The 144,179-nt window shown below is 42.3% G+C and overlaps 1 non-coding gene across 1 annotated transcript; it reads right to left on the bottom strand.

Moving 5' to 3' along the window:
• Positions 1–75,012: 75,012 nt before the first annotated feature.
• Positions 75,013–75,084, bottom strand: TRNAE-CUC (transfer RNA glutamic acid (anticodon CUC)). Its single transcript has one exon. It is a non-coding gene; the product is annotated as a tRNA-Glu (tRNA).
• Between the last annotated feature and the right edge of the window lie 69,095 nt (positions 75,085–144,179).

Genomic DNA, 144,179 nt, shown 5'->3' with positions numbered 1-144,179 from the left:
TTACCTTTCCTACTTATCATCCAGAACTTCCTTTATTGAACCTTTGTTATTATACATACTTTGCCACTAAGAATGAAGTTTATTTTACTCCTTGTTTCAGTCCAGTCCCCCTCCCCCCTTCTCTCTCTCTCTCTCTCTAAAAAAAGATATTGATGGCCATACTACTGTTTTTCCTGCAAATTCCACTTTCATCACACCTCTGAGTCTCTAAGCACACAGTACATTCCGACGATGCCCTGTAGCAGTTAGTTTCACCCACGTACTTTCTGCCTCTTAATATTAGTGTCATTTGTAAACTTCTAAATCTTATTAAAGCATTTCTGTCCCATCCTTATTGGTTACACTGGAATAAGTACTTGAATAACCTTTGTCTTTTATTTTATTTTTTTGATGGTTAGGACTGGTATACTTTCATTTATACTTAAAAAAAATCTTTAGTAATGTCAAGTATATGTTTAAAGTTGAAAAATTCTGTGTCATGATTCTAATTCTCATCTTTTTCTCTTTTTTTTTTTTAATTTCCCTTTTCTTCCCTTTTTTTTTTGCCCCCGTAGTTTCATCCCTTTGCGGGATTAGGGCGTCGGGCTATAGATAGATAGATAGATAGATAGTTTCATCTGTACTAAAAAATAATCCTTGGTAATATCAGGGAGATGTATAGTGCTGAAAAATTCCACATCAGCGTTCTTCATTTTTATTTTTATTCTCAGCCACAGCCATAAATACGTCACCTGGCCATTTAACGTCATCCCGACCTACGGCACCACATTTCACATTTGTCACTTTGGTTGGCGTCAGTGTAATCTTTTTACCTTAACTTGGCCAACACTTTCGTTCTTCTGCAGGTTATTTCACGTAGCTCAGTGGCAGAAAAAGATAACACTACAATTCTGCACCTTTTCCATAACACTTTTTCGTGACTGGCATTATAAGCTCCAATTACAGCTTGCCTATAAATATGGAGAGAGAGAGAGAGAGAGAGAGAGAGAGAGAGAGAGAGAGAGAGAGAGAGAGAGAGAGAGAGAGAGCCCTTTGCTTCATACAGGATTTTCCGTAAATAGCACTGCACTAGAAACTCACCTGGCGATATTTTGTGTGTTGCGGGGACGGCTCAGACTGCTGGTGTGGGCTTGATTATGACAGCGGGAGTAGGAAATGAAAAAGTGATGCAGATTTGACATAGTTAACATTGAGCCGTCCCCACAATCCACGAAAAATTACCTGGTCAGTGGAAGAGGAACAATACAAAAAGTGCGAAGTGTAGAATGCTTGTATGTATGTAAATTCTGAGGATTCTGGTGGCTGGATTGATGTATGGATGATTGTGAGGCCCATTTCACCACTCATGCTGATAGCTTTCCCACTTCTATACTTTCTGTTTCATTTTCCATGGATCCTACGTCGCCCAGTGATGATGATGATGATGATGATGACGGGGTTAAAAGCCTGGGGAGAGTCTTATTCTTGTTACTTTAATCCATCGCTATTGATTCGGGGTTTGACTCGTGTTATATTTAATCTTTCCGGTATATGCAGGATTTTGTATTTCCATTTTTCAATATTCACGGCAGTTTTTATCCAGTGGCAGTGAGCGATTAAAATGGGAGAGACCAGAGTGATTTTTTTTTTTTTTTTTTTTTTTTTTTTAAGTCGGGGATTATCTTATTGTGCCTCACCCATCTATCCCTGCCTCACCCCTCCATCTCCTGCTTCACTCCCCACCCCCTCCTGCCTCACTCCTCCATCCCTGTCTCACACCTGCATCCCCTGCCTCACCCCTTCATCCCCTGCCTCACCCCTCCACCCCCTCCAGACTCTTCCACCCACTGCCTCACCCTTCTACCCCCTCCTCCCCCGTCCACCCCCTCTTCACCCCTCCTCCCCCAGCCTCACTCTGCTTCACCTTCACTTTCTCCTGCCTCACCTGACGCTGTTTTACCCTTGCATTCCTCACTCCTTCCACCTCTTTTTAATTTTTTTTCTAACCTTACCGACCTCACCCTCCCCTACCTCACACTCCCCTGCCTCACCCCACCCTACCTCACTCTCCTCTGTCTTTCAGGGCAGGCCTAACCTGCCTCGCCCACCCTTGCCTCATCACTCCCCTACCTCACCTTCCCCTGCCTCACCTTCCCCTGCCTCACCTTCCCCTGCCTCACTCACCCTTGCCTCATCACTCCCATGCCTTCACCTTCCCCTACCTCACCTTCCCCTTCCTCACCTTCCCCTGCCTCACTCACCCTTGCCTCATCACTCCCATGCCTTCACCTTCCCCTGCCTCACCCTCCCCTGCCTCACCTTCCCCTGTCCCACCCTTCCCTGCCTCAGCCATCTGACTCATAGGCAAATATTTACATACACGTACAGGTACATTTCCATATACTGAAAGATGTTGATATATACTGCACACACACACACACACACACACACACACACACACACACACACACACGTTCTGTTTGCAGGGATACGAAAATTCTCTAAATATCCATATAAACATTGATAAATAGATAGAGGAGTAGATAAATGAGCAATGCATAGTGTGTTGCCTGATATACCAAGGCTTAGAGATTGATAGCTCCGTTAAAAGATAAACCGTATAATTTTCTCTCAAAAAAAAAAAAAAAAAAAAATGGTAACTACCAGGAGAAAAGTGAAGGACTCCATACCTTTTAAAAATAATCGAAAAAAAAAGAAAAAAATGTCACCCTCCATTTCCCAAACATATAAATCTTAATAGAAATATATATATATATATATATATATATATATATATATATATATATATATATATATATATATATATATATATATATATATATATATATATATACACTGTATATATATATATATATATATATATATTTTTTTTTTTTTTTTTTTTTGAAGATCCAAGTCCAGTCGAAGCTGATTTACCTTCACAATTAACACAGTATCACAAAAAAGCCACATTTCTTTCATTTGAATAGCTTACGGCGTTGTGAAATCGTGATACATTAGGTAGGTTAGTTTCTTAGGTTAGATTGGGTTAGGTTAGGTTAGGTTAAGTTAGATTTATGTAGGTTAGGTCAGGTTAGGTTAAGGACAGGTAAGTTTTGTTTTGTTTGGGTAGGGAAAGGTAGAGGCAGGTAAGGGTGCTTGGATTAGATTAGTTTAGGTTAGATTACGTTAGGTTAGGTTAGGTTGAGTTGGGTTGTTAGATTGTTAGGTCTGGTCTGCTTCGGTTTGGGTAAGGTAGACAGGGTTAGGAAAAGCTATTGAGGTTAGGGTAAGTTTGGTTAGGTGAGGGTAGGTTAGGTTAGGGTAGGTTAATTAACATATGCCCTATCAGACTGGGAATACCTGTGTGTGATGATGAAATAGGATGTTATGTCATGTTAGGATAGGATAGGTTCAGTTAGGGTTAAGTCCCGTAGGCTTAGCGCGACCATCCTGGGAAGCGAAATGGGTTACAGTTGGCTAATATTCTGCTCTGATAGGTGTGTGTGTGTGTGTGTGTGTGTGTGTGCCCGCAGACGGATTTAACGACATCTGTGCAGGTGTTCCGGCAATTCATCTATTGACGCTTTTCACTCTCAGAATTTCGCTTCCCTTTCAGCTCGACCTCGTTTTTCGTCCTTGGAGGGGGACACTTGGAGGGGGAGACTCAGGTAGGCGTATTGGAGGGGTGTGGACGGGTTATTAAATTATGAAATGGGTTATATCACTTGCCATTACTTCTGTGTGAGAGAGAAAAAGAAGGAACCTAAGCCTGAGAAATGCCTTAAATTTAACATGCATATTAAATTTAGACAGTGGGAATGACATGCTAAAAAAAAAAAAAGTTGACCGGTTGTTTTGCTATTAGTTTTCTTTGTGGAGAGAGAGAGAGAGAGAGAGGAACAGGAGTCATATTGGGTTCATGTGGAGATAATAGCAAACTACTAAAAGATTCTCCCAGAGTGGTCCATTAGTGTACATGAAAAATTGATAGACTAGTTAGCTTTGCCGTAAGAGTTGGACTCGCTTCCCCAGAGTTGTTTCCCACAAAACTTAAACCTACAGCTGTTCAAGTCTACCTGTTGCAGATATTTTATGAACAGAGGGCACTAGTAATCTGGTGTATGGATTAGATTTTTTTTTTATTCATTTGTTATTCCTTCCTCTGTTCTGATATTTAAAAAAAAAACATAAAAGAAAAGGAGTAAAACATTTCTGTCCATTGCATTATTTGCACGAAATTGTAGACTAAAACAAGGAGAGGCGTGGGCGAAAATGGACGAAATTATTATTATTTTTAATGTTCCGTACTCCGGGTATAAACAACTCTCCATTCCCTGCGGTTCTGCGGGTGTTCCTCGTACCACTTACCTTCACATTCATCTCTTCGGCGGATTCATAAGCATCTCTTCGGCACCAGTACCCACTATCCTTATGGACTACATGCCGGAGCTCTCATTCGGGACTGTTTTGATGGTGAAGAGCAGAGGTGTTTTAATCCTATGTTCCTGGGTCATGTGGAACATCAATAAAGGTTGTTTATACGAAATTCAAATCACCAAATTGCACCCTACCCTTTCCCAGCTTCGAATCGAACTCGTGCCCTTTTAGACAGCAAGCCACTTCTCTAACCACTTGTATACAGAAATGGAGACTTAGAGAGCAGCATTTATGTCAAGGTATTCTCACTGGCCAGCAGATTGACACGTACTTTCTCTTATTCACACATTAGGAAAATTTGTCTGCCACGGTCCCTGCTGAATCTCTCTCTCTCTCTCTCTCTCTCTCTCTCTCAACGAAAGGAGTAGTAGTAATCCCTCAATATCCCTGAATGACGAGAACCAAACTCAGTCTCTTACCAACCCCCGTCCAACCCTTCTGCAGGATAACACATTGCAACCGCTCACCATCCTTTCACTGGACAAGCAACTCCAGCCCCATCACAATGCCCCTGCCAGCCCTTCTGCAGGAGAGGCGGCGGTAATCCCCTTCCAATAACGTGCCAGCGGATCAAAAGGGAAATCCAGTGCAGTCCGCTCTTGCTGGTGAATTGACAGGACAAAAGCCCTCTCATGGCAATACCGTCCCACCCCCAGTGTCTGTATCAGCGGAGTGGTGGCTGTGGGAACTGTGTAGCTACCTGGAACTAACAGCATAGTAGACAGTACCTCCCATGTGCAGCTGAAAGAGCCAACAGTAATGCAGACAATACTTTCCATGTGCAGCTAAATAGAGCTAACAGTATCGCGGACAAAACCTGCCCTTTGCAGCTAATTAGAGCTAACAGTAATGCGGAGAATACCTTCCACGTGCAGGTAAATAGATCTACTCGTAATACCAACGCAGACAATGCCTTCCATGTGCAGGTAAATTGAGCTAACAGCGATACAGACAATACCTAACCTGTGCAGCTAAATAGAGCTAACAGTAACATAGACAGTACCTTCCACGCGGGAACTCTCTAATTCATTCATCTTAGAGCTTTTTTTTTTTTTTTTCCTTTTGCTGACTGTGTCATGTATAACATTTGCAAAATAAGACGGTACTACAGATCTAAGTTGTTTCTGTTGTAGTTTTTGTGACCACCACTGTAATCTAGTGTTAATCTCTCGTTATAGCCCAACATTCAAGATTGAGAAGTTACTCATATAGACCAGGTTTAAGTGGACATAGCACAGGCAGCAAGACAGTCACCAGCAGCACATAGAGAGTACCGTCACGCTGCCTCTCAAGCCATCATAATTTATTACTCGCACTGAATTAGAGACACCACCAACAGGATCAGATGTTGGACTTTCACCAGAAGGAAAAGCCAATGGCACCCAGAGTTGAGGAGGAGGATATATATATATATATATATATATACAAACAGTTGTCATTCTGCTAGTGTAAATACTGGACACGTTCATATAAATAGATGTGTGTTTCTTTTCATTAATTGCAATTGTAAATTGATATTACTTCGACGCTCTTGATGAGGCAAAAAAACGATGAGATGATGATGATGATGAACATCATTCATTTATTTGTCAGAGCCCGGTTGTTATTTATGATGTTAATGATGCTGTTGCATTCCATGGTGCCAGGGTGGTGTGAGGCGTGGTTAAGGGTTAGTTAATTATTAATGCCAACGTGAATACTGGGGTTGCCAGGATCGTTACCTGCCTTACCACGTTGACTCCCACGTGTGATAAACCTGGGGCAGGGCCAGGTGTGTAGGGGACAGGTATATGTGGGTCAGATGGGTGGGATATGGTATAGCCTGTACCACCACCATCATCACCATCATCATAGTCATTATCATCATCATCACCTACGCCGCTACATCCGACAACTATTACCATCGTGGGCTGAGAGTGGTTGGTGGTAGTATATAGCATTCTTTAGTAACCTCTTTGCAACTGGAGCTATGTTTTAAGTTCAGTAAAATTGCCTGGTAATGGCTAGGTCAATCTGTAAAATAAATACGTCATCGAATTGAAGGGGTAACATAGAAGGACTTCTAAAATAGGTATTAATGAAAGCTGTATGAAGCATCTGTCTATCTATCTATCTATAGCCCGACGCCCTAATCCCGCAAAGGGTGGCCGCAGACAAAACGCCTCCAAGTCACTCTGTCACCCACCATTTGACTCCCCTCCCCCCAACTCACCCCCCCCTCCCTCATATACCTCTCAACTCCATCCCTCCACCTCATCCTCGGTCTACCCCTCCCTCTCCCTCCCTCCACCTCACCTACATACACCCTCTTAGTCAGTCTTTCATTCTCCATCCTCTCCACATGTCCAAACCACCTCAGTGTATTTCTCCTAATCTTTTCAACCACATCCACATCTACCCCACAACGTTCCTTCACTTCTTCATTCGTCAACCTGTCCCTCCACGTCACTCCACATGCTCCTCTCAAGTAACTCATTTCCACTGCTCTCACTCTTGACTTGTTCCCTTCTTGCAAGGTCCACGCCTCGCTTCCATACGTCAGGGTAGGGATCACAATACCATCATGCAGTGACTTCTTAACTTCCATACTCACCTCCCTATTTCTCATCACTGCTTTCAGTGTACCAACAACCTTCCTTCCCTGCTGTACCCTTTCATTTACTTCATCCCCCAAAGTTCCATCCTTACTCATCACACTACCCAAGTACTTGAATGCACTCACATTCTCCATATCCTCACCATCCAACCTCACTGCACACTCAGTGACTTCATTCCTCTCAAACACCATAACTTTACTTTTGTTTACATTAACTTTCAGCTTCCTCCTCCTACACACTGTCCCAAATTCATTCACCAAACCTTGCAACTCCCATTCATCTTCACTCAACAATACTGTATCATCAGCAAACAGCAACACCGGAAGCTTCCAAATCTCACCCTCATTCATTAGGGCCACCCCCACATCCACTGCCCTACCTTGAACCTCCTTTACAACCCCATCCATATATATATTAAACAGCCATGGAGACATTACACACCCCTGTTTCAGTCCCACACTGAGATCAAAGAACTCACTCAGCTCACCATCCACTCGCACCGTAGCCCTAGCTCCCTCATACATACTCTTCACAGCACTCAACAATTTCCCCTCCACTCCATATATTCTTAATACCTTCCACATACCTTGCCTATTTATTCTGTCATAAGCTTTCTCCAAGTCCATGAAGGCAGCATACACTTTCCTTCCCTTCTCTAGATACTTCTCCACTAAACATCTTAGAACAAATATCTGGTCTACACACCCTTTTCCCTTCCTAAATCCCCCTTGTTCTTCTCCAACTAGCTCCTCTATCATATGCCTAACCCTATCAATGAGTATTCTACCATATATTTTACCAGTCACACTAAGAAGGCAAATACCCATATGGTTACCACATACTTCTCTCTCCCCTTTTCCTTTGTACAGAGGAACAATTATACCTGATTTCCAGTCCTCTGGAACCCTTCCCTCTTCCCAAGCCAATCTACACAACTTCCATATCCACTCCACAACAATCTCACCCCCATACCTAAGCATTTCACCACACACTCCATCAATTCCTGGGGCCTTTCCCAGCTTAATCTTCTTCATCGCTTCCACTACTTCCTGACCTACTGATCTCTTCCTCCCTCCTCTCATCTCTTCTTCTCCCAGCCATTCCCCAACCACTTATACTCACACTGCTCTCACTCTCTACATTCAACAAATCCTCAAAGTGCTCCTTCCATCTCCTCACTTTCTCTCTCTTCTCCACCAACAATCTATTATTCCTATCCTTCACTCCCCTACTATTTCCCCTTTCACACTGCCTTACTTTCTTTATCTCCTTCCAAAACAATTTCTTACTCTCCCTCCATTTCACACTCAGATTCCTCCCAAACTCTTCATCCACTTTCTTCTTACTCTCCTTCACCAGTCTCTTAACCTCCCTTCTCCTGCTCACATATACCTCTCTCTTCTCTCTCTCATCTTCTCCCCTACCTCTACTCGCCAACCATTCACCATATGCCTTCTTCTTTTGTTCCACAGCTCGTTTCACCTCATCATTCCACCATGCTGTCCCTTGCACACCCTTGCATCTCCTCCTCACTCCACAAACCGCCTCACACGCTGCGCTTATCTCTTCCGTGAAAATCTTACATACGTCTTCCACCCCTTCCATCTGCTCTAGCTCATACCTTCCCAATCTTTCTTCCACTATGCTCTTATACTCTGTCCTTTTCTCATTATCTTGCAATTTCTCCACTCTTCTCACAGGAGCTGCTTCCTCCTGTCTTCCCCTTCGCCTCCTCAACCACTTTCTTTGCAGCTCTTCCTTGGCCATCACTAAGTGATGGTCCGAGACTCCATTCCCCCACCCTCTCCACACTCTTGCGTCCAACACTTGTCTTCTCATTCGCTCATCCACACACACGTAGTCTATCATTGCCTTTCGTTCAACAAGTTCACCATCCATCCTCCTCATTACTCTCCATGTATACCGGTGGATCATCTTATGACGAAAGTAGGTGTTGGCTATTGCCAACCCCTTACCAGCACAGATGTCCACCAAAGCACTACCATTCCCATCTACTTCAGCTGGCACACCCCACTGACCAACCACTCCATCCACTCGTACATTCCCAACTTTGCCATTCATGTCTCCAATCAACAGCACTCTCTCGCTCCTCTCAAACTTGTCCATACATGCTTCTACTCTCGCCCAAAACTCATCTTTCACTCTTGCCACTCGATCCTCTGTTGGAGCATACACACATACAATCGCCCATGCTTGTATACCTACTTTCATCCTCACCCATACAATCCTTGCACCCACTGTTCCATACTCTCTTATATTCTCCTTCCACTTCTTGCTTATCATCAGACATACTCCCTCTCTTGCCCTCTCATTCTCACTGACTCCCGCACATATACCTACACCGTATTCCCATTCTCTCATCCTTTCACCTTTCCATTTAGTTTCAGTCAATCCACATATATCCACTTTTGCATCCTCAAGCACCTGGACAATCTCTCTCTCTTTCACTTCATCATTCATTCCTCTCACATTCCACGTTCCTAACCTCAGAAAGCTAAATAAAATCGTGTAATGGTAGCAAGAATGTAATAAGCAAGAGATCCTCGTGTTAAAGGCTAAGTATATAGCGGAAGCGGGGCACACCTTCATTCACTGTAGTAGCCTTGTTTTCATCTGAGGGAACTGGACCATTCCCTTAACTTGTTTAATACGTCGTGATTACAAGAAATTAAGTGAACCACAGTTATGAAATAGGAATGAGTCTCCTTGATTTCTAGTCAAATTGATCCTCCATTCTGACCACCCTTGACTGTCAGCTTGAGGGTAGAAATCTCAGTCAGAAGTAATGGCACTATTTCCTTTACATGGCGCGTCTTCATGGCCAGCTTCATATTTTTTTTTTTTTTTTTAATCTGTTGGTACGACCATCAAGGAGGGGAGAGGGCAGATTTAGGTCAAGATATAGTTCAGTGGTATAGTCTTTCAGGTCTTTTAAATTCTCAAGTACAGAAGTAAAATGGTTCTGTTCGAATCTCTGGTCAAGAATTTATAAAGGTATCTAGTGAAGTTATATAAGGGTGTGTGTGTGTGTGTGTGTGTGTGTGTGTGTGTGTGTGTGTGTGTGTGTGTGTGTGTGTGTGTGTGTGTAAGGGATCAGTAGATATATAAACTGATTGTTTGAATGATTGACTCGTGTTGCAGTATACCGCCAGCCTTATCCAGACGTGTACCCGGTGGACTGCAGGATAAAGTTGCCCCTCTGTATTCCAGTATGGTCTTTTCGGGGGGGGGGGGGATGGGAAAGGAGTTCAATAAACGGGCATGGTTATATCAGTGCCACCACGGAGAGGAGTCCATTTCTAGTATCAGTGACTGATTAATTGATGAAGCTATGAAGGTAGGCATTACGACATAACAAGTTTTCGACACACACACACACACACACACACACACACACACACACACACACACACACACACACACACACACACACACACACACACACACACACACACACACACAGATAGATAGACAGATAGAGGAGAGAGAGGGGGAGAGGTATTGTATCGGTAATGGTCAGGTAAGTTATCCAATCTCAGACACAGCAATTCTCCCTGTTTTGTCTGAAGGTGCATTTACAACTGGCGGAACATAATTCGTCTTATTAATGCATGTTTAGGGGAGTTCGTGGCACCTGTCCCATGGCGATTTATTTTTATTTTTATTTTTTTAATCATCTGGTACGTTATGTCGATGATAGAATGTATAAATGACATAGTTAAGACTCCAGGTGCAATATGCGTAAATAAATCGCTGAGAAGAAGGTGTTACGAAGCCGCCTCAGCCACCTGGGACACCACATTTAATTTTACCATAGACTGTACAAACTGATAATGTATTAGACCTGCTTAGCGAAATGTGTCATCTTACCCTCGCCACCTTACACCTGCCCGCCTTATTTACAAACCTGTAGACCTAGGACAGGTGTGTGTGTGTGTGTGTGTGTGTGTGTGTGTGTGTGTGTGTGTGTGTGTAACTGATGATCGGGTACTATTTACTTGTTCATTTCGTTTATTCCTTTCGTTTATGACTCATGATTTTTAGTGTATATTAACATTAGGATCGAGGTGCTCTACAATTTTTCTTTTAGTTAAGCAATTTATTCTGAGAGGCGTATTTCTTCGTGCGATTTTTTTTTTTTTATTCCATAATAACCAGATCGCTTAGACGAGAAGTTTTATTTTTTAGGTTTAGGTAAGAAAAAAGGTCAGAATGATGATGATGATGATGATGATGATGGTGATGATGATGATAATGAGGAGGAGGAGGAGGAGGAGGAACAAGAGGAGGAGAGGAACAGGAGGATGGGGAGGAGGAGGAGGAGCAGCAGCAGCAGGAGAGGAACAGGAGGAGGAGGAGGAAAAAAATCGAAGTATACCTTTGTTTACCTTAAGGCAGCTACCTGTTTTTGATAAGGACGGGGACTATCAACCTTTTTCACCATATTGATAACAACTACAGCATTCTTATCAATTTCTTATCTATCCATTGGCTGCCAGATCATTAAACTTGCAATTTTTCTTCCCCTCTTTCATCCCTTTTACTTTTCTTCGTATTCGTAATAATAATAATAATAATAATAAGGGGGATGATGAGGATGAGGATTTTCTGTCTCCATCACCGACGTTTTTCTCCTTCCTTCCTTTTTCTTTCCTTCTCTTCCTCGTCTTGTCTTTCTTTTAGCTCTCTTCTCTTCCTTTCCTTTCCTCTCTCATTTTTCCATTTCCTTCTCACTTCCCATACCTTATCTTCTCTCTCCTTCCCCCTCCCCCATCTCCCCCTCCCTCCCCTCCTCCTTATCCCTCTTCCTCACCCTATCCTCGTTCATTTCCCCCATCCCCTTTCCCTTCCTTTCCCTTCATCCCTTCTCCCTTCCCCCTTCTCGTTTTTCTTGCTCTTCCTCACTGCACCCTCTCTCACTCTTTATTCCACTTCCACCCCTCTTCCATCCCTTTCCATATCCCTCTTCTCTTCATTCCCACATCATATTTCTCCCTACTTTCCGACGCCCACATTTACTTCTCCCTTCCCCATTCTCTTCCCCTCCCTCTCTTCTCCCCCTCCCCCTGTCATAAAAGACTTTGTAGTTACTTGTAGAGAAGTTATATATATTAGACTTGTGGACGAGCGGTTGTTATACTTGAGTAGCTTTGTAAGTAGATAATCTTCTTTCCCATTTGTCATGTAGTGACAGGAGAGGTAAAGAATAGTATGGGACTATTTTTATTTGTCTTGGAAATATTAACAAGTCTCTCACTCACGAGTGAGTTTTTTTTTTTTTTTTTTTTTTTTTTTTATGCGAGGAAGAAGGAACCAAAGGCCATGAGCCCGCAGTAACAGTTTCCTCCAAGAGAAAAACAAAATACAATAGAGAGCCAAATTCAAGATCCGATCATTTTGAGATGCCTGGACACACTACGTTTGAAAGACTGGAGATCATAGGCAGAGTCCCTGTCTCCCTCTCTCTCTCTCTCTCTCTCTCTCTCTCTCTCAAGTTGCTAAGCCCTTCTCCGTGCGACCTGTCTGTTCTATGGCTAGCTTCCTTCTGAGCTCTCTTTCCTAAATTCTGGTGAAACAGGAGACGTATCACGTGTGTTCCTTGTGATTGGAAAGTTCTAGAAGCCTGTGTGTGAGTATGTGTGTATGTGTGTTCACCTGGTGATCGCTGACCAACTAACTGCATCATCTCCTGACTCCTACTTCCTAGTCTGTCGTTAGCTTTTCCTCAGTGTAACTTGCAAGATCATTTCCCATTCCCAGGCTCGCATAGAGCTGTCTATCTGTCTATTTATCTATCTATCTATTATGATTTGTAATTATAATATGGAGTCCTAATACCCCTTCCCTCAAAGACAAAACACCTACACTTCCTCCTTTTACTCTCCCTGTCTCCCCATCTCCATTCCACCTTTCCTGTATCCTTTTCCCTCTCTTCACTCCCTTCCCTTTAACTTTCCACTTCCCCCACGCTCTGTCTCTCCTCCCCCCCTCTCCCCCTCAACTTTCCCTCTTCCCCTCCACTTCCCCACTGCCTCTCCGTCCCCCAATTTCCCCTATACCTTTTTCCTCTTCACTTCCCCTCCTTTTCTATTTCCATTCCTTCTCGCATCCCTACCTTTTCCCTCCCCTTTCCTCTTCCCCCTATCCTCCTCCTCCCCCTTCCCCCTCCCCCTCCCCCTCCCCCTCCCAGACAAAGCACCTACATTTCCTCGCCTCAGTCTGCCTCTCCTCCCTCTCACCTCAAGGAAATAAAATGTCACACGCGCTGCCCTGATAAACCTAATCTTTGTCCCTCATCACCTTCCCCTGACCTGTTTAATTTACCTCCCTTTAGAACGAGGACGTCTCTTCCTCTCTCTCTCTCTCTCTCTCTCTCTCTCTCTCTCTCTCTCTCTCTCTCTCTCTCTCTCTCTCTCTCTCTCTCGTTTTTACCTGCGTCGTGAGGTGCAAGGTATATGAGAGAAGCTCGTCTTTTTTTAATTATTGTTCCTCTGCAGCACACACGTCAAACTAACCCTATTCAGTACCCCACATCAGTAGTTGTTATTTTCGTAGTCATTGTAGTTGTTGTTGTTGCTGCTGCTGTTATTGTTCAGTACCTCATATTCAGCCTTATTCACCCCGGACTCACCTGACTCACCTCAAACTCCTCTTTACTCAACCTTATCCATCCCATCATTCACCTCAGCCGCACTCAAAGCCATCTTCAAAGGTACAGTTCCGGTCAGTAGTCCCTAAACGCTCCCACACTAACACCAAATGAGATCTTGCCATTGTGGGGTTCGATTTCATGTCTCTGAAACTCCAGATGTCTGAGATGTGCAAAGAAAATATTGGCCGAAAATGTACGGTTGGGGGCAAGAATATCGCTCCACTTTTTAGTCGAATACTTGTGAAACCTTTACACGATATTTTGAAAAGTTTCCTGATTTGAAGATAGTATTACTGGGTTTTAAAAGCTATCCGCGAACCTCGTGACTGTGCATTAGTTACTATATTGTTTCTTGAGACGCTTGATGCACCGAAATTAGTTATGTGGTCCTTTAGCACAGATCTGAGAATGTGTTAGACAGTGAATTAATAGGGGAAGAAGAAAAGAAGATTAAGAGGGAGGAAGAAGAAGAGGAGGAGGAGGAGGAAGAAGAAGCCTTTAGCTGAAAATCTGGCATTGTGTAGGTGTCATCGTGTAACAAGTTGTCTGTCAGACGTTATTGACTCAGGAGACACTGTGTGGAACGGGAGTAAATTACCTCACGTGGTCGGCACCTTGCTCTCTCAGTGTGTCACGTGGGGCGGCAGGTGGGGTGTGGAGGTGTGGGAGTGGGACTGAATGCCGGTGATGTTGCGTGGCGGGGGGGGGGGGTCTTGAGCCCCTATTCTTTTCGGCTTAGGAGGATTTGTAGCAACTCTGACTTAGCGATTTATCCGACACGTGAAACATAATACTTCCTGGTGTGTTTTGTGTGTGATTTATGATTTTGGCACAGTGCCATCTTCAGCATTCAAGAATATATTAGTGTATAAGATAAAATTATAGACTGATATAGGTGGTGGCTGGGAGCCTCCTTATCCCGTGAAGGCTGTGGCTTGCGTTGAGTGTGTGTAAATGCGGATGTAGAGGCGTAGTGGTTAGGTTGGAGCATGCGTGGGTTTAGGCGGGGTCGGCAGTGAGCTGGAAGAGGTGGGAGTGTGGTGGTCAAGTGGTTAATAAGATGGTGTTCTTTCCGCACTACGCAAGTTCGATCCCTGGCCGGGGGATGGAACAGTTTGACAATATGAATTTCGTTAAAGTAGACTTAACTGGTCTTCCAGAAGACCCACCGATATGTCATAAAAAATACCCCCACAAACAGCATTACATTAGCTCTAAACGAGGCATTTCTCGCTTATAATGAATATGAACGATGTTTATTAGCACCAAAGTGCCGGTATGTGAAGATGTGTGGAACGCGTGAGTAGTGCTGTGCATCAGGGAACGGACTGTCCTCAGAGACGGATACGTCTGAAAGTGTAAACAGGCTGGTATATGAATGTTAAATTTGGAGTAGACAGGTTGGAATGAAAGGGATGTGTAGGTCGGGTGTAATACGAACTAGTGGTGTGGAGAGGGAGGTGTGGTAGGCAGGGTGGTGCAGGTTGAGGCAGGCGTGGGTGGTATGTGGTTAGGCAGGTTGAAGCTAGGGCTAGACTAGGCAACACAGGACAGGCTACCTGGCCGCTGGTAGAATCTAGCCGCCATTAGCTCCACCTTACACCTTGTCCTCTCTTCCACTCTCCATGTCTTCCCCTCCCCTCCTCTCCCCATGTCTTCTCCTCCCCTCTCCTCCCTCCCCTCCCCATGTCTTCCCTTCTCCCCCCTATCTCTTTCTCTCTCCACTGATTCCTATGCCTCCTCTCCTTGCTCGTCCCATCCATCCCACCTTTTTGCTTTCTTCCCTTCCCTGTTCAAGTCAACTATTCCCCTCTCCTCCTCTCTTCTACTTACCCCTCCTCTCCCCCCATATCCATACCTCTTCCCTCCCCCATTTCTCCATACCTCTCCCACATCCAGTCTCCCCACTTTTCCCCTACCCTCTCCTCCCTTCCCCATCCCTCGGTCCCTCCTCCCACCTCTACTCAGTGTTTTTTATCGAGGCGAAGATGCACTTGACATGTTGGTGATGACTGGCTGAATGCAACATTACTTCATAATCCCTTTATTATTAATTGACAACGTATATCTGACGGGGAAATTTGGGTTAGTAAATGTTATTCGGACATGTTACATTCAGCCAATCGTTACCAATCTATCAAGTGCATCTTCACCTCAGTAAAAAAAAAAAACTGAGTATAGTATCACTTTCTCCTTACCCCTCACCTCCCCATCCCACTTAACCCAGCCTTTCCCCTCCCCACCCCTCACCTCCCCATCCCACTTAACCCAGCCTTTCCCCTCCCCACCCCTCACCTCCCCATCCCACTTAACCCAGCCTTTCCCCTCCCCACCCCTCACCTCCCCATCCCACTTAACCCAGCCTTTCCCCTCCCCACCCCTCACCTCCCCATCCCACTTAACCCAGCCTTTCCCCTCCCCACCCCTCACCTCCCCATCCCACTTAACCCAGCCTTTCCCCTCCCCACCCCCCACCCAGCTCTCCCCTCCCCTCCCCTCCTTTCTCTTCCCTTCACCTCCCGTCTCCTTCCCTCCCGTCCCTTCCCCAACCCTCGTTCCCTCTTCCCACCTAGTATCACTTGTTCTTCTCCCCTCACCTCCCCATCCCATTTAACCCAGCCTTTCCCCTCCCCACCCCTACCCAGCTCTCCCCTCCCCTCCTTTCTCCTCCTCTCCCGTCCTTTTCCTCCCCTCACCTCCCGTCTCCTCCCGTCCCTCCCGTCCCCTCCCCTCCCCTCCCGATCCCCGTCCAGTTCAGCCTTTCCCCATCCCCACCTCTCACTTTCCCATCCCCTCGTCCTGTCTCACCCTTACCTTTCCTTGCCCAACCCCATCCATTCTTCTCCCCATTTCTCCTCACCTCCCCTTCCCGTCCAGTCCCAACCCTTCCTTACATCACTCTTCTGCCTTGTAACTCCTCTTCCCTCCCCATCTGATCTTACCCTACCATACCTTTCCTTCTCATCTCCGCTCTCACTCCTTCCCTGTCTTCACCTTACCCCACCTCTCCACCCCTCTCTGTCCTACTTTTCCCCACCTTGTACACCTCACCCCACTCCAAGTGTAAAGTACTTAACGTAGGCAAGACCATTGGAGATACTAAATACAGCTTGGATAACAAAGAAATTAGCAAATCGGAATGCGAGAGAGATCTAGGAGTTATGATTAGTAACGACCTTAAACCAAGGCAACAGTGTATTAATGCGAGAAATAAAGCAAATAGGGTCCTAGGATTTATTTCGAGAAGCGTGAGCAATAGATCATCTAAAGTAATACTGAAACTTTATCTAGCATTAGTAAGGCCACATTTAGACTACGCAGTGCAATTTTGGTGTCCGTACTATAGAATGGATATTAATTCGTTAGAAAATGTACAGAGAAGAATGACAAAAATGATACATGACGTCCGGAACTTGTCATATGAAGACAGACTGAAAAGACTAAGTCTGCATTCGCTAGAGAGGCGTAGAGTAAGGGGAGACTTAATTGAGGTGTTTAAGTGGATGAAGGGTATAAATAAGGAAGATATTAGCAAGGTACTTAAAGTGAGCATACAGGATAGAACTAGAAATAATGGTTTCAAACTAGAAAAATTCCGTTTCAGTAAGGAAATAGGTAGAAATTGGTTTGGTAATAGAGTAGTAGACGAATGGAATAAGCTACCTAGTAAAGTAGTTGCTGCCTCTTCCAGTGAGAATTTCAAGCATAGGCTAGATAAGCATATGACTAATAAGGGGTGGATATAGAAAAAAGAAAATCTTATAACCAATACTAATTCATAATTTTTCTTTTTCAGGTTACACTATGATAGTGTCTATTCTCCTTTCACACTTTCCTGTAAAATGTCCACACCAGTTTTTCTATACGGCTTGGTGTTCTTTCTGACTTTTTCCTGCCGGCTTCGGCTGGAGGGTTTGGAGGGCGGGGGAGAGCCTTCTTCTTTGCTATCCTTATCTCATTCTAGTAGTTCAGTTACTCTTCTAGGAGCTGCCTAGCATGGGCCAACCGGCCTACTGCAGTTATCCTCTCCTTATGTTCTTATGTATGTTCCAGTTTCCTCCCCCTCTCTATCCCTTCCTCTCCCCTTCTATCTAATCTTCATCAACCCCTTCCCTTCCCTGCCCTTCCTCTTTCCATCCCTCCTGTCCCCTCCCCTTCTCCTCTCCATCCCCCTCCCCTCTCATCTCCATCCATCTCTCCTTGCCCCCCCCCCCCCTACGCCAGTGCTAGTGAATTGTGCATGTGTTAGTTACATAAGGCGCATGTCTCTGTTACGTAATTCCACACGTAACTCAGACCAACGCACCTACAATTATTAGTTTTACTGTTGTTTCCTCTGATTAACCCTTTCCGTCTAGAAGTCCTTAACCCCTTAGTTGCGATGTCGTGTGATTTATTTATTTTTATTCTTGCCACCACCGGATTGTTTTATTCTGCTTTGGGGAGGTAGAAGAGGGGTTTGTGAAAGGTACTGCCAACCCTCAGTATGAAAAGTCACTCAGATGAATAAAATCGTCTAGGGAGAGTATGAACAACGAGGAGGACTGATTGTAGCATCCGCGCCCTTTAAATGGTCAGAGGCCGAACCTTTAACCTTGTCCTGTGACCTTGACCTTTGACCGCTTGTTCTCTACCTCAGTTTACTTCATGCTTTGCCTGACCCTCAACCCTTCTACCAGGTTAGGTCCGAATTAGATCAGAAGTGTATAGTTGACATTTCCCTTTGACCAAGTGTTCTCCAGAGAGGATAGTTTCGTCATTGGTTGATCATAAACTCATCCGGTAAGCTTGGTTCATATCCAGTAAAAATGGAGTTAAAAGGTCTAGCATTAGAACTAACCCTGTGCTCTAAACCTTTGGCCGATTGTACTCAAAACTGAATCAGTTCATCCTTTCGTAACCCTCAACGCACCCACCAAGTTTGGTCTGAATTGAATCAAAACTGATCATACCTTGTCCTTGACCTATGAGTGAGTTTTTCGTCCACAAATATAAATCACTTGTTCCTGTGATGGCGCCCAATCATTATTCCTAATTTGTTGCAATAATTTTCCCATAACCTTGCAAACAGACAGACAGACAGAAAGGCAGACAGACAGACAAACCGATCGAAACGCATAACACCCGCATTGAACGCGTGCGGGTGTAATAAGGAAAAAAAAAAAAAGACCGCCGTACTGAAGGGGTTAACTCCTCTATAAGCACCTGTCATTTGTATAGACGAGAAATTTGTTAGTGAAAGAATTTATAAAGACTGTTTCCATACCCTCATTTCCAGAGATCCTCAAGTCTTAGCAGAGTTATGTCCTTTTTAGTAATTTTTCCTGCAGTCAGACTTACTGTTATTATTATTTTTATGATTTATTATTATTATTATTATTATTATTATTGTTACTATTAATATCATTATTGTCTACGGAAATTACTCTTGTATTGAAAGGCTTTACTGAGACTGTATGTAACCCCTCCAGTTTAAAAATCTATCTTAAGCTAAATAAATAAGTTAGCAAAAATGAAATAAAAGAAATCATTGTGTCAGTAGGTTAATATAATTGTATCATAGTGGCTACGATACGAGGGAAAACTCATCATCGTAGTGAAAAGGTAACAGTTTCCTACCATTCTGACCGTATGTAACTTAACTCCACATAACTCTTAAGCTCCAGTGAGTCAACATAACCAGAATGTCTCCAGTAAAGTTAAATTTAGCTGTACTTTTTATTAAAAGGTCTTAGCTTGTGTCTCAAAAATGTGCAGCTGTCTTGATTAGAAAGTTAATAAGAAATGTATCCAATCTTGCAAAAAATACGGAATTATTTGTGAAGTTTACGCTTGTGTTTGCCTGTATAAGTGTACGTGATAATCTGCATAAATAAAAGTGAAATATAAATGGATACACTTTTCTGTACATGCAAGGGATTTTTATGCGAACCTAACGCTGCTTCGTATTTTTATCTGCAGAGTTATTTTAGGTTCTGGATAATTGAAATGATTGTGTTCCGGGTGTATTTTTCATCTGTCGAGTTTCAGAGCGTTTAATTTTTAGGTGTTTTGTGCTCAGGATCATTGTAAAAGTGGATGGGCGGCACTTTTCCAGTTTTGTTAGGTTAGATGGTAGTTTAAGTGGCAGGAGGCTTCGTCAAAGATTGGAGGCGATCATGGTTGAGTTTGTGTCGTATTGATTTACACACACACACACACACACACACACACACACACACACACACACACACACACACACACACACACACAAATAAGCGATTAATGTGTGTGTGTGTGTGTGTGTGTGTGTGTGTGTGTGTGTGTGTGTGTGTGTGTGTTTCACCGTATCCACGAATATTAAACAGACCAGCACACAAACAAGTGAATATCATGTGGTCACAATTCTCCGCAACACCCCATTATCTGGCCAAGAGAATTTACCTTCATTATTCTTAGGTCTGAAAAATAGTGAACCTTATCGTGTTATCGTTCTCTTTGCACAAACCTCAAGTATTTTTAACCCTGCATCATTTTACCCAGATAATAGATAAACATTGTGGTCTGTTATGAACCCAGTCTTCGTGTTTTATGGGGACGACTAAAAGTATCATTGTCTGTCCTGCATTATTTTGTGTTACTCGTAGCCTTTTTCTTGCTTTATAATGACTGCTTTTTTTGCGTAGGTTAATTAAATAGTTTATTACTAATTTTACGAGAAGCCAAAATATCTGCGCTCCCAGAAAAACAGATTAGGCTGTCCCTGCAACACACAAGATTAGAGAGAGCAGTCTACGAACAACCCTGTACACTACTTAAAACGAGAAACCAGTTAGGGTGTGCCAACCTATTCATTTACTAACCCCATTTATTTATTTATTTACAGAATCATGTTTATATTTACAGAGCCTGATTCATTTGCTGAGCCGAGGTGTTTATTTGCAGAGCCTGTTTATTTTTTAGTTACGTTTTATTTATAACTCTGCAGCGATATTGGCCAATTACAGGGAGCCTGTCTACTTATATATTTGTTTACTTACAGACCGTACTGGTTATGTATTTATTTATTTATTTATTTATCCATTTATTTAACCTGTTTTATTTACCTGTACTAGACTAATTTTCTTATGCAGTGAATCAGTTAGTTTTTTTTTTTATGTTGATCCCACTTATTTATTACTGAACCTGTTTATTTTGTATATTCTTAGCCTACTTATTCATTCAGATAATGAGCATATATTTTAAGCATATTTTACCGAACCATTTATTTAGTAGTTAATTAATTTATTTATTTGTTATGATGCCGTCTGGGAACAGGGTATGTGTGGGAAAAGTTTCGTTATTATTTTTTATTTTATGTGTCTCGTCGGGTTCATTGCCCCACGAGTAGACACAAAGCGGGTTGATAAGATAGAGGGGACACTGTTTTTTCCTGCGGTATTTTCCTCATGATTAGAAGGCGAAGGAAGGGGTAGAACGAGGTGGAGGGGTTTTATATCAGTAGTTAGGAATTAGGATTTTTTTTTTTTTTTTTTTTTAAGCTCCCTCTAGTTTAGTGGCGTCCCGTTTCGTGTTGTTCATTATTGGCGATTTTGTTAAGTCTAGGAAGGACATATACTCGATTGCTGTGGCATAATGAAAGTCTTACCTCGTTTCGAAAAGTCTCCTGAACTTAATGAAATCCTCATATTGCAAAAATAAAATATAGACTAGGTCATCGGATTGAAGGGTTAGTTTGACGCCAATTTGTAGCGAATGTTGAGTGCTGCTGCTGCTGCTGCAAACAATCCCCCCCTAAGCCTAGCGTGTCTTGTGGTAGGGAAAAGAAAATACACGACAACTCAAGAGAAACGGAAGAGTCACCCAACCCTGGACAATGATCTCTTCCTTATACTGTTTTTGCCTTTTGTATACGAAGGTATTTTGTTGTGAGAGACATTTAGGGCCGGATGAGTAAGATACACGTCCTTATTTTCGCTTGCATGGGAGACTTCGTAACACTTCCTCCTTAGCGATTTATTCTGCATATGTCACAAGTAAATTTCACCTTTTATGTCATTTATATCTTCCATTATACACCCCAAGAGAGTATTAAGGCGTAATAGATAAAATAAATTGCCTATTAAGAAGTATTACAAAAACTCCGAAGCGACTGAGAAAGTGGCCCCTAGTTGTCCTTAACCCCCTTACTAAGCGTCTGTTCTTTAGTGAAGAAAAGCGTCAGGTGGTACCGGGAGTGATAATAAAGTGTACAAAAAATACGTATTCGGATAGACGGGGTAAAATGCAAGAAGTAACTTTCAGAATAAAATATAATGAGCAGTGGCCACCTGAGTTAAGGCCTGAATGATACCAGCGTTCACCCAGCCAGATGACATGTCCAGTTGGCATTTTTACCTCCATCAGCGAAGTTTGAGGAGGTTATACAGTAAATTCACCTGTGTCTGTGTTTTTGGACAAGATAGTGCAGAATATTCCTATCTGATTTCAGTGAAACTCGATGGATTGTTTGACAGTGGATTAAGAAAGAGATGATTAGAGATTGAGGTGCATCCGGATCCGAATGCAGTAATAAATCATAAATTTCACTCGCGTCGGCGGCGAGTCTGCGATTTAGTAACAGGGCAACTAAAAGACTGTAGAACTAATTGCTTATGTGACATCGTAAAAGTATTCGTCTGGTATGAAGGAGAATTATACAGTAGTAAATACGGATCTTACTGGCATTGGCGGAGATATGCTGTCTCTAAATGTTTTCTAGTTACATATGTACCTGTTAAACCAGCAGTAGCGAACTGAGGTCAAGGCGAGCATAGCACACGTGCTCAGTCGGCCAAATTCAGTATCCAGTTTGCCTATTCATACATAATTATATCAGTCAACCGCAATGGCGTTAACTCACTGCCGCCCAGACTGTAATATTGTATGTCGAGGTATGTTTGGATCAGATAAGGAAAGTATCATAACAGAGTGACGCACATACCAGTATACATAGAAAAGAGAAAGATGACATGTAATATTTTAGGATATTTAATAAAGTAACATGGAATCCAAGATGATTACCAATATATTCATTTTCTTCCCGAAGATAATGGATCACATAGAATTAACCTTCATTGTGCAGACGTCTTGTTGCACGGTTTACGGCCTGTTGCAGTGTTAGTTTGCACAACATAGGATGGCGTAACTTGAGAGCGATATGTACCGGTGTGTGTTGGGCGTGTGTAACTGATACTGCGTTGTGAGTGTGTTCTATTGCGTTGTGGCTGGGTCGTGATACGTGATTGGAAACTGGTAGAACGACTTTGCTGAGGGTCGTCATGCCAGATTTACTGCGTGTATTGAAGATTGTGTGTGTGTGTGTGTGTGTGTGTGTGTGTGTGTGTGTGTGTGTGTGTTATATATATATATATATATATATATATATATATATATATATATATATATATATATGTGTTTATATATATATATATATATATATATATATATATATATATATATATATATATATATTGTGTAGAGAGAGAGGGAGAGAGAGAGACACCAGCATCTTAGTAGGTTTGTTGCCTCAACTCACTTCCTTCAACCCAAGGAAGTAGCCTTTATATTGTTCTTATCATCTCCTGATATTTTTTTCCCCAGATTGACCTATATAGTTCTTTTATATTAACTTGGCCTAGATTATCGTCCTTTGTAGTTTATTTCACGTTGCTCATTTGGAGAATATGACAATACTACGGCTCTCCATCCTTCGCATAGCACTTCTTCGTGACTGACATCATATTCTAGTGTAAATCTGTTGTTTACAAGTCAGCATACATGATGGAGAGATGTCAGTTTTAAGCCAGGTTAGATTAAGAGGAGTACAATAGTGAAGGGGTTAATGAAGGCCGTATCTAACCTCTTCGTTAATCTAAGTTGAACAAAATCGTCTGGAGGAAGCAAGAATGAAAGAAAAAATGTGTCATCGGACTGAAGTAGGCAAGGAGCTTCGTAACATCTTTTCCTCAGCTATTTTTGTTTTCCTTGTCACCTCGATATTCTCCTTATTACTATTTACTTAGACTTCTTCACTGCGATGATGTATATATTTTTTTCATCCAGTGACTCATATTTACGTTCTGTCTTGCCCTCGACAGACGATTTTCTTTAGCTGAGGAAAGACGTCTTGTAGTGGAGGGGTGCATGTTTTAAAAGTCTTCCAGGCTGAATAAAATCGTCTGAAGGTAGCAAGAATGAACTAAAAAAAATACAGCTGTACTGAATGGATTAAGCAACGTTGTCTAGGTGTAGCAAAAATACAATACAAAATGCAATAGGTAATACAATACAGAAAAAAATACAGTACAAACTACAATACAAATACATTACAATATACAATACAAAATACGGTACAAAATAAAATACAATAAAAATACAACAAAAAATACAGTACAACAAAAAATACAATACAATACAAAATACAACACAAAGAGGTGCTGATAATGAAAGCGTTAATATGGAGAGTTTGCCTAAGTCACATACAAGTTGATAGTAAGGTGTAAAAGCCAAAGTAAATGGCCATTGAAAGAACAGTAGGAGCCAAATCCCAGGTGGCCTTTTAGCGTTCGTAGCACATTTGTCTTGGCGAATTGTTTTGCCTGTTGCACCTTAATATTCATTTTACGGTACGTACCTGATGTCTAGTACCGTTTGCCTCAGTAAAACAGAAGTGGATGTTGAGATGTAGTGTGTAGAGTAAATCGCTTGAGATGAGATGTTGCGACGCTTTCTGTACCACTTAGACGCAAAGCACGAATTTGTATTTAGGTGTACTGTGTAAATTAAATCGCTGGTGAAAAAATGCTACAAAGCCTCCAAAGTACAAAATCCGGTAAGTCAACGAGAATACTGTGCCTCAGGGTGTGTATAATCTTTGTAACTGTGTTTTACTGTTACTTGGAGCTGCGTAGTGGTTCCTGATAGACGGGGATTTTTTTCCTTTTATTTTTTTGGCTTGCTTTTTTTTCTTATTTTCCTTCTTTGATGCAGGTTTACTCTCTCTCTCTCTCTCTCTCTCTCTCTCTCTCACACACACACACACACACACACACACACACACACACACACACACACACACACACACACACACACACACACACACACACACACACACACACACACACACACACACACACACACACACACACACACACACACACACACACACACACCATCAACCCCAAGCCCCCTTCACCTTCACCAGACCCTGCCATTGACGTCATCACAGTGCGGGTTGGCCACTCTCACCCCCCCCCCTCCTCTTAATTTCTTCCTGGGACTGACTGGACTCCTTCCGTGCAGAGTCCTACGCTCCTCCTAGCCCTGTTCTCAGTGGTCCGGTCTCGTTCACAGAAGGCTTAATCTGTTCCTAGTAGGCCATGTTTCATTATGATACTACTAGTATCTCAGCCCTGTAAATTTCCTCTTCCGTTCCTAGTAACTTTGTTCATGGCAATCTGGTTCATAATATTCTGTTTATAACGTGTGGTCATTGTTGGCGTGTGTTTATATATACAATATATATATGATATTTTTGTAATTAGCATTTGCAGTATAAGAACATAAGAAGAGAGGAATTACTGCAGTTGTCCAGTTGGCCCATGCTAGGCAGCTCCTACAGGAGTAACTAAATTACTACTATAAGACAAGGATATACTGTATATATATATATATATATATATAGAGAGAGAGAGAGAGAGAGAGACAGACAGACAGACAGACAGACAGACAGACCTAGATACATGGATATATATTGCACAACAATTAGCCAGTGCCAAGGAGCCTGCGAAAATTATCACTTGAAACCAGGTTGAGCAAAAAAAATAAAAAATAAAGTCAAGATCTGTAAATAGAGTCGTTAATAGCACACTTGCTCTTTGACGGGGATCAAACACGAGGACTGGTTCAATATATATGGACTTACAGACGTCATTGCATGTAGACTGCTGTCACCATTAGAGTTGCCTGACGCTTCCATACTAGCTGTGACAAAATAGGAAAGTAAAAATTGTATTATGATAGATAGCAGTATAAAGGATTGTACACATAATAGATGTATTGGGAGGGATGATGTCTGTCGATGAGTAGGAATGATAAGGGGACTGTCGGCAATCTTTGGTTCGTGATAGTAATGATGGGTAGATTTGGGATTTGTATTTACGAACTGTGTGCTTCCCTATCCCATTTGTCCCCTTCCTCTCCCCTCACTAATGTCCTCTTCCTTCACATTCCCCTCCCACCTCTCTTATCCGTGTTTAACCATTTTCCCATTCTTTCCCTTCACTATAATGGTCTGTCCTCCTCCTTCCCGTTTCCACTCTCCTCTTCCTTGCCTCCGTATTCTCCCCCTTCGATTTCTCCATTTCCCCTCCCTTCTTTTTTCCTCCTTCCCCATTGTCTGCCCCTCCAACTCCGTCCCATTCTCCTCTTCCTTCCACCATACTCTCCCTCTCCCTGTTCCTCTTCCACACTTCCTTCTCCCCCTGATTATTCCCTCTTCCCATTTTACCTTTTATTGTTCCTCTCCCCCTCTTCTCCTTCCCCTCCCCATCCACCCCTTTCCCGATATCTTCCATACCTACCCCTCCCTCTCCTATTACACCCTTCTTCCCTAACATCCCCTCATATTCCCCGTCCCTCATTCCCTCTCCTGAATAATTCCCTTTTCCCCTTTCCTTCTCTAGTACCATTTTTCCCACAACCCATTCCTCCCTCCCTTCCCCCTTCATCTCATTCCTCTCTCCCCCCCCTCATCCCCTCCTCACTTCCCCTCCCCGACTTCCCCTTCTCTCACTCCTCCCTCCCCCACTCTTTCCCCCACTCCTCGTTCCCCCTCCTGCCCATCTGCCTTCCCCATATGCGCACCACAGACCAGTTCAAGCCTCCCCACTCCCCACTCTCTCCCCGCTACCTCCCCCCCCCTTACCCCACCCAGTTCAACCCGTTTTATAAGCCTTGTGTCTTTTGCGCAGTGGGACGCGGCACGTGGGAGAAGACAAAATAAATGACGAGAGAATGCCGTCTTAATCTTTTCAGGACGATGATGTCTTAGTACATTCTGGCTGTTATTCTACGATTTTATATATATTATGAGGGGTTGGGATTGTGAAGGGGTTAATGAACGCAGTGTCATTCTCCTCCACTTCTGAATGTCTCTCCTGAGCAAGATTGAAATGTTAAAACGCCATCTTAGTGCACGTCTTAACATTTTTATATTTACCGCAAAGACGCCTAAATCAGAGAGTGTCAAGGGTATCTCGAAAGGGACATAAGTCAAAGAAATCATATATACAGTCACACTTACATTGCTACAGACAGTTTTGGGGTGGGGGACGGTGGGAAATGGAGGAGTCAGGGGGAATGATTTTACCTCATTCGATCTACCTCGCGCGATCCGTAGGCGGGAAATGAGATCGTGATGATGAAAAATAATCTTAAGTTATGAAAGAGGAAGGACATTTGGATATTGTTTTTATCTACTGTATATATCTATCTTTTCGATGTTGTATCAGTTCTTTAATGTCTGTGTACCAGCAGTGGGTAGTTACATACATGAACTAGGGAAAAATATATCAGTAAAAATGAAGGCTATTTTTATTATGATTTATATCTGTGTCCCCAGATGCCTTAAGCATCGTGGACGACCTTGACAAAAATGCCTCCAAGCTCCTCTTTCACCTCTTGTCTCCACTCTCCTCCTCCCTTCCTGACCCTCCACCCTCCACCCCCCTTCCCAACCCTCCCTCTTCCCTCCCCTCCCTCCCAATCCTCCACCCACCATCCCTCCATCCCTACCCTCCACCCTCCATCCCAGCCCTCCACCGTCCACCCACCACCCTCACCCTCCCTACCCTCCACCCTCGCTTCCAATCCTCCACCTCATCGTGCCAACCCTCCACCCTCAACCCCTCCCTGCCAGACTCTCCCTCCCACCCTGATGGAGACGTTGGTGTATTTGTCAGCACATTCAGCTCGCAACTTGCAAAACCCGGATTCGATTTCGGGGTCGGTCAGATTCTCGAGAAATTGTTTCCTCTGTATCCCTGTTCATGCACTATAGTAGAGTTGGGGACCTGGATGTAAATGGGACTGTTCGGTGGCTTACTGTAGGGGCAAACCAACACGGCAAAAATTAAATGTCTGCCTTACGGAGCTTCGTACAGTCGATAGGTACTAATTACAAGCGTCCTCCTTCTCTCTCCCGCATACACTCTTCCACATCATTCTTCCATCTCGTTCTCAGTCTCCCTCTCCCCGTTCCACCATCTTCTGTGGCAATAATTCGGATATATATGGAAGCCCCTATCCTAGTATATTGGCACCGTTGTTGGGGTTACAAGATTAATGGAGAAGTTAAACGATGATCTTGTAGGAAGACTGTGTGGTTTATTTCGTAACCCCTTCACTACGAGATGTCTCCCCGAAAGATGAAGATAGAGAGTATGAAAAAAGGGTAATCGTGGTGAAGAGGTGACGAGATGACTTATACCCTCCTCACCACGAAAGGTCTCCTCCATAAAATATTTCCTCCACGCTGAATAAGAAAAATGGAGATAAAAATAATAATATTAATAATAGACGACATTGCAAAGAAGGGATCAGCCGGGTTGCGTAAGATGAGTCCCACGCTTACGAAGATTTTAGACGCTACGATATGAGTGGTATTAATCTGATATTTTTCTTTCTGTTTGCCATTTCCATTTCCCTGTTTCTGAATCCAACCCCGGTACTCTTAATAGCTGGAATAGGAGCATGATGATGATGATGATGATGATGATGGTGGTGGTGGTGGTGGTGATGATGATAATGATTGATGATGATGGTGGTGGTAGTGGTGGTGGTGGTGATGCTGATTGATGATGATGATGATGGTGATGATGATGATGATGGTGGTAGTGATGATGATGGTGATGGTGGTGGTGGTGATAGAACTGATATTTTTTTTTATTCAGGGGAAGTTGGAAAAGCTAATATCTGTAGATGTTAGGCGACTGAAAAAGTTTGAAATAAAAAATGTATTAGAAAGAATAATGGGTATTCCTATTCAGAAATCCGGCCGTGGATGAGGGCGTAATGTAATGTAGTTAACGAAAGGTAGATTTAGGGCGAAAGGTAAAGATAACAGAAAAGTAAAACGTAGTGTGTGTGTGTGTGTGTGTGTGTGTGTGTGTGTGTGTGTGTGTGTGTGTTATGACATTATCGACTTTATAAGGGAATTCACGACTTTTGAGTAGATATGACAGCTTAGAACACTAGTCACGAGAGAGAGAGAGAGAGAGAGAGAGAGAGACAGGGGCAGGGGATGACCTTTCTTGGAAAAGGGGATTAGAAAAAATTTGGGGTACCGTATTATGAACAGCAAAATCAGAATGTACAACAGAGAGAGAGAGAGAGAGAGAGAGAGAGAGAGAGAGAGAGAGAGAGAGAGAGAGAGAATCTTTCTTTTGATAAGAGGTTTACAAAGAATATATATTATTAGGAAGTGAAAAAAATAAAATGTAGAAAAATGTCGTCAGTCACGTAGATGTGTGTGTGTGTGTGAGAGAGAGAGAGAGAGAGAGAGAGAGAGAGAGAGAGAGAGAAAGAGAGAGAGAGAGAGAGAGACTGAGAATATTGAATCATCTCATTGTGAAGTTAACGAGGCGTAGAAGATTTAAAAATAAAAAAAAAGGAACGGAAAATTCCGTGTTACAGCCACGTGTGTGTGTGTGTGTGTGTGTGTGTGTGTGTGTGTGTGTGTGTGTGTGTGTGTGTGCGTGTGTGTGTGTGTGTGTGTGTGTGTGTGAATGATGATATTGTGTAATAAGCGAGACGTAGAAGGGACGAGTTACAAGAGTGAAAACAGAACATAGGAAAATACCACAGTTCAGCCACGTGTGTGTGTGTGTGTGTCATATTACGCGGACGTGTGGATTGGAGTCACCCCACATCGCCACACCCCCATTTCTGGCCCTCTGATTGGCTGCCCACTTAACCCTCCCGCTCTGACGTCACGGGGTTGCGTCACTCGTATGGTAGAGCCCTACGTCTGCGCAGTATTTTTTTATTTTTATTTTTTTTTTTTTCCCGTGAGGTTTGGTATAATTTTGGGGCCCTATTGCGCGTCTATATTATGGTGCTACTGCGCTGCTGATATGATGTTCATAGTAGAAGTAGTTCAGCTCAGTTTACTTTATTGTGTACTTTTACCACATTACCTAGGGAAGTACATTTGTGTATTAATTAGTCAATAATTCCATCCAAATATTCCAATTTTCCATGTTGTAATAGCAGTAGTAGTACAGTACAGATTATATCCAAAATACTTGGGTTCAAAGGCTTTATGGATAAAATAAATATTTTGGAAAGTCGATTCAACCAAAAACTGAGAAATTATAATCGAAATAGCATATAGTACCGTGAATGGAAAATTTAATGAACTAACCAGTATTTATAATTTATCATCTGTTGTTATGTTTCATCACAAATAAGCTTTGTCTTTAAAAATATGTTGATTGTGTGAGGCCATGAATGAACATCCCCATTATTGCATGAAAGATACTGTGTTTTAGAAAGTGGAGGTTTTTGGAAATCGAATTCTTGGAAGTAGTAGTAGTAGTAGTAGTTGTAATAGTAGTAGTAGTAGTGATAGTAGTAGTAGTTGTTGTAGTGAGTTCATCTACACACTCATGTCATGATTATTCGGCTTCATGTAATAATGGATTGTTGTCATTCATTATACTGAGAGTCTAAGGGAGGGAAAAAGGGGGGAGTAAAATAGATTAGGAGAGAGAGAGAGAGAGAGAGAGAGAGAGAGAGAGAGATCCTGCAACAAGAAGCCGTTTTGACGTCAATCAGTGGTCCTTGGGTAGGGTCGAAAATTAGTTACTGGCCGATTTTGTGCACTAATTCACTAGGTCATGGCAGCGTACTGTATTATCTATCTATCTATGTGTCTATTATTATTATTAGTAGTAGTAGTAGTATTGGTGATGGTGGTGGTGGTGATAGCAGTTGTATCACCACCAAAATTATTATTATTATTATTATTATACGTCGTTGTTATCCCAGTGTTAACTCTTGAGCAATGATCCCAATTTTTTATACATATTTTTCCTCGTGTTCTCCATTGTTACTGAATTGTGTGACACCATTTCGAGATATTTATGTTACATTGATTGTTTTTGCAGTCATCATCATCATCATCATCATCATCATCATCATCATCATCATCATCATCACCACCACCACCACCACCACCACCAATATAATCATCACCATCATCATCTGTTTTCCGTCACACACACACACACACACACACACACACACACACACACACACACACACACACACACACACACACACACACACACACAAAACATAAAAGTCGGTGTCAGCAGCGTACGGATTGTAATTTAATATACACCAATTTAATTCACTGTTCTCTCAAGTACACCCGTGGACAGTGATATCGTTCCACTTTGGTAGTCGAATTATTATAAAACTCCTACACAATATTCTGAAAAGCTTGTTAGGCGCGTTATTTATTGTAAGGGGGTGTATATTTATTTATGTCCGCGACTGTACACACATTGCATGATTGTGAAGGCCGTATTTGGTGCTATACGATGTTTTGATGATGATAATATAATAATAATAATAATAATGGTGATGATGATGGTGATGATATTGTTGCCTTTTTTTTTTTTTTGATATATTCTTGCTGCTGCCAGACGATTTTGTTCAGCTTACAATGAAAGGGTTAATGACAGCCATATCTAACCCCTTCAGTTCGAAAAGCCTCTCCTACGCAGAACAAAATCGTCTGAAGTTAGCAGGAATGAAATACAGAAGACGTCATCGTAGTGAAGCGTCAGTAGATGGAAGATTTTACAAGTTGATTTGTCTGGCTTCACAAAAATAATTCAGTAATGTTAGAGGAAAGTTATTTATGTGTTATGGTGTTCATATTTATAAAAGTGATAACTGATGGAAATTATATATGTGTTTTATGGTGTTATTTTTATAAATGTGCGTACGGTACTGATGAAATTAATATATGAGTGTTAACTGATGGAATTTACTGTATATATGAATGTTATGATGTTAATATCTATGAAGTTGGTAACGGATGGAATTTAATACTAGTGTTATGGCGTTAACGTCTCTAATGGTGATAGCTGATGGAATTTGTGTTATGGTGTTCATATCTGTGAAGGTGATAACCGATGGAATTTATTTGGGTGTAATGGTGTTAATATTTATAAAGGTGATAAGTAATGAAATATACGCAAAGGAGACAACCGTTTTGGCCCAACTTGGATCCTCTTAATGTGTGAAGAAGATGGTATTTACCCTTCACTCCGATGACGTATATTTTATTTTAATCGGTCCGCTCCCCCCAGTTTGATAATTGGCCTCCCCTCCCTCCCCAGCTGAATTTTGTTTGGTAGAAGCAGGAGTAAAATAAAAAATGCATCCTCGGATTGAAGGGATCAAACTAAGAACGGGAAAATTGGCTCGTTTCATTACTTGTTCACCCTTAAGCTTCGACGGGCTTCATTAGACGTTTCATTAGATGTTTCAGCTTAGGTTAAGTATATGTTTTGTAAGAAATATTTGCAATGCCTGGAGGTTACGTAAGATAGTGTTATTTACTCGTAAGTTAGTAATACCCTTTTTTCAGTAATTTAAGTTAGTATTGGCACCAGGTTATCAGCGTATTTATTCGTTAGTTTGTCATCTGCGATCATTTTAAGGGAATATTAGAATTTTGCGAACATGTGTCTCAAATTGCTGTCTGGTAAGCACATAGTATTGACAGTACCGAAAGCTGAAGGGATGTTATTGTTGTTAGTTTCATGTATTTATTTATTTATTTTTGTTGTTGTTGGTGGTGGTGGTATTGTTTTTGCTTCTCTCGTTGTGGTTGTGATGGTGATGGTGCTGCTGTTGTAGTTGTTCTTCTTGTGGTAGTGGTGTATTGTTGTAGTTGTTGCATCAGCTGAAAGGTTAACGAGTGTAAATGATTTAATAAGTGGTACGTGGAAGGGTGAGTGTAAAGAAGGGGTTGACGTGAGAGGCTTCAGGTCGGAATGCCGTGACGTCAGTGCCAAGTGCCTCTCTCACCTCGGCCTGTCTTTCTTTCTCGGCCCACCACCACAACTCTGGGTACCGGTTGTGTGTGTGTGTGTGTGTGTGTGTGTGTGTGTGTGTGTGTGTAAGGGGGGAGCGAGAAAGAATAAGAGAATAAGTGAGTGTGTATGTGATTGTTTGAGTGAGTCGATAGGTGTGTGTGTTTGGGAAGGGATAATTAGTTCGTCATTATTTGTCGACTGAATATAATTACCAGTACTGTGGATTGTGCTGATGGGGTTGGTATATTTATCACTGTTGTGGTTACCCCTGCGTAAATGTAGCTAGTTTTTTTTTTTTTTTTTGTAGTCGCTTCTTGCATTCATTATATTTCTAATCGTTGACTTATTTGTACTTAGTGTAGCCTAGTACGTGCTGTAGTTGTGGTTGGTATTGTTATAGGTGTTGTTGCTATTATTGTTGTTGCTGGTGTTGGTGTTGTTGTTGCTGTTACTGCATATGACTGTGTAGATTCCGGAATAACACATTATAACTAACGTGCATCTTTGTAAGGATCCTTTGGTTGTATCTTTGCCTCTACCGTGCTTTACAGAGGCCTCCATATTCCTCTTCTGTATAAGCACAGCAACAATGTCTTCCCCAACCGACAGGTCCTGGGTTCGAGTCTGTGGCCTACTAAAGAACATTTGAACAGCGTCTCCTTTGCCCCAGTCTGTTCATACCTAGAGGTGAAACGAATAATTACGAGTATAGATAACTTTTCTTAGGATGTGTTTTTAATTGCTTGTTTATAAACTTGCCTTCACTTATACATTACCAAACAGTTCAGAATCTAATTAGAGAGAACGGTGAATTGAAAACTGACGAGATGTATTTCTTGGTGTTTGCGATGTTCCCTTGACAGACCAACAGTGCACGGTTTCCTGAAGAGGTTGCCAGATATAAATGCCATATCGGCAGTTTTATACTCCAGGGAGTGTTGAATTAGTGTAATTCACCGGGTCGGTCAGGATCACGTGATGGTTTTGTGATCATCGGCATTTTACCCTCCCGGAAGAGAGCTAAGAGCTCATATAGTCCGATCTAAGGGCAAAGCCTTGACCTTCACACACGCACACACCCATCCTCTTGCTCAAGGAGGACAGTGACCACCCGCTTTGTCAGTGAAACTTTTTCGCATCCCGAGCAAGGCGCGAACCCCCGTCTTAGCAGATGCTAGGCGAGCGCTTTACCACTGCACCAGCGAGCAGTGTGTGTGTGTGTGTGTGTGTGTGTGTGTGTGTGTGTGTGGACCACTACTGTAAGTTGAATGTTAAGTTGTAATTGCAAGAAATTCGATGAAGTACGTTGTGATTCCTGAGTTACTATAGTTTGTTATTTCGTTAGTTACTTTAGTAGGTTTGTTTTTACGAGACTTAACTGGGCACTCCCACAACAATGAACACTAAGTCGTAGTTATAAGAAATTCGATGGGCGTTAGTTGAGGTAGGACCGAGTCTCCTTGGTTACTAGTCAAATTGCTTCTCCAGCCTTACTACAATTGGCCATGGAATGAGTTGAAAGGGGATAGGAATCTTCTTTCCACAAATCTGACGACTAGTATAGGTTCCAGGGAAATTTTCAGACAATTTTCGATAATTAGAAGGGAAGGGAAACTAAGCCTGAACATTTTATATCATTTCTGAAACTCATGATGGAAAGGAGTAGAAGTCTGGCCGCTGTGTCTCGTTGCAAGCTGTGTTATGTGAAGTGGAATGCAATCTAACCTTGTATTATTCTCATGGGTGTTTTGAAATGTGGCCATCTTAAATTAGGGGCTTCCTTACACCTTTGAGCACTCACTTTTAATAATGCAGTCTTAAACTAGCCAGATCAGCTCCTTTTATACCTATCCTTTTCATGCCTTTCTCTTTTATGCTTCTCCCTTTTATGCCTCTCCCTTTTATATCTCTCCCTTTCATGCATCTCCCTTTCATGTCTCCCATTTACACTTCTTTTTATGCCTCTTCCCTTTTTGCATCTCCCCTTTATGCCTCTCCTTCTTACACCTCTCCTCTTTATGCCTCTCTCTCTTATATACCTCTCCCTTTCTTGCCTCTCCCTTTCATGCCTGTCCCTTTCTTCCCTCCTCCTTTTATGTCTCTCCCTCTTATACCTCTCCCTTTCATGCCTCTCCCTTTAATGCCTCCCCCGTCTTCTGTGTTGATATTATTATTACTCCAAAGACAAATAAAAATTCCATCAGATGTATTTAATTTGGAATGGGGGTCCTAAACTATATATTGCCTTACTTCTTAACTTCCTGGTCCGTATTCTCATCAGCAAAGGAGGCTTCCTAACACCTATTCCTTGGCGACTTATTTTTGGATACGAACGGTTCATATTATTTTGTACGTTATTTATGATGGTTATGGTGATATTAGAATGATTGAAATAACACAAAAACGGACAGAAGGTGTAATAAGCAAAATAAATACCTTAGGAAGAAGTGTTAGGGAGCTTGGGGCGCCTACTCACACGGCCTTGGTGCTAACTTCCTTTGTTTATATGTCTGCCTCTAGCCATAAAATTGATAGCCTGTTCCCTGAGGCCCAGCAGTTCTCCTACATGCCACACACGTTCACATGTCACCACTTGGGCGCTGTTACCCACCATCCCTAATAAATACATGTCTTAACTATTCTCCGATCAAAACTGACTTAGCGGTCTTAGCGTGAGTGTTTTTATGACATGTTGGTGGATCATTTGGGAAATCGGTAATAATAATCTTTTTGTAATGGAATTCATATGACCAGACTACTCCCAGGCTTGGATCGAACTCACTTTTTACAGCAGATCACTTCAACCACTTGACCGTTACCTTCATTAACTTGGTGCGGTGGTCAGGGTAGGTTAAACCGGCAAGGATCTTAGGTTTAACCCCTGCTGAATTACGGCAAAACTCTGAGTACTGCGGTTTTTGTCAACTGAAGAAATTCCGTATGGTATTTGCGTGCATAAAATAGCTTGGTGTGTCCATAGAAAAAAAAAAGAAATTAATGTAGACAAGACTACCCGTCATCTGTGAGCCAGGTACTCTATAATAATACTGTTAGATGAAAACTTGACTATTATGTATCCATCCCGGATGACTCCCAGTGCTGGTTGTGAACTCAGGTTGTGACTCTAAACAACTTTTATTAACAACTTTTCCTTCTGCAATCAGTACTTTCTGATATTTGAGTTTTCGACATAGACAGAAACACACACATACATTTCGTACAAAAATAATGGCCATCGACTTCGTCTACCTGGCCCAGTGCTAACTCTTATATTGCAGCAATTTCTCAGGGGAACAAAATCGTCTATTGATACAGTAAGTGAAATATAAAAGTAACTCTGTAACAACGAAGGGGTTTAATGAAATGGGGAGATCAGATGAATAAAACCGTCTGGAATTGGCTTCAGGAGGGAAATGGATACTCTAGATGGGTAGTTTTGAACACCTTTGACTGCCGTGGTATATTTCAGTTTAATAAAATCGTCTGGTTGAGCCTGAATATAAAACTGACGTAAATCCATAGAAGTGAAAGGGTTACTTGAGATGGTCTTTAGCCCCTTCACAACGATGACATTCTTATTTTTATTCTGGTCACGTGTGGACGATTTTATTCAACGTGGTAAAGATGAATAATAACAGACTGTATTAACCCCTTTACCACGACTGCGATTTTCCTCTGTCCGTACTCTCCCCAGACGGTTTTATTAAGAAGGACGAGAGAGAGAGAGAGAGAGAGAGAGAGAGAGAGAGAGAGAGAGAGAGAGAGAAAGAGAGAGAAAGAGTCAGTCTGGTGTCCTAAAAAAAAAAAAAACCGTTATTGATACGAATGAGAGAGAGAGAGAGAGAGAGAGAGAGAGAGAGAGAGAGAGAGAGTCTGATGTATCTTGAAAAACAAAAATAATACTAAGTTTTGTTGATATGTGTGTTTACCGGAACTGATCATGACGTAAATACTCCGTTTCAGAAGGAAAAAATCTGGCTTCTCATCCGGGAAATTATGATAACCTGGATTTAGATATCCGGGATGAGGAAGTCGATGGAGATTGGTAATTTATTGGACTTTTTTGTGTAAATGATAATAATAATAATAATAATAATAATAATAATAATTGCAAGTAACGTGCATGTGAAGGGTGACGTGTGTGTAAAATGGTTGAAGTGAGTGGAAAGGAGCAGGTAAAATGGATGAGATTACACCCTGTGAAGATGGACGTTGTAAATAGTTGAGTATGGGTGTGGTGATAATTTGTTTTAAGATGTCCTTCAAGAAGAAAGAAAGGAAAGAGAAAGTATTCACCCCTTGGGTAACTTGTCTCAGATCAAGTACAGTGTAGACCTCGTATTCAAAAAGTGAACCCTGACGCAAACCATGCCTCTCACTTTCTCCAGTATTAAACCACTTTGCCTGATCATAAAATAGGCATCTACGTCCTTCACCTCGAGTAAAGTCGGCTGTGCGGCAGCAAGTATAAAATATGGAAATCCTTTTGTTCAGTGAGTTAACACTGTCCTGAAACCCACCCTCCTCACTTACTCCAATTTAAAGGCACTCTGTCTGATCACAAAATTGGCGTCTTCGTCCTTCACTCACACACCCGACACTTAACCCCACCACCACCACTTGTCTCTCCCCCACCCATCACCACCACCACATGTCTCCCCCACCCATCACCGCCACCACATGTCTCCCTCACCCCCACAATAATTTTCAGTTTTCCCTGCCTCTTGCATCACGAGAAATTCGGTGGTCCAGCTTTGCAACATCCCTTCATAGCCTTGGCAACGTCCTTTCTCATGGGTTTTGAGGCACCTTATTTCCTCCACATTGCACATTACTGATCTCTTGTATGTTGTTTATGCAGTGTTTTATAGATAGATAGATAGATAGATAGATAATCTTTGTGGTAGGTGGGGGCACTCACCATCGACTCACTCAATGTAGTGCTGCTCTCGGGTATCTGCCCTGTCCTCTCCTCGATCCTTCTTTCCTTCCATCTTCTTCTGTCTTTCTTTCCTTCATTCTTTCCTCGTTCTTCTGCCTACGGGTGACTTTACACTCCCTCTTCTGTCTTTCATTCCTTCTTTCCTTCCTCTTCCTTCTGCCTATGGGTGACTCTACACTGAGTGACAAGACAAATGGTTTCCTATACACCAGGAAACTATTTACTACGCTGGGTGGTAACCATATAACCAGATTTTGGCGCCTGGTGGTTTAGTGGGTAATTATTGTGCTCCAATCGGATTGAGCCGGTGAAGGTTTATATCCAAGGGATGGTTGGGGTTTATTGCTCACGTATTGCCACTCAGGGATGAGTGAGGTTGGTCACTCTCATCTTAATTGGTAGGACCAACTGCCTAGCCCCGGGCTCCTACGCTCCTCATGGGGAAACGTAGGATTGGATGATGGATGGATGGATATACTGTATATAATCAACACAAGCGAATATTAATGTGCAATATGCTGTATAGCTCTGCACCATAAACTTGTCTGATGTTCTCTTGTGTGTTGTGGGGACGGTTTTCTTGTGTGTTGTGGGGACGGCTCAGTCTACTGGTGTGGGCGTGGGTGGGGCCCTGGGAGTAAAAATGAATAAATAATACATGTTAGATATTGATAACGCTATCAAATCCGTCCGCATAACACACGATAATGCACCTGGTAGAGAGAGAGAGGAATGTTACATATGGACCACTCTGTATCGCGCTGTGGTGGTGCTGAAGGGTCGCGCATGCCCGGGAGATCATTCCCCTTTGCTTTGTTGGCGGAATGATACTGGTGCTGGAGAGGACGCCTTCATGCGGCTGCACCAGTGTAACCGGAAGGCTCCACTGCCCGATTTTTTATGTCTTTTATATCCTGTAGTTGATCCATTGTGACGTAGTGGAAATGTTAAGTGAAAGAGAGACATGGGTAGGAGGTTGAATTCTGTGTGTGTGTGTGTGTGTGTGTGTGTGTGTGTGTGTGTGTGTGTGTGTGTGTGTGTGTGTGTGCGCGTGTGTGAGTTTACTGTTCATGTGTTTGTACGTGAGGGAATGTGCGTATAAGACCTATAAATGTGTGAAGGATTGTGTACGGATGTAATGTACATATATATATATATATATATATATATATATATATATATATATATATATATATGTGTGTGTGTGTGTGTGTAAATATATAGAAGTGTGTATATGTGTGCGTGCTCGTGTGAGTGTGCCATAACTCAACCGGACCCCCTGAGAAGATGTGTGTGGGTGTAGGTGTATATGTGTACGTTTATGTGTACATGAACATGCGCGCGTGTTAATATGTAGGTGTATGTCCGTTTGGGTGTGTGTATGCATGTGTTTGCAGGAGTGAATATACGTTGTGTTGGTGTGTTTATGTATGTATTTACACTATAGTCCTGTATGGATGTTAGTATGCACTGTCTATACGTTTTAGTGTTTGTTTGATTGGTTGTTTGTTTGTTTCTTGTGTATTTGAATCTGAGAAATGTAAATAAGATAAGAATGTGTTCATGTGTACGCGTGTGCCTTGTGGAGTGTAGTGGTACCAAGGTTGGTGGTGCCTCTGTGTGTGTGTGTGTGTGTGTGTGTGTGTGTGTGTGTGTGTGTGTGTGTGTGTGTGTGCGTGCGCGCGCGCAGGACTCAAAGGGCCCGGCTTGTCTCTCACCAGGGGGGCCATGATCAAGGCTGCCTATACATGTGGGATAGGTAGGAGGGTGAGGCAGGGATGGATGGAAGGTTGATAATGCCTCTCCAAAAAAGTCAGATGGAAGAAGAATATAATGTCTGTCCAAAACGTACAAATAAAGTACACATCAGTCAAATAACCAGATCTACACCAGATCATCATCTACTATCATTATCATTTGTTTCCACTGTACACTCCTCTTGATTCGGCTATGACGTCTTCATACTACTATATACTACTATTATCTTCTCTTTTATTATTTGTGGCTTGTATCGAACCTACCTTTCCTTAAATCCCCTTTGATTTTACTTTAACGCTGTCTACAATCACTGTCTTTTGCATCACTGTTTCTTCCTTTTATCTCCCCTGCCCCTCTCCATACCTACATACATCACATCACTACCTACTACCACAGTCTTCTGTTTCGCCATCTGTGCTGCGTATCTGTTCTACCATCCTCCTACCCTCTTTTGTTTCACAGCCTCCTTGTATCTGCCCTACCCTCCATCTAACCAGCACACCATACCACTGCCTTATCACCACTATCTTACCTCTCACTGTCTGTGCCTTGTACCTCTTTAGCCTCCCCCCTAACAGCGCTGTGAATTAACCTTGTCAGTTTCTCCTGCCACTGTCTTTTCTTTCACCGACCATGCCTTGTATCTCTCCAGCCCTCCTCCTAACCCCGTATTATTCTGCCCATTAGGAGGAAAGGGTGGAGGACAGGGAGAGGGGTATGACCTAAGAGAGGTTAGCTGTGTTTTAATGAGAAATGAAGGGGAGATTCAGCCTCCTATGACTCACTCAGTTGAATGAAATCGTCTGATGTTCTGTGGAATAAAATACTATAGTGTTACCATGACCACGAATGGGTTAATTGTACCAGTATTAACCTTCTGGCTCCTGTAACTCACTTCCAGCTGAATAAAATCATCTGCCGGTAGCTTGAATAGAATAAATAGAGTTTCTTCGGCCATGAGAAGGTTAAATATAATAATCAGTGCTGAAAAGAGAGTAGTATATTTATTATTATATGTTTAAGCATGCGACTTTGGACATAGAACAACAATCCATTCCCTCAGGTCCAGCAGTTCTCTTATAAGTGTCCCACACCTTCACATGTCACCAATTTGGCGCAAATACCCATCGTCTATAATGGCTACAACCTGCAGAGCATGCTAGAGGTTGTCTCATTGGGGACTGGTTTGATCGTGTTTTTAAGACATGTCGTTACGTTTGATGGAAGACAAATATGTTTAAAATGCAAATCATGTAGACTGTTCCATATCCGAGCCTGTGATTGAACTTACCTCTTTTTGGATAGCATACTCCCTCTCAAACCACTGGGCCAGCAGTATTGCACCACAGCGTGTGCAGATATTGATGAAATGTGGCTCACCCAGTGCTTCCGACAACTCTCGAATTCAGTACCAGGGTCTCTCTTAAGCTGCGCTGAATTGTGTGGCTTGAACATGATAAAGAATGAAGGTGGAAGAAACGGAGGGATGGAGCCCAGATAATATCTCTGTATCCATCTATCTTTCCTTCCATCTATTTGTGTGTGTGTGTGTGTGTGTGTGTGTGTGTGTGTGTGTGTGTGTGTGTGTGTGTGTGTGTGTGTGTGTGTGTGTGTGTGGCCCCGACTAAAACAATTTTCGGCAGTTTTTATCCCTAATCAGTAACGACCCCTCTTGCAGGGCATTTCGAGTGGTCGTCTACCAGGATAGGAGCCAATTGGTGGGTTGTTTCTGGTCCCCTCCCCTAGGAACCGTGGGAGGTAGGAGGCTGAGGGAGGGGTGACCATGAATTTAGATCTAGACAGGAGCAAGTAGGAGAAGGAGAAAGAGAACAACCCCTTCAGTACGATGCAGTCTCCAGGAGTATTTTGTATGAATTATTGTTACCAGAAGCATGACAATATCTGCCCTATCCATTTAGTTAAAGGTATCGATATGCGTAAGTAATATTAGTTTCTCTGATAAGCAAAAAAAAAAATGAAAATTATAAAATGATTTAAAGATATAATCGTCTGGAGTTTGTAGGAAGGGGGAAAGACATGAAGGGATTTCGTGGATGGCTTTCTGCCTTCTTTGTCACTAGGAAAGAGTAAGAAAGATAAAGAAATAAAAGAAATAACGAATACAGTAGCCGGGTACAGGTGAAAAGAGAGAGAGAGAGAGAGAGAGAGCAATAACCATGCCACCCACATTCCTACCACAAGTGTATCCAGGCCATCAGTCAGGCAGTCCGGAATACCAAAGCATTATTGTATTTTCCCGGTCTTTTCCTACCCACCCCAGGCCCAGTACACACACACACACACCATATCCATAGCTTCACATGGTCTTATTCACCATTCACTAGGTCTTGTTAAAAAAAAAAAAAAAAACTGCTAATATCCACTTCCATACTATCAGTGCCGGCGTAGGGCCCCGTGGCAAGGCTATCGTATGCTGTAACACTGAAGGGATTTTGTTCTACGGATTCGAATAGGTGCGCCCACAACACCACGATCCTCACCCCATCTGGCGCTTATAATATACTTTACAGGTGACAGCGAGGTGAGATATTTCCATCCACCCTTCGCAACCTAAATCCTGCAGCTGAATGGCAAAGCACTTCTTCGTGACTAGTACACTTTTCTAGTGTTATTCTCCTGGTATTGCTTAGTTTTCAGGGTAGAGTGAGATGGCAATTTTAGGCCAAGTTAAAGTGGACAGATTATAGATTTCTTAATGTTTACAATTAGCTCTCCTCACGAACACACTAACCCCTTCACTATAATAAGCCATGCTTGTTTTGTTGTTGCATCTACGAGAGGATTTTATTCAACCTGGAAAAATTTCTCTAACATAGTTGGCCAATGAAGACTATCAATCCACCAGACCTGTCAAATGCATAGTGACGTGAGGTGAAAAAAATCGTCGCGAGATAGCAGGAATTAAATAGAAAACGACCTCCCCTCGAGCTAAATGGGTTAAATCTTTTGTCAAATTCTCGTTCATCCTCGCCAGTCACATTAGTCTTTATCAGTCGGCCATCACTTACGCCTATTCCCTGCCGCCCTTCATCCCGGCCCCCTCCTCTGCCTTGCTCCACATTCTTGCCTAACCTCGTATGTCTCTGCAAATCGTCTCTGCCTAAACCTATCCTCTCCTCTCCTTAATCTGTCTGTTCATTGCCACAGTCTTGCCTCTCATCTTATAGTATAGGTTACTCTCTCTCTTTGTAAATTAAATCTGCTTAAAGCTACTCACACTCTGCCTCGTTTTGTGAATCACCTCGTTAACTGAAATCCCACGAAGTGGAGGTGTTAGATACAGTCTGCATAACTCCTTCATTACCGTGGAGCTCTCCCACGTAAAGTAAAATTGTCTACGGAAGGAAGAAAGTCGAGGGAAAAAGGTAGGAAACAGTAGGTAGGTGGGAGGGGAAGAGAGAAACAGGATGGGGACAGACAGGAGGGGGAGCGGGGAAGAAGTGGGGAGTAGGTAGGGTAATTGCAGTAGCGCATTTGATTTTCCCCCAAGATAGTGAAGTACAGTAAAAAAAAAAAAAAAAAAAAAAAAAAAAAAAAAAAATAAAAACTGCGTCATCATACAGATCTGCAACCGTAGATACCTAATACTACTTTTTGTTGTTATGAGGAACGGAGATATTTGCAACTGGTAAAGAAATGTATATATTATGAAAGGCTTTACCTAATTTGTCTATCACCTTCTGGAGACTGCAGGAATGAAACGAGAAGTCATTTTACTGAAAGGAGATTGTTTTATAACTCCTTCACTACGAGAGGCCTTTTCTAAGATGAAGAAAATCGCATAGAAGTAGAATTAATAAACTGAGATAAAAGAAAATCTGTGAATTGTAACAATCTTTCAAAAAATCGTACTGCAAGGCTAACTTTGGGTCCGCGTGAAAAGAAGTAGGCCGGGCAATGTAGTGCTGTATATAGAAGTGAATGTTTGTGTTGGCTTAGTCTCATTTCACAAGTGTTTACAAGTGAACACATTTGCAGCAACAGGTAGCTTCATTAACGCATCTGTGTGTAAAAGGATGTGTGTGTGTGTGTGTGTGTGTGTGTGTGTGTGTGTGTGTGTGTGTGTGTGTGTGTGTGTGTGAGTCTTACATTCCTTACATCACAGCTATAGTAATCTCTTCATAATCAGTCGTTAACCCCTTGAATCTTGGAGCACATTCTAAAGGCTTGTTCTTGCTACCTTCAGACGATTTAATTCAACTTGGTGAAGACTTTTTCTTGTAGTTACGGTGGTAAAGAGAGGCTGTATCTGACCCCCCAGTTCGAAAAGTCTATTTAACTTGAATAAAATCGTCTGGAGAAGGGAAGACGGAAACTAAAATAAATAGTACATCGTTGGGCAGAAGTGGTTACCCCATGCCACAATGTCATTATTTAACTGACTCCTGTGACGTGATTATTGGTTTATTCTTTATCCGGACGATTTTATTCAGCTTAGGGGAGGCCTTTTATAGAGAAGCGTTTGGTGAAGGTTGTATCTAACAACTCCAGGTCTGAAAACTCCTTCTTAGGTAATTAAAATAATCTGGAATTAACTATAAATTGTTTGAAAAGATGTCAGAAGATTACTGGGTTGATTATCAATAATAATAATGATGACAAGACTACCCGCCTTCTGTGAGCCAGGTATACTGTTAGATGAAAGCTCATCTATTATGTATCTATCCTGGATGACTCCCAATGCTGGTTGAGTGACATGTGAACTCCAGTTGTGACTCAGCACAACTTTTATTGATAACTTTTCCTTCCACAATCAATACTTTCTAAGATTTGAGTTTTCGGCACAGACACACACACAAATACAGTTCGTACAAAATGCTGACCATCGACTTCGTCTTCCTGGCTCAGTGGTGATGATGATGACGACGATATTGATAGTAGTAGTAGTAGTAGTAACGTCCTAATTTTACCACATCATTAGTATTGAAACAACCATAGCCTACCTCGTCCAAGAGACCGTTCTAGCCTGAAGAAAATTACCAGCCAGTAGTTCCGGCGCCAGTAGCCAGAACAAAGTAGACCTGACGTCCTTGTGGTGAAGGGGTTACACTTTTGGTAACAATCTCCATTATTGCAAGAGCAGTTTAACCCCTTCAAGGGTTTAACTGCCCTTGCAGGTTTCTCGATTCATTCTGACTTGCCGTAAGTGCTTGGGATAGATTACAAGCATCTACTTGCCAGAGTTCCTGAGAGAGGTGCGTCCCGGGTTCGATTCCCGGCATAGTGGTAATATATTGGATAACCTCAATCCGTTGACTGCCACAATAAAAAGGGAGTGCCAGGCCCTTATCTTGTGGTAAAGCAATAAATATGTTGTTGCTGTTGTTGTTACTGCCCCAGTCTTATCTGAAACGCGAACCCGGTATACTGTTGGCTTCTGTTTACCTCCTGGAGCTCACCATCCTCGATTTCGGGAGACAGGGAAGTGGTTAGGTCTCCGGACCAAAGTGTGGAAAGCTACTTTATTCTCGCGTTTGTCTTCTTTCTTCCAATCGTTTTTTCAGCGTGACGCCATTCCCTTTTTTCGTCATCAGTACGCTAGAATCTTGGCATAGCTCCTTTTGCCAGTAGCCCCAGACACTTTTTTTTTTTTTTTTTTTTGGCACTTGAAGGGGATTTATGGGGTCAAACGTCAAACCATAGAAACATGCAAATTTTGAGATCCTGTGTTTTTGTAATGTCCATTAAATTAATCATCGTAACAATTTGCGCAGAAGCATGTCAGTGTACTGTAGCTCTGTGGAGACCATCTTACATTTCCTTAGAAGTATTACCAAGTTTGCTGAGGGATGTTTGTACTCGTATAACGGGGCAGTGGGGCCGCCCGGTTATATTGATGCCATCACATGTAAGGCATACGTCTCCAGCACCATTAAATATATGGCTCGATAGAATTCCCACGCGTATTATAGTAAACAGGCTGCGCCCCCCAGTCCCGCCCCTAACCTTGCCCCACCACCCAGTAATTGTTCTCGTGCCTGGGTACGATGCCTGGAGGCGTGTGTATTTCGTCACCTCTAAACGTGGCCTCAGGAATGTCCGTGAAGGTTGCGTGGCCCGTCACAATAGTCCTTGCCTGAGTCCATTGTATTTTTCCCCTTTTTGCATTTTTATTTTCTTTTTTGTTTCATGAGTTATTCTTATTTTGCATTCTGGCACAGGTAGATATTTCTCTTCTTACCATACAATTTTTTGGCTGGCTTGAATTTCGTTTTCCATTCTTGCTTCATAATTCTTCCGCCTATGTCTATTGTATTTATATATGTACAGTTTTTTAGTTTATTATTATTATTATTATTATTGTTATTATTATATGTATTATTATTATTATTATTATTATTATTATTATTATTATTATTAATTTTCATTTGTTTACTTTCTCAATTCAACTTTTCTCATCTTGCATTCCATTCTTTCGCGTAACTTACTTTCTTTTTTACACTTTCTGTCATACGTCGATTATTTCTTTTACTTTTGCTTTACCTTTAATAGTTTATTTCAGCTTTTCTATCTGTCTGTCTATAACCAGGCTTCTTAATCTTGGAAGGGTTGGCCACAACTCCCCTCCATGTCGCCTTGTCCCCTGTCATTCGGCTGCCCTCCCTCCGACTCAGACCCAGTTCTCTCATATACATCTCACTCCGTCCCTTAATCTCATCGTCGGTCTTCCCCTCTCCCGCTCCCCCTCCAGCTCACTTACATACGAGTACACGTGGGAAGACCGTCTTTAGTATTTTTCCCACTTTCGCAAACCACCATCTTCCACTGCCCCCACCCAACCCCACCATTACCCCACTGCACCCCACCCAATCCCACCATTGCCTCATTGCACCCACCCAACCCCACCATTACCTCACCACACCCAACCCAACCGAACCCACCATTACCTAACTGCACCCCACCCAACCCCACCATTATCCTACTGCAGCCCACCCAACCCCACCATTACCTCATTGCACACACCCAACCCCACCATTACCCCACTGTACCCCACCCAACCCCACCATTACCCCACTGCACCCCACCCAGCTCCGCCATTACGTCACTGCACCCCACCCAGCCCCACCTTTACCCCATTGCACCCCACAAAACCCCACCATTACCTCACTGCTCCCCACCCAACCTAACCTTTACCCCATTGCACCCCACCCAACCCCACCGTTACCTCACTGCATCTCACCCAACCCCACCATTACCTCACTGCACCCCACCCAACCCCACCATTACCTAACTGCACCCCACCCATCCTCACCATTACCTCACTGCACCCCACCCAACCCCACCATTACCTAAGTGCACCGAACCCATCCTCACCATTACCTAACTGCACCTCACCCAACCACACCAATACCTCACGACACGTCACCCAACCCCACCATTACCTCAATGCACCCCACCCAAACCCACCATTACCTAACTGCACCCCACTCAACCCCACCATTACCCCACTGCACCCCTCCCAACCTCACAAGTACCTTACTACACCCCCCACAACTCCAACCTTACCCCACTGGCGACCCCCCACAACCCCAACCTTACCCCACTGCCAGGTCTTCCCATGGTTTCCGTTCCTCCTACCAAAAAAAAATAATAATAATCAGTTACGATAGGAGAATTCATCGTGTCTTGTATCCATTTATTTATTTTTTTTTATTTTATTTTTTTTTTTAAGGAAAGGCATGGAAAGCAGAGCATAGAATCTTTCTCTGGTGGCCGGATGTTTCTCTAGTGGATATTTCTCGATATTTCTCTCCCCTACGCTTCACCACTCGTTAACTTACTACCAGTCGTTTCGTTACTGTGGCTCCTCGGTAGCAGACAGTTTCGCTACGTCAGACTTTTTATCCAAGGTGAAGATAGGTTCGGTTCGGTTCGGTTCGGTTAGGGTAGGGTAGAGTTGGGTAGGGTAGGGTAGGGTAGGGTAGGGTAGGTTAGGTTAGATTAGATTAGGTTAAGTTTGGGTTGGTTTTGTTTGGGTTTGGTTAGATTAGGTATTTATTGTGAGATTTATGAAAAACACTAGAATATCAGGTAGTGAAGTGACCGATAGCCAGTTGTCCAGGACCAAATGACCAATAACGAACTATCCTGAACTCTTCCCTTTTTCTCTTGTTCATTCGTCAAAAGCAGATTCAAGTTACGGCTTGGAATCGATCGTAAATATGTTTGAGAATCCCACCCCTTCTCTCTGACCTTGTATTTACTCCTCCAGCTTCCCCAAATTTGCAAGGAAAAAGGGAAAAAACCGTCTTAACCCACTGAACCACCCCAAAGGAATCCCAACCGGGTTCTCATCCTGCGTCATTCATCCCACTAGGTAAATCCCCTCACCGCCGCCCAGTGCACCTTGAGACTTTTTTTCTTCTTTTCTTTTTGAGGGGGATAGGGTGAGAGAGGGAGAGGGGTTGGTGTGTGGCGCGTGGCAACACTGGGTGGATCTAGAGAGTGTATGTAGGAGGGGGGGATGTGGTGTGTGGGGGAGGGATGTGGTGTGTTTAGAGGGGGATGTTGTGTGTGTGTGTGTGTGTGTGTGTGTGTGTGTAGGGGGGGATGTGGTGTATGTGTGTGTGGGGGGGGGAGGATGTAAGATGTGTGTGTGTGTGTGTGTGTGTGTGTGTGTGTAAAGGTTGCGCAAGTCTACTGACCTCACTGCACACTTTTTTACGCTACACACAATTGGGGACGGCCATTGAATAATCAGACTTTTTAACTCATTGCTTTTGATTACACACCGTTTCTCCTTATGACCGGGTATATTTCTCTGTGTAAATCATCATCATCATCATCATCGTTGCACCACCACCACGCAAGAGTTCACGTGGTATATGGTAATCTCTCTCTCTCTCTCTCTCTCTCTCTCTCTCTCTCTCTCATAGGACGCTTGCTGTTCCTCATCATCTCGCGGGACCCGTATTTTTTTTTCGGGCAACTTAATACCTTTGCGTAATATACCTGTTGACGTCAGACGATTTTCCTCAGCTGAAGAGAAACCCATCAGAGCTTTTTTTTTTATTTTTTTTTTATTCCAGCTCACAACAGACGATCAGATGTAGTTAAGATGAAACTCCTTTATAGTGGAGGGTTTTTCAAAAAGTTCCTTCTGTACCGAGGAAAATCATTTGGTGTGAGCAAGACTGGGAAATAAGACGTCCTCGCAGCGAAGTGGTTTATCCCTCTGAGGACGCGTAACCACTCCAGAGCTTAATAAAATTGTCTGTTAAATATAATCGTCTGCTGAATAAAATCGTCTTTGAATCAAATCGTCTGCTGAATAAAATTGTCTGCTGAATAAAATCGTCTGGTAGTAATAAGAATAAAGCAGGTTTAGATTAATTGCATGCTTGAAGGGTTATTGAGGTGATTTAGACCCTTGGCAGATGAGAAGTTAATCGTGAACTATAAAAGAGAATAAATAACTAACCTTTTGATAGAGGGAGCAATGTAATTAACCCCTTCAGTTCTCTATCATATTTATTTTATGCTAGCTGCCTCTAGACGATTTCTTTCAGCTTAGGGAAGGCATGTAGAACAGGAGGGGTTAGATATAGCCTTCGTTAATGCCCTCTACGATTTTTTTTTTTTCAGGTAGATAAAATTATCTGAAGGTAGCAAGCATTAAGTGACATATACTGTATTGGTTTCAAGAGTATTTCCATTCATCTCTCTATAGCCAGACCCCTTAATCCCGTACTAAGAGGTGGCCACAAACAAATCGCCTCCATGTCGCTATTACGCTACACTCTCTCCGCCCTCCAACTCATCCCCCCACCCTCTGTCAAGACTATTTGCGTCATAAAAGGGTTGGGAGTGAATTGAATTTTGTTTTTGTTGTTGGTGTTGTTGTTCAATTTGACTGCGCCTACGGTGTTTGATGTGTGTAGCTAATTTTTGCGTTTTACAGGGTGACTTCCCCCCCTGCCCCCCTCCCCCCCCAAAAAAAAAATGCAGTGTGTTCTCGAGCCTCACAATTGGTATCGCTTATTTTGGGTCACCCTGTAGTTTACCCACAAAATGGTTGTGTAGTATTAACATACTTATTTTCACTCTGGTAACTTTTTTGTTTGTATTATTGGTGACTTTTTTTTTTTTTTTTTTTGTATTCTTTTTGTATCTTAGTTTTGGGCTGGTACAGAAAAAAATGGTGTGTTTTTTTACCTCGCTAGTTAAATGATACACGAAACGACAAAAAAAAAAAAGCGTAGTTTGGTTTGCTTCGTTAGTTACATGATAGGCTGCACGAAACTGAAAAAAATGTAGTTTTGTTTACTTCGTTAGTTAAATGATACACGAAACAAAAAAATGTAGTTTAGTTTACCTCGTTAGTTAAATGATACACGAAACGACAGAAAAATGTAGTTTTGTTTACCTCGTTAGTTAAATGATACACGAAACAACAACAAAAATGTAGTTTAGTTTACCTCGTTAGTTAATTTACAGAGGATACGACTCTCTCAACCCAGATTTTGAGCATATGATTAACACCAACCAGTTCCAATCAACGTGTCGATGGCGAAATTCCCCAGTTTCTTGTGTACTCGTTCTTGCCCCGAATCTTTGGCCTCGTCCTTCCAGTTACAGTCAGCCAGTTAGTGTAGTTTATCCTTGCCTACTTCAGACGATTTTATTCAGTTTGGGGAAGACCGCTCGTTATGAAGAGGTTAAGGAGAGCTGAATCAGACCCTCCTTCAGTAGAAAAATCTCTCCAGGCTGAGTAAAATCGTCTGGGTCAATAAAAAAAAGACAAAAATAAAAATGGCATTGAAAGGGTTAAGGCTTGGCAGTTGTAAAGGCATCGGTAATAAAAACTTAAGAATTTCTTGTCAGCTTCTTGTCCACACTCCTTGGCCTCGTCCTTCCAGTTCTTCTCAGGGATTTAGCTGGTATTGTGGACAGTCAGTTCCTTTCTTTTTTCTTTCCTTTTCCCTCCTTTTTCGTCGTGTTTCCTTCCTTTCAGTGTTCCGTTCCTTTTGTACATTTTAACCAGTATTACCCCTTCTACCAAAAGTATGTGCCAAGTTAAAAAAAAAAAAAAATCATTAGAAATTAGCAAGAATATAAGTAAAAATACATCCTTAATAATGAAGGGACTGACTAACCCCTTTGCTACCGAAATACTAAGATGAAAAAGAAATCGTTGAACTGCCGAAATACTAGGCTAATGAAAATCGTCCGGCGGTGACAAGAAAAAAAGATGACATCTTACTGAAGGGGTTAAGCGAAGTGAAGCAGCTGTGTTACCTCAGAGTCCGGAGAAATCTTAACTGTTTCCCTCTTGTCACCTCCAGACGCTTGTATTCAGCTTGACGTTGCTCTGTTGATTGCCACTCAAGATGAAGAGATGGCAATTCTAGGCCAAGTTAGAGCAAAGAGAGTATAGTGTTGAACTCAATGTGGAGAGATGGCAGCTCTAGGCCAGTTTAGAGCAAAAAGAATTGAAATATTGAATCTGGGTATAGAAACTGCCCAAAGAAAGGTCGCTATAACAACATACGGACAGCGCGCCAGGTTCAGGGGACGGGGTGCAACTTCCAGCCACAGCCCAGTTATAAACAGGAAAAAGCGAAAGTGGTTAAGCGGTACTGCGGGTGCTACACTTAGGGGTTCGGGGGGAGCAATCACAGCCCCCGTTCTGCAGTTCTAACCCGGCATCAGTTTATATACAGTTTTAACGATGTATGTTTGGAATTTTATATGGGTATACTTGGGTTTACTGACAGTTCTTGGGTGTATTGACAGACATCTGGGGGTTTGCGGAGAGGGTGCAGCCCCCCCCCTCTTCGACCAGATACTGCCCACGGTTTTCACGATGAAGGAATACGTTTTCTTATGTAGTCTTGGTCTCTGTGGGTACTATCCTTATCTTCACCGTAGGGAATTAGATATTAGTCAGAACAGCCTCGAGAGAACCATTAGTTTGGTTGCTGTTTATCTTCCTTTGAACTCCATTGTACTCCAAATATCCTAAGTATTTCAAGACAGATGGGTGTATTTATGGGTGTCGTGTAGTGTAGGCAGTGAGTGTTGATGGGGTAGAAAGAACCGAGGGGTAGATTATGAGTGGCCCATCGTCTACCCAAAAAAGAAATCACCCAGCTTTAAGGGTAGATTCTAAGGCTTTTTAAGATGCGAACCCCAGTCTTCCATAACCAGACTAAAAACGTGACCAATGCCGAATAGCAGCACAGGTTAATGACGTCAATAGGGGTGAAGGTGTTAATGCCAGCCGGTTCTAAGACATCAGTGAAGGAACTCCCCGTTTTCTTGTCGGCTTGTTCTTGCCCCGACACTCTGGCCTTGTCCGTCGGTTTCTCTCGGGGATTTTGCCGCGGCACCCTGATGTTTTTACCGAGTGGACGTTTGATTTTTAGCCCCTTTAATGTTGTTCCGTCCTTCCTTCCTTCCTTCCCTACTTCTTCCGCACTTTCTTCCTCCCGCACTTCCTTCCTTCCTTCCTCCCGCACTTCCTTCCTTCCTTCCTTCCTCACTTCCTTTCTTCCTTCCTTCCGAACTTCTTCCTTCCCTTCTTCCGCACTTCCTTCCTTCCTTCCATCTTCCCTCCTTCGATGATGAAGAGTTGTTACGAAATCTCCTTAGCCAGCGGGGATACAGGCATTTAACTGAGACTTTTTTTTTTTTTCTTATTCCCTCCTGTCTTGTCTTTTATTTTTTCCTTTTCCTTATTTTTTCTTCTGTGTTTATTTCTTATTCTTTTTCTTGATGGCAGTGTTTTAGTCTTCCCTGTCAACTTGTTTCTTTCCGTTTTCCACCATACCTTCAGTGTAGAAAAAAGACCAGATTATTATTATTATTATTATTATTATTATTATTATTGTTATTATTATTATTGTTGTTGTTATTATCATTATTGTTATCATTATTATTATTATTATTATTTATTATTATTATTATTATTATTACCGGTCTTGTTATTATTATTATTATTATCATGATCATCATCATCATCGTCATCATCATCGTCGTCGTCGTCATCACCAGTCACCAATCATCATCATCATCATCATTAATCGATATGGGTCGATGGGGTTTATTCCAGACTCGATCCTTTTTTATTAGCTTCTTTCTTTGCATTATTATTTGATCACACTACTGTACTGTATATGCCTTGATCGGCCTTGATCGTTGATAACTCTCTCTCTCTCTCTCTCTCTCTCTCTCTCTCTCTCTCTCTCTCTCTCTCTCTCTCTCTCCCTGACATACAGTAAAATATATATATATATTATAATGTATGTTTGTATCGTTCTTTTCGTTTCGTTTCGTTTCGTTTCGCTTTAAAGGCTCCAACATGCTTGCATGCGTCGACCTTGGTCACCTAATGGCGGCTTTCCATGCTGCTTATCTCTGGCAGGTTCCCTATTCAGTCCCTTATCCCTGAGGTCACACTCAGTGACCTCGTCCCAGGTCTTTTTCGGTCTGCCTATCGCAACCCTACCCCTGACGTAAACACTTCTCATCATTCTTTCTCTACCTTCCTTACCTGCCACTCTTTCTTTCTCCACAACTCTAATTAATCTCTCTCTCCTCAAAATTCTTTACTCCTCGAACCTCTCTTTCTCAACCAAAAAAAGCAAAAATGTAAAAAGAAAGAAAGAAAAGGAGAGAAAGGGAAATGCTGGGTACTGGTATGTGTTGGCTGGGAGCGTGTCGGGTGCTTAGGCTAGGTGCGGTGGGTGTGTTCCTGTTGGGTGCGTTGATGGCCCAGACCCGCCTCGACACCCGGGCCATCAAGGACGCCCTGGCCATGGCTGAGGCCACCTGGACACCTCCTGGCGGCCTTGCACGCTTCTTGGCCACCCTGCCCTTCCCCCTCACCCTCTTGGCCCCTGGGAGAGCTGTCGAGGATGGGGGTTAGGGCCCCCGGGGTGCATGTGGGGCCCCTGACTCCAACTGGAACCACGTGCCCTTCGCCTCCACCCTGCGACACCTCCACTACCAGGCATGTGTGCGGAGGTGGCGGGGTGGGAGGCAGGGTGGGGAAGGGTGGTGGTGGTGGCAGGGTGTAGGGGTGAGGTATTGGCTGGTCACCCTATCCTACCTCACCACCACCGTCTTAGCCACCATCACCCTGTGCCTCACCCTGGGGGAAATCCGACACGACTATCTTTTTTGCCCTTAGTGAGCTGGTTCTTCTTACATATTTTTTTCTTTCATTTCACGCTAATTTTGTCTTATTAACATTATTTTAACATCCACATAGTTTGCATAAATATAATGGAGAACAATATTAACCCGATGAGGCCGAAGACGTCTTTACTATTTCACCCTTGCTGCTTCCAGACGGTTTTGTTCATCTTAAGACAAATTCCCAGCAGTGAAGGGGTTAACGAAGAATCTGTATCTAATTCTGAATAAAATCGTCAGGTGGAAGCAAAAATATAAAGTAGGTAATTGGGCTGAAAGGGCTAACATGGCATCTGAGGAAATAAATCGGTAATGAAGAGGTGTTAATGAGCCTCTTTTTCTCTCTCTCTCTCTCTGTGTATTCATCTCCTCCGCTTTCCTTACTTCCTTTCTTAATCGTTCACTCTTTCTTAGCATTCCTGTCTTCTCCTTTTTCTGTGCTTTTCCTGTTTATTTACTCCTTTTTTCATTTTCTCTGCATTTCATATTTAATTAGTCTCCCTTTCTTAATCACTCCCTCAACATTCCATACCTCATTGCTCTCACTTTTCTACTTTCCGTATTTCTTCACTTCCTTCCTTCACTCCCCAATTGTTTACATTCCTTCCCGCCATAGCTTCCACTGTCTCCTACATTCCTTCTCTCCATCTCTTCCATCATTCATCACTTCCTTCATTTCCCCTTTAATTTCAGTTCATGTTTTATTATTTTTTATCTCCATTCCTTACTTATTTCCCTGTTCCTTAATTCATACGCATCTCTTCCTCCTTATTCCCTCCTTCCTCATTTCCTTTTCTTCATTTCCTTGCGTCTGTCCCTTTCTTTCTCCCTCTTCATTCCTTACTCCCTTCATTTCCAATTTCTCATTCCGTCTTTTCATGTGCCTACCTTTTCTTTCTTCCTCATTTCCTTTATTTCCTCTCTCTTTACGTTCCTCCGTTTTTTACTTTGTTTTCCTCAACCTTCCTTTTGATTTCCTTCATCTTCATAACATCTTTCACATGCATTCCTTCCATCTTTCACGTCCTCTCTCCGTATCGTCTTGTACTTCTTCATCATTCTGCCATACTTCCGTCATTTGCGGTTTCCTTTCATTCATTTCTTCTTTCCTTTACTGCATCACTCTTTAATTGCTCCATTTCCTCTTCATTTCTTAATTATTTTCATTACCCTCCTATACTCCTTACTTCCTTCAATCCCTCTCTTCGTACCCTCCCTCATTCCTCCATTCCCTCTTCCTCCATCCTTACATTTCCTCTTCCTTTCATTCCGTACGTCAGTCACTTTCTCTCTCCCATACCTTCCCCACTTCCTTCACTTTCTCTCTTCGTACCCGCTTTTACTTCCGTCCTCATCTTTCCGTCACTTCCTTATCCACCTTTCATTTCCTGTCCTCCCTCCGTCTCTTCCTCCTTCCCTCCGTCCTGTCCCTCCCATCTCCCGCTCTTTCTCTACGAGTTACTCTGTTACTCTTCCTGTCTCATCTTCCCTTCCTCTTCTCTTCCTCATTCCCTCCTACCTCTTTCTCTATTCCTTTATTCTTCCATCCCCCAGCTTTCTTCCTCTGTCTCTCCTTTCTTCTTCCTTCCTTCCTTCCCTCGTCTCTTCCTCTTCTCTTTAACCCCTTACTTTCCCACTCTGCTCCGCCCTTTCTCTTATTTCCTCCTCCTATCATCTCTTCCTCATCTCTTTATCCCGGTACTTCCTCCCTTCCTCTTCCTGTCCTCCTTCCCCATCGTTGCTTCCTGCTTCCTCCTCCCCTTCCCCTCCCTCCCCCCTCCCCTCTCCCCCTCCCCCTCTCCCCCTCCCCTCCCCTTCCCGTACCTGCTCCGTTTTTTTCTGCCTCCCACGTCTTCCTCCGCAGAAATTTTACCTTTTGATTTAATTTATAACTCTCTTCCTCCTTGGCTTTATTCCTTTCAGTACATCCTATTCTTCTTCCTCCTTTTCTTCAATCATTTTTCATGCTTCTTTTCCGCATTGCTCACTTCTTTCCTCACGATTTTTTTTCTTTACGTATTCTCTTTTCCACTCTAACTTTCCTTTTCCCAACATCTTTCCCTCTTTGCTTACTTCTTTCGTCTCTTGATTTTCTCTCATTGTACACTTCCTTCATCCTTCATCCCATCACTTTGCCTGCATCTTCCTCCTTGCTGTCTTCCTTCCTTCTCCCTCTTCTCTCCTTTCCTCCTTCCCAGTTTTTATCATCACATTTCCTCCTCATTCTTCTTACGCCTTCTTCTTCCTCATTCATAGTCTTTATTTTCTCTTTGATTTATTTCATTTTTCTGACTCCTTCAACCCCTTCGTTACGGTGACAGTTTTTTTTCACTTTGCTGTTACCAGACGAATTTATTCAGCTTTTTAGAGGCTTTTGAGAATGGAGGGGTTAAGTATAGCCTTCATTAACCCCTTCACTACTGGGGTCTCTCCTAAGCTGAATAAAATCGTCTGGGGAGAGCAAGAAACAGCGAAAAAGACGTCCTTGGGTTGAAGGGTTGACTTTCACTGTTGTTGTTTTTGTTACTGTTATTATTTATTATTTTTATTATTTATTTATTCATTTCTTCCTCCTTCTTCCCATCTTCTTCCTTATTTCCTACTTTTCCTTCCTTCCCAGCTTTCACTCCTCCTCCCCCTCCACCTCCTTCTCCACTCCTCCTCCTCCTCCTCCCCCAGTTGTCAGTCCTCTTTCTTACTCTCTTTCTTGAACTTTGTGTCCCTTCCTTCCTGCCTAATACCTTTCCCAGTTTCCACTCTCCTCTTCAGTTTTTTACCTTTCTCTCTCCACCTCTCTCTCTCTCTCTCTCTCTCTCTCTCTCTCTCTCTCTCTCTCTCTCTCTCTCTCTCTCTCTCTCTCCCCTCCTCCTCCCAGTTTATTCTATTCTTCCCCACCTCCCCATTTATGTTCATCCCCACCTCTCCATTTATTCTCATCCCCACTTCCCCATTTATTCTTTTCTTCCCTCCTCCCCATTCACTCCCCCCTCCCCCCGCGGAAGTGTACCTGTTTGACATTTCCTGCCTCTTCTGTCATTGACGCAACTTCCCTCTTTTTCTTCAAACGAAATTAATGGAGGTGGATGCACAGGGACGAAAAAAAAAGAAAAAAAAAGGACATAGTTGGCTCTTGACGTTATTCCGCAAAAACTGGCTGGAGGAGTTGCGCAAAGTGTGTGTGTGTGTGTGTGTGCTTGGAATTTGTGGGGGTAATTATTAGGATTGTGTGTGTGTGTGTGTGTGTGTGTGTGTGTGCTTGGAATTTGTGGGGGTAATTATTAGGATTGTGTGTGTGTGTGTGCGTGTGCGTGTGCGTGCTTGGAGTTTGAGGGAGCAAGCATTAGGATGTTTGTGTGTGTGTGTATGTGTGCTTGGAATTTGTGGGAGTATTAGGATTTGTGTGTGTGTGTGTGTGTGTGTGTGTGTGTGTGTGTGCATGCGCGCGCGCGCTTGGAGTTTGTGGGAGTAAGTATTAGGATTTGTGTGTGTGTGTGTGTGTGTGTGTGTGTGTGTGTGTGTGTGTGTGTGTGTGCTGGAAGAGAGTGAACATTTTACTTTATTTATATTGACTAGCAGAGCACTGGAGCCAGAAGTATATGGTGAATAGCAGCTTTATTTATTGATTTATTTTATATTTTAAGTCAGCATCATTTTTGATACCTACAGTCGAGGACAAAAGTTCTCCAGATATTTCACCTTATTCTTCTCACTTTTCTCCGCCGGCAAATGTGAGGTGAGAGAGGCTTAATATACCTCGTTGCCAAAAATAATTGTCTTTGATATGCTGCAGCAGGGAGGAAAGCAGCGAACGTGCCATAAGCGTGCAGTGAAGGCAGTTGGTATAGTAGACGAACTTTTGCACCTGCCTGTATACACACACACACACAGACACACACACACACACACACACACACACACACACACACACACACACACACACACACACACACACACACACACACACACACACACACACACACACACAATGAGTAGGCTACATTGAATTTCTGAATGAACACAAATATTTTTCTCTCTGGATGGTTGGCATTTGTAGTTCCGTTGATCATCTCGTAATAATTCCCTAACAGTACAGTATTTATAGCTCGATCTAAAAATACTCCTAACTCAGCACCAAAAATGTCAGTATTTGTTGAATTAAAGGGTAGTTGATATGCTTCGCTCGTTGTATCATATTTTAAAATGCTAAAGTGATCGGATACTTTTTCGTTTTTTCTTTTCCTTTCTTTCTTTATTTCTTTTTTTTTTTTTTCTTGCCATGCGTACTTATGATGATGTGTACCGTATATGTTACTCCTGCGCAGCCGTCAGCCAGTCAGATGCGTATTTATATTTCATTTTGGTGATTGTTGGTTTGAGAGAGAGAGAGAGAGAGAGAGAGAGAGAGAGCGCACACACGCACGCACGCACACACACACACACACACACACACACACACACACACACACACACACACACACACACACACACACACACACACACACACACACACGTTTGGTGTGACGTCAATAACCACATACCATAACCCGGCCCCTCCGGTTCTCTTGTGACCCCTCCCCCCCCCCACAACCGAGCTGGATTTGCCCCACGGTTTGCAACGGTCGGAAACGGCAATAGCGATGACGTCAGAGTCCGAGGGGGGGGGGTCGTCCGGTCTTTCCCGCTTCGGAGTACTGTAAGGCGGAGACATTTGGCTGGGTTTTTTCCTTTCACCTACATAATTGTTATCCCGGAGTCGTGTTATGATGGGTAGGGCTGGTGGTGTGATGTTCTCTCTCTCTCTCTCTCTCTGATAATATATATATATATATATATATATATATATATATATATATATATATATATATATATATATATATATATATATATTGCCAGACGCCTCAATCCCGTTTGGGGTGGCCACAAACAAATCGCCTCCAAGTCGCCCTGTCCCCCGCCATTTCACTGCCCTGCTCCCAACTCACACCCCCCTCTCTCATATACCTCTCCACCCCATCCCTCCATCTCATCCTCGGCCTCCCCCTCCCTCTTCCCCCCTCCACCTCACTCACATACACTCTCTTCGTCAGTCTTTCACCCTCCATCCTCTCCACATGGCCAAACCACCTCAGTGTGTTCCTCATAACGCTTTCTATCACATCCACATCCACACCACAACGCTCCTTTATATCCTCATTCGTCAGCCTGTCTCTCCATGTGACTCCACAGGCTCCTCTTAAATAACTCATTTCCACTGCTCTCACTCTTGACTTTTGTCCTTCCAACAACGTCCAAGCTTCACTTCCGTACGTTAGAGTTGGTATCACAATACTGTCATGTAGTAACTTTTTCACTTCCATGCTCACTTCCCTGTTTCTTATCACTGCTTTCAAAGAACCAGCAACCTTTCTTCCCTGCTGTACCCTTTCAAGCACTTCACCCTCCAAACCTCCATCCTTACTCATCACACTACCGAAGTACTTAAACGTACTCACATTTTCCAATTCCTCACCATCCAACCTCGCTGTACATTCACTTACTTCACCTCTCTCAAAGACCATCACTTTACTCTTCCCTACATTCACCTTTAGATTCCGTTTCTTACACACCTTCTCAAACTCATCCACCAAGCCTTGCAGCTCCCCTCCATCTTCACTCAACAACACAGTATCATCTGCAAACAACAGTACAGGGAGTTTCCAAACACTATCCTCTCTCACCAGGGCCACTCCAACATCCACTACCCTACCTTGTACCTCTTTTATTACCCCATCCATGTACAGATTGAACAACCATGGAGACATGACACATCCCTGTTTCAAACCAACTTTCAAAGAGAAAAATTCACTTAGTTCACCATCCACACGTACTGCAGCCTTCGCACCATCGTACATACTCTTCACAGCATTCAACAACATCCCATCTACTCCATATATTCTTTAACACTTTCCACAATCCTTGTCTATCCACCCTGTCATATGCTTTCTCCAAATCCATGAAAGCCGCATACAACTTCTTTCCCTTCTCTAGAAACTTTTCCACTAAAGATCTAAGAATGAATATCTGATCTACACAACCTCTTCCCTTCCTAAAGCCTCCCTGTTCTTCTCCAACTAATTTCTCTGTTCTTTCTCTAACTCTGTCAATAAGTATCCTACCATACACTTTTCCTATTATACTAAGAAGACAAATGCCCCTATGATTACCACACACTTCTTTTTCCCCTTTTCCTTTGTGCAAGGGAATAATTATACCTGACTTCCAATCCTCCGGGACTCTACCTTCCTCCCAGGCCAATCTCCACATCTTCCACATCCATTCTGCTACTATCTCTCCCCCGTGCTTCAGCATTTCACCACACACTCCATCAATTCCTGGGGCTTTCCCCGATTTAACTTTCTTCATTGCTTCCACAACTTCTATCCTACTGATTTCTTCCTGTCTTCTCACCTCCCTCCTTCTCCCAGCCATTCCCAGCCACTTATACTCGCATTACTTCCATCCTCTACGTTCAACAATTCCTTAAAGTGTTCTCTCCATCTGCTCACTTTTTCTCCCTTCTCCACTAGTAATCTACCATTTTTATCTTTCACTCCCATGCTAACTTCACTTCCACCCTGTCTTACTCTTTTCACCTCTCTCCAGAACATTTTCTTACAGTCCCTCCACTTTACACTCAAATTCCTTCCAAATTCCTCATCCACTCTCTTCTTACTCTCTCTTACTAATCTTTTCACCTCTCTCTTTCTTTCTACATATAACTCTCTCTTCCGCCTCTCAACTTCTTCCACGCCCCTATTTCTCATCCATTCATTGTATGCTTTCTTCTTTTGTGCCACAGCCTGTTTCACCTCTTCAGTCCACCACGCTGTTCCTTGCATCCCCCCTCCGTCTTCTCTTCCTTCCACACACCACATCACATGCTGCACATATTTCTTCTGTAAATATCCTACACACACCTTCCACGTCTCCCATCTGCTCCAATTCATATCTGCCCAATCGTTCCTCCACTTCTCTCTCATACTCTGCCTTTTTCTCATCCTCTTGTAACCTTTCCTCTCTCCTTGCAACTACTCCTTCCTCTCGTCTTTCCCTTCTTCTATTCCTCCATCTTACTTGAATTCTAATTCTGGCCACCACCAAGCAGTGGTCAGAAAGTCCACTCCCCCAACCTCTATAAGCTCTTGCATCCATTACACATCTTCGCATCCCTTCATCCACAGACTCATAATCAATCATTTCCTTCCTTTCATTCAGTTCACCACCCACCCTTCTCATCACTCGCCATGTATACCTGTGGATCATTTTATGCCTGAAGAGGGTGTTGGCTATCACCAACCCCCTCCCAGCACAAATTCCACTAACGCACTCCCATTCTCATCTATCTCAGCAGGCACACCCCACTCACCAACTATTCCATCCACCTTCACATTCCCAACTTTACCATTCATATCACCAATCAAAAACACTCTCATTCCTTCCAAACTTTTCCATGCACACTTCTACATTTGTCCAGAACTCTTCTCTCACTCTTGTAGCACGATCTTGCGTTGGCGCATACACACACACAATCGCCCACGTTTGTATTCCAACTTTCAACTTTACCCACACAATCCTTGACCCAACTGATCCATACTGTCTTATGCTCCTCTTCCATCTTTTACTCACAACTATACATACTAATTCCTTTGCCCTCTCATTCTCACCTACTCCTGCACATATACCCCATCCATACTCCCATTCTCTCACACTTTCTCCTCTCCATTTTGTTTCAGTTATTCCACATACATCCACTTTCGCACCCTCAAGCACCTGGACAATCTCTCTCTTTTTCACCTCATCATTCGCTCCCCTTACATTCCAAGTTCCAATTACCATGTCCTTTGTCCGGTCCTTGGTCGTCATCGTTTGGTCAGTCCTTGTCCGAGGCTTATTGTTTGTTTTTTTAGTTAGTTGTTTTGCGGGGAGGGGCACTAACCCTCCGCCAACCCTTTTAGTCGCCTTTTACGACAAGCAGGGATACTAGGGGAGTATTCTTGAAAAACCAGTATATATATATATATATATATATATATATATATATATATATATATATATATATATATATATATATATATATATATATATATATATATATATATATATATATATATATATATACTGGCAAATGAAATCATTACAACACTTCAAATAACATGCAAAAAACACATTTTCCGATTCGTACTTGGCTAGCCTGTCGAAGAGTCATTTCTGGTCTTCACTCTCCCTCCATTGAGAAGGTCTTTGCCCTGCAGTGGGCCTCATAATTATGGACAGTTCAGAGCAGATACATAGCGACATTCAACGTGAATTATAAATTACCATAAACTTTGATACGCTACTCATATCGAATGGTTTACCAAGCAATCATTTTTGTTTGTGAAAAACACCCGTTAACTCGTAGACTTCGCCCAGTAATTTCGGCTGGCATCATTACGTGGCACTTTTCTCGTTAGATATTTGAATTTCCAACCAGAGTTTGATTATCGGTATATACTTTTTCTGTGTCGATTTTCTTTCACTTAAGTTATTTCCATATTTGGTTAAATCTCAAAATCTTGGATGTAGTCAGGGCAGACACATGACCTTTTCTCAACACACAGCGTCAGTGCAAAGGTTTCTTGTAAACTGGATTTTCTGAAAGCAATCACAGACACCACCTTCGAGAAGCAAAAAGTGTTTATGAGAACATTCTTCGGACATTTCATCACCAACATTTAGGCGAGATCATGTTGGGCAACTCACCATAGTGGCCACGTTTATGGAAAATTCAGCTAAAAACAAACAAACAAGCAAACAAAGACAGCCGAGCCAAGGCTGTAAAATAATAACAGGACGTGCAAAGACAACAAATGCTGGTCACCTAAAAAAAAAAAAAAAAAAAAAAAAAAAATCAAGAAATAACGTCAAACTCAGAACAGACACACACACACACACACACACACACACACACACACACACACACACACACACACACACACACACACACACAAAAGTACTAAACAGTCATTTGCAAACATCCTTCCTCCACCACCCAACACGACGTTACAGAAACACCTACACAAACGGATAAAATTATGTCTTAAAACACAAAAGGCCAAGGTGTACTGAGCCCCAGATTTCGGACCATCATTTTGTGAATCCCATGAGGAGATCAGTGTGTGGTTCGCGTCTCTACCTCGCTGTCGAATGTAATGTGGTGTGAATGCTAACCACATCTAATGCTGACAACTGATTCACAAATGACTGAGATGAATTAGGAACCCGCATACACCATCACAGTCCCAAGTTTAATAAGGATCGTAGCCAGCACAGCCCTACGAAACCTTCAGTCAAAGAGCTTCCTTCATGAACTTTCTCCAGGTAATCATTCCACATAACTGCCCTTCCTAGAGACACAGTGGTTCACCTTGCCAGGCTGCGCTGTGGCCATCACCTTCTATGCCTTGGTACCCGAACAAAATACGGTTCACACACACACACACACACACACACACACACACACACACACACACACACACACACACACACACACACACACACACACACACACACACACACACACACACACACACACACACACACACACACACACACACACACACACACACACACACACACACACACACACACACACACACACACACACACACACACACACACACACACACACACACACACACACACACACACACACACACACACCATTCTACCCTTACTGACCTAACCACTTCCTCACACTACAACACATTTGGGTCTATTTACCTCTTAGACCTCACATTCACGTCACAAATTATCCTCATTGTAATACCGCCATATTTACTCACCTTATATACTACGCTGTCAAAACACACTTAAGCCCCACTGAAGCGCTGCCAATCACAGTATAACACATCCAGCATACACTATTATACAATCGCCATACCACAACACACTAAGCTCTCACTGCTCTCTTCCCTCCTTCCCTTTCCGCTTTACGCCTATAGCGAATTCAGTTATCATCATCATCTCTCCCCTCCCCTTCCTGTATAATCACATAAGACCAGTGACCCAGAATAAACTCATGAGGGAGGAGGAGACTTCTATTCCATATTCCTATTTTCTTTCTCTTCATTCTTATTTTTGTACATGTTTTTTGCATTCTCTTTAATTTTCATTTTTCATTATTACGTCATCATCATCATCATCATCGTCTGTCTCTATATGTGAGAGTTCATATGAGGGCTACTAAGAACCCGACCTGATACTCGGAGGGAGAGTGATAGCCAGAATTAATCCTTGCTTATGCTAGCGAAGCACGGATGATGTCCAAGAAGATGCATGTGAAAGTGGAAGTGTTGTATAGGCTACATGTGTCAGTCTGTATGTTATGGGTAGTACAGATAAGGTGCAAACATACTCAAGCATATGAAAGGACATATTTCTTCTTTATCTTGCATCTTTTCCCACCTTTATTTGGAGTCGATGTGTTTGACCAATCTTCGTCATACAGCTCGGTCATGCGCCGCCTCCCTCGTCAGCCCCTTCTTTCTCAAATCTTCACACAATCCATCCACCTCCTCTTCGGCCTTCCCCTCTTTCTTGTACCTCCATTTTTTCCACCTCAAACCTTAAATGTCCGCCACGGTCTAGGTTTGAACCCTGAACACGTATAAGAACACGTAATCACCGCGGCCCCCACAGTCACACTATTTTCCCAGTAATTCAGGTTTTAATCCCTTCAGTATGATGACGTCTTTTATTGAGTTTTCTTCCTACCTTAACACGATTTTGTTAACTTTAAAATGGCCTCTAGGAGTTTAGTTAAAAAATATTATTGTCTTCAGTAACGCGCTCAGTTTGAAAAATCTGCCCTGAGCAAAGTAGAATTGTCTGAACGTAGCAAAGACTAAAGTAAATAATACGTTGTCAGAGTTAAGTGTTTAGCCCTTTCAGGCCGAGGAGGTCGTTTATTTTATTCATGATCTGACGATTTTATTCAGTGTAGGTGTATCAGTGATTTATTTATTTATTTAGTTTTAAGCTGGCGGAGTTAGATACAGCCTTTATTAATCCCTTTAATTAAGAGGTGTCCCCTAAACTGAATAAAATGAGGTGTAAGGGAAAAGAATTAATTATAGAGCACGTCATTGAAGTATAAGGGTGAATGGGTATGCGTGTAGAGATAATTGCTGGATTGACAGGTAACCATTATGAAGGAATTTATCAGCAAAAATGATAATGGAAGTCTATTATTATTACCGGTGTTCGTTTTTGTGGTGAAGTCGTTTGGTATGTGGTTTTAATGGTCTTTGTAGCTCCTGAAATTCCCCCTTTACACACACACACACACACACACACACACACACACACACACACACACACACACACACACACACACACACACACACACACACACACACACACACACACACACACACACACACACACCATTTACGTATTCGTGTATCTACTTACCAACCAATTACCTACTTATCTGTCAGTCTACCCACTCAGTCACGTTCTTACTGTCAGTCGGCCTGTCTGTCTGTCTGGCTGTCTGTCTAATTCCCAGCTATTCGTGTTGACCTTCCCTTAAACGACTAAACCATGCCCAGCCCGCCATTGCAACACCAAACAGCGGTACCCCAGTGTTGCATCATTGCCAGGACAAGCCCAGACACTGTTGCAAGGTCAGAACCCACACCATGCACTTAAGACCCACCGCTACCCACTGCGCCACACGTCAAGGGTCGTTTTATAAGTGGCTTGAGGGGCTTCGTGGCGCTTTTTCCGTAGTGATTTATTGTGCACTTACCCCTTATTATCCTTTTGTATGTTATTGGTGTATACTTTGTTGATATTAAGCTATGTCAACATCTTACAAGAGAATGTTAAGTTGTTGTTAGAATAAGTCACTAAGGAAAGGGTGTTAGGAAACCTCTTATCCCACTTATAAAACTGGCCTTAGTCTCTTATTGGACAGAATTTTCTCCCAAACTTAGAAAAAAAAAAAAAAAGAACTAAAGTACATATATAAGTAAAACCTGACGAGAGAAGCATACCTTGTAAAATTTGTACTAAGGTCACGTAAGGCAATGGAGTTATCTTCGTTGCACGGTATTGCACTCTCAACACACCACCCTTGCATTAACTCAAGATTAACCCGCCTTACCTATGGCCTACACGTCACACTATTTTCCCCTTCAGCCCCAGGACGCCTTATTATACCCATGCCCGTGGATTGAGAGTGGGTGTTTTGTTTTACTCGACCGTGTGTGTGTGTGTGTGTGTGTGTGTGTGTGTGTGTGTGTGTGTGTGTGTGTGTGTGTGTGAACAAAGTAACTCAAACAATTTGTATCCGATTTTAGCCAAACCTGGTGGAGGGGTTGACGGTCTGCTAAGGGCTGAACTGTTGTTATTAGAATAGTGGGTCAGATGTCAGGGTCACAAGGTCAGATCAAAGCATGATCAACTTAAGTAGTTTTTATCCAATTTAGACCAAACTTCGAAGAGCTGTGCCACCACACGAAGGCGTCTTCTCCAGCACTTACTGGGACAAGCGGTAAATTGGCTGTAAAGGTATCACTAGGATTTTAACAATATTTTTTTTTAATTGCTGTTGACTAAATGGCAAAGAAGAACTTCGAGAGTTTACATACAAATACAGCATTTTGTATTCTTGCTACTACCAGACGTCTTTAGTCACTCACTACGATGACGTCTTTGGTATTTTTATTCTTGCTGCCTACAGACGGATTTATTCATCGCGTGGAAGAACTGTTTTAGTGAGGGGGATAATGAAGGCTGTCTCTTAACTCGCCATTGGAATAGTCTTCCTTCAGCCCGTATGCCGTAAAAACACCCCGCCAATACCAGTACACCAGTCCTGTATGAGGCAGCCCTTGCTTGTATTTAGTATGGACGGTGGGTGTTAGCGCTGCACGTGGGAGGACTGTCCGGCCTCGGCGAACGGTTTGTTAAGCCTATGGCCAGAGAGAGAAAGAGAGAGAGAGAGAGGGGGGAGGGGGAGGAGGAAAATCGTCTTGTCAGAGAAAAATAATATCGCCATCGTCATAACAGTAGTGATTAATGCTGTAATTAACCCTTCTCAGGACATGGCAAGAATATAATGGATAAAAAAGACGTGCAGGGATTGACTTAGCAGTGTTGTTGTTGTCTTGGTTCGCTCCTATAATACCAGCTCATACCGGTTCTTGCCAGTCCACACCACCTAACCCTTTGAGCAAGAGCATGTTGTATTTTCTTTCATTCTTGCTATCTCTTGACGATATGATAGAGACCACGGTTGAGTTTTTTAGCTGGAGGGGCTAGAAGAGATGGAGGGTAAAGAGGGGCAGGAGGAGGAGAGCTGGTGGTGGTGGTGGTGGTGATGGTGGTGGAGGAGGAGGAGGTGGTGGTTAGATATAGTATTAATCTTAGATACAATATTAATCAACTTCTTTCCAAATAGGGGACTGTCCTACACTGAATATAATGATAACATGATGAACAGCAAGAAAACAATTCAGAAACGTTACTGGAATAAGGGGTTAAGATTTCATACCAGGCCACACCATCTACTGTTGACATTTCGTATCAGCCTACACCAGATAATTTTAACACTTCATACCAGTCCAGGCCACACCGACTTAGCAACAGTCACCTTTGCATACCACATTATACCAGACAACACCAAACTATCTCACCAGTTCATGCCAGTCTTCACCACATTCTTTTGCTCATATGTCTTCATTATGCCTCCTACACACGTATGCCATCAATACTGCGTGGTGCTTTTCTCATTTTTTCCTGCCAGTTTCGGTTGGAGGGTTTGGTGGGCGGGGGAGAGCCTTCTTCGCGTTCATCTTTACTAGCCTTATCTTATTCTAGTAATTTAATAACTTGTAGGAGCTGACTTGTTTTGGGCAGCTGACCTGTTGTAGTTATCCTCTCTTCTGATGTTTTTATGTACACCACACTGCCACACACATGAATAAACTATCCACACTACACAACGCCACACACATACCATCCACACCGCATTCACACACACACACACACACACACACACACACACACACACACACACACACACACACACACACACACACACACACACACACACACACACACACACACACACACACACACACACACACACACACACACACACACCACTTGTAATACCACGGACATCACCATACAAATGCAGTTCCGACCACTACCACAGCAACTATTTACCACCAATACACATCCAATATATCCAAATCCATACCATATGACTGTTCATCTGGTATGCATCTGGTATCCACACATCACCAGTCACCACTCCACACTACTCTCTCCTTCCTCACCTCATTGTGCTCTATCCATCCGACATCACACGTACGCCATATCATTCCATTTTTTTGTCGCGTTCATACCACCCACACACCACACTTATAACACACGCGTACACCTACCAGTATCACACTACTTTCAAGCCACACTACGACCTACGCCAAACTCAGACTTCTTTGCCTTTCTCAGTTCCTTCTGTTCGGCTGCTCATAGGCTTCGTCTCCACACTCACCAAACCCACACGACTTTGCCCCAATCCAAGCCACTGGAATCCCACACCACGTCACACTCACACTACACTGATTCACACCACAGAGAGGGCCTTGCACAGCTCCACCACCACACTACGCCACAGATACTACACTCCGGCCGCACGCATACCACATTGACCCACACCAGGCCATGCCACACAGAGCCACGTCAACTCTACCTCCTCGTACTCAAGCCACACCCCCGTCTCCACCAATGGCAGGGTAGCTCAAACGTTGCTCGCGGTTCCTTCCCCTCTCCTCTCCCCTCCCCATTTTCCACCCTTTCCCAACCATACCTCTCCTTCCCCCTCCCCCTCCTCTTCTCAATTCTACCCCTCCATTCTTGCCTCATACCCCTTCACTCTTTTTGCCACCTTTCACTCCATCGAAGTTTATATTTTCCATGTCTATGTTCACTCAGCAGTGCAGTTGGGGACCTGAGTGTAATTTCAGTGGCATGTTCTAGGGGAGGATTGACCCTTAGCAGAAATAAATTGCTTTAATGACTCGTGTAGTTAATAGGCATCAATCCAAAACCTTCGTGTTAGATGTTGACAAGCGTCTGTAAATGTTCTGTCTCTAATTGACAGTGTGACTGTATGCAAATATGTGACTAAGGGACCGACTTGTAGCGTACTGGTGCTTTCAAACAGTTTTAATCCAGTTCCAACTAAACATGGAGGAAGGGTTGAGGGTCAGCCAAGGGGATGATTTATTTTTAACAACAGTAGGACAGCGGTCAGGGTCACATGGCAAAGTCACTTTAAGTAGTTTAAATCCGAGTTAGACGAAATGTAGCAGAAAGATTCGGGGTAAGCCAAGGATGAAGGGGTTCGGTTTTGAGAACTAGTCATAGGTCAAGGTCACAGGGTAAGGTCAAAGTTTGAACTTTGTGTGCTGTACTCTACTAGTATTTATTTAACGTTTATATCAGCCTTTATTGTGCTTGCCTTTACTGGTTGTTCTTACCTCTTCCTCTTCCATCCTGACTTCTCCCCCACCTCCCCAGGCTTCCTCTCTTGGCTTCTACCCTTCCTTTCTGTCTCCTACCCCCCCCCCCCCAATCCTCCTCGTCATCCCTCCCCTCAGGCCTCTTGCCTTTCCTCCCTGGGCAAAGGATAAAGCTATAGGGTGGTTAGGAGGAAGGCAGGACAGATACATGGCACAGGCAGTGAAACTGAGGGTGTGGTGTTGTTCAGGGTTATGGGCCTTGGTGTCGTGGAGCCATGATACTCGTACTGGATGTGGAGTATGATAAGCACTGTACACTGAGTTTACACAACGAAAGTAATTTTGAAAAAGGTGAAAATATGGCAGTAATAACATCTAACTTCACTGAAAAAAAAAAATTACAACATTCACAATAAAACGAGATTTCTTTTGGAAACTAATACACTCCATTTACCATTCATTGTTGATAAATACAACTACGTTACTCCAATGGTTTATAAAACAGCTGATACTGGAGAGGAGTGGAACAAATATTCACAGAATAGGACAGAGGAGGCTCGCAAACGACAACAGTAATAAGGAATACCACATGTTAACAGTAGGAGGTGTTTAAGAGGACTAAAGCAAATACCCTGAGGCTGCAAGTAGTTTCACTCGGTTTCCTCGTACGTGACGCCCCAGACAAACAGGGATTTGGAACCATCGCCTTGTTATCCATCTCGCATGGGCACATATCGCATGCGTTCATAGAGAGTAACAGGGAAAAAAATAACAATTATGCTTGGGGAAAAAAAGTGTCAGAAAAGTATTACGATGCAGTATATAATTCATGAAAAAAAAAATCATTTATTTTCATAAAAAATAGGTATGAATGAAAAGGTTATATTGCAAATAAACATTTATTATGGTAATCCTATGGAAAGCCACTTGAAGGCTGATACACTGTAAAACTCGCATGTCTTTCTTACAATCCACATGCCGAAATACCCCACAACAAAAATTGCTTGGGCACCCACATTAGTAGACAGTGATATGATGTACGTTTGGTTTTGTGTGTTGCTGACAGGCACTGGGTTGTGAGTGGCCATTCCACATACACTGTGAGGCAGCCAGTGAGGCTCAAACGCACGTCAGAACGTCCCCTGTATTTGAGTCATTGTTAACACGACTGAGCCATCAAATTCCTCGTAGGATTATACACCCTCCCCTCCCACTGCCCCATGCCTTATCCTTCTTTTCTTCCCCTCCTCCCTCCCACCACTTCCCATCTTTCTGTCCACTTCAACTTCCCCTCCCCCTTCCCTCTTCTCTCCCAGCGCAACACTACCTCCTCCCCCTTGTCTTTGGCCAGTATTTGTGATTAAACGCATACGCAACGCAGACTCGAACATACCACCGATATTACATCATGTCTCATCCACTTCAACTGACCTTTTCCTTTCCTGAATTGTATCCTTTGCATGCTTGAAGAAACGTATAGGACAAACTTTATCCTGTTTCTCAGCTTATTTTTAAGAGCTGCTAGCATGCAAGAGAACACCCTTAGTACTTATTAAAATAGCTTCGTTTCTCTTGACACTTCGTATAAATTGTGGTCAGATTCTGTGCCTGTTTGATCACTACATATGCAGAAAATTCATCCTGTTCATGTGGCTGTATTCGTTAGCTGAACAATGTACACATTTATTTATTTATTTATTTATTTAAGGCACACCATATGAACAAATGTCACATCATATGCATACTTGACCATTGAGTATCAGGAACTTTATGTCACTCAAACCACACAAGTCGACACTAGCACAGTCATGCCACACTCTCCAAACCCACACCACACTACACACACACACACACACACACACACACACACACACAAACAAACGCAACCCACGCCACACTCAGGGTACCCACGCCACGCAACACAGACACGTCATTCTCACACAACGCTGACCCACACCACGCCACGCCACAGAGAGCCACGTCACTCAGACTCCCCGGTCACGCCAGCCACACCCCCGTCTCCACCAATGACAAGGTAGCTTAAACGTTGCACGCTGCCCCCTTCCCCTCCTGCCCTGACTCTGTCCCTCTCCCATCTTGCATCATCTCCGTCAAATGCTTCTTCCCACTACTCCACATACTTCATTCCACTACTTCCTTCCCTTCCAGCAACTATTTTTTTTTTTTATCTTTGAGAATATGTGAAATTTTAAGAGTTTGGACAGGGAAGGACTGTTGGAGGGAAAGAAAGATGGTGCTAGAGTGTATGTTAAATGTGTTTTTACATTTAGTATTATACGTATTTTCCTGAAACCACCATTCTTCTGCTGTCTTCTTCCCCTCCCAGTCTTGCGTCATTCCTCCCTTGCATTCTAGATCTTTCTTCCCCTTTTGTCTGCGACTCCCCCACTCCCCATTGCGCATCCCCATTTCCCCTCCTGCCTTTCCATATCACTGAAATTGTGATGTGGACGCTCCCAAGCCAGCGCCTGTTCGAAGTAGTCAAATCAGACTTGCCCCGGGCCATTGTCTGCTGTTACTGTCGTCTGTTTCATTGTCTTTCTTGTATCTGTCCTGCTCTCCCCATAACCCTTGGATCGTACTCCCTCTTTTCCCCTCCTTCCTTTCCCATATCCCCTTTATCTTTCCACATCCTCCCGTCCATCCATCGCACTTTTCTATCCTTGTCTTAAACTGATAAAATACTTTTGTTAGATATAAACTTCCTATACCCTACGCCAAACAGCCGCGAAAGGACCAACAGGTCTGTTGTTATTTGCTTTCCTTTGTACTCCTCTGTACCACATCTCCCGTCCGCTTCCATCTCACTTCACTCCACTCCCCTCTCCCACTGGCACTCCACCCTACTTTCTGCCTTACACAGCATATCTGAATAAAGGTATACACATGACAGACTTCGGTAACATACCAGTGATATTACATCATGTCTCGACCACTGCAGTTGGTATTTCTTTTTTCAGAGTCATATCATGTGCATGCCTGACGATACGTATAAAGCAGCGTAGATTATATGGCATACAGTTTTTTGAGGATTAACACGTTCATCCCGAGGACATTCTCTAAATTTTATGTATGCTACCTTCTGGATTTAACTCTGATTAGGAGAAATATTTTGAAATAAATATAGCTGAGAAAATTAAAGTCATTGGACTGAAGGAGTTAAAACCACTTCAGTTTCTAAGGTTCTTCATGTGAACAGCTGTCATATCCTGCAGTTCACTTCTGACCACAGCGTATCATGCCAAATTCAACCCATTCCTTTAACTATATCTGGTGACTAGATAACATGACAGGGTTTTTAGATTTTCAGTACCGTGATTATTCCTTTGTATGACGTATACTTACATAGGCTGCTGGTAGTGTGTTCATTTTGAGTATATGGGTATAATTCGTGTGTAAAATGCAACCGTTAATTGCATCTATAATTTCTTCATTTCCCTGTACACTGCGTATAAGTGGCATATCACTCCACATTCATAGGACCTATAGCACACCACGCAGAGCTTCCTAACATCGGATAATCCTACACTAAACGCACAGCACATTCGCCAAACCCATGCTGCCACACACAGAGAACCCGAACCCCATTTACCAAACCCACACCAAATTCCCAGACCGTCATCACCACTAAGACCAACACCCAAACCACACTCATTAAGCCAAACCGCCCTCACCAAAACCCACACCAACTCAACAAGTCAAACAGCCCTCACCAAAATCCACCTCAACTCACCAAGCCAAACCACACTCATCAGAATCCACACCAGATTCACCACACTCACGAAGCCAAACCATACGCACCAGAACCACTCCACACTCAAACCACGCTTACCAGACTCATCACTCACGCCATTCACGCTTAAACCACACTCCCCATATCCACACCACACTGACCCACGCCACGCCACGCCACAGAGCCACGTCACCCCACCGCGACCACAACGCACGCGAGCCACACCCCCGTCTCCACCAATGGCAGTGTAGCTCAAACGTTGCTCGCTGTACCCTCCCCCCCCCCTCCTCTCTGTTTCCCCACACTGTTCTCCCTTGGCCCTACCCTTCTTCTATCTTGCTTCTACCTCCCCCCCCCCCGAACTTCCCTTCCTACTGCTTCCCCTCTCCCCTTCCCACTACCCTCCCATCTGGTCCCTCTCCCCCATTCCTGGATCCAGCCCCCTCATACCCCTTTCATCTAGAAGCTTCTCCCCCCCCCCCTTCGTGTCCTGCGTCTACCCCGTCCCCTCCCTCTTGCCTCACCCTCTCTACCCTCCCATCTCCTTTTCCTCCCCCTCCCCCTCCTCCTCCCGCTCCCCCGGCTTATCCTCCCCACCCCCCTCCTGCCTTCTCCACCATTCCCTCTTTCCCTTTACCCCATCTCTCCATTTTCTTATTTTCTCACCCCCCTATCATTGCCATCTCCCTTGCCTTATCCTCTTTACCTTGCTGTCTCATCCTCGTCCCACCTACTTAATTCTCCCGTCCTTACCTCTCGCTCCTCCCACTACTTTCTCATCTCCTTTACCTCCCCATCTTCTTCCCCTGCTTCATCATCCAAGCTCATCCTTCACCTACCCCCGAACATGCCTTTCCCCTCTCCCACTTCCCTCACCTCCCACTCGTTCTCCCCTTATCCCACCCCTCGCCTTTCCTTTCTTCTTCCCCTCCACGCTGTCCCGCTGCATTCCCTCACCGTCCCCTCTACCCTTCTCCTCCTCCTCTCTCTATCCCTCTGTCCTCTCTCTCCCTTCTATTTGCTTCCCCCTCCTTCCCCACACCTCTCACCCTCTCCAGCGCTCCCCCCCCCCTCCATCACCACCTCCCCTTTCCTCAGTACACTCAGCATTCCTGTCCCAAATGTATACTAACCACAGACAGCAACAGCCCTCCGGAATTTCGTCATCCTTCAGCAGCTCCATTAGTATCTTACCCTGAATCATCATATCCTGTGCAGGCCTGAACAGAAACACGTCAAACAGCCTGGCGTGTGTGTGTGTGTGTGTGTGTGTGTGTGTGTGTGTGTGTGTGTGTGTGTGTGTGTGTGTGTGCTTCATTTCTTCATGTTTAGATTATTCATGCCGGGGCACCTTTAGTTCTTCTCATAACGCCATACAATATTTTATTCAGATGAGAGAGTGCCCCTGGGTGTTAAATCTTTCGTGTTCTGGCCGGAGTATATGAATTAGATGGATAAAACGCGCGCACACACACACACACACACACACACACACACTTGATTGAGTTAGCTTCAGTGCCGTGGCTACCCAAATGATTTAACATCCCCACATACCAGATTAATACTTATGAGAATGTGGGTTAGTTTCAATAAGATTACGTTTCTATTTTTACTTTATTCTTGCAGCCTCCTGACGATTTTATTTACCCTGGGATAAACTTGAAATGGCATGGTAGTGTGATCCTCATTAACTTTTCCTCTGACTGGGGACTCTCCAAAATTGAATGGAGTCATTGGTGGCAGGAAGAGCAAAAATATATGACGTACGCTTGCAGAAAAGGTTTATTCATACGTATAAGATATATCCAATATTCATATTTTTACAGCTTGATTTCCGTATGCTTTACTTAAATGTTACATCATCGTTTAGGCTGTCAAACCAAAATAACTTTTATGTCAAACCAAAATAACTCTAACAACTTTATGTCCAGATTGCATACGATAAAATTCAGAGTTTCACTGTAGCACTTCTCTCCTAAGTAGCTACATGTGAACAGATGGTTACCAAAAACATTCCCGTGCCGGGAATCGAACCCGGGCCTCGCGGGTGAGAGCCGCGTATCCTAGCCACTAGACCACACGGGAGGGTGAGGAGTAACGTGTAAGTATTGATTAAAAAGCACTGGTGTTTCTTTGCTTGCCGGATGTTTATGTATGATATTAATATTAGCTTGTCTCTTTGTAGACCATATATACTTGACTGTGTATACGGTGTAATCTTTAGACACACACACACACACACACGACGTCATCAGTGTGAAGGAATTAAAAGATATGACTAAGAAGAGAGAATAAATTATAAAGGTGTATTAATTTTCTAAAATCGCTAAGGATGAGGTGCCAGAGCCTCCTAAACCCACCACCACCATCCTCCTCCTCCTCCTCCTCCTCATCATCATCATCATCATCATCATCATCATCCTCTCCCACTTACGGATGGAGAGAGGACGTGAGCGATTACTGTTATCTCTTTTTTCACGAATACGTATCGTCTCTTCCCGTGAGGTCTCGTTGTGTTCTTATCCTCTCGAGACGATTTTAAGATGCATACGTACAGAGCCATCCTGTCTGGCTCTATTTATAAGTGTGAGGGAGGCAAACGTATGTGACTGCCCCCAGCTGTGTGTCTGTGTTTTCCGAGAGAAAGAGAGAGAGAGAGAGAGAGAGAGAGAGAGAGAGAGAGATGCTTGTAGTGATATATTTCGAGTAATAGTGCGGAAGTGTTTGCAATTGCACGGTTTGAGATTATAATATTATTCGTTTTATTTTATTATTATTATTCTTGGAAGCAGGATTTTGATGATGTTAATGATAATGATGATTATGATGATGATGATGATGATGAACTAATGTTGCAGTAAGATAAAACCTTATCTGGTCGTAGGAGTATACTTCATGTCCATTATTATTATTATTATTATTATTATTTACGGTTGCTAAGAGGTAAATGCCTAGCGACTGTAACGACATAGGTAACTGCCCTGACCTGACCTATATGAAGCCTTTGCAACGGGTCACGTGGCATGTCAGACGGTGTAGCTGACAGGCGTGTTGCTGTAATGATTACTGACAAAGCTGACGACGCGACTTATATCCTTTTATTGGCTGAATATAATAACCAGGAGGAGTGTGGTAGTGTGGTAGTGCATTGTGTTTGTGGTAGATGAAGTAGGATGTATTGTTGTCGAATGCTGTGTGTATATTGAAATTGTATGCGTAGATATTACACACACACACACACACACACACACACACACACAAATGCATTCCTTAAGCTGAAAAAAAAAAATCGCCAGACAGTAGCAGCAAAAAAAAAAAAAAAATACATACGATCTTCTTTATAATGAAAAATCAAATAAAACAGGTGCGCTTTGGAATAATTCTCACTAATAAAATACGTATTATCTTTATTAAGGCATCGTGCATATACTTACGCCTCTTAGGTAACTTTATTTTTTATCTTATCTTCATTGTCTTGCACGTATACTTCATTTCGCTTATGCATCAGGAACCCAAATGTGTGTTTTTCGGCAGTGCTTTGGTTTACTAGTGTGTGCGTGCGTGTGTGTGTGTGTGTGTGTGTGTGTGTGTGTGTGTGTGTGTGTGTGTGAGAGAGAGAGAGAGAGAGAGTTCCAGAAATACCAAGTTTCCTGTGTGTGTGTGTGTGTGTGTGAGAGAGAGAGAGAGAGAGAGAGAGTTCCAGAAATTCCAAGTTTCCTATGTGTGTGTGTGAGAGAGAGAGAGAGAGAGAGAGAGAGAGAGAGAGAGTTCCAGAAATACCAAGTTTCCTGTGTGTGTGTGTGAGAGAGAAAGAGAGAGAGAGTTCCAGAAATGCCAAGTTCCGTGTGAGTGTGTGTGTGTGTCTGTGTGTGTGTGTGTGTGTGTGTGTATGTGAGAAAGAGAGAGAGTTCCAGAAATGCCAAGTTCCGTGTGTGTGTGTGTGTGTGTGTGTGTGTGTGTGTGTGTGTGGTGGGGGAGGGTGTTAGTTCATGCACCATCATGTTACTGATTGTGGAAGCTTGTTTGACGGAGGAGGGGGGACTAGAGGTGGGGAGGAAGGTAAGGGGGATGAGGAGAAAGGGAAAGGGGACTGGGGTGTTGGTTGGGGAGGGAGGGGAGGGGAGAGGAGAGGGCTGAGGGGGGAGGAGTGGGAGAGGAGGGATAGGAATGACTCTTCTGACGTTCAGGGGACTGAGTTTGTGATATGGATGTTCAGAAGGTAACTCATATGCTGGACAACATGACAGCCAACACCTTCACCATAGCCCTGTCTACCACCGCTGTCGTCTGCGTTTCTCTGCTTATACCTTCTATCTGTCCTGCCCGTATGCAATTCTACATCTTACAACCGTTTACTATCACCATCTCTGTCTCACTGCCTATGCCTTAATACCTACCCCGCCCTGCCCCTAAATCAACAATATTCCACTGTCTACTTAAACTGCTTTACATTTTTCCCTGCCCGTGGCTCAATCAGTAGAGATGTGGCCTGCAGTCCTAGCGGATCCAGGTTCAAATCCCATCTGGGAGAGGGAACAGTTTAAGGATTTTAATTTCATAATATCAGACTTGACTGATCTACCAGAAGTCCCGCCGACATGTCGTAAAAACACCCCCGGTAATACCAATACACCAGTCCTGTATGAGACAGCCCTAGCTTGTATTCAATATGGACGGTGGGTGTTAGCGCTGAAGTGGTGACTTGCAGAGAGGTGTATGGTATATAGGAGAACTGCTGGGCCTTGATAACAGGCTGTGAAGCCTATGCCCAGAGTCGGACACACACACACACAAAAAAATACAACCTGCCACTGTCAACTTCTATTATCTTCCTTTTATCGTTGTCTGTGCCCTGTATCTGTCTTACCCTCCTCTTAACCTCTTTGAGCTTACTTTGTGGGATAGAGAGGAGTCACTTTACCTCTTCATTTTGAGAGGCTTCGCGTGACTAAATTCGTGTGATTAATTAAGGGGAAAATACAGTAGTTGGGGGAACAGAAAACAAGGCAAAGCAAGGAACGGAAACGGAATGTGTGTGTGTGTGTGTATGTGTGTGTGTGTGTGTGTGTGTGTGAGAGAGAGAGAGAGAGAGAGAGAGAGGGATTGAGTAGGCTTACGCTACCTGTGGTAATGGGTGGCGTCCGCGGTAAGTAAATGGTACCGAGAGAGAGAGAGAGAGAGACGCTACTGGGGAAGCGTCTGTGGGTAAAGTGTGGTGGCGTGGCTTGGGGGGGAGGTAGGATGCTTGGGGGGAGGGGGTGCGGGTAGCAGGTGGGAGGCGGCGTAGTAGTGGTATGGAGGAATGTAATAGAGAGGAAGTGGTGAGAGAGAGAGAGAGAGAGAGAGAGAGAGAGAGAGAGAGAGGAGGCGTGGGTAAGAAGTTAAAATGAAAAGGAAGGGTGAAGTTTAGAGGGGAGGAGAAGGGTGGGGGGGGTGGAAGGAAAGGGAGGAACGGGGGGGGGTGAAGAGTAGAGCTTGGGGCGGGGGATAAGGGTTAGAGGAAGTCGGGGGGGTGGGGTGATAGGAGGTTAAAGTAGCGTGCGTAGGGTTAAGTCTGGCGTGGAAGGAAGAGAGGAGAGGGGGGTGGTCAGAGAAGGAGGGAGAGGAGGTAACGAGGTAACGTAAGAAGAAAGGGAAAGGGCAAGATAGAGAGAGAGAGAGGGAGAGGGAGAGAGAGAGAGGAGGAAAAAGGGAGAAGCATTGTGGGATACGAGGTGGGGGAGTTAGTTGTTAATGAGGAAGGTATGGGGTTTGTGGGTGGGGAATGGTGTTGCGTGGACCTTTATGATTTTACACTTTTAGCGTGGGAGGAAGAAAGGAAACGATGGGGAGGAGGTGATGAAGGGGGGAGGGATGGAGAGTGGAAAGAATGGGGAAGGAAGGAGGGAGGGAGAGAAGGGACTGGGACGGGAGGAAGAAAGAAGGTTAGAGAGTAAACAGGAAAATGTAGGCTTTACTGAAAACAGGACACCTATTGGCCTATAACGAGTTTATTGGAGGAAAAAAATCTAAAAATATAACCAACGTAATTGAGAAAAGAACATAAAGGAGGAATGCTCTCCCCACCCACCCGCTGGCGAAATATGTGGTAGGAAAAAAAAAATATGTACCTTAGTAGTTAGTATGAACAAACAGAAATTTTTATAGGAAAGAGAGAAGAGGAAAATACTGTTCACTGTACTCTTAGTGATGGAGGAAGGGATGGAATTGAAGAAAAAGGTGAAGGTGTGGCGTAGGAGGGAGAGAAGTGAAAAAGTCTAGGTAATAAGGGAGGGAATGACAGGGGGAAAGCCGTGGTAGAGAAAGAAGGAAGTAAGTGGTCATAGGGAAGAAGGAGGGAGGGAGAGGGAGAAGAAAGGGGAGTTCTGAGGGAGCAAAGAGAGAGGAGAGAGAGGCGTAAGAGAGGAGAGGGAATAGGAAAGTAGGTTAGTGATAGACAAATAACAGAGAGTCAGGTAATGTTAAAAGGGGAAAATCACAGTACTTGGAAATAATGGGAAATAGATTGGAGGGGAAGTTTACAGGTGTCATTGGGCTCCTACGACTCACCTGAATATAATACCAGAGTTGTCCAGATCACGAGAGGGGTATTGGGGACTGTATTAACTTTATCTGGGTTGCATGACTCATCCAGCTGAATAAAATCGTCTGAGGTTAGCAGGAATAAAAGAGAGCTGTACCAGTCATGCGAGGGTTGAAAATAGGGGGCAAAAACTAAGGACTATTCATATACATACATCCCAGTTTAAGGTTGACCGGGAGATATTTACTGTGACCTTTTGATTTTGTTTGTAGAATGTGCAAATTATTAGTTAAAATAGTCTAAAGGTAAATCATAGAGACTGGGGAGATTTAGCAAGGAAACAGGAACTTGCTTTCAGTGAGTAGGTAGCAGCGCCTCAGACAGGTTCTGAATTATACGTCTGAGAGAGAGAGAGAGAGAGAGAGAGAGAGAGAGAGAGAGAGAGAGATGCAGGTGTGTATGTATACCCGTGTGTGCGTGTGTGTGCATGTAAGTAGGCGCGTGTGTATGCGAGTGTTACATGTAAAGGTAGGAGGGGGGAGACGAGGGAGGGGAGGGTTAGAGGTGACGTGTACTTAGGAAGGGAGACGGGAAGAGGGATGGTGGGGAGGGGAGGTGGGCGGTGAAGGGGAGACGGGGGAGAGGAGGGAGTGAGGGCGGAGGATGGGAAGGAAGAGGCGGGGGGAACTGCCGAGGAGAGTGAGGTTTTAGGTGGCAGTGGTAGAACGTTCGAGACGAAACGAGAAGAGGCGGTGGAGGGAGGGAGGGAGGGAGGGGGGCGTGTGGTGGTGAATGAGTCAACACAGCGTGGTGGGGATTACATGAGGGAGAGATACGATTAGGAAGATGTTGCACTACACATTTATGATAAGATGATAACAAAGTAGATAAATGTAACGCTAGTGTTTATATATTTTTAAATTTTATATCCACTCCTTTCGAAGCCGATTTATTCCTCACATCTCAGTTAAATAGGATTGATGTTCAGTTTGAATATTAAGTAGAGGGTGAACACAGTATATTAAGTAGGGGGTGAACACAGTATATTAAGTAGGGGCAGAACACAGTACATTTTTTTTTTACACTAGAGATTGTCATTAGGTCCAGCAGTTCAGGTTAAGGTGTTTAATAAAAGGTTAATCTTATCATTTACAGATGCCGACGGCTTATCAGTAATGCTTAATTAGAACCCCAGGCAAATGGGGAAAATCGTAACTGAATAATTTTTACAGGAATAATGCAAAAAATATGTATGTATGTATGTATGAGGAATATGTCGATGAGTATATTAGATTCTTAAAACTTCGGAAAACATGGATGTTAACTCTCTCTCTCTCTCTCTCTCTCTCTCTCTCTCTCTCTCTCTCTCTCTCTCTCTCTCTCTCTCTCTCTCTCTCTCTCTCTCTCTCTCTCTCCACACATTAGAATATAATGTAGCTTTCTTGTTTCAAAGTTATGCTGTATTTTCTCTCACTGCATGCTTTCAGTCACGATTTTGTAATAATATTATTTATTATTAATGTTTTACCCAATATAATACATTTTTATTTATTGTGTTTCATCAGTGATATAATGAATCCTTGGCATGTTTCACTATGCGCTAATATGACAACTTGGTATTGACCTGATGAAGCTCAGGCAAGCGAGAGAGAGAGAGAGAGAGAGAGAGAGATTGTTTCTTAAATGTATGCATGTATGTATGCAGGGTTTATATATATATATATATATATATATATATATATATATATATATATATATATATATATATATATATATATATATATATATATATATATTCGGACAGTGTACCTATGTTGCACCTGAATAAAACTGTCTGGCTGTAACCATAACATAAATAATTGCAATTAAGTCAAAGGCATTCCTTGGAGTAAAACTGACGTGTACTAGAGGAGGGAGGAGAGGGGAGTTGGGTAGGGGGGCGGCAGGAGAAGTGGGGAGACTGTAGGGGAGAGGGATGGGAGGACGGGGCGGGTTGGCTAGAAGAGGGGGTGCATGTGGCTGTGCTAGAACGTCAGAAACAAGATCAGAGGAGGAAGAGGGGGGTATTGCAATGGCGGGGGCGTTGGGCGCTAAATTAGGGCAGCGATGTGGGGGTTAATTGTAGTAGTAATAGAACAACCACGATCTGTCTGGCCGAGCAGACGCATCAACCACTGGCAAATAGTTGCCCTTGCAGGACCATCCCATGCAGTGAGCCGATGTTTCCATGCGTCGGACAGCGCCTTACTACAGCGAGGGGAAGGAAAGTGTGGAGTTTAGATTCTTGGGTGGAAGTCGCATTTTCGTCACTCCTCTCACTAAACACTGTTAACAGGGACACCATAGTAGGCTCCACATCACCCCATTATTGGTTATATGATTACCATCTAGCGCTGGAAATGGTTTCTTGGGTTATAGGAAACCATTTGGCTTGTTACTCAATGTAGATACTTCAGTTGAAATATATTGACAAGAGAATACACATGTTTGGCCGTGTTTCCGTTGATAGAAAAAACACTATAGCTGTTCTTCCTAGGAGGTATATATATATATATATATATATATATATATATATATATATATATATATATATATATATATACACACACACTATATGTAACTGACTTATTTTCTTGTTTGCTATTTTTCTGTTTTTAGGAGTTACTAATATCTTTATCTTTTTAGTGCTGTCACCGGTTTACATATTGGACATATTTGTTTCCTATATAATTTCGATCATCTTGATATCGACATGGCTTTTGTCACTAACACACAAACTATTATGAAGGATTACGAAACCAAATGAGTATCAAAGGAATAAATATCGTGAAGTATTATAGGCCAACTATAATACAGTTCAATACCCAGTCAGCATTTTTATCTGTCTAGAGCCAGACAACTAAATCCAGGGGTGGAATGGCCACAACAGGTTTCTTCGATGTCTGTCTGTCGGTGTTTCTCTGTTGTAATATTTTTTTGTTTGATATACCTCTTGCTTGCAGAAAAAAAAATGTAGAATATCTTAAACAATGATGGTATGGCTTAGAAAGAAGTATTGAAATTAGGTGGAAGGTAACTGTAACATAAGGAGTAACTTAGAGCGAGCGAGCGAGCTAGCGAGAGAGAGAGAGAGAGAGAGAGAGACTGTTGAGGTGAGAAGCTGCAAGTGGTAAGAGCAAAAAGGGACAGTAGGGAAGAAGTAAAAGAAGAGGGGGCTGTAGGGGAGGTGGGAAGACGAGAGGGGAGGGGGTAGAGGGGGTTGGCGAGAGAGGGGTTGCATATGACTGTGCAAGAACGTTTAGGACGAGACAAAGGGGAGGGGAGGGAGGGAGAGGCAGTGGGAGGGGAATGGAGGGAGGGAGAGGCAGTGGGAGGGGAATGGAGGGAGGGGTAGTGTGGAAGAGGAGGGAAGGAAGGGGTAGTGTGGAGGGGGAGGGAAAGAGGGGATCATGTGGTGGGGAATAAAGGGAGGAAAGAGTAGTGTGGAGGGGGATGAAGGGAGGGGTAGTGTGGAGGGGGATGGAGGGAGGGGGCCGTGGAGTGTTGAGTCATCGCAGCGTGGTGGGGATTACTAGGACGATAGAGAGATAGAAATAGGAAAATAATGTATCAGAGAAATATTGATAGGATGCTGCGATTTATGTATAGAAATTATTACGACAGTTTTTATTTTGTTTATGTATTTTTATTTATCTACGGTATTTATTTATTTAGATTTATTATGCTCTTTTAAAGCTGGTTACTTTGCTCACGTCAGCCAATGTAAACACAGAGCCGTATTCTAAGGGGTTTGGAGATTTCGTAACACCTCTTCCTTAGCGATTTGCTCCGGATATTGCACCTCAGTATTATAATATCGGTGAAAATTATGTCGATATTAACCCCTTCAGTCCGATTTTGTATTATACCACTTCATTCTTGCTCCTCCAGACGATTTTTATTAAACGTAAGAAAGCGCTCTGGTGCTGATTTTTTTTTTTTTTTTTTTTTATGTGTCCGACTCTGGGCATAGGCTTCACAGCCTGCTCTCAAGGCCCAGTAGTCCTCCTACATACCATACACCTCTCTACATGTCACCACTTCGTTTCTAACACCCACCGCCCATATTGAATACATGCTAGGGCTGTCTCATACAGGACTGGTGTATTGGTATTAGCGGGGATACTTTTATGACATGTCGGCGGGTCTTCTGGTAGATCAGGAAAGTCTGCTTTTATGAAATTCAAATCCTTAAACTGTTCCCTGCCCCAGCCGGGATTCGAACCTGGGTGGATCAGGACTGCAGGCCGCCTCTCTACCGATTCAGCCACCGCCTCCCCACTTAGTGAGGGCTGTATCAAACCCCCTCCAGCTCGGAAAGTCCAGGCTGAATGAAATCGTCTGGAGGTGCTAGAAATAAAGTAGAAAATGCGTCATCGAACTAAGAGGGTTTAAGAACATACAGTATAATGCTATAGTAGGCAAAATGTATATCAAAGGTAGAGGTGGTCTGAAACTTTCTTTACCACGTCTTTAAGTGGGTAGAGAATTCCTTTACCACGTCTTTAAGTGGGTAGGGAATTCCTTTACCACGTCTTTAAGTGGGTAGAGAATTCCTTTACCACGTCTTTAAGTGGGTAGGGAATTCCTTTACCACGTCTTTAAGTGGGTAGAGAATTCCTTTACCACGTCTTTAAGTGGGTAGAGAATTCCTTTACCACGTCGTTAAGTGGGTAGAGAATTCCTTTACCACGTCGTTAAGTGGGTAGGGAATTCCTTTACCACGTCTTTAAGTGGGTAGAGAATTCCTTTACCACGTCTTTAAGTGGGTAGAGAATTCCTTTACCACGTCTTTAAGTGGGTAGAGAATTCCTTTACCACGTCTTTAAGTGGGTAGAGAATTCCTTTACCACGTCTTTAAGTGGGTAGAGAATTCCTTTACCACGTCTTTAAGTGGGTAGAGAATTCCTTTACCACGTCTTTAAGTGGGTAGAGAATTCCTTTACCACGTCTTTAAGTGGGTAGAGAATTCCTTTACCACGTCTTTAAGTGGGTAGGGAATTCCTTTACCACGTCTTTAAGTGGGTAGGGAATACTACATATTTTTTTCTTGCTGTGATAAAAACATGTGAACGTTATTATTCTGTCACCGTGTTTATATCAGTTAGTGTTAATTAGAATCTTAAGTGAGTAGTTTTTAGCCTGTTAATGTTTAGAAAGTCAGGTCACCCTACCACTAATGACACTTAAGATGTACGTGGTTAATAGCCCCATTGCCGGTAAAACACAGGTAAACGATAAACACACAGTGACAGTGATAGTGCACGTAGTAGCTAGTGTGTTTGGCAGGAAGTATTATATGTGCTATGGTTTATAAAGGAACGAAGAAAATATTAGTGTGTGTGTGTGTGTGTGTGTGTGTGTGTGTTAGAGAGAGACTCAGTAAGGACCTCCACTTCAAAAGATGTTTTTGTTAACGTTTTGTCAGCATTGATTTCCATATAATATTTCCATTATTATAATTATTTATTGTTATTTTATTATTATTATTATTATTATTATTATTATTATTAATTATCATTGTTGTTGTTGTTGCTTTTACTGTTATTGTTATTGTTATTATTATTAAAATTTATTATTATTATTATTATTATTATTATTATATTATTGCGTTATTTATTTATATAATTATTTACTTAAGCTAGGGAGAGCCTCAAGTTGTGAATAGGTTAAGTAGAGATACACATAGCCTAATCCCTACGGTTTCAAAAATCTCCCCTCAGCTAAATTAATCGTCTTAGAGTTGCAAGAATTAAGAATGACAGAAAATCGTCATGGTGCTGAAGGGGTTAAGTCCTCATGTCTTATTCTGAAACTGGAACTAAAATAAAAACTTGTCAGGCAAAGCAAAATCACTAAAAATAAAATACAAGAAAAATATACACTTGAGAGGCAATAATAAATTAATAAATAAAGAAATAAATAAGCGAGCGAGAGAGAGAGAGAGTCGTAATAAGAAAAATGAAAAAAATAGACGTAAAAAACCATAACACAGGAATCCAGATATAGATGTACGATGGGAAATGAAAAACGAAACATCCGAAATATAAATGTAGACAGCAAAACACTAAAAAAAAAAACTAATAAAAAAAAAGTTACATTCAAAACAGGAAGGCCAAAAGCAAAATGGAGGGATGAACAGAAAACTTTGGCCGAAAAAATAAAAAACACGACGAAAATAAGCGATGCAGAAGTGGAGGAAAAAATTGCTTTTGTGTTGGAGAGTTGAAAAGTTATACGGAAATGAGAGAGAGGGGGGGGGAAATAGAACGTAAAATTGATTCGTATTGCAGCTTACTGAAATAGTGAAAGTTGCAGTTTTAACCCATCATTTGAAAGGTCACAGTAAAAAAAGTTACACACACACACACACACACACACACACACACACACACACACACACACACACACACACACTGCCTTTTTTTTCAGGTCTGAGACACGCACTGAAGCTCCTCCACGTGTTCACACACACACACACACACACACACACACACACACACACACAAGCAGCCATTCTTTTTTAGGTCAGACACACACCCATTGAAGTTCCTCCACGTGTTCACACACACACACACACACACACACACACACACACACACACACACACACAAGCTGCCATTCTTCTTTAAGTCAGACACACACTCATTGAAGCTCCTCCACGTGTTCACACACACACACACACACACACACACACACACACACACACACACACACACACACACACACACACACACTTCCTCACATCCACATACCCCTACACACACACACACTCATCCCTCACCCCCATCCCACACACCAACACAAGCCCAGATCCAGGTCAGAATACCTACACTACTGATTATACGAGGAGCTGCTGGGCATTGATTCGAATCCCCCAATCCCTTCACTATCCCACGCTGACCTCGCTGGATCCCATTACCCCAGGTGGCTTCCCTCATGCTGGCCAGGTTACAAACAGGCTTACGATTGAGTCACTGTTGTTGATATTATGAATTTTTTGTTTGTATTTATTTATGTGTTCATTATTATTATTATTATTATTATTATTTTCAGTATTATGTATTATTCTTCCTCACCCTGCCCTTGGGTGGGGAAAGAGGTCCGGATGTTGATGATGATGATGATGATGATGATTTAGAATATTATTATTATTATTATTATTATTAATACTTGTGGTGGTAGTAGTAGTAGTAGTAGCAGCAGCAGCAGCAGCAGTAGTAGTAGTAGTAGTAGTAGTAGTAGTAGGTCTTCGTCATCATCATCATCATCATCATCATCATGATTATTCTTTTTCTTTTTTAAACAAGAAAACGAGGACCACGAGGAAGGCTATTTTTTTTCTTGTTATTCCCTCAAGAACAAATAATACCTCGTGATAATTTCCCCTCACATAGCTTTAGTTCTTTTACCTTAACTTGGCCCAGAATTTTCTTCATTTGGCAGTTTATTTCACGCAGAGCAGTGCTGAAACAAGACATTATTACGGCTGTGCGTCCTTTCCATGGCACATCTTCATGACTAGCATAATCTAGTGATGTTTCAGTATTACAAGTTAGTTTTATGCCATATGAAACGGAAAACATATAGGATTTTTGTTTTTCCTGGAAACAGATACATGAGATAATTTGCATTTTCCTTTACCCAGTCCTTCCCATGCAAAGAAATCCCACTTACGACAGAGAATTTGATCGTAAGTTTGTGTTTTCAGACCAAGGTTACTATGGGGAATTAAGCTGTGCACTCCTGTAATCCTATAATTTTTGAAACATGAATGATATACTTTGACATGACTAGATGAACACGTGTGATGGAAATGAAGTAGAGTGGGAGTGATTCAGTGGTTAGCGTTCACCTTCCACTATTTATCGTTCAGTTGAGTTAAATGACATTGTTATCTTGACTGTCACTCTACCTGACTGCCTTATTAATTGACGACTTTATTGATTTACAGTAACGTTGTACCTTATTTTATTAGCATTGGAATCTTTATCGTTCAGTTGGCCTACCTGATTTTGCTTTATTGCTGTTTTGACGACGCTGCTCTCTCTCTCTCTCTCTCTCTCTCTCTCTCTCTCTCTCTCTCTCTCTCTCTCTCTCTCTCTCTCTCTCTCTCTCTCTGTATGTATGTATGTATGTATATTTAAACCCATGCATACGTAATACAACCCCTACATGCATTAATTCACAGATATACACATCCCTCTCCAAATTCCGTATATCTGCATCAAACACACAGCAAGGAGTTAGTAAAATGTCAGTTCATTCAGAGAAAATCCCCAGTGTTCGTGCCTTGGGACCAGGTCAGGGGGTCCTCACTCCATTATTCTTACCAGAGAGAGAGAGAGAGAGGCCTTTATTCACAGTCACATAAGCAGCTCTGTAGCATTATGAGGCCAAGGAGAAGTTTCGCATCTGGCACTCATCGTTCCCTCCTTCCCTGGCCTGTGTCTTGAGTGCATAATGACCTGGTAATGTAACGTCGTCATCGTAGTCGTTCCTGTCGTCATCTTAGTCGTTCTCGTCGTCACCGTTGTCGTAGTCGTCGTTGTCTTCTCTGTAACATCATCATAATCATCAGGAGCAATGTCCCATTCTCCCTCCTATAAGTGGGATGGTTTTATATATTGTACGTGGTTATTGATAAAGCAAGTGTTTTCAAATTATTAGGAAACAAACAACCAGAGTAAGTCATCAACGGAGTAGTTTATAATATAGAACCTTGTAATTGATGACTAAGGTTACAGAAAATACGAAGAGGTGAAATTAGGGACGATCACTAAACATACGGGTAATAATTTAGGTCAAGGATATTCCCGAGTTGTTTTCACTGCTGCTGGTTGGGAGTGTATTACATAGAGTGGCCCTTGGTATTGTGGATACTGAATAATTACCAGCCTGGTTGACATTTCTTGGTGTATTCTGAACATAGGTATTTCTCATTTTGCTTCTTAGTATCACAGCTCCATGACTTGTTCAAATGAAGAATTATACCTAGAGTTATTAGAGTTGTTTTATGGGGAACATGGCTTATTCCTTTTTATGTCTGGTTGAAAGTATTGTATCTCCCCAGTACACAAATCTCCTGGGTGTATTAGTGTGCCAGTTTCATAATACCGTCATGTTGCTCCTACACTACACATAGTATCTTTAAATTAAGTCTTTTAAGTGCAGAGATAAGAGAAAACCTTACTTAATAACTGATAGATTAGAGGAAAAGACGTAAAGATATGGTAGATTATTAAAGGTAAGAGATAAAGATATGGTAGATTAAAGGAAAGAGGTAAAGATATCGTCTGTTATAAATTTATCAAAGTTACGTAGGAGCTGAGTAGAGTTTTAATCCCATTACTCAACACTCCGTACCATAACCCGACCCGGAACTAAGAGCCTCGTGTCCTGGGAACTTATAGACGCAGGTAGGGTGAGGATTATGGTAAGAGGGTGCCAGGTCGGTGTCTGTATTGGGGTCAGTGTGAGGTTTTTTGTGGGGCTTCAGGGTGAGAGAGGGTGGGATAGGGTGAGGCAGGGTATTGGAGGGTGATGGGAGAAGGTGAAAAAGGAATGTAGATGGGATAAGGTAGATTAGGACAGAGGTGAGCGTTGTACAGGGTGAAGTAAGGTGAATTAGAGTTCGTGGGTAGAGTGAGGCAGGGTTGTTATAGGGTGATGGACAGTGATGTAGATGAAAAAGAAAGGCAGATGAGGTAAGACAGACTGTTGTAACGTCACGGTAAGGCAGGGTAGCGTAGGGTAAGGTAGGATGGTGTAGAGTGAGGCAGGGTGGTGTGTGGTGGGACAGGGTGGTATAAGATGGGGCATATGCAGGGTGACATAGGATGGGACAGGGTGGTGTAAATTCAAGCAGGGTGAGGCAGGGTGGTGTAGGGTCAGGTAGGGAGGTGAGTTATTATGCCGGAGATAAAGTAAGGTGCGGCAGGGTAGTTAATGGTAATGTAGGCTGAGCTGGGGTGACTGTAAAATAAGGGAGGGTGAAGCACGGGATGAGCCAGAGTAAAGCAGAATAGTAAAGGGTGAAAGAGAATGAGGCAAGGTGCTTTAAACGGAGGAAGGGTGAGATAGGAAGAGGCGGGCAGGAAGTAAGGCAGGGTGGTTTAAATTGAGGCAGAGAGAAGGGGAGGTAGGATGGTTTACTTGAGGCAGGCAGAGAGGGAGGCAGGAAAGAGGGGAGGTAGGGTGGTTTAAACTGGGGCAGAGAGAGAGGCAGGATGGCTTAAATGGAGGGAAGGTGAGACAGGCTGGGAGGGGAGCAGGGTAGTTTAAACTGAGGCAGGGATAAAGGCAGGCAACGTGATGTAAAATACGGCAGGGAGAGGCATCGGGAAGGCAGGCTTGAAGTGAGGCAGGGTGGTTAAATCTGCGGCAAGGTATTGTAGGCAGGGGAGGCAGGGTGGTTAAATCTGCGGCAAGGTATAGTAGGCAGGGGAGGCAGGGCGCTTTAAGTTTAGGCAGGGTAGGCAGGCAGGGTGACTTAAAATAAGAGAGGTTCGCAGGCAGGAAGGGAGTAAACAGGGGCGAGATAATGAGGGTGTGTTTATATGTGATGATCCCCCTGACCCCACACCAGCTGTGTATGTGTGTGTGTGTGTGTGTGTGTGTGTGTGTGTGTGTGTGTGTGTGTGTGTGTGTGTGTGTGTGTGTGAGAGAGAGAGAGAGAGAGTTTGACAGCAGGCTTTTGGCAGTAAAAGTTCAGAAACATAATTACTCATTTCAAAGCACACTCATTAAAAACTGCATATGATATAGTTATTAAATAGTCTCAAAATTAGCATATTCATATAGCCCAGCATTTCAGAATTGTTTTTCTTTTGTATTAGCCTAAATTTGTCAGTTGGTTTGAATAAATGATTGAATATATGAATGTAATTATATATATGAAATATATACATATACAGTATACATAATACAAATGTAATACATATATAAAATGTGTGTGTGTTGAAATTAGTACCGGAAATTTAGTCGCGTATATGTCAGAGAGAGAGAGAGAGAGAGAGAGAGAGAGAGAGAGAGAGAGCGTTTCCAACAGGCTTTTGAGAGTAAAACCCTGGATAGCACATTATTACTCACTTCGAAGCATGCTCATTAAAAACTGCATATGTAATAGTTTTTATATACTTTGAAAATTAGCATGTAAAATGATCCTGCTTTTCAGAATTTGCTATTTGTCATGCAACCTCTGTGTATGCAAATATGTCTGTCTGTGTGTATGCATGTATATGGATTGAACAAGTAGTTGCATCCGTGTGTGTGTGTGTGTGTGTGTGTGTGTGTGTGTGTGTGTGTTTTGTATAATGGTTGATCCTTTGGCCCTACCTCGCGAAGAGAAAAGCAGTCCTAAAATTGTTAACGTTAATTTATGAAGCACGTGAAGATGAACGAATCGTCTCTCTCTCTCTCTCTCTCTCTCTCTCTCTCTCTCTCTCTCTCTCTCCATTATAACATCATCTTCACATACGTACAATCGAGAACCGTAATTTCGTCTGTCCCTCTGCCCTGCCCCCCACCACTGGCCGGATGGAGGTCTTAGCAATGGCCTTTCTTGAGATACCTTTGAAGTTTAATGAAATCCTTTGATAGTAGCAAGAATAGTACGAGAAATATATCCTTTTTTTTTTTTATTTTTTTTTTTTTCCCGGGAAGTCGGTGTTCGGTCTAAGAAGTATTGCTTTTCGTTGTCTTTTTTCGTGTTCATTTTTTATATATTCGTGTGCTCCCCTAAACCACGTCAGTACGGTGATCTGTACTTTATTCACGTGATTCCAAGGCGCCTTTATTCAGCTTGGGTATTTCAGACTGAAGGAGTCGGGTATATCCTTTATTGAACCACATTAACACCTCATATTAATAAAGGACTCTCTTAATAAGCAAAATAAAGTAGTTTGATATTAATATGAGGTATGGCAGTGACTTAAATAAACTACAAGAAGACCCCATAGTACTGTGCGTCGTTTATTTCATGCGTAAGATATATTCGTAATTTTTTCAACATTTTTTTCTTCATAACGTGGCCTCGCGGTTTAGATTAATGGCGGTGTTAATTGCGTGTGCGTGCGTGTGTGTGTGTGTGTGTGTGTGTGTGTGTGTGTGTGTGTGTGTGTGTGTGTGTTCGATTAATGGTTCCCTGCGGTGATTCTTTTACGACTTAATGTTTTTGCTGGCAGTGTCGCGTCTAGTGGTAGGTGTGTGAGTTTCTTGTTATGGCTGTGCTGGCGAGTAGAGGAAGAAGTTTAAAAAGATTTATGGCCGTATAATTTAACCAGAGACACGAGATTCTAGGAAAGGAAACCCACAATTTTGGGCTTGATTATTAACACACATGAAGGAAAATTGAAGAAGTTTGACATTCCTACCTCATTGCTGTTTGCGTGATGTACAGGGCAATGCAGTCCTTTCTGGTGTTTTAAAACTGACTGTCAAAATCAGAGGCCTGCTTGCATTTTATTGTAGTCGTTATCAAAATGTGTGTGTGTGTGTGTGTGTGTGTGTGTGTGTGTGTGTGTGTGTGTGTGTGTGTGTGTGTGTGTGTGTGTGTGTGTGTGTGTAACAGCCAGTTTCAAGATCTGTTCATTTCAAGATGCCTGGGCACATTGCGTTTAAAAGACTGGAGGTCATAAGCAGATAAAAATACAGATAGAGGAAGACAGTTCCAGGGTTGACCTGTTGCATAAATGAAGGACTGGGAGTATCGGTTTACTCTTGCATTGAAGAGTTGGAAAGAAATGAGTTTTTTTTTTTTTTTTATGCGAGGAAGAAGGAACCAAAGGCCATGAGCCCGCAGTAACAGTTCCCTCCAAGAGAAAAACAAAATACAATAGAGAGCCAAATTCAAGATCCGATCATTTTGAGATGCCTGGACACACTACGTTTGAAAGACTGGAGATCATAGGCAGAAGGAAATACAGACAGAGGGAGACAGTTCCAGAGCTGACCTGTTGCATAAATGAGACTGGGGAGTAACGGTTAACTCTTGCATTAGAGAGTTGGACAGAAAAGGATGAGAGTTTGCTGCCAGACGGGTGCTACGCGCCCGTCGTAGAGGTGGAGAATGCAAGCAGACAGTTCAGAGGAGCAGTGACCATTAAAGTAGCGATAGAAAAGAGATAAAGATGCAACAGTGCGGCGAAGAGACAGAGGTTGATGGGAGTCAGTAAGAGGAGGAGAGTTAATGAGACTTAAGGAAAAGCCTTTGACTCCACCCTATTGAGAAGAGCTGTATGTGGGGAGCCTCCCCACACATGAGAGTTGTACTCCACACAGGGGCGGATAAAACCCCTGTATAGAGTCAACAATTGTGCAGGAGTAAAGAAAGAGCGGAGTCGAAGCTTACCACACCCAATCTCTTGAAGCAGATTTTACAAGAGATGTAATATGATCTTTCCAAGATAAGTCCTGAGTAAATGAAACCCAAGCATGTTCAAGGATGATGCAGGATTAATCTGAATATTATTAAACATTAGTGGGTATACCTGTGGAAGATTTTGTCGGGTTGATAGGTGTAAGAACTGAGTCTTAGATGCATTAAAGACAACCATATTATTTTTACCCCAGTCAGAGATATGAGCCAAGTCAGACATTAGGTGTGCCATAGCCTCATCCCTTGTTTCTTGAAGTAACTGTTGAGATGGGCGTTGCGGGAACCGAATGGAAAGGTGAAGGATGGAGTCATCAGCGTATGAGTGGATAGGGTTAGATGTACAGCTTAGAAGATCATTGATGAATAAAAGGAAGAGAGTTGGTGATAGGACAGAGCCCTGAGGAACACCACTGTTGATAGATCTAGGAGAAGAAGGATGGCCGTCTACGACAGCAGCTATAGAACGACCAGAAAGGAAGCTAGCGATGAAGGCACAGATAGAAGGATAGAAACCGTAGGAGGGCAGTTTGGAAATTAAAGATTTATGCCAGACTCGATCGAAAGCCTTTGAGATGTCAAGTGCAGTGGCAAAGCTTTCGCCAAAGTCCCGAAAGGAGGATGACCAGGAGTCTGAAAGGTAGGTGAGAAGATCGCCAGTGGAGCGTCCCTGACGGAACCCATACTGACGATCGGAAAGAAGGTTGTGATAGGAAAGATGCCTTAAAATTTTTCTATTAAGAATTGACTCGAAAACTTTTGAAATACAGGACGTTAAAGCAATTGGACGATAGTTGGAGGGTTGGGAGTGGTCACCCTTCTTTGGGACTGGCTGAATGAGAGCAAACTTCCAGCAAGAAGGAAAGGTACAAGTTGACAGACAAAGGCGAAATAGTTTGCCTAGGCAGGGTGTAAGCACAGAAGCACAGTTTTGAGAACAACAGGAGGGACCCCATCAGGCCCATATGCCTTGTTAGTACTGAGGCCAGTAATGGCAGAAAATACATCAACTGAAGAAATTTTAATGTCAGCCATGAGGAAGTCAGAGGGGGGAAGTGATGGAGGAACAGCACCGGAATCGTCTAAGGTGGAATTGGAGGAGAAAGTCTGTGCGAAGAGATCTGCTTTATCAGTAGAAGAAATAGCTACAGAACCATCAGAGTAGAAAAGGAGGGAAGGATGATGAGGTAAAGTTGTTAGAAAGATTTTTGGCAAGGTGCCAGAAGGAGCAGGAAGAATTCGAGTTGGAGAGTTGAGAGCATTTAGTATGGATGAAATTATTTTTAGTAGAGTGAAGAACAGACTTAGCACGATTCCGGGCAGAAACGTAAAGATTATGTGATTCAGGGGTGGGTTGGCTCCGGTACCTTTTGTAGGCCTTCTCCTTGTTGCGGACAGCATTAGAACAAGCGTGATTAAACCAAGGCTTTCTTGCGTTAGTCAAAGGATATGAGAAAGGAATGTATGCTTCCATGCCCGAGAGAATAACCTCTGTAATGTCAAGGCACACTCAGATGGCTCACGGCCATGGAAGCAATAATCATTCCAGGAAAATCAGAAGTACTGCCTGAGGGCCCTCCCAGTCCGCGGCTCCAAAATGCCAGAGACGACGTTTCCCTGGAGGGTCCGCAGGCCGTACTGGAGCGATAGGACAGGTTAAGGTAATAAGGTTGTGATCGGAAGAGCCCAACGGAGAGAAAAGATTAACAGAGTAAGCAGAAGGATTAGTTGTGAGGAAGAGGTCAAGTATGTTGGAGCTCTCTCCAAGGCGGTCAGGGATACGGGTAGGGTGCTGTACAAGCTGCTCTAGGTCATTAAGGATAGAAAAGATGTAGGCTTGTTCACCAGGTGGATCCGTGAAAGGAGAGGAGAGCCAAAGGTGGTGGTGAACATTGAAATCTCCAAGAATGGAGATTTCAGAGAAAGGAGAAATGGACAGAATGTGTTCCATCGTAGAAGTAAGATAGTCGAAGAATTTTTGATAGTCAGTAGAATTAGGGGATAAGTAAACAGCACAGATATATTTAGTCAGAGAATGACAGGAAAGCCAGAAGCCAGAGAGTGGAGAATTCAGAAGAATCAAGTTCAGGAACACGAGAGCAAGATAAGTCGTTGCGTATGTATACACAACAGCCACCTTTTGGCTTTGAAATGAGTATAGAGAAAGTAGGAGGATACAGAAAAGGGTTTGCTGTCAGTTGCCTCAGACAGCTGAGTCTCCGTTAGAAAAAGAAGGTGAGGTTTAGAGGAGGAGAGGTGGTGCTCAACAGAGCGAAAGTTAGATGAAAGGACGCGAATGTTGCAGAAATGAAGAAGAAGAGAGTCAGACAGTGGTTCCAGGCACCTCGAGTCGTCACCGGGAGAGGGGCAGATGGCGGGGGCATTTATGGTCCCCCCCCCTGGGGACTCCGAGGCTGGGTGAATTGCCGCCATTTTGGTGAATTTTGAATAGGAAGTGTAGTGTGTACTGTGCATGTAGTTTGGTGAAGATAGATAGAGAAATTTGTACTGGAGAGCATGCTGGCCTACTCTCTGTGTAACTGAGACACTGAAAAAGTTCAGCAAAGGGGGATGGTCAGGAACTAGTCCTGAGGGCTGATGAAACGGGAGCTCCAGCACTCCCTGTCATCAGCTTTCCATCCACCTCGGGAGTACTGCCCTGCTCGACTGGTGCTACAGTCTACAGTCTACTCCTGCCATACGGGTGTTATGTGCCTGCTGTAATGGAGGAAAGATGCAAGTAGCCAGCGCAAAAGAGCATTGAGCATTGATATAGCGATAGAAGAGATAAAGACGCAGAAGTTCGTCGAAGAGAGGTTCAAAGGAGCCAGTAAGAGGAGGAGAATCAATGAGACGAAGAGCCTTTGACTCAACACTGTTGAGAAGAGCTGTATGTGAGGAGCCCGCCCAAACATGAGTTGTACTCTACACAGGGGCGAATAAAACTTCCTAAAGGCAATTGAAGTGTAGGGGTAAGGAAGGCACGAAGTCGGTTTAGCACACCCAATCTCTTGGAAGAAGATTTTGCAAGAGAGATAATATGATATTTCCATAATAAATCCCGAAAGATATTCCAAGTACGTTCAGAGATGATGCAGGATTGAGCTGGATAATGTTGAATGTATATGAAAAGATACTCCTGGAAGATGGTATGGGGTCAAAAAAAAAACTGAGCTTTTGATGCATTACAAACAAGGTTAATTTTACCCCAGTCAGAGATATGATCCAAGTCAGACATTAGGTGTGCCATATAGCCTCATCCCGTGTTTGTTGAAATAACCGCTGAGATAGATGCTGCGAGAAGTGAATGGAAAGGTGAAGGGTGGAGTCAACAGTGTATGAGTGGATAGGGGTAGAGGTACAACTTAGATCATTGATGAATAGATCATTGATGAGTGTTAGTGATAGGACAGAGCCATAAGGAACACTATTATTGGTTGCTCTAGAACGGTGACTGTCTACAACGCAGCTATAGAGCGACTAGAAAGGAAGCTGGAGATGAAGGCACAGATAGAAGGATAGTTTGAAAAGTAAAGGTTTATGCCAGGCTCAGTCGAAAGCTCTCGAGATGTCAAGTGGAATGGCAAAGCTCTAGCCAAAGTTACGAAAGGGGAATGATGAGGAGTCAGAAAGGGTGAAAAGATCGCCAGTGGAGCGTCCCTGGCGGAACACATGCTAGCAGTCGAAATGGTTATTATAGGAAAGGTGCCAGGACTGACTGAACTAGACTAAACTTCCAGCATGAAGGAAAGGTACAAGTCGAGAGACAAAAGAGAGTGAGAGAGTTTACCTGGGCCGGGTGTATGTAGACAAGCACAGTTCTTGAGAACATGCATGAATTTATTTACATATATAATTATCTTTGATGAGAACTGATAGTGAAAAGAAAGAGAATATTGTCAGACTGTGGAATATTAGTAGTTTACAGTATCTATCTATCTATCTACCTATCTATCTATCTGTCTATATACTGTATATACAGAGAGAGAGAGAGAGAGAGAGAGAGAGAGAGAGAGAGAGAGAGAGAGATAAATACAGTAATGTATACATAAAGATAAAGAAGTATATACGACAAACAGTGAAAAGAGGAAAATGTCCCCTGTGGCAGACAACTCACGTGTTTGTTGCGTGTTTCACATCCCGGTGACATTTAATGGTTGTGATAATAGGCCCTTACATGTGTCTTGCAAATGTTCACACCCAGCTAACGTTTCCCAAATGACCAGATTCACACTCAGTGCCATGTTAACTGTACATGGTTTCACACAGGTCCTTATTCCCGTCTGCTCAGGAGATTCCCCAGCACACCACTTTTATTAAATTCATGCGATGGATTTCGAAGTAAGGGAGATATAAAAAGCAAACATGAGATGGTGACGGTGTAACACATAAAAATAATCAGTGAGGAAGAATTGTTAGAAAAACCTCCCAGTTTCGTGTGGACAAGGCCCTTTGACTCTTTACCTTACAGTACATTGCTGCACTAAGCATGGGTGGGGTCGGGTCACTCCATCTTGATCTTACACCTGAACGGTACCTGACCCTACCCTAACCTGTGAGCCCAACCTGACCTTTAATCCCACTCTAACCTGTGAGCCCAACCTGACCTTTAATCCCACTCTAACCTATGAGCCCAAGCCGACCTTTGACCTCACCCTGACCCCTGACTCCACCCAGACCCCCGACTTCGCCCAGACCCCCGACTTCGCCCAGACCCCTGACTCCGTCCTATCACTTGACTCCACCCTGACCCCTGACTTGACCCCTGACTTCACCCTGTCCCTTAACTCTACCCTGTCCCTTAACTCCACCCTGACCCCTGACTCCACCCTGACCCTTGACTCCACCCTGAGTCCTCCCGACCCCTGAGTGCACCCTGACCCATGACTCCACCCTGACCCCGCCCTTACCTATGGCTTCACCCTGACTCCTGCCCCTGCCCTGACTCCTGACCCTTGACTCCTGACCCTGCCCTGACCCCTGACCCTGCCCTTACCCTTGACCCCTGACCACCCAACCCCTGACCCCCCCCCCCCGACTTTTTACTCCGCCCTGACACCTAACCCCACCCTGACTTTCCTAACTCCATCCTGCCCCTGCCCCGACCTCTTGAGCCCACCCTGACCCCTGACTCCCTCCTGAATTCTGACTCCAACCTGATCCCACCCTCACCCCACCCTGACCTCTGACCCACCCTTAATCTGTGACCCCATCATGTTGTCTAACTCCATTCTGACCAATGACCCCACCTTGACCCCTGAACATACCCTGACCCCACCCTGACCCCTGAACATACCCTGACCCCTGAACATATCCTGACCCCACTCTGACGACCAGCCTGACCCACCGTGACCTCTGACTCCACCCTGACCCTTGACCCCATCTTGATAACCATCCTGACCCATGACACCATCCTAACACCCTTTCTGACCTATAACTTCCCCCCATCCTGGCCCATGACTCACACTCTTCCTACCCTGACTCCCACCTCAGTCTTACCCTAAACCTCTGACCTCACCCTGACCCCACCCTGACCCCCCACGCTGATCCCACCCTGACTTACAACCCTACCCTATGACCCCACCGTGACCTATGACCCCACCGTGACCTATGACCCCATCCTGATCCATGACCCAACCCTGACTACCCCCACCACAGCCACCACCCTGACTCCCCCGATCCCTGCTCACCGTGTTTACCCATTGATTGTATTTCCCGGTAAGCTAACCCGTTTTCCCGACACCACCACAACACGCACGGCAACAACAGCGCGACAAGGCCAACACATTCCACGTACGTAGGATTCACAGACTTACGATAGATTTTTTCTCGTAACTCATTATTTTTTTTTATGAAAGACAAACAAGAGATGAGGAAAGTTTTTGCACGCTCCTTCCCCCATCTTCCTGGAAAAAAATAAATCAGGGCCACCCACATACATAAATTAACCTATTCTATCCCATGACTTATAATATTTTCCCTATTTTTGCCACTATCAATCGACTTTTTTTTTTTGTCACCCCCCCCCTCCCAGTCAAGAAGTCCTTCCTTAGCTAAAAAAAATCGTCAATAATTAGCGAGTCAAATAGGATGGTGGAGCTGCCTGGTTATATAAACGTCCGTCAGCCACCTACCTATCCCCCGAAAGGAGTATGGTGGTTTGCGAAAGAAGGGTTGTTTCGGTGTGCAGTTCACAGGGTTCACGTTCAGATTAGTCTGGGGCTGCAACTACTAATACTACTACGAGTGTAATGGAAAATACGTCATTGGACTGATAGGGTTAACACGGCGGCGGCGTAGCACAGTGCACAGTCGCAGTCAGTACTCCTTTTACACGTTTTTGACTCAACTAATGAAACGAGATTACAGTCCGTCCAACCCGCCTGAATATTACTCATTAGTTTAATTACATCTTAATAGGTTTTGACGCAGTTTGGAGGGTGTTTAAGAGAGCTGTTGACTTCTGTTCTACGTAGCATAGGAGGTGAACGTTGTGTAATGAGGTTGATGTTTGACATAACACGGAAGTATAAAGCTTGGCAGAACAGGGCATAACTAAGTAGCAAAGCATAACACACGGTGTACAATATTGCTACGCAGCATACCGTAACATATCGAGCATCATTTGGCTAAGGGCAGAAGAATAGGAAAGTGTAGTGTAACCTGAGAACTTAAACCTGTGCAACAGAGCCTCGTGTTTTATAGGACATGAAGGCTGCCTAACATAGCTACACCTAGTTTTTGTAACATGGCATAATGTAACACGACAATATTGTATAGTAAAACTGTAATTATGTCAGCATCAAAGCAAAAACGATAGGATAATACAAGCAAAATATGACAGTGTAAGAAAGCCTATGATGGTAATTGTTAGGCACATAGTTAAAAAAAAAATCTTACTGAAGACTCGTTATTAAAGGATCTCAAAATTCCTGTATCTTCATATTTTAAGGGAGAGAGTTGCATGTACGCGTTTGATCAGATTGTGTGTGTGTGTGTGATCTTGCTAGTAGTGTGGTGGGGCTGTGGTGGGGGTAATTTTTGATGATGAATGTGGTGGGGACTGTGGTGGTGATGTTATTGTTGGTGTCTGTGGTGGTGATGATGGTGGTGAATGTGATGGAGGCCGTGGTGGTGATGGTATTGTTTGGTGAATGTGGTGGACTATGTTTGTGATCATGTTACTTTTGTTTAATGTGGTAGGGGTGTGATTGTGATGTGCTGTTGTTGAATTTGATTTTTAATTTTGTCTCATTCCGAAGCGGGTATATTTTGTCACTTCAGCTCAGTTATATACACAAGCTCAGTGATCAGCATGAAATATCAATGGACATTAAGTACACAGTTTTGAGAGAGAGAGAGAGAGACGGGGGGGGGGGGAGATTCTATTATTAGTTCTCATGGTGGTAAATCAACTTTCCACTTAAACTTAGCTTAACCTAGATTTAATGTATTTAAATCTGTTGTAGGTTAGTCTTGTAATATACCTTAATAAAATCATAGAATACTTTTTCATACTTATGTTTAGATGATGATAATAATAGATGGTGAAGGAGGTAGGGTTGGGAATGTGATGTTATTGTTAGTAGATGTGGTGGGGTTGTGTTGGTGATGTAACTGTGGTGAATGTGCTGGAGCTGAGGTGGTGATGTTTTTGTGGTGATGTGATGCAGTGAAGAGGATTAATAACATTGCTAAGAATCGTCAGAGTTTAGTAATGACTATAAATTAAGATAACGACTGACAAACTGCAGTGATAAGGTGACAGAGACAGCGGTTCAGAGGTAGTGGTACACAGTTAAAGAAATACAGAAGAAAGGTTAAAATAAGAAAAAGAGGCACAGACTTATGAAAAATAGATGCATAGATTAATCATGATAAAAGAAATAAATAAGGTGCAACAGAGATTGGAAATATGAAAAGGAAAAATGCATGAGTAAGGTGAAAGAAAGGTAGGAAAACAGAAGGAAGGTGGTAGAGAACGTGTGTGTATGTGTGTGTGTGTGTGTGTGTGTGTGTGTGTGTGTGTGTGTGTGTGTGTGTGAGGACGTAAGAAGGTGACTCATTGTGGTGGTGGTGTGGTGGAGGCCGTCTGGGAAGTGTGCTGTGTGTATCTGGTGTTCTTAGAAAATGTTGTGTTGTTGGAATATTGGCACACACACACACACACACACACACACACACACACACACACACACACACATTTATATACCCACATACATTATTATCAGATGTACTTTATAGCCCATATATTGAGACATTATTTACTACACAGCGCGCAGCGGCTATAGTCTGCACACACACACACACACACACACACACACACACACACACACACACACACACACACACACACACACACACACACACACACACACACACACACACACACACACACACACACGTACGCATGCGCATGCTTACAAATACTAGCACCCATAACTCTCTCTCTCTCTCTCTCTCTCTCTCTCTGTCGTATTATTTCCCGTTTTCATCCTTTTCTCTGGTTATCTTTTTCGGTTTTACGATATTGTTTTCTTTCGTATACTGTAATTCTTTTTTGCATTCTCTCTCTCTCTCTCTCTCTCTCTCTCTCTCTCTCTCTCTCTCTCTCTCTCCCCACCCATACTATACCATGTATGTTTTATAAATTTATACCGATGACTCATTTCTCACTTTATGTAATCTCTTCTCGTCTCTCCTGTCTTTTATGTTCTCATCTCCATCAATTCTTCCATCTCTAGTCTGTCTTTTTACCTTTTTTTATCATTTGTATTTTGATAGTTTCTCTCTTTAATAATCTTGTATTGTAGCTTTTCCACATCTCCTATATAAACAGACAGCAGAAGCCTTGTATTTTATTTTTATTTTTATTTTTTTTTCCCGCGAGCCAGAGAGGGGTTCAGACCCTCTTGTTATTCATGGCCACGGTTTTCAAGACGGAGATAAAAGTGTGCAGAGTGGAGACAGGTTTTGCCTACCATACTCCTTTGTTTTTCCTTTTTTTTTTTTTTTTTTTTTTTTTTTTTTTTTTTTTTGCACGGTTTAAATCAAATCATGGCAACATCAGTCTGTTTGTGTGTTATGCACCTACTAATGATGCACTCGATGAAAGGAAAGACACATTTTATGAAAAGTTGCAAGAAGGAGTAGGAAGGGTACCTAGACATGATGTTTTGATCTGCGTTGGAGACTTTAATGCAGTAATGGGCTGTTCAAATGAGGGATTTGAGGCATGTATGGGTAAGATGGGAGTTGGTAGTAGGATGAGTGAAAACGGAGTGAGGTTTGGAAGCTTCTGTCTAGCAAATGACTTAGTCATCGGGGGCACACTCTTTCTGCATTGCAATATACACAAGACAACTTGGGTGTCGCCGTGTGGAAAATATAAAAATCAGATTGATCACATCGCTATCAGTAGGAGGCATAGAAGTTCTCTGCTAGATGTTCATGTTAAACGGGAGCGGATATTGGTAGTGACCATCAACTCAGCATTGCAAAAATAAGGTTTAAACTTAAAAAATCAGAAGAAGGAAAAATCTGGTGTTGGTAGATACGATATTGTTAAGCTTAGAAGGGAAGGAGAAGAAAAGGAGGAATTCAGATTAGAATGCAGAAATAGGTTTTTGGTGTTGGAAACGTTGGAAGAGGGGGAGAGAAGTGTAGATGAGATGTGGGAGGATGTGAACAAAGTTTTGCATGAGACTGCTGAATGTACGATTGGAAGGAGACATAGATTCAGGAGAAAGAAATGGATATCGGAGGAAACGTGGGATATGATAAAAAAGAGAGGTGAGGCTAAATTGAGGAGTGAGATGCAATGCGTTGATGAACGAGAGATTGAATTAGCAAGAGCTGCGTACTGGAGTTTGAATTCAGAAGTAAGAAGGTTAGCTAGGAGAGATAAAAGAAGATGTGTGGATGAAAAGGTTGCAGAGACTGAAATCTTAATAAACAAAAATGATGGACAGAGTCAAAGAATAGCATATGAATCGGTTAGAGAACTGAGTGGTAATGCAGGTAAACGCAAGGAAATACCAGTTAGAGACAGGGAAGGAAATTTATTGACCAAAGATGGAGATATTAAAAACAGATGGAAAGAGCATTTTGAGACAGTTCTTAATAGACCAATACCACCAGAAGAGGATATACCGTCTGCTCAGGAAGATTTAAATATAGAAACAGGAGAGTTGAGGCTTGCAGAAGTGGAGAACAGTAAAACAGTTAAAGAATAATAAGGCACCAGGGGAGGATGGTTTATTTCCGGAAATGTTTAAAGTGGAGGGGGATAGATTAATAATGATCTTGACCAAGCTATTCAATAAGATATGGGTGACGGGGTTACTACCGTCAGTTTGGAAGAATGGTGTAATTGTTAAAGTTTCGAAGAAGGGAGACCTGAGTGAATGTGGTAATTGGAGGGGAATCTCTTTGTCACCGATAGCTTTGAAAGTTTTCAGTAGAGTGTTGTTAAATAGGTTGGAGCCGGTGGTTGAGGGTATTCTGAGGGATGAACAGGCTGGTTTTAGAAAGGGACGTGGTTGCAATGATCAGATCTTTATAGTTAGGCATTTGATGCAGCAAGTTAATGAAATGAGAGTACCGTTAAGTCTTTGTTTTGTTGATTTTGAAAGGCTTTTGATAGTGTTTCGAGAGAGACTATGGGGAAGATCATGAGACATTATGGAATACCAGAGGAGTTTGTGAGGGTCATTATGAACATGCATGAGGACACATTTTGTAAAGTGATGGTTGATGGTTGTCTGAGTGATTCGTTTGAAGTCAAGTCCGGAGTGTTCTATCGCCTTTACTATTTATATTGGTCATTGATTACATTATGAAACGCGTTGGAACAGAAACCGGTGCAGGTATACTTTGGGGAGAGAACAGGAAACTTTTGGATTTAGATTATGCAGATGATATAGTTTTGATTTGTGATGGGCCAGAAGAGATGCAGAGAGTGTTGGACTGTTTGGTGAGTGAAGGTCGCAAGGTGGGTTTGGTTATTAATTGTGGAAAAACTGAAATAATCAATATGAATATGGAAAATGCGCAGGAATGTGTAATTGGAGGTATGGTTGTAAAGCAAGTTGATAGGTTTAAATATTTAGGTACTTATTTAGCCAAGGATGGTTCTTTGAACTTTGAATTCGAGGAAAGGTTAAAGAAGGCTAATCAGGCAATGGGAATGCTTAAAAATATTTGGAATAATAACAATTTCTCTGTGCATACAAAAATCAAACTTTATAAGGTAATGGTTAGGAGTATCTTAATTTATGGACACGAGTCTTGGTACAGCACAGTGACTATGGAAAATAAATTCTTGGTGTTTGAAAATAAAGCACTTAGAAGAATATTAGGAGTTAAGTGGTGGGAAAGGATACCAAATAGTAGAATTAGAGACATAACGGGAGTGCAGCCGGTCGATGAATATGTTAGATTCTCACGATGGAAGTGGCTAGGACATGTGTATAGGAGACAGGGAATAGTACGAGGTACACCAGGGTGGGTGGCACTTGGTAGGAGAGGTAGAGGAAGGCCAAAAGAGACGTGGGTGAGGACAATGAGACGGGAAGCTGGAGATGAGTGTTGGGGAGATCTTGAGGAGTTAGCACAAGATAGGATGTGGTGGTGTGAGTTCATCGAGGCCCTATGCATCCCCGAGGGTGCCACAGGAAATGATTGATTGATTGATTGCTAGGAACCCTCCACCCTAAGCCCCCCTTCCTTTTTTTTTTTTTTTTTTTTTTTATAGTGTGTCGTTCAGTTTTTTCAGGTGGGGTTTATTTGGCTATGGGTAATAAATTCTGGTTGCCTTATTTCTTTTACCTTGCTGACCAGATTGATGTCGAGTTGCCTTGCTTTTCCTCATCACAGTTTTTGTCATACGTGTTATTATGCCAGCCATCTCTTCTTGCTTTTATTCCCTCCCTCCTTCTTTCCTGTCCTTACCTCATCTCTCTCTCTCTCACACACACACACACACACACACACACACACACACACACACACACACACACACACACACACACACACACACACACACTTAGGTATATGTGTAACTGAAGCATTTCATTCAAGTTAAAACCAGATTATTCTGTTCAGTTGAAGAAATCCATGGACTTGTGGGTAAACAACAACAAAAATCTTAGGTAACCCCTCTAATTCGGTGACGTCTTCATTTTGTGTGTGTGTGTGTGTGTGTGTGTGTGTGTGTGTGTGTGTGTGTGTGTGTGTGTGTGTGTGTGTGTGTGTGTGTGTGTGTCCTCTACCACCAGACGATTTTGCGCATCTGAAGAAAGACCTCTCGTAGCCAGAAAAATGAGCACCTTCGTTATTGCTGTTGGTTTACGTAGATTTTATGATTAGTTCCAGGTGATAATTGTGGTGATTCCATATCTTAGAAACTTACATTTAGGTTAATGAGATGACACTCAGTTGTTGTGACTTTATATACTATTGTGTTGATCTTTGGCTGATCTGTGTGTGTGTGTGTGTGTGTGTGTGTGTGTGTGTGTGTGTGTGTGTGTGTGTGTATGTCATATAGAGGTATATAATAATTATACACACCTATTTTGCGAATTTATGTTTCAGCTGCTTTACCTATTAATGTTAATGACATTTTTCAATTTTGATGTTGATGGTGGTGATTTTGATTGTTTTATTTTCTGTGTTCAGATTAGAGAGTTAATGCCATGAGAGGAGAGAGATAAAAAATGCTTGAGAGAGAGAGAGGGGGGGGGGCGGTACTGCGTGTCCGCCGTAATAGCGAAGGGCAGGCAGTGCACAAGAGCGGTAGTGGTCAATCACACTTCATGTTGACAAGAAGAGTCCACGGTCTTGTCATGCTCATCGGTTTCTTTTGGAGGTATGGTGGCTGCCCGGGGGAAGGGAGTGGTGGTGATGCATTGGTAAGCACGTCTAGGATGGAAGCAGAGGAACCTAAGTTCGAGTATCGTGCCGGTCAGACGGTTGGACACATTTTGTTTCCCCCTTGTCCCTGTTCAACCAGCAGTGCAGTTGGGGACCTGGATATGACATTGACGGTTGCGGGTCGTCTTCTAGGGGAAAATTGTGACTTAGCAAATATAGATTATCAGCCAGACCTTAGTTTAGTACTGGCATTAATTCCTTCACCACAATGACAGTTTTGATTATGTATTTGCATCCACCTGACGATTTCCTTCTCTTAAAATAGACGCCTTTACTACTATTATAGGTCCATCCTGCCTTGAGGAAAATCGTGAAAATAGGTCATCGAATTGAAGGGGTTAATTATGCATTTTTCTGTTTTTCCTTTTCTTTGCTCTTTCTTTTCTTTTTTCTTTCCCCATTCCTTTTCTTCCTTGTTCTGTTCTTTCTTTTTTTCTGTTTTGTTTTCCGTTTCCTTTTTCTTTCGTTTTTCTTTTTTCTCTCCCTTTTTGTCTTTTTTTTCATGCTGGAGATGGAATGATGGTGGAGTGTTCAACCGTGTCGTAGCAGCAAACTCTTTAAGTCATTGGCTTTAAAACCTGCAATTTGCCTCTGATTGATGGCGATCATAAGTGTCAGTAGTTGCCAGAACGATGTCTATTATCCAGCTCATAGTGCTGCTGTCATCATCATCATTATCATTATCATCATCATCATTCTCACCATCATCATCATCGTCATCGTCTTCATCATCATCATCATCATCATCATCGTCTTCATCATCTTCGTTTTCATCATCTTCGTCTTCATCATCATCATCATCATCAAAGGGTAGGCATACTAGGGCTCATAGTCCCTTATTCTCGTCGGTTAAAGTCTGTTCACACACACACACACACACACACACACACACACACACACACACACACACACACACACACACACACACACACACACACACACACACACACACACACACACACACACACACACACACACACATATTTATAGACCATGTGTTTTGGGAGTTCGGAGAGAGGATAAAGATAAGTTGGTATAATCGTATTTGTTTATGTGCGTTGGTATGTTTGTGCATGTGTGTGTAGAGAATGAAACAGGTGTATATTGTATGTGTGTGTGTGTGTGTGTGTGTGTGTGTGTGTGTGTGTGTGTGTATGTTTGTGTGTGTGTGTGTGTGTGTGTGTGTGTGTGTGTGTGTGTGTGTGTGTGTGTGTGTGGTGAATCAGGTGTATGTATCGTGTGCGTAGTGTGACACCTGTGCTGGATGACTCAGGTAAGTAAGGTGAGGTGGTGGCCTAGTCATTACTGTCCTCGTGTCTCACCACTTGTGCCCTCCATCCATATCGGTATATTTAGAGACAAACCCTCCACGTGGACATTCACACTAAATCGTACACACTAGAACAACATAATGCACCCTAAGTTATAAATTGCCATACAAACTAGAACAATAATGCTTCCTAAGTGAAATTTACATATCCTGTTTTACTAGTGCAAAATGATACATTCTTTTGTTATACTTACCTAGTAGAGAATTGAAGATACTAGAAATTATAATAAATAGAATTCTTCAATAATTTTTTTCTAAGAGTGGAGTAAAATTTATATCATCTTTTAAATCATATGCAGATGACTCAACACTACATAGTTCATTCACACTCAGACATCCAATTACAAAGTCTAATATCTCTACCTCTCAACTCAGTACAGCCATCTCCATTAATCAAGATCTATCTACAATCAGTGAATGGGGACAAAACAACCTTGTCTCTTTTAATGCTAGTAAAACTAAATATATACAGTTTACTAATAGACAGATATTGCCAGATTCGTACATTACCTTCAGTGCTACTAATATTCCCATCTCCAAAAGTATTGAAATTCTTGGTGTCTCACTTAACAGTGCCCTCAGCTGGACCTCTCATGTCAGATCACTTGCTAAAACCGCCTCAAAGAAACTTGGATTATTGTACAGAGTCCGTAACTTCTTCGCCGATGAGCAGTTGGCTATAATTTATAAGAGTCATGTGCGCTCTCAGCTTGAATATTGCTCACCCTTGTGGGATGGTTGTGGAGAGGTTGCATTAAGACAACTAGACAAAATTCAGAATAAAGCTGTTAGAATCATTAACAACCCTGCCATTACATATAAACTACCTCCCCTGCAAGTAAGAAGGAATGTTGCCTCCCTTGCATTATTTTACAGATATTTTTTTGGCAAATGCTCAGACGAAGTTGCGTCCATGGTGCCACCTCTCCATGCCTTCCCTCGTGCTACACGGGCATCTGGTAGCGCTCATGACTGGAATGTCACTCAACCATATTGCAGAACTTCTGCCTATCAGAATTCTTTCATTCCCCGAACTGCATCTCTCTGGAACTCGCTTCCCCAGAGTTGTTTTCCTCCAAACTTCAACCTACAACTGTTCAAGTCTAACTGTTACAGATATTTTATGAACAGAGGACACCAGTAATCTGGTGTATGGATTATTTTTTTTTTCCATTTGTTTTTCCTTCCTCCGTTCTGTTATTAAAAAATAATAATAATAATAATAATAACATATAAAACTAACATTAAAAACTTATTTAAAAAAAAGAAACACCTTAAAAGTGGCCCTGAATTACAAACACTAGAGAATATTATATTAAATCAAGCCTTTCTTATAAATCTATTGTTACCATGATAAAAAACAAACAAAATAAAAGTAACACGCAGAATATAGCACCGAATGACTGATAAACAGGTGGTACAGGCTTGGTTATATTTAGCTACAGTAACTCCACGTGTCCCTTCCTAGAAACAGGTAGATACTAGAACAGAATAACACATCATCATCAGCATGACCCAGTTTTCTCTTCTTCATGGAAAATCGTACCTACTAAAACAATAATACTCGTCCCTTCGACACTACACAACTTATGTTTGTTTAGAAAGTTTGTTCGTGGCCCTGGCTAAAAGTTCTTCCTGGAAACCTGTAAATTATTTAAAAGCCTGAAATAAAGTAGGTTATATTTAGCTACCGAGGCTGCACGTCTGTCTTCGCAGAAACCGGTAAATATTGGAACAGAATAACAGATATAGTCCTTCCAGAGAAATAACTTGTTCATCATCATCATCATCATCATCATATCTAATTCTACAAGAAGAGGTTCATCAGTAGATGGATAGATTACTAGATAGATAGATAAACATAGATAGATACAGATAGTTACATGGATGGGTAGATGGGTGATTGGATAGATGGATAGATAGTTATATAGTTAGATAGACAGACAGAAACAGACTCAGACAGACAGACAGAGATAACATATTGCTAGATCACGTGCTTCTGTGGTGAATGATTTTCTCCATGATAACAGGACAGCGTGAGTAATTGCTATGTTAAGATCACGCCACGCTGAGAGATAAGGAAGGTGTCTGTGTACGGCCTTCAGTATATCGATAAGCACGCGATTTATTGATAAAGTGCATACAGGTGAGCCAGTGTGTGTGTGTGTGTGTGTGTGTGTGTGTGTGTGTGTGTGTGTGTGTGTGATTTTTTCTAACCTTGCTTGTTAATCTGCCCCATTTTAACTCAACATAGCCTAAAAAACATAGCGGATCTGATCTAACCTAAGAACCCTAATCTAGCATAGTCAGTTCAGTTCATTTTATCCAGAGCTGATGTGCCATACTAGAACTTACCTTTTCTAACCTCTAACCCTCTCAAACTCCTATGACTCATTTTCAGCTAATTACAATCGTTTGACGTGGCTAGAGCAGAGCACTAGAGTTGCTTCCACCGTGAGGGGGTTAAGAGTACTATAGATAACACGCAGGCTTCTTTAACTTACTCAGCTGAATAAAATAGTCTGTGTTTGGTGTGTAGAAAACTAGAGTTGTCCCTAACCTGAGAGAGTTATTGTGTACTCCAATCTTCTGTATTCTAACACCCTGACAAAGAACATTTTAAATAATTTTCACTAATAATCCGCTAGTGTAATCCTACCTGACCTACTAATTCCAATCTTCCCTAATCTAACCTACCAGACGTTACCTACCCTAAAGTATTGAAATCTGTCCTACCCTACCCTAACGTACAGCAATGTGACTACCCTAAAATGTGCTAACCTGCCCGAGTCTACCGTAACCCAGAGTGCTTAATTTATCCTAAACTACCTTTAAATAACTGCAACCAGATCCCATACTAGCCTACCCTCAGACTAGCCAAACCGTCCCACAAATTTTCCTGACCTTCCCTTAAATTATCCTAACCTGCCCTAAAATTATCATAACCTGCCCTAAAATTATCATAACCTGCCCTTGAATTATCCTAGCCCACCCTTAAATTATCCTAACTGACCCTTAAATTATCCTAACCCACCCTTAAATTATCATAACCTACCCTTAAATCATCCTAACCTACCCTTAAAATTTTTCTAACCTACCCTTATCCTAACCTACTCATAAACTGTCCTAACCTACCCTTAATTTATCCTAATCAACCCCATAAATTATCCTAACCTACCCCATAAATTAATCCTAACCTGTCCACGTACTATCCATACTTGTCCTAAAAATACTCACCCCTGTCCTCAAACTGTCCTAAGCTAGCCTTGTGTGTGTGTGTGTGTGTGTGTGTGTGTGTGTGTGTGTTTAGGTTGGTATATGTGTACGTTGCATCTGGATCACGTAGAGCAGAAAGAGAGGTCAATGTTTTTACCCTTGTTGGAGTAAAGGGTGACCTTTTTTTTTTTTTTTTTTTTATGTGAGGAAGAAGGAACCAAAGGCCGCGAGCCCGCAAAATTGTTTCTTCCAAGAGAAAAACAAAATACAAGAGAGAGCCAAATTCAAGATCCGATCATTTCGAGATGCCTGGACACACTGCGTTTGAAAGACTGGAGATCATAGGAAGCAGGGAATACAGACAGAGGGACACAGTTCTAGAGTTGACCTGATGCATAAATGAAGGACTGGGAGTAACGGTTAACTCTTGCATTAGACAGTTGGACAGAAAAGGGATGAGAGTTTTTCTACGCACCCGTCGTAGAGGTGGAGGAATACATGAACACAGTTCAGAGGAGCAGTGACGTGGTAGTGTGTGTGTGTGTGTGTGGGGGGGGAGGGGAGTTATTGTGCGTTACTTTGTTATGTATTTGTTTTATGTGTTTGTCGGTTTGTGTATCGGAACGTGTGTGTGTGTGTGTGTAGTTTCTTGGTTTGTGTGTTGCATTATGTGCGTTTGTCACCGCTTATGTGTGTGTTTAAGTGTTAATGTGTCGCAATTATTACAGACAAACACCCACTGTTGAGCTTAAGCAAACACTAAACATAACTGATCTTAACATGTCTCAGTCAAGCACTCACAATTTCGGTCTTGCAAATAAACCTACACCTGACTCTAAAGTAAGAAGTCGTTTTCTCTCTTTGTGCAATTCATGAGTTGAATGCGGATTTACTCATAATCTTTCAACCTGAGCACATCATTCTTGTTTCATTCTCTCTACATCATTATCATCATCGTCGTCGTCGTCGTCGTCGTCATCATCGTCATCGTCATGCAGACCTCTTTTCCCACGTAAGAATGGGGTAAGGTAGGGTCAAGAGAGCGAGAAAAGCCTGACAGAAATGAAAAATAGCTTGTACACTTAACTGGGCTGCACTCATTCCCTCACCTTTCGCCACCCAGGACACATTGCACCTTAGTTACATACACATACACGTTACGCACTTCATATTATATACCATACAGTTTTATTGAGCTTAGAACTGGCTTTCGAACTGGTGGGGTTAGATATAGTCCTTATTAACTCCTTTACTGCAAGCCATCATTCTGAACCCGAACCCCGTCATACTCTACCTTGCCTCACCTGTCAGTCCTGCTTCATACCACCCCAGTCAACCCCGCCATTATCCCACTCCACCCTATCCATTTTTGACACTCAGGAATCCTTACTTTGGCTTTCATTTTTAATTCACATCTCCTCACCCATCCCCGCCATTATCCACCTTCACTTCATCCAACTTCGCCGTTCTCCTGCTTAATCTCAGTGGTCAATTTCCCCCATTCCACGCCGACCTACCCCTCCATTATCCCTCTTCACGCCAACCTACCCCTCCATTATCCCACTTCACGCCATTCAACATTGTCATATACTCCACCTTCCCTGTCAGTTTTACCCCATATCACCCCACTCCACCCCATACAATACGCCATACTCTGCCAAACTTCACCTGTCAGTTTGTGCCAGTACCAGTCCAATCAGCCTCACCATTACCTCCCATCCAACTAATCAGGAACCGTTCTTCGCCTGCCAAACCCCATGCCACCCCAACCAACCCCACCATTACCCCACTTCCCTTAATCCAACCCTTTCTTACTCTACCCTGCTTCACCTGTTGATTAAATTTGTCAACCTGAATCTAGATTAAAGTTCGCATCATCGTAGTGATTGAGTTAGTACCAAGACTAGCCAATGTTTTACTTATCCCAGGCGCTCACAACCTAGGCCAAGTAAAAATAAATAGACGAGTGTAAAATAAGTAGTCGTATTTCTATCCTGATGCCGTGTATTGCGTGGAATGCGGATTTAGTCATTATTGTTGAACTGGCGGTGTAAATAGGTAGAAATTGAAGGATGGGGCCAGTCTCCTCCCCCCCTCTCTCTCTCTCTCTCTCTCTCTCTGCACCACCACCCTCCTTCATCACAGGGCCAGTCTCCTCCCCCCCCTCTCTCTCTCTCTCTCTCTCTCTCTGCACCACCACCCTCCTTCATCACAGTTTTACAACCTTCTCAAATCCTCCCTCCACCCGATGGCCCCCCTCCTCCCCCCTCCCCCCCTCCCCCACCCGCACCTTCTCCCCCACCTCTCCCCCATCACCTCCCTCCCTCACCATCACAGAGCATCATACCACCTCGTACTCCCTGACCTCCATTTTTTTTATTATCTATTCTCCTCTTCCAACTTCCTCTCCTTTTCTCCATTCCTTCGATTTTGTTTGGGTTCTCTCTCTCTCTCTCTCTCTCTCTCTCTCTCTCTCTCTCTCTCTCTCTCTCTCTCTCTCTCTCTCTCTCTCTCATCGCTTTTCCTTCTTTTCACACCAGGGAATGGTAATGTGGAGATGTATGTGTTTTCTGTGTGTGTGTGTGTGTGTGTGTGTGTGTGTGTGTGTGTGTGTGTGTGTTGGTCCTATGTGTGAGTGTTGTGTAAGTAGGTCAGTGTCAAACATTCTTTTTAGCCTTGATCCTATATAGACCAAACTTAGCAACACGGGTCAGGGACAGGCGTGGATGAAGACGAACGCGGTCAAGGAACAACGTGAATTTCGAAAGAGTTTTTGTGTAATTTAAATCAAACTTGGAAGAAGGGTTTAGGGTCGGGGAAGGATGAACTGATTTCGTTTTGGGGAACAGCTTGTCAAAAATCGAGGTCATAAGGCAAGGTCAAATGCTGTGACCTTTGACCTGTTATTATTAGCTGTGTATCATGTAGTAGTCTTGTCATAATATTTTGGGTGTTTCAGTGTTTGAGTATCCAACATAAAGGAAATAGATGTTGAGCTCTCTGAATGTTCCTTCATGTTTATAATTCCATCCTGTATCAGAATAAAAAAAGTATATATAAGTTAAATAAAATAAAAGTATTTCAGTAGAGAAGCAGCAAACTCCTTTTCGTCAGTGGGTCTGTGATAAGCCTAATAAAATTCTTTGCCATTAGCCAAAATTAAAGTCAGTGTGCTTCCTCGTGCTGATGGGGTCAAAGGCATATTCACCTTTTCTATACACTCAGCATACTATCTTTCCAGTATACCCTCCTCCTGCAACATAATCTCATACTCCGACATATCCTTTCACTCCAGGTTATATACTTTTACACCAATATATACTTTCTCCAAAATACATTCTTCAACAACATGTACTTCGTACTTTAAGTCCAGCATACTCTTACCCAAAATTTACTCTTACTCCAAAATATGCGCTTCCTCGAACATTACTTTTTTCTCCAACATATCTTACTCCAACATATATATTTACTCCAACATAATTATGCTCTTACTCCAGCAAATACACTTACTCCAGCATATACCCTAATATATACACTCCAAAAATATACTCTGAAGCCAACATATCCCTTCCACCCCATCCCCTTAAGCCTCTCAAAATAATACTTTATGATCCTACTTAATGCCATCCTCTCCCCTCGCAGCCCACCAGACACTCTTAAAGCTAGCTCTCGAGTACCACCTCTCTCTCTCTCTCTCTCTCTCTCTCTCTCTCTCTCTCTCTCTCTCTCTCTCTCTCTCTCTCTCTCTCTCTCTCTCTCTCTCTCTCTCTCTCTCTCATTGTAGAATACAGTTTTAATTACCTTTCCTCCTCCTTTGCTTCCCATTTCTCTTCCTTCCACAGAACTTGCTTGTTTTCATTTATTTCTGTTCCATTCAGACTCCAATATATTTTTTATTCATCCTCTCATCTAGCCCTAAGCCAAATGTACACATAATCATCATCATCATCCTTCTCCCTCCCTGGCTCCATCTTCTTCCTTCCTTCCCTGCCTCCCTCTCCTTCCTTCCCTCCCTCCCTCCCTCTCCATCTTCCCTTGCCCCCCCCCCTCCTTCTCTGTCGCTGCCCCTCATCCCTCCCCTCCTCCCTCTCTCCCTTTTAGCGTAACTTTAGCTCAGTGATAGGCCTTACCTCTACCCTCGTATCCCTCCATTCGCCTCCTCTTACTAATACATTCTCTCTCTCTCTCTCTCTCTCTCTCTCTCTCTCTCTCTCTCTCTCTCTCTCTCTCTCTCTCTCAGATATCTTCCATTTTCATCCATTCCTCATGTCCCTCCTTTAACTTCCACTTGTTTTTTCCTCACTTTTTTCCATTGATCGCTCTTCTTTTTATCACTCGCAACTCACTCCTCCTTTTTTCGTTTTCTCATCTTCTTTCCTTTCTTTTAACGATGTGTGGCACGTAGGAGAGCTGTTGGTCCTTAGAGAACAAACTGTCTAGCCTGTGTCAAGAACCAAACACTAGGAAAAAAAAAATTGTTTCTCCTCTCTCCTTTCGTCTTTCCCTTGTCTTTCACATTTCAATCCGTCTCGTTCCTTAATTTCTCCTCCTTATGAATCTTATTTTCTCCATTTCAGCTCATTTAGTGATTAGTTTAAAAAGTTAACCTAATATCAAAATCTTTAACTAAACTTTTATCAGTAAAGAACATTAAGGTTACACATGAACAGAAACTTACAAACGTAACCCTGATATTAACAAAAAGGCAACGAAGCGCAACCAGAAAAACTAGTCTTATTTGCTTCTTCATTATTTGCTTTCTATTCCTGTTATTTCCTCTTACTTCTCCTCTTTGTCTCCTTCGTCCTGCTTTCCTCGCTTCCGTCTCCTTATTCCTCTTCCCTTCCTTTTCCTTTCCTTTCCTTCCTTTCTTATTTCCTTTTGATTTCTTCCACCCTCATCTTATCTCCTTACTTCACTTCTTCCATTTTTGCCGTTCCTTCCTTTTGTATCCAAGTTGTCATTCCCCATTTCTCGTGTGTGTGTGTGTGTGTGTGTGTGTGTGTGTGTGTGTGTGTGTGTGTGTGTGTGTTTTATTCTCTCCATTCAGGTTTACGCTGTCTTTCCCTATTCTCGTCTCCCTTTTTTGCATTCCTTTATGCCTCCTCCTCCTCCTCCTCCTCCTCCTCCTCCTCCTCGTAGTTTCTCCGTTTTCGTCTTTCCACTTCTTCATTTCACTCGCCTTTCTCTCCATCTCTGTCTTCATTTCCTTTTCCTCTTTGCTTCTCTCAGTTTGCACCCCTCCGTCTCCTCTTGATCGCACACTTTTTCTCTCTTCCTCCTTCATCTCCTCCTCCTACTAGCCTTCCCTCTCCTTTATCTCCACTTATCTAGCGTCCTATCTTCCTCGTTACCTTTCCCCTCCCATTAGCTTCTTCAGTTTACGTCCCCATCTCCATTTCCCCCATTCGCCATCTCACTTCTTCACACATCTCCCTTCTTTTTTCCTCTTGCCTTTCCCCTTCATTATTCTCCATTTCCATACCTTTTCAATTCTTTATTTTCAATTTTCTTCTTCCCATCTTCTTGTGTGTACTTTTTTTTTTTTTTTTTTGTTCATTCCCTACCTTTCCCCTCTTCTCTCCCTTCTCACGTGGTTTACTTTTCCCTACCTTTTCTGCCAGTCTTCCTTACCTCTTCTCTTCATTTGCCTGCTCACCTTTCCTCACCTCTTAATCAGTTTTCGCCTCCATCTCCCTTACCTCTTCTCTTCATTTTCCTGCTCACCTTTCCTCACCTCTTAATCAGTTTTCGCCTCCATCTCCTTTTCCTCTTCTTCCTCCTCTCCTCTCCCCCTCACCCACTTTCCTTTTGCCCTTCCTTCGCCCTTCTATCCTTGCCTGTTAGCTCTTCTCTTACCTTCCTTGTTTATCTTTCGTCTTCATTCACCTTCTTCAGATTGCGCCTTGTCATTCCTTCCTCTTCCTCCCTCTCTCCTTTTTCCTCTCCTCTCTCCCTCCTTTCCTCGTTTTAATATTCCCTCCTCTCTCTCTCTCTCTCTCTCTCTCTCTCTCTCTCTCTCTCTCTCTCTCTCTCTCTCTCTCTCTCTCTCTCTCTCCATCACTTGCCTCTTCTCTTCCTGTTTATTTTCCCCTTCTCTCTCTCTCTCTCTCTCTCTCTCCATCACTTGCCTCTTCTCTTCCTGTTTATTTTCCTCTTCTCTCAGTCTCCTCATATTACGCCTTCTCTTTCTTCCTTATCCTTCCCCCCTGGCCTCCCCCGTTATCTCCTCTCTCCCTCGTCCCTTTAACCTCTCTCTCTCTCTCTCTCTCTCTCTCTCTCTCTCTCTCTCTCTCTCTCTCTCTCTCAATCTGTCTATCTATCTATGTGTGTCTCTACCATTTCTATCTATCAGTCAGTCTATCGATCTTTCAATCAGTCAGTCTTATCTATCTATCTGTCTGTCTGTCTATCTATCTATCTATCCCCTAAACCTGCCTGGCCCCACTCATATAGGATGAATAATGCCTTCTGAAGCCTGCTAGTTTACCCAGGATAATTTTAGACGCAAAGCTGACTCACGGTGAGGTTCCACAGGGGAGCCTCTTGTCCTGGGTCCCTCTCTGTTTGGGGGAGGCGAAAAATAGGAGGAATTGGAGAGAGAGAGAGAGAGAGAGAGAGAGAGGAGAATGAAAGAATGGATAAGGATGGCTGTGAAGAACATGGATGCCTCTGTGTTTTGGGGAGGTTGAAATAGAAGGAACTGGAGATAAATGGAAGGAATAGAAGAGTAAAAGAGAGGAGAAGAGAATGAAGGAACAGAGAAGGATGGGGATGACTTATAAATTACTGAAGAACCTAATTTCATCTCTGTCTGCGGGAAGTTAAAATACGAGGAACTAGAGAGAGAGAGAGAGAGAGAGAGAGAGAGAGGAGGAATAGGGGGATGGAAGAGAGAAGACGCCTGTGTTGTTGTCACTGATAGAAAGAAGGATGGATAGAGAGATAAATAGACGCCGATTAGACAAATAGACTCTGATCTTGTTGGTGTTGACAGGGAAGAAAGAAAAAGAAAGAAGGAATAGACGTCGATAGTGAAGACAGTGGAGAAGGAAAATGAAGTGGGTGAGAGAGAGAGAGAGAGAGAGAGAGAGAGAGAGAGAGAGAAAATGAATCAGCAACTGGGAATTGGCTTCTGGACTGTATTCATAAACATTCTTGAGCTTATCTGTAAGATGCTCTGCCAAGACTTGTATTTCATTCATATAGATGCCATGCACGTCACTATCTTAAAAAAAAATGATTAACCTGTATAATCGAATTGTCTTTTTTTTTTTTTTTCTCCTTGTGACTACAGAAAAGCCGATTGAATTCAGTTTAACCCTCTAGCCTTGGTCGCTGCATTTGTGTGTGTGTGTGAGGGGGGGGGGACGAAGACAGCACCAGAAGATTTTATTCAACTGAGGGAAATCGTAGCAGTTAAGAGTTAATTTTGTTTTGAGTAATATTTTCTCTGCTACTGATAGTTACATTTGGAATTTCATTTGGGTAACATCGATCGATTTTGTTCATTTGGGGGAAGTTCTAACAGCCAGAGGATTAAGGGAAACCTCTGGTAGTGTAGGGCTTAATAACGGCTGCATTAAACCCCTCCAGTTCGAAAAGCATCCCCCAAAATAGTAAATCGTCTGTAGTGAACAAGAATATATTATAAAAAACGTTAGGTTAATATAAGGGTTAAGACCTTTTATGATACTTTCCCTCAGGTGACGAAAGGTTTAAGAATGAGGAACTGAGGGGCAGGTGCAAGGAAAGAATGAAGTGATTGAAGAATGGAAGAAAAAATAGATAACAAAGATGGATTAAAGAAAAATGAAAGAAATATCAGAAAAAAAGATCTACCGTGTCAGTAAGTTCGTGTCATATTTCTCTTGCTACAGTACTTCTAGACGATTTGGTTCAGCTGAGGAAAGATATCTCATAGTGAAGGGGTTAGTGATGATTTTTAACCAGCCTCTTTAGTTCGGTATGTCTCTCCTAGGCTGAGAATAATCGTCTGGAGATACCAAGAATTATATGAGAAATATGTCATGGCAAATAAGGGGCCAAGTAACTCTGTGAATACGATGTGGTGGAAATAAACTGCGATAAAAACAAACGAAAGGAGAAAGAAGAAACTATTGGGTACGAACTAACAGCTTGTATGTACACTTTAGATTAAATCCACTTGTTATTTTCTTAGGCAGATTAAGCACACACACACACACACACACACACACACACACACACACACACACACACACACACACACACACACACACACACACACACACACACACACACACACAAATATGGAGTAAAAATAAAATCAGTAATAAGAAACCGAGCACGGACTAACATCGTGTATGTACCGTCTAGATTAAATCCATTTTTTACGTAAATTATATAGACAATAGAAATGTAAAGTTCCGGGTGAGGCTGTCTCGATATAAAGTCTTTCCCTTTTGTCAATGTGAAGGATGTGTTCTATATTACATTATTTTACTGTCTTCGTATTTCGTAACCTTATCATATTACTCCCTGGATAATTCTTGACCTTGTTTTTAGGAGAATGGGTCTTGTCTTGCCTTGGTGGACTAGCCTTACTACATGGGAATCAAACCTTGCACTCACTACCTCCAGTCCTTAGCTCCTGTGTTGAAGCTACTTATACTTTTGGCGTCTGGGATGTCTCTGCTTAGCTAAATCGTCTGCTGGTGTTTGAGTGAAGTATATCATTGTCTTTAGCGACAAAATATGTAATGGTGTTACTTTTTAACCCCGAAACCACCACGATTTCCCCCAGCTGGACAAAATCGTCTGGTGATAGTGGTATTCTCGTAAGGTTAGGAAGCTTACTAATACCTCTTCTATACCTGTTTATTTCAGTATCTACTTCATTACTGTTTTCTTAAATTTTATTCATGCAGTCTCTGTCGATATTAAAAAGATGTGAGAAGCTTGAAAGAAACTATTAATGAGTAGGTTAGAAAATAAATCGCTATGGAAGAGGTGATAGGGAGCATCCTTCATCTACGAGAATATACGGACCTTAGTTCCACCAGTAGCAGTGAAAAGGATAGAGGACCCTATTCTCATGGAGTAAGGAGACTCCTTAACACCGCTTCCTTAACGATTTATTTTCAGACCTACCCATTAAAGTGTCTTGATTTGCTTCCTTTGTCTTTTCAGTATCAACCTAAATTGTATGAATAACAAATATATAGTAATGGAGCAGAATCAGAAATAAATCGGTAAGGAAAAGATGTTAGTAAACTTCTAACCATACGAAAATACCCCCAATGTATAGGCAGCAGAGTATGGGCACTGGAAAAAAAATGAAAACACAATTAGGTAAAATAGTACGTAGACCTAGCTTTAGTGTGTAGTTCTGATTTGATAATGATTTTTTTTCTTACGTAAGATGTGTTAGGGCTTCAAACACACACACACAAACATACACACACACACACACACACACACACACACACACACACACACACACACACACACAAGAGAATACTGAGCAGGAATGGATGACAATTGTGCATATCACTTCTTTATTTCTAGGTCAGTAAAATTCTCTCTCTCTCTCTCTCTCTCTCTCTCTCTCTCTCTCTCTCTCTCTCTCTCTCTCTCTCTCTCTCTCTCTCTCTCTCTCACAAACGCACCGCCATCCTTTTCACGAGTGTAGGATAACCATCTCTTGTGTCTAGTCTGATTAACAAGGAAAAACTCAAGCGCTATTTGTGTCTTGAGTGTTGGGTCAGATAAGGGGGAGAAAAAATGAAGGAAAAAGAGACAAAAAAGATAAGAAGTTCTGTTTTAGTGATTCTCCTCGTTTCATTTTTTTATATTTATATTGATGTGATTCCTTTATCTGCGTCTCTCTCTCTCTCTCTCTCTCTCTCTCTCTCTCTCTCTCTCTCTCTCTCTCTCTCTCTCTCTCTCTCTCTCTCTCTCTCTCTCCACACACACACACACTGTGTGTGTGTAAATCAGGGCATCGGCTAGATCAAGCCCCATTCATTGCTGTACTTTGTTATGTAGCCTATAGGTAATGAAACGAAAAATAGGAGTCGACAGCAGTAATTCTATCTGTTGGCACATATTGAAACCTAGACTCTTTTAGCCTTTGGTTCCTTCTTCCTTGCATAAAAAAAAGAAAAAAAAATAACAGGCGACCCCAAAACTCCGGAACCTATCAATTTTTTTTAATAGCCCCCAGAAGCCTAAAAATCACGCCCACATCCACCCACATGTACACACGCACACACCAAATATGTGAGCTGGAATGTTGCCACACGCATGTCGGCCGGACGTGGTGAGTAAGTTGAGAGGGCATGTGAGAAGGCAGGGTGTGGCGGAGATGCGCCGGATACACGTGGAGGGAAGGAATAATAGATGTAATATTTTTTTTAGTATTGCACCTTTCTGATCTTGCCAATTTTCTGGAATTGCTCTTTTGGTATTGCCCTTTTTTTTTTTTGGTATTGCTCTTGTTTGATGTTGCCCTTGTTTGATGTTGCCCTTGTTTGATGTTGCCCTTTACTGATATTGTCTTTTTTCTGATATTTCCCCTTTCCGGTATTGCCCTTTTCTGATATAGCCCTTTTAGCGTATTATTCGATGCTGGAGAGGGCTGCCTTCGCGCGGTGCACCAATGTAACCAGACGACTCTACTGCCCGGTTATACACATGTCCCTCAGCTCCCTCTCTATCCCTGGAAAGGAGGATGGTGGATTGCAGGAAGAGGGCAACTTCAGCTTACAGGCAAAAGGGCTCACATTTCAGATGAACCTGGGGCTACAATTATTATTATTATTATTATTATTATTATTATTATTGTTATTATTATTATTATTAATTTATTTTTATTATTATTATTATTGTTACTACTACTACTACTTGTCATATTATTCCATCAGTTCATTTGTTTGTAATGGTTACTTTTGATGTATATGTAAGCGAAGCTTTACAGTGTAACTGATAATTGTATATATATATATATATATATATATATATATATATATATATATATATATATATATATATATATATATATATATATATATATATATATATATACACACCTGCATATATAAGTGGTATTCCCACTCGTATTTTTATTCATTTTCTTTTGTTCATACATTTTTTATTCATTCCATAGATTATTTATTTATCTCTACCATTTTCTTAGATATGACTGAGCTGAGGAAAAGTTGGGCTGTTGGATCAGTTAATATATATACTGTACTGTACTGTTATTTTTTTCCTTATCGATGTTTGTATTACATTTTTAGGTCATTTCATCTGTTTGTACGTTATTTACTTTGTCTGTGGTGCGCCTAGGTTTATGAATGTGTGTGTGTGTGTGTGTGTGTGTGTGTGTGTGTGTGTGTGTGTGTGTGTGTGTGTGATTGGCCGGATGCACGAGGAATGGAATGATATTATAAGTTATTTTTAGCTCTTGTGTCTCCCTTATTTATATATCACTTTATTTCCGTACAGTGGTGAGTTGCCTTTACTCTCTCTATAACTCTTTGTGTTTGGATCCTATCACGCCTCATGTTTTAGGAGGGGATAAGGGTTGGCGTGATGATGATGCATTGTTAGCTTACTTTTGTTTCTATTGATTCATACATATATACACATACATACAAAGGAATAATCTAGCAATTTATTTATGTATTCAGTGCCAAGGGGTATGGACCAATTCTTTTTGTCAATCGTGCTTTAGTGCCAACATCGAGAACATTACCTCTTAAATAGGCATAATGTATTGTCATGTATTTCCCTGTTTTCCGGCAATAACAAAATTAATATTACCATGGCAGCGTGGATATCTGGCAAGTAACGATATAGTCTGTTATTTAATGTAGTTTTTTTTTTTTTTTTTTTTTTTTTTTGAGCATGCACCATTAATTAACATTATAATTTGGTGAAGGAAATTTTGGTAAAGTATAGATTAAGTCTTTCTCTTGTTAGTTTTAAGCTGTTCCCGCAGATGTGAAGAAATTACCTTTGTTTACGTCATAGATCATTTGAATATCATGAGGCATTCAGGTATTAAACTCCCTCTTCATCAACATTTGGAAGGGCTTGTGTGTGTGTGTGTGTGTGTGTGTGTGTGTGTGTGTGTGTGTGTTAGTTCCATCATTATCATCACCACCATCAAGGTAATGATGGCTGTCGTAAGTGAATCCTGTTTTTTTTTTTTTTTTTTTTAAACCAAGATCGAATGGTTAGTTACAGAGTTTACCAGTATACGCTGTACGGTTATTCAGTAGAACATAACCTTGGATTTCCAGATTCCAAAGTTTTGTATTGAAAACTGTAAACCCGATTTGGTAATAATGGGCAAGGGATAGTAATATAACGGGCATGATATTAGGAGTAGTACGAGTAGTATTTGTGTGGGCCGGTTTGTAGTTTTTGTATGTGGGTTTTGTTTGTGCAGGTGGCGAGGGAGGTCGGGTTAGTGGGGTAGTAGGTGGCATTTCTACTCCCAGCACTGGCGCGCGCCCGCACACGCACGCACGCACGCACGCACGCACGCACGCACGCACGCACGCACGCACGCACGCACGCACACACACACACACACACACACACACACACACACACACACACACACACACACACACACACACACACACACACACACACACACACACACACACACACACACACACACACACACACACACTCTCTCTCTCTCTCTCTCTCTCTCTCTTTCTATACATAAAGTAGCCACAAAAGAAAAAATAGGTTTAGGCAGCTGTCTGGGACGCCAGTGATGTGATGAACTCTGGTTCCGATCAGCCAGCTGCTTCGTGACACGCCAATACTGTTCCATTGTGCTGCCCCATGTGTGAGGAAACACAGGCTCCCCCCAGAAGTTTACTGACGGGTGTGTATATGGCAAAAGTTGCTCCTCTTTTCATAGCGGTAAACAGGATGGCTGCATCCCACGGGCAGAATAAAGTACAAATATGTTTGACTTGTTTTTAGCTTGAATGATTAGTGAATGGAAGTGTGGCCCATTTTTCATTGGGCAATATTTTTTTATGGTTTTCCGGCTTTTCTGTTTTATTGCATGAGAGAGAGAGGGCTATGATGATGGTGGTGGTAGTGGTTGGTGGTGGTGGCAGCACTGACAGTCATATTTTTCCCGTTGCAGACGTGTACCCACCGCTGAAGCAGTATTCTTCCATCTGATTAAGGTATGTAAAGATTATTAAGTATTTGAGAACTCTGTTATTGCGTAGGCTTATACACTAATGAGTTTGTTCACTTCCCTGTTTATGATCCGTTAAGAGAGAACAGGAAGGGCACACTGATTACCTTCTTTTCCCTCAAGACATAAGGCGTATGAGTAGCCACAACGTTTTTCTCTTTATCAGGAGCCTCCATATAATTTCCTCTCTTTATCCGATTTTATTGTCCTAAGTAGATTTTCCAGAGCAGATTTTCACACTTTGGTTTCAGCGTAAAGGGGTTGAGAATGATTATCGAACATACCATATAGTACTTTTTTTTTCATTGCTTACTGATTTCCTCTCTTAAACTCACCAGCCATTTTTTTGTGGCTCGTAACCTAATTCACTGAAATGAACTGCCGTTATGTCATGTGGAAATTAAAGTTCAGTGGCATATAATGTAGTTTCTAAAAATTTCTTATGGTCATCTTGTGATAGCTAGTCGTAAGGAGTTTTATATTGTCATTGCCGTTTATATAGGTGTTTTTTTTTTTTTCGCATCTTTTTCCTAAGTTTCTTCTAGATATGCCTTCCAACTGTTCGTATCACTGCCTCAGCTTCAGCCAAATCAATTGCTCCTCATAGGCAGTACATGCACGAAGAAATTGTTTAAACTGTCTTAGCAAAATTGTGGTTGATGACTAATGTCTGTCGTTGAATAAACAGATCAGAGAGAGAGAGAGAGAGAGAGAGAGAGAGAGAGAGAGAGAGTTCTGGCTTTTCACATTTTGTATCTAGCAGAAGAAAAATTCAGTTTGTACTTTTTTTAATGTAAACAGCAGAGAAGACCTATCACTCACTATTTTCTCAAATCCATTATGCCACCTTGTTTGTGAAATAGTGAATGCATTCGAATGGCCATTACTTGAGTATAACCGTGACATTCAAGCAGTGTTACTATTTCACCATATACAGAGTTACCCGCATCATTTATAACATCTTGAATTTGACTCTCTTTTGTATTGTTTTTGTTTTTTTCTTGGAAGGAACGGTTTGCAGGCTCCTGGCCTTCGGTTCCTTCTTTCTTGCATAAAAAAAATCACTAATGAAACTAATTTACATCTTACCTTGGCTTATGTCATTATTTTTTATTGAGGTAGGATAGGGGAGCAAGAGCGAGGTTAGGTAAGGCACGGACTGTGATGGTAAAGGGGAGGGAAAGTCGGTTTACCTATTAATTTGTTTATTTATTTTTTATTTACTTTTATTAATGTAATATTGGTGATCTCTTTTTCCACCATTCCTCCATTTTTTAGAAGACTCTTTGCATGAAGTTTTGGTGCTCTGATTAAGTTATCCCCCGCCTCTCTCTCTCTCTCTCTCTCTCTCTCTCTCTCCCCACACACACACACACACACACACACACACACACACACACACACACACACACACACACACACACACACACCTCTACTCTCTTATACTGAAAATTCCCACGATTTCTCACCACGTCATTAAATTTACGTATATTAAATTTTCACGTCAGCAACCATCGTCTCATGAATACCCTTTCACCTGAAAATACCTGATGCTTTCTCTACCTGTGACACACCTGCATCTTAATGGTAATCTGCCCAAGTGATCTTTCTTGTAAATTGTAGGCTTTCGTAAGGAGGTCAGAAAACCATATTATTCTGATGTTCGGTACAAGTTAGCAGTGTGTTCCACTTATGTAGAAAGCAAGGTAGATACTGACGGATAATAAATAAGATACTGACAGATTATAAGAAAGATACTAACTGATAAAAAAAAAATAGTGGCAATAAAAAACATGCTGACATATAATAAAATAAACTCATTATAAAAAAAGATGCAGGGAGATAATGAAAAAGATACTGAGAGATAATGTTAAAGATACTGACAATAGATAAGATACTGACAGATAAAAAAGATACAGGCAGATAATAAGAAGGATATTGACAGATAAATAGAAAAGATGTTTAATTTATCACGTCACCGCACGACCCTTGAAGAACCAGCTTCAGAACCAAGAGTCATGCACTCCCTCACCTCAGGCCAGACGTAAATATGCACGTTCCAGGCCGCCAGGTTCACTCGGAAGGAAAGAAAAAAAAAACTCATCACGTTCACCTTCCCGCCTCTCCCTCCTCTCTCAAAGAAAAAAGAAAGAAAAAAAAAAAAGAGAAAGCATTGTTCTGTTTACATTGATTTTTTTTTTTTTTTTTTTCAGAAACAGGATGAAGAGTTTTGAAACAGTGAACGGTCTGTAATCATCATCATCATTGTCACTGTCACTTTTTTTTTCTCCCGCGTAAAGATAGGGTGAGGTTTGTGTATTTGAATCATTATATATTACTGATATTATTGCAAGAATTTGATTCAGCTCCTTATGTACCAAGACGTCTTTGTATAGGTTATGATTGCTGCCACCAGACGATTTTTTTTATGTAGCTCAGGAAAACCCCTTTATTATGAAAGAGTTCATAGAGGCCGCAACGTACCATTCCATCCTAAAAAGCCTGTCGAGAACTGACTAAAATCATCTAAAGGTAACCAAATAAATGAATAAATAAAAATAAAAACTGTATTGGAGGGGTTGAAATCAGCACTTAATCTACATCGTAAACACAAGATTTTGAGGCAGACATTGACACCACTAATTCCGATTGACTGACAATGCCTAAACTGTCGACAAAGAATTGTTTTATCGGCACAGATACGACATCATTGTTTTAGGCCATCCCTTGCTTTCACACTAGCTATAAACCAGGAAAAGAAGCTGTAAAGTATTTTGCAGATTAGAAACAGATAAGTACTGCAAATAATTTCACTTTAACGTTTCTAAAAAAAAAAAAAAAAAAAATGGCAATGCTACGCTGTTGCAACCCTCCATCTGACCAAGGACATACCACCACCTCCCTGCACACCTAACCAAACGCATAACGGCCCTCATCCTCCCCCCCCCCTTGTATATCACAGAAACATTAAAACTTAAAAATTTCAGTAGTTTATCCATGTTAATAATGAGGTTATGTGCAGATTTGATGAAACTATGACGTGCTTTTTTCATTTAGGCAGCCATTTTTTATGGTTACATAATAGGTACAGTCATGAAAGTTCATACATTATTAGATATTTATATAATCATTTTTCATATACAATTTCTGCCTCCTAGGTATAATAGTTGCAAAGTTTTAATAGAAAAATGTATTGGACCCTTCAGATTCCTTGCACAGGTCACGTTGAAATCTGATATTTTTTTTTCTTAATTTCTCATTAAAAAAAAAAAAAAAATACTGAAGACAGCATACTACCTATGAAAAGGCACCAGTTCACCAGACATAACTGTGAAATTTCATGACTCTCTAGTGAATACTTTCTGAGTTTGGCCCGGAAACGAAATCTCTAAGCCACCTATTGTTGATCCCAGTGATAACAATACCCTCCTTTGACTTCGTCAGGTGGAGGGTAAAAAATTGTAGTTAAATTACTCATGTATACCAGTGGATGTCAAAAAAGAAGAAGAAAAAAATTAGTAATAAAATTAAAAGGAGGGGCTTTCCAGTGACGCGGTCAGATTTTTAGATGACTGATAAAAGTCTGTGTTTTATGGGGGGGGGGGAAATAAAAAAAAAAGTTGAAAAATTGCAGTGTTTGTAATACTTTTTTCCTTTTTTTCTATTTTTTTTGGAATGTTATGATATTTATTTACCTTTTTTTCAGTATGCAGTGTAAAAGAGAATGGCGTAATGCATTTTACCTATAGTGTTTTGCGTAGTTTTCAGCATTGCGAGATATACTGTAGGTCTGTCAGAATACAGAGTGACCTGTAAATTTCGTTCTCGTGTGTCTGGGACGGCTCAGTCTGCTGATGTGGGGAGTGCAGTCATTTAGTCAACATTATGGTATTATTAATCAGCCATGCAGTCAGAGGACGTAAAGAAGCAGAAAAAAAAAAAAAAATAGAAGGGGTAATGGGAAGTAAAGTATGCAGGGTTAATATTGATAATCCTGTCAGATCGCTCCCCGCAACACACAAATATCGAGTTGTGCAGTATTTGGACTATCCTGAGTATTTTGCAGAATTATCACTCAGCTTTCATAGAACCTCTAGGTAACTTTTTTTTTTCCCCCTTTTTAATTGCTTGATAAACGAGTTAATGGAGGTGGGGCCCATTTTCGTCGGGCGCTCTGGTGATAGTTCTCTTACTACGTGTTTGTTAATTTTCTTATTTCTGAATCTCACTGACCCATTTATATCAGCTGAGATAGGGTAATGATGATGATAGTTTCACTGCTGCTGCTGTTGATGGTAACGGTGATGATGATGATGATGATGATGATGATGATGATGATGATGACGACATGAAAGAGAACAGGACAAGGAAAAAACTAATGATACCCTTTAGTGCTTAATTAGCATAAATGGGACTCGAGTAAAAATAAACGAATCCAGGCCTATGAGTGTTCCATGACTCATCTTTTTCGGTAAATTATACGACTCGGCAAAAAAATAAGTAAATAAAGAATGATGTTACGGGCTCATCACTCTCATGGCTCCATCTTCTACTTCTTTATTTCAACTGGTGCTGGAGAGGGACGCCTTGAAGTGGTGGCACAGATATGACCGGGCGGCTCCATTGACGGGTGATACAAGCGTCCCTCAACTCATTCCCCATCCCCCGAGAAAAGGGAAGATGGTGGGCTATAGGAAGAGGACGGCAACTTCTGCCTTGACTCCGGGTTCACATTCAGATGAGCCTGGGGTTGTAACTACTACTATCGCTTATTTCAACTACGAGAGAGAGAGAGAGAGAGAGAGAGAGAGAGAGAGAGAGAGAGAGAGAGAGAGAGAGAGAGAGAGGCTCATAGCATCCCGAAAGTGTTCTGCTAGTACCGACAACATTTTTGTGATCTGAACAACTTTATTATTCTATAAGCCAACGCCAGATGATTTTATTCATCAGTGAAGAGAGAATGGAAGCCTGAGAATGTTAAATATCGTAAATCAGATTAGAGATAAGGTGAATGAATCCAGGTGAAGGATAATTATACTGTTCTGTTTTTCGATAATTTACAAGTTTGCAGAAAGAAGAAAAAGGTACGTTTTTCGATAATTTACGAGTAAGCAGAAAGAAGAACAAGGTAAAAAAAAAAAATGATGCTGTTCGGTGTTTAATTACCTTCAACTGGATGCAGGTACAGGTAAATGAATCTTTTTTTTTTTTTTTTTTTTTTTTTTTTTTCCAGCTCCGTGGTTCTGTTTTCCGGCAAATTACGAAAGTGTTGCCCTGGAAAATGGGGTGCACTCCAAGCACTTAACGCTGAGGGAGTTGTTTGTGTGCGTGAGGGGGTGATGCTGTGTGTGTGTGTGTGTGTGTGTGTGTGTGTGTGTGTGTGTGTGTGTGTGTGTGTGTGTTTCATCCTGATGCATGAATAGAAATGATACTTGCGTCAATGATAATACCACATTAGTGTCACTATCCATGCTCGTACATGATTTATTTAGATTTTTTTTTGTGTGGTGCTGTTTTGATCGAATTTCGTCTTAATATATTGGACATTTTCGTAGTTTTTTTTTTTTTCGTTTTATCTTCGTTCGTCTGTTCTCCCTTTTCAGTTTTACCCTTTCCCTCATTTTCTTTTCTTTCATTTATCTTTATGTCTTACTTGTGTCCTCATCTTTACACTCCTTGTCTTCTTCTTCTTTCTCCAGTTACGGATGTCATCAGTTCTTTTTTAATACAGCCAAAGCTCGCAAAGCCTCTGAAGTGTTTGTAAATCCTTGCCAGTTTCTGTGCAAAACCTCAGCTCTTATCACATTTTTAAAGTTTTCTGTATAATCGTTATCATTATTGCTATTTTTTTAAAGATTTGTAAGTTAGCACTAAATATTTCGACGTATTCATTTTCATTATTTTTTTTGTAAGGTGTGTAAGATAGCTATAAATCTGTCTGTTCATTTTGAGACGCGTAATACCATTGTTCAGTCAAGGTGGCCACGACAAGTATTGCCTCAAATCTCTGTTAATACTCACCTCCACTCGTATCAGTATGCGGTCTTGTAGTATACTGACAATATAAGCCGGTCTGATGCTTTGTTCTTCTAAATCCCACTCCCTCTTCACCCACCCGCGCACCCACCCACCCTCCAACCACTAACCCACCCACACACCATCTAACTACCAATCCATCCACCCTCCGTCCAACCACCAAGTCCACCCAACCACTCATCCACCCACCCACACCACCAAGCGCGCCAGCGTGTTGACAGGCACAGCATCTTTTATAATAGTTTTTTTTTTTTTTTTTTTCTTTTCATGAAGCCTGTCAGGTATTCGTGGATATGTGTAAAAAAATCAGCTTTGTCTGTTTTAGGCTGTATTAACAAACTGACATATTACTGAGCAGTCATGTATTCTTCTTGGACACAAATGGCCTGAATCCACCATTATTAACACTCTGATTCCTGTCGTGAACACTTAGCCGAAAATAATCCTCTGACGTCAGCTGAAAAAGAATACTGCAATTGTCCCGGCCATGATGGGGATAATGGTGGCAGTTTAAACACACTCAGGCTGCTATGACTCACTCGGGACTGGAAAAAGCATACCCTCTCAGGTTTCTATGACTCACTCTGAAGGGGGAAAAAAAAAAGAGCTTGTTTGACATTAGCTGAAATGAACACTAGAGACACGAGCGTCAGATAGTTTGGGGAATATATATATATTTTTTATCTCATTAATATCAGGATGCTCTATACCTCCCAGGGTTTGATCTCAGGCCCATCAGATGTCAGGCCAAGCCAATATTTTTACACCACGCTGATGGAACAGAATTCTCAATAATTTGCAACAACTATTCCACTATTTTAATAATTAATGTAAATGTTTAACACTAACTTCTTAACGAGTGTCTGTGAAAGAAGGTATTATATGGTACTATACCCCTTTTACTCTAACTTGGCTTAAAAAATTGCCATCTCTACATCTTGAATAACTAGTTGTATCAAGAGGTTATAGAGTGTAATGCTAGTCACGAAGAGGTGCTATGGAAAGGTTGTGGAGCCAAAGCATTGTCTTACATCGCCACTGAACCACATTAAATAAGCTGCAAAAGGACAAAAATCTAGGCCAAGTTAAATTAATAGGAGTATAGTTGATGTCTGTGATGGTGTGAGCACAGTTAAGGAATACGTTGACTGTGTGTGTGTGTGTGTGTGTGTGTGTGTGTGTGTGTGTATGTGTGTGTGTGTGTGTGTGTGTGTGTGTGTGTGTGTGTGTGTGTGTGTGTGTGTGTGTGTGTGTGTGTGTGAGAGAGAGAGAGAGAGAGAGAGAGAGAGACCATACAGTGGGTGGGAATGGGGTGCCTTACAGTTGTGTGGGATCCTTGGCTTCTCTTCACCTCTTTGTGAGTCACCTCTGATTCACACTACAAGGTCTGGGGAACCCTCTCTCTTTCTCTCTCCCTCTCTCTCTTTTTTCCCTTCCCCCCCACCTCCATCTCTCTCTCTCCCCCAGCGTTGTGATGACGTGTATTACTCAATGACATGGCTTTGTTCTCGCGCCCCCTCTCTGTTTACCTCTCCCTCTTCTCTCTCTCTCTCTCTCTCTCTCAACTGTTGACTCATTCTCCCCTACTACCTATTTCCTCATCCTCATTCTTCACATTCCCCTTTTTCTCTTTTCCCTCCCTCCCTACCTGCCTACCATTCTCCCTCCTCCTCACCCTCTGTTTCCTCCCTCTCCCTTTCTTCCAACCTGCCTCACTACTACTTGACTCTCTCCTTTACTCTCTTTCTCCCTTATTTCCTTCACTTGTTCCTATCATGGCGGATACATTTTTTTCCCTTCCTTCCGTCGTATAAGTCATTCATTCATTCATTCATTGTTTTATATATTCTTTAATGCATTCATCCAGTCATTCGTTCTTTCTTCACCATTTATTCCTTCCTTCTTTTCTGCTTTCCTTCCATCATTCATTCCATTTTTCCTGCTTGTCTATATTCATGCTTTTCTTCCTTCCTTCCTTCCTGTAAGTCGTTAATTCATCATTCTCTCACTCAGTATTTTTTCGTTCTTGATATCTTCCTTCATTCCTTTACTCATTCATGCATTCTTCACTCTTTCCATCCTTTCTTCATTCATACTTTCATTCATTCATTTCATCATATCTTCCTTCCTTCCCATAAGTTCATTCATTTAAAGATTACTTTCTTTTCGTCCTTCCATCTTTTTTCTTCATTCGTTATTCTTTTCCATCCTTCTATTTTATTCATTCGTTATTTATTTCTTTCCTTCCTTCCTTTCTTCGTTCATTCATTCATTCATATATTCTTTTTCTTCCTTCCTGCCTTTTCCTTCGTTCATTCGTCCCTTCCTTCATTCATTCATTTATATATTCCTTTGCCTTTTCCTTCTTTCCTTTTTTCATGCATTCATTCATGTATTCACCTTCACCGCTTGTTGTTATCCCTCGTATAATGTTTTTCCTTCATTCCCTCATTCATTTATTTGTCCATTCACATCTTCATTATCATCTAACTTCTTCCTTCCTTCCCTTCTTCCTTCCTTCCCTTCTTCCTTCCTTCCCTTCTTCCTTCCTTCCCTTCTTCCTTCCTTCCCTTCTTCCTTCCTTCCTCCTTCCAGCCTTCCGTCATTTCTTCCTTCAAGCATTCATTCATTCATTCATTCCATTTTTTTCTAGCTTTTATTTTTTCCATCCCCATTTTTTTCATTCCTTCCTGCCTTCGTTCATTCATTTATTCCTTCTGACTTTCATCTTCCTGCCTTACTTCCTCTTCTTTATTGTCTTTCATTCTTTATTTCTTTGTTTGTTCCTTCATTTCCTTTCAGTTTTTTCCTTCCTTCCTTCCTTCATTTATTCATTTATTCCTGTCTTCAGTCCTTCTTTCCTTCCTTCCTTCCTTTCTTTCTTTCATTCATTCATTCATTTATTCATTCATTCATTAAATCCTCGCTTCCTTCCTTTCGTTCATTCATTCCTTTTTTCCTCCCTTTCATTCATTCATTCCTTTCTTCCTTTTTTTCATTCATTCATTCATTTCTTCCTTCCTTCCCTCCTTCCTTCATTCATTCATTTCTTCCTTCCTTCCTGCCTTCCTTCCTTTCTTCCTTTTCTTTCTTTTTCTTCCTCCATGCCTTCCCACATTCCTTCAATTCATTCATTTCTTCCTTCTTTCATTCATTCATTTACCCATTCATTCATTTATTCCCTTCTTCTTTCTTTCATTCATTTATTCATTCATTCATTTATTACATTCATTCATTCATTATTTTATTACTTTCATTCATTCATTCATTCATTCATTTATTACTTTCATTCATTCATTCCCTTCATCCTTTCAATCATTCATTCATTCAATTCCTCCTTTCTTCATTCATTCATTCATTCATTTCTTTCAATTATTCATTCAGTCATTTCTTCATTCATTCATTTAGTCCTTCCTTCTTTTATTTATTCATTCATTTCTCATCTTTCTTTCATTCATTCAGTTACTTCGTCCTTTCTTCTTTCATTCATTCTTTTCTTCATTCATTCATTCATATATTCATTCATTCATTCCCTCCTTCCTTTCATGCATTCATTTCTTCCTTTCTGCTTTCATTCGTTCATCCTGTCATTCTTTCATTTCTTCCATCCTTCATTCATTCATTCATTCCCTTCTTCCTTCATTCATTTATTAATTCTTTACATTCATTCATTCCTTTCTTCCTTCTTTCATAGATTTATTCATTCTTTTCTTCCTTCTTTCATTCATCCATCCATCCATCCATCCATCCATCCATCCATCCACCCACCCACCCACCCACCCACCCATCCACCCACCCACCCACCCATCATTCATTCATTCATTCATTCATTCATTCTAGCCTTCATAAATTAATCTTTTCATTCTGCCCCTGTATCAGTCATTCTCTCCAGCCATTCATTTCTTCATTCTCCGTTCATTCATTCAAACCATTTCCTTCATTCTCTTTTCCTTCAGTCTTCCATCTCTTCATGCTTTCCACTGATCCTTCTTTCCTTCATCTTTTCTTTCAGTGGCTTTTCATTCTTCTGTTCGTCTTAATTCATTCCATTTTCCTTCTTTATTCTCTCTCTCTCTCTCTCTCTCTCTCTCTCTCTCTCTCTCTCTCTCTCTCTCTCTCTCTCTCTCTCTCTCTTTCCCCTCACTCCCCCTTCTTTCCTCCTTAAATCTGTACACCTACCCTTCCCCTTGCTCCCCCTTGCCTCCCTCTCCCCCCTCCCCCTCCAGCACGCAACCTAGCAACAATGAGGGGGGAGGAGAAATCAAGGGAGGGGGAGGGGAAGGGAGGGAAGGGTTGTAGGGAGGGGAGGGAAGAGGAGAGAGGAGGAGAGGGAGAGGGAGGTAAATTGCTCTGTGTGACCATATCAATGAATCACCTCCCCCTCTTTCCCCCCTCTTTTTCCCCGTCTCCTCCCCACTCCCCCTTTCCTCTACTCCAAGGTCTCACTCCCCCCTCACGCCACACACACACACACACACACACACACACACACACACACACACACACACACACACACACACACACACACACACACACACACACACACACACACACACACACACACACACACACACACACACACACTCTCTCTCTCTCTCTCTCTCTCTCTCTCTCTCTCTCTCTCTCAGCGCCACGCCCTTCGATTCATCTGTGAGTGAGTCAAGATGTGTATGAGTCACGTAAGAAGCGATGCGTAGCGGAGTTGCGTAGCAGAGTTGCGTAAGAGGAGGAGAAAGAGGAGGAAAGAGGAGAGAGGCGGGAAGAAGGAAAGATGATTGCGAAGAGGAGGAGAGAGAAGGAGGAAGAGGGAAAAATGAAAAAAATGGATGGGGAAGAGGAGGAGAGAGGAAGAGGAAGAGAGGCGAAAGAAAAGAGGATGGGGAAGAGGAGGAGAGAGGAAGAGGAAGAGAGGCGAAAGAAAAGAGGATGGGGAAGAGGAGGAGAGAGGAAGAGGAAGAGAGGCGAAAGAAAAGAGGATGGGGAAGAGGAGGAGAGAAAAGGGGGAAGTGGAAGAGAGAGAATGATATGAAGAAGAGGCAGAGGAGACGGAATGTGATGAATTGGAGAGGAAGAAACAGAAGGAAAACAGGAAGAGTGCAAGACTAGGAGGAAGGGGTGATGGAGGAAAGTAGAAGAGGAGGGACAGGGAAGTGGGAGAGAAGAGAAGGTAGAAGAAGGTAGGGAGGAACAGTAACCCAGGGACGGAAGCTACGCAAGAAGATGGGAGGAAGATAGGAGGAGGAGGAGAGAAAGAGGAGAATAAGGAAAATTTATGAAGTGCAAGAATGGGAGGAGGTAAAGAAGAGAAGGAAGAGGGAGAGAGTAAGGGGAGAGCAGAGGAGAGGGAGAGGAATGGTGTGAGGAGGGGAGGAGATGAAGAAGAGGGAGAGAGTAAGGGGAGAGCAGAGGAGAGGGAGAGGAATGCTGTAAGGAGGGGAGGAGATGAAGAAGAGGGAGAGAGGAAGAGGGGGAAGAAGATGAATTGGAATAGTTTAAGAGTTATTGGAGGGGAGGAGGGAGAGGAAGATAGGAGGAACAGCTATGTAACGGTACTAAGAGGAAGAGGATTATTCAGGTGAACGAATTATATCGTAAAATCTCTTCCTTACCGACTTATTTTTGTGTCTGGGGCCTTAATATTTTCTTGTTGGATATATACAGTGTCGTTATAAATAAGATATGTGACGTACCTAGTAATACTCGTAATAAAGTGTAATATGTAAAGTAAATAGTTAGGGAAGAAATTGCTGGCGAATCACCTTAATTGGCGAGAACAGGTAACTCTAACCCTGTGCATATGTAGGTAAAAAAAAAAACACACACACACACACAAATTATCCTTCTTTATTTCTGGAAAAAAAAAAAATCCCTGTAGACCCGAAGTTATTGAATCCACCAAAAGCAGTTCCAGTATTTTTGTTTCATCTCTTCGCTACAATGGTGTCTGTTCTATGATAATCTTGCAGTCTACAAACCATTTCCTTCATCCTACAAGTTATATATATATTTTTTTTATAAAGGTGGATTTGATTAAAGCACTCGAACCCATAACCTTTTTATCACGAGGGGCGTCTCTTAAACTGAGCTACTGTAACGTCAACTAGTATAAAATAGAAGGAACGTCCACGGGCAGAAGGGGTTAATTTAATCATGGGGACGAGACAATATTAAAAGAGAAAAGAAATTGGAAAAAGAAAGAGGAAAGCTTTGATACAGACGACTGAAAACGAGAGAGAGAGAGAGAGAGAGAGAGAGAGAGAGAGAGAGAGAGGTAAGAACTGCGTAACCAGTGCCAGGGAAGGGCGTATTAAGGGAGCATAGGTGATAAAAGAGGGGGCATAGGGTAGGGGGGTTGCGTAATGAGAGAGAGAGAGAGGAAGATGGGGGCCATAAAGAAAGGGGTGGAGAAGGGAAGAGGTTAAGGTTGTGTAATTGGGAAGGGAAGGAAAGTAAGATGCGTAATGGCGTAGTTTGAGAGAGAGAGAGAGAGAGAGAGAGAATAATTGAGTCACGGAGATGGATACGCATTCAGGAACAAGGCAATTAGTGGTAAAGAAAGTGAAAGTTGAGATTGTCATAATGGACTAGAGAGAGAGAGAGAGAGAGAGAGTCACTAGTTAATAAAAATGGATGGAGAAGAAATCTGATTATTTTTGTACTTCTGTAAGATAGCAAAATATTCCACACAAAGTTAATCCTATTTTCTTACACCCCGATGATTTAGGATGTTTTAATGTTCAGAGTTGGGCAGTATTAATTCCTGTAAATATTGAGTGTATTTTTTTTTTTTTTCATGTTTTCTTAATCAGGCGAAATTTATCCAGGTGATCCTAGTTCTACCTCGCCTTTAAAACTGTCTATATCTATCAGTCTATCTGTCTGTTGTTTGTCTATCCATCTGTCTTTCTATCTGTCTGTCTATTTATTAATCTATCTGTCTATCTATCTATCTAAAATGGATAAATGTTACTTTAGTTGTCGACCGTGAGAACTTTGGGATGGTCCTCTTTACCTCTTGCCTGTCGGACTTTGTCATATTCCCAGCACCTCTTCCTTAGCGATTTATTTTATACCTTACACCTTACCGTTCTCCTGTATGTTACCTGTGCCGTTTTAATATCGTCTTAGTTTGCCGAAGCTTAAATAAATAGCTAAGAAAAAGGAGCTACGAAGTCCCACAATCCCACTAGTAATACAGCCCTTAGAAGCGAAGTAGGGACCTGGGTTTATAATGTGACGGTTGCATATAGCAGTCTTTAGAAATGTTTGCAGCGCTTACCTGGAGAAACCACCTCTTCCAGTAATATGATAACGTATTCATTTTTATCCTATTTATCTCATTATTTATCGTATTTTTGCCCCCACCACAAGGATTTACGCAGCTTCTTAGACACCGCTTCCAATATGATAACGTATTTATTTTTATCATATTTATCTCATTATTTATCGTATTTTCGCTCCCACCACAAGGATTTATGCAGCTTCTTAGACACCTCTTCCAGTATAAAGTATGTATTTTTATCTTATCTCATGATTTATCGTATTTTCGCCCCCGCCACAAGGATTTCTGCAGCTTCTTAGACACCTCTCGTAGTGAAGGGGTTAAGGAAGGCTGTATCTAACCTCTTCAGTTAGTAAAATCTAGTAAAAATCAGTAAAATTCTTTGATGATAGTTCGGTAATATATCGCGTTGGGAATGAAGGGAATAAAGGAACGTTCTCGGGCTGCAGGGGTTAGTCGAGATAAATGCGTAAATTAATACACAGATAAATAAGAAAGCAAATGGATAAAAAATAGATAAAAAGATAGGTTGATAGATACATAGGGAGATGGATAGATAGGGTGATATTGTAAAGAAAGAAAAAGGAAAGGGAAAAGAAGCGATTAGTGTACTGAAGTTAAGCTGGGAGAGAGAGAGAGAGAGGGGGGGGGGAGACAGTACATGTGATAAATAGATAACGTTAGGCCTGTTTGCGTGTAATGAGGTTATCTTCCGTGGTAAACGTGTTACGCTGCCGACATAAATGATGTGTGTGTGTGTGTGTGTGTGTGTGTGTGTGTGTGTGAGAGAGAGAGAGAGAGAGAGAGAGAGAGATGGCAGTGTGGGAGGGTCATATGAATATAATATAGGCCTACATATTTTACAAAGGGGCTCTCCTCCCCCCTCTGGACTGGCTAAGGGACGTTGTTAGGGGGATTTTAAAACCCTCTAGGGGGCTTTAGGGGGCTGGGGGATTATTGGAATCTTCCCCCTTGGTTATATCGGTTAGAGAGAAATCCTCCAAGGCAGCTACCCATTATCTGTCATATTTCTTGTCCTTAACATAAAGCTTAAATTTGGCCAGCCCTCCCCCCCCCATTCTGGTATATAAGATTCTATTATTTATTTATTTACTGTATATATTATTAGTTATTTGTGTATTTACGTAGTTACGATCATTTGACTTTATTCAGCTTTTTATATTTGTGTATGTTTGCCTGCGTTTGTGTCGTTCTTGGGGGTAATTGATTTCTTTATTCATCATTATTTATTGATTCATTTATGTGTTGATTGATTTTTTTTTAAATTGACTGGTTCATGTATTTTGGTGTGCACCTGTTATATCTCAACTCAGAGTTTTATATAATTACCGTTTTCATGTTCACACTTGATTAATTCTGAGTCAGGCGTCTCCCCGTAAATAGATATACAGCCTAACTATATTTTCAGTTAGTTTCCTCGTTATATATAAAAAATAATACTGTTTCAGCACGATGATAAATTTGTTATTTTCTACTGGTTCACGATTTTATTCGACTTAGGAAAGATTTATTTATAGGAGTTGATGGATTACTGAAGGCCTTTCTAACCTCATCTAACCCTTCTGTTCTTGAAGTTTTCCCAGAGCTGAGTAGAATAATTTAGAGGGAAAATAATATTATTGACGACCTGTTAGGGAAGTGCAAGATTCCTTTGCTACACTGACTTCTTTCTTAATAAATTCTTGTTACCTTGAGACGATGATAAGAAGTGTTGGCGAGTGTCTTAAAGAGGGTATGAAATAAAACTAGAGGAAATGGGAAAATGTGAAGGAGTAAGAAGGAGAGAGAGAGAGAGAGTTGAAGTAGGAAATTTCCCAACTCTGAGGAAATTTTCTTTGGTATTTTAAGAACGCGAAAACTTTATTGGGTTCCTTCCCCCTTCTTTATTTTTTTTTCTTTTTTTCTGTAGCGGAAAGGAAAGGTAATCGATTAGCGAGGAAGGGTCTCTCTCTCTCTCTCTCTCTCTCTCTCTCTTTCAAGGAGGGGGATATTGATTCTTCGAGACTGACTCTTGGACTCTTGGAAGACTTGAAGTTTGTCGAGCTTGTCCATTCCTCACACACACACGCACACACACACACACACACACACACACACACACACACTGGAATGTATATGCAACAATAACGTTACAAGGAAACATGAAGCACAAAAAACATACAAATACATAAGGAGAGAGAGAGAGGGAGAGAGGAACATGACAGGCGTAAACGAACACTAACACAGAAATAAGCAAAGAAAAAAAATCAAGCCATAAAAACAGACATGAATACAAAGCAGCAAAAACAATGAAAAACAAACCTAAAACAAATAATGGACATAAACAAAAAATTAAATCAAAACACAATAAAACACCAAGAGGACGCAATTTACTTAAAAAAACACGACTATTAAAACAAGGCAAACACATAGTCGAGTGGAAATCAGAGTAACAAAAACACCACATGGACATAAGCACAAAAAAACACAAATAAGCGTATACAAACACAGGAGGTAGGAAGTTTGAATGTGATAAAGATGAATAGAAATACACAGACAGACTAACCATAAATATATGCAAAAATAGATCAGTCAAGCATAGAAATTGAAAAAGAGGAGTTACAAAAAAAACGAAAAAAAAAAAAACGAGCAGACAACCACATACATACAGACCAGACAAACAGACATGCAAACGAAACAGACAGACACATAAACAAGAGCAAACAAGCACAACAAACAGGCCAAACAAACAAACACCCCGGGTTCCCCCTCTCTCAATCGACCTTGGCCATGAAGATTGGTAGTACTCCCCCTCCCCCCCAGGACCCCCCCTCCCCCCTCTCCCTTGAACCCTCCCTCTCTCTTTCCCCTTCTCTCTCTCTCCTCTGTGTTGTTAAGGCCTTTTCCTCCTCCCTCCTCGACTCTCTCTCTCTCTCTCTCTCTCTCTCTCTCTCTCTCTCTCTCTCCCGTCTTTAAGAGTACATTCTAGCTTTCTCCCTTCTCTCATTCCTTCCTTTCTCACTCACTTTTCTCTCTCCTGTCTCCCCTTCGCCTTCCCTCCCTCCCTCCCATCTTCGCAAAAACTATCCACCTTTCCTCTTCTCTTTCATCTCTCCCTTACTACCTTTTTTCCTCCCTCCCTCCATTGATCTTTCTCCCATACAAGCTACCCTCCCCCTCCTCCCTCCCTCCCTCTTCCTCCCTCTCCCTCCCTCCCTGCCTTTCATTTCCCCTCCCTTTACGCCATTTCCCTCCCTTCCTCCTCCATTTTCACACCCTAAAAACTTTTCCCCTCTTTCCCCTTATCTCAGGAGACGGTCTACTCTCTCTCTCTCTCTCTCTCTCTCTCTCTCCCAAAGTGTATAAATACGTCCTCAAATAAAAATGAAAAACAAAAAATAAAAGTGAATAAAGCATACAAGATTACCGGTGATGCTGTACTTTATTAATACTGTATTTGAAACGCAACTTCACTCGTGGCTACTTTCTGCCGTTCAGTAAAATTTCCTTCCGATATTTTTTTGCATACAAGGTGCTGCTTCTCACTTTTTTCCGGTACGGTTGATGGTCAGAGGGCTTAGTGGGTGGGGGAGAGTCTTCTGTATTCCTGTCTTGTTCCTTGCCTGTAATTGCAGAGGAAGTCAATCAGGATCAAGGACTTGGTAAGGATAGCAAGGTCTACAGTATGTGATCTGTATATCTGAAACACACACACACACACACACACACACACACACACACACACACACACACACACACACACACACACACACTCAATCTCTCTCTCTCTCTCTCTCTCTCTCTCTCTCTCTATCTCTATCTCTCTCTCTCAGGGTGGGGTGACAAGGCTGGCGTGTTTTCCTGCTCAAAGTAATTTCCCGGTACTATTGAGCGATGACTCAGCCCCGCCGCGGAGAGAGGAGAGAGAGAGAGAGAGAGAGAGAGAGGAAATGAAGTGATAAGCAAGATACCGAGATGGAATGATAATTATGAGAGAGGGAATGACACGAGAGATAGATGACGCGATAAGAAGAGAGAAGAGAAAAAGAGAGTGAGAAAGTGAGCGAGTGAGTGAACCATGTTGCCACGTTCACCCCAGTTCTGATGTGTCATTGCTTCCCGCCCCTGCTGTTGCTGACATATGCATAAATTCTCTCTGTCTCTGTCTGTCTCTGTCTCTGTCTCTGTCTCTGTCTCTCTCTCTGTCTGTCTGTCTGTCTCTGTCTGTCTGTCTGTCTCTCTCTCTCTCTCTCTCTCTCTCATCTGTTTATCTTTCTCTTTCTAATTATCTATCTGTGTCTATTTGTCAGTGTCTTTCTATCTATGCTGGTCTGTCTCTCCATCGGTGTTTATGTCTGTCTGTCTATCTACCTACCTACCTTTCTGTCTGTCTACCTATGTGTCTATTTATCTACGTCTCTCTCTCGTTGTTCTCTATATTTGTACTATGTTGCCTCGTTAAGAGGCTTATTTCTGACGAACACGACGTCACTCAGGCTTGGATGACGTAGCAGTGACGTGGTTGGCTGTGCTGATGGCGAAAGCACCCAGATAATGTTGTAAGGTTTGCCACAGGGCCGGAAGGAAGGAGGGGGACGGAGGAAGGATTAGATGGTGAGGAAGGGGATTTTGGGCGAAGGAACTTACACCGGGGACTTACTGTTTATTTGCTTTTTTATTCATTCATTTATTTATTTAGTGTGAGACTCAAATATACATTCAAGGATCAGTGACAAAGATAAAAACCACGTAAACTCATCTTCAAGACAACGAAACTGAACCCTGTGTTTGGAAATCTAGGTCCCTCTTTCAGTTCTAAGTATGTGCAGGCAAGGGCGAATCAGGGTCTAGAGAAATGTTATGATTTTCTAGAACCTAGCATAAACTGACGGTGCCGAAAGGTCTTGTGGTCCGCTAAGGAGTTGAACCCAGGACTTGTAGGTTGCGGGCTAACAGTGCATGGAATTACACCAGGGCCATCCCCGTACTCAAGCCAGTGCCATGTAAAAATAACGCCGTGAGTCATTGTGGGTGCGTCCCTGAAAGTTGAAGGCAGTAAGTAGATCTGGATTTCATTAACACAACTTTCACTGTTCTTCCACAAGGCCCCATCGACACACACACACACACACACACACACACACACACACACACACACACACACACACACACACACACACACACCAGTCCTGAATACGGTATCTCTAGTGTCACATTACAGCAAGGTGATACAGCGTTTTTGTTTTTTTTTTTTTTTTTTTTGTACTCTGATGGCCCCCAATCCCAGTCAGCTAAGTTGATGGAAAAAATGGAGTCAGGTTGGAGGGTTGATTTGACTAGTAACCAAGGAGACTCATTCCTAGCTATGATGATGATGATGATGATGATGATGAAACACTATTAGAGGTACCGATACTGTAAATACAAGATAGAACGACACACAGACCCGATTGAGGAAAAAGGCTCAAAAATACATGAAGGACTCGGGGACAAACAGGTGTTCCAAGGCTAACGTTGAATGGTACTCAGTGGCAAGAACTTGGCGTAGAGAGAAGTTTTTATAACTGTGGAGAATGCTAATGAAGGAATAAGTTGAGATTCATTTCGCGGGGGTAGGAGGGACGCTTGTGAGTGAAGTGAGTGATTTTAATCGTGTGCGTAGGTGGAGGCGCCAACCATTCACTCACTCGATGCATTTTTGTCTTCAGGTGGCTCTGTACTGAGTGACAGGCCAAATGGTGTACTGTTAATCGGGAATCCTCGGTGGGTAATAAGCGTATAAACAGAGTATACCTGGTTTATTGAACTAATATGCTACATCTGCATGGAGAGCGCACAGGTTAACATCCGGTGAGGGGATGGGGTTTATTGCTTACATAATGCCACTTTCCTGGGAGTGAGGCAGGCCACTCTAGTCTTTCATGTCAGGACCAACTAGCTAAGCCCCAGGCCCCTATTCTCCTGAAGGGATAGAAAAGGATTGGATGAATGGATGGATGGCAAGGGCATTAATGGGGGTGGAAAGGAGGACGGTAATTGTTGGTACGAGGTGAAGATGAGTTTACATCGGTGAAGTGTGACATACTAACGTGGCTATTTAATCCCCTCAATACAATGATGTGCAGTAATTTTGATTCCATTTTTGCCACTTCCAATTTTATTCAGCCAATAAAGGAGGGATTTTTCTCTAATAAAGCCTTCATTTATCCGTTCACAGCCAGATATCTCCCAGAAGCTGAGGAAAATCGTCTGTAGGTAGCAAGAATAAAGCAGTATATGACATCACATGATTTAAGAAGCTACCCTTGAGAGATTTTCCAGTAGCAAGTAAAATAATTAAATGTGAACAATAGTAAAGTATTTAATCACCATCAGTCATTCTGGGGTTAATCTAGATAATTTTTGACCTATGGACGAAGGAAATGGGAGGAGGAAAAAGAGTGAGAGGAAAAACAGAAAGAAGGGGGACCTGTTGGGTAAAAAAAAGATGCGAAAAATGTGAGAGAGAGAGAGAGAGAGAGAGAGAGAGAGAGAGAGAGAGAGAGAATTTCCATGTGACGAGTAAAATAGATGACGTTAACGAAAATAATTATAACAGTAATAATAATAATAATAATAATAATAATAATAATAATAATAATAATTGTACGTCGGCATCCATAATTTTAAAGGCTAATATCTTGGTGAATGAGGTAGTGAGGGAGGTTAATGCAAGATCAGTGGGGAGAGGGCAGTTTTAGGAGGTTTGGAGAAGAGGGTAATTGGCTGGTTAATTAGCTGGTGTTTGGAGATGACACAACCATGGACGTTGACCCCGGGGGAGAAAAACTTGGATGCTCTCTCTCTCTCTCTCTCTCTCTCTCTCTCTCTCTCTCTCTCTCTGACGAATAATAAAACAGATTTCCCCATGTCTCAATTTTCCCGTAAAACATGATCCAGAGTGTCGGTTTACATCCTGTCAGGTGAACAGGAACTAAATTAAGAGAATGTGAACAAAGGTAAGGTAAGGTAAGATAAGGTACGGCAGTGTAAAGTAAAGTAAGGTAAAGGATGCAAAACATGACCGAGTGAGGGTAAGGGCGCGACCACACCAAATGCTTGCTTGCACGGTCGGGAATTTTGCATCACGGTAACATTTATAAAGTTCTCGCCCTCCCACCCCCCCGTCTTCCTCCATTGGGGTTACTTGTGTGGGTTACGGTGACGCACTCCAGTCGTCCGCACACA

Source organism: Coenobita brevimanus, chromosome 103 (assembly GCF_032717465.1).
Source record: "Coenobita brevimanus isolate Jiangsu-jjx chromosome 103, ASM3271746v2, whole genome shotgun sequence".
NCBI classification, from domain to species: domain Eukaryota; kingdom Metazoa; phylum Arthropoda; class Malacostraca; order Decapoda; family Coenobitidae; genus Coenobita; species Coenobita brevimanus.
Note: the sequence above shows the minus strand (reverse complement) of the source record. Positions and strands in the feature narration are given on the sequence as shown.